Source organism: Ictidomys tridecemlineatus, chromosome 7 (assembly GCF_052094955.1).
Source record: "Ictidomys tridecemlineatus isolate mIctTri1 chromosome 7, mIctTri1.hap1, whole genome shotgun sequence".
Classification (NCBI taxonomy): Eukaryota; Metazoa; Chordata; class Mammalia; order Rodentia; family Sciuridae; genus Ictidomys; species Ictidomys tridecemlineatus.
The window spans coordinates 40,656,200-40,800,378 of record NC_135483.1 but is presented as its reverse complement, the minus strand read 5'-3'; the positions used below and the strand labels follow the sequence as shown (position 1 = coordinate 40,800,378).

Genomic DNA, 144,179 nt, shown 5'->3' with positions numbered 1-144,179 from the left:
TCCCTTCAATTGTCATGAGATCCCTGCCCCTCCATCTTTTTTTCCCTTTTTCCTCTTTAGCTTCCACATATGAGAGAAAACATACCACCATGGACTTTCTGAGTTTGACTTATTTCAACATAATGTCTCTAGTTCCATCAATATTCCTGAAAATAACATAATTTCATTCTTTATGGCTCAATAAAACTTAGTTGTGTATGCATATCACATTTTCTTTATCTATGCATCCATTGATGGACACCTAGGCTAGTTTCAAAGTTGGGCTATTGTGAATTGTGCTGCTATCACATGGATATGCATGTATCACTGTAGATAATATGACGACTTTAATTCTTCTGGATAAATACCACCAGACTTTCTTCCTAGTTCCATTTCTTCTGATGTTCCTTGGGTTGGTTCTCCTCTTCCAGCTCACTGACATGCTGGGTGGCACCAGTTTAAACCTCAGATTACTTATACCAGCAGGCCCCTTTGGCCTCTTGTCCAGTGTCCCTCAAATGTCACCTTCCCAATGAAGCTATACACTCTACCTATTGAAAAGGCCAACTCTGTTCCCACTACCAAAGGAAGGTAAGAGCAAATGAGAGTCAGCTGGGTTTCCCCTTCATAGTGGCTGCCTCCCCTACCTTGAAGGATCTGTAGTGATCCTCTTTGTTTCCAAGAATATTAAAAGGCCACCCACACCCTACATTATTAACATAAGCAGGTCTACAGCCTCCACTTCAAAACTCACTTAACAGGTTGTTAGGACTAAAGTCCACACATGCCCCATGCAGAGTGGTGTGTCTCTTCAGTAATTAAGCCTCTGAATTCCAGGAATTCTCAGTGCTACCAGCTGCATAGAATAAGTCCACAGTATCCACAGGAGAGTGGGTCCAGGACTCTCCATGGACACCAAAGTCTCGTATAGAAAATCTCATAGAGCTGTGTGTGATGCACATGCCTATAATCGCACTATTTGGGAGGCTGAGACAGAAGGATCACAAGTTTGAGGCCAAAGATATAGGGAAGATCAGTGGAGTAGGAGATCGAGAGTGAGGGAGGAGGAAGAACACGAAAGGAAGGAATTAGGGAATGAATTTAACAAAATCATATTATATGCATATATGAATATACCACAGAGGAATTTTACCTTTATGTATATGCAGAAAGTACCAATTAAAAATAAATAATAAAAGAGCACAAAGAAGATCAGTAGGATCAGTAGAGAAAGGAGAATGGGGGGATGGAAGAGGGGAGTGAAAGTGGGAGAAATAGGGATTGAAATCAGGGCTGGGTTTGTGGGTCAGTGGTAGAGCACTCACCTAGCATCTGTGAGGCACTGGGTTCGATGCTCAGCACCACATAAAAATAAACAAAGTCAACTAATAGAAATAGACAACTAAAGAAAATATTTTTAAAAAATAACTACAAAAAGAGAAAGAGCCAAGTGTGGTGGCACATGCCTATAATCCCAGCCACTTGGGAAGCTAAGGCAGGAGGATCGTGAGTTCAAAGCCAGCCTCAGCAACTTACTGAGACCCTGTCTCTTAACAAAAAATAAAAAGGGCTTAAGGATGTGGCTCAGAGTTCAAGCACCCCGGGTTCAATCTCTGGTACTACTACTACTAATAATAATAATAAAATAATAATAATGGAGAAAAAAGAAAAAGAATATAGTATCTGTATCAAACTTACATACTTCTGCACACATTTCCAGATTACTTATAATATGTAATATAAGGCAAATGTTATGTAAATACTTGTTATGCTGTATTGTTTAGGGAATAATGAGAAGGTAGAAGGTCTGCATGTGTTCAGTACAGACACAATATTGGTTTTAGAATATTTTCAATCCATTGTCAGTGATTCTGCAGTTGTTGAACTTGATTATACAAAGAGAGATTGTATTTGAATCATCTGGAGATATTTGAAAACTATGGATGCCTGGCAAAGGTCTGAGGTAGGGATAAGACTGGCCATTAGGATTTCCAAAATTCCCCAGGTGATCAAATGTGCAGCTGAGGTTCAGTATCAAAGACCGAGAGTGATTCAAATGTGCCAATGTGATTTTTGGTAGTTATTGATGCTCCTAATGTGTGCAGCCTGGGCTGAGAGAATCATTGCTTTGACAAGTGGTTCTCAAATTGAGTCCCTGAATTGCAGCCTCACCTGAGAGGCTCATGAGAAACGAACCTCATGAGAAATGAACATTTTCAGGCCCTGCTCTTGAGTCTAGCTTTGATCTGTGATGTCATAATGCAGGTTTAGCAGGAGGACCCACAAATAAATACATGTTTACAATTGCAATACTCTGGGATTTCCTATACATGGAAAAAAAATGGGATCCGATTTCTCGATTACTCCTTTATCCTTTTCAAGAGCAGAGCATGGTTTTTCATTTCCTAGTTTTGGAGAACTGTAGAAGTGCCACTGGGAAAGACAAGATTTGTCATTAGTGATAGCGAGAGGAATGTTTGGCAGATGCAGGTTTGTTGCCCACTGGTAGGCCGTTGACTTGGGGGAGATAAAATGTAGGCCGGGGGAGTGTAAACGCAGAGGTCTGTGGATTCTGAGTGGGTTTCATGCTTGTATCATTTTCCAACTCTGGGATGTTTCATCTGCCAGACCTGTTTAAACATTTGGAGTACATCTGGCATTTTTAAGTTTTTAGTGTCAAACTAACTTTCTTGGAGCCCAAGCCAGACTCTTTTGGTAACTAGGTAACCATTCCAAACCACTGGTAACAGGAGATCCAAGCCAATGTGTAAAATCCTGTTTTTAGTCACTCTTTTTGCATTATTACCTTATAAGACTTTATAGTAAGAGCTGGAGGAGGAACACAAAGGAAGGAAAAGATACAGAGGATGACTGTGGAAAAGTTCAGGTGAAGTCTGGAGGCCAAGGTGACCTGGAGCCCTGTCTAGGAGAGCTGCATCTGCAGGACAAGGCAAGAGGTGAGGAGCCTGCAGCTTTGCACACGGCCTCCCCTGCCTCTTCCCTCCCTTCTGTGATATATATTCTAAGAGGACAAGTCATAGGAGTGGCCCCTGGGATGTGACAGACTAAACTGTGTTAGGATGCATCCCAAATCTCATGTTTCCCCAAATTGCAATTACAACAACAACAAAAAAAATGGTGATGACATCTCTTTAGGGAGGCATACTTTTCCTAGAAGGACTGTTCAAAGATATTCTACAAAGCAAAGCTTCTTAAAACGGATTTTTGACAAGGAGCTTGTGTTTAGACAGGGAATGTGCCGGGAAAACAATTCTGGGGCCCCTTTGATGGCGGGGCTCTCCGCACATCAGTGAGGAGGCTGTGAAGAGGAGGGCAGGGAACAGAACTGAGACAGCTGAGCCCCCACATCTGCACAGGTCATGACTGGTGGGCTACAGAGATGCCTCTGCATCCCTGAATGGGGAGAAGCATGTTCCTCCTGAGGAAATTGTTAAAATGCTGGTTCAGATGCACCCACCTTATTGGTTCTGATTGAGTAGTTCTCAGGAATGATCTGAGCATCTGTAAAGAAATTTCCAGATAGTGCTGATTGTTTGAAGGCCTTTGAGAAGCACTGCTATGTGTGAATTCTGCAGAACTAGCCCCATGCCATGCCACCATGGTATAAAATGAGGCATCAAATGCATTTCCCTCTGTCTCAGGCCCTTTTCCCAATTTTCCCAAAGACCATGGAAGGATGCCCCCATCTACCTGAGATGTCTGCCACTTGAAGGATGCCCAGCTTACATTCAGCCCTGAGAGCCACCTGAAGACCATCACAATGTCAGGACACAGGCTACTGCCTGTCTCCCTGCTGATGCTGGTGACCCTTTGATGTTGGAGCATCAGGAAACTTTTGGTCTTCATCAGTGACCCTGCTATGCTCAGCAGATGCCTGGTGTTGGTTCTCAGGTGCATGGAGGTAACTCTGTAGCGGGCGGGGGAGGGGGGTTGGAAATATTGTCTATTTGATGATGCTGACCCACAGAAGGAGCATCTGGAGCCACCAACTGGAGCAGAGGCAGCAAGAGCTCCGGGGCCCTGTGTTCAAAGGAGCAAGGGCAGATCCATCCTAAGGAGGCTTTGCTTTGGCAAAGAGATTACATGAAGGTGAGGGTAGGTCTGGGCCTGAAAGGCTCCTGTTGCTGCAAAGAGGAATTAAGCTGTTCTGCTTTATTATGTAAATGGAGTGGAGGGGCATTGAGGCCAGCCAGCTCTATGCTGGACACTTCACCCCTGTTAATTTCATTTAATTCTCGAAACTTTGCTGACAGATGGTATTATTAGATGTTCTTGTTTTTGCCATTTGGTTGGGCAGAAGATGGAAGTTATATTTGGTATTTCTCTGATTGCTAGAGAGATGGAGCTCTTTTGGGAGGCTTTGTTTTGTTTTTTTGATATCTCCTCCTTCTCTGAAATGCTATCGTATTTCTATGGTTAGCCTATCCTGACTTTGCTGACCTCTGATTTAGTTTTCTTTGGGCCAGTGGAAGAAAAAAAGAAAAAGGCCAACAAGTGTTTCTAGAGTTCAGGAAAAGAGAAAATTGGGAAATGGGCTCTGTTCTAAAACAGGTCCAATGGTATGGTGATGGGCGAGGCTCCCTAGGTAGCTTCTGCTGGGAAACTGGTTCAGGTGGATTTGACCCAGGACTTTAGGCAGGGGAGGCCAATGCTCAGCTGTGTTCCTTGTCCAATGGGGTGATTCCATTCCCTCCAAATTCTTCAGCAATAAACCCTTTGTGCACACATGTTGGAATGAAGCTGGCATGGCGAGGTACTGAACTGGCCAGAGAAGGTGTGAACAAAAGCCAGAGCAAGATTTTGGGGGCTGGGGATATAGCTCAGTTGGTAGAGTGCTTGCCTTGCATGCATAAGGCCCTGGTTCAATCCCCAGCACCACAAAAAAAAAAAAAAAAAAGAGTCCCACCCAGATGTAGGAGCAGCATGCTTCTTGGATAGCCAGCACTTCAAGGATTCTACAGAATGTCCTGTTGTCGAGGTGCCATGATTGAGAGGTCTAGAGGTCAAAGACATGCACATTTACACCAGGAAAACATGGAGGTCAAATAAAAATTCCATTGTCCTCCCCATGACCTACTGGACCAAGTTGCCTGCCTTCCTCCTCCTTCCAGGCAGGACCTCAGTCCCTCAAGCAGGCCTGGACATGGCTGGGTTCCTGCAACAAACCAGCTGAGGCACAAGTGAGGATGCTCACTGTGTTTCATGTTGCTTTTACTATGTGTCCATTTAAAAAGCTGAAGCAGAGTTTACATGATATAAAATTAACCATGTTACAGCCTGTGATCCAGTAGCATTCCGTGCGTTCTTAACATGGCTGAAGTGCAGCCATCTCCACTGTCTTATTCTAAATTTTCCCCCTTTTAACCCATTAAATCTCAGGCTTTCAATTCTGCAAATAATTCACTGAAACTGACACAGGTGCATTAGATAGGTTGGAAATCATAATCCAGAACTTCTATATCCTTTACATAGGTTTTCATATATATGAAACATGCATATGTTTTCAAATGCTCTAATCATTTTTTCATTACTTTTCTCAAAAGAATAGAACTCTTAAAACATAACGTTTGTTTCAAAGTGACCGTAAGTATATTTATTGCTGGATTTAAGTTTCTCCTAGGTGTCCTATATATAGAACAAGAGGACATGATGGTATATTTGCTATAATCAGTAAACCTACTGTGGCATGTCATTACCAGAGTTCACAGTTTACATTAGGGTTCACATTCTATGGGTCTGAACCAATGTACAATGACATGGATCCACCTAATAGAATCATACAAAGCAGTTTCACTGTCCTATTTTTAAAATCCTCTGTGATTTGCCTATCCATCCCTCCTTACCCCAACTCCTGGCAACCACTGATCTTTTAACTCTCTGCATAATTTTGCCTTTTCCAGAATGTCATTTTGTTAGAATCATATAGCGCACAGCCTTTTCAGACTGGCTTCTTTCATTTAGTAATAGGCATTTAACTTCCCATGGCTTTTTAAATAGGCATTTAACTTTCCTCCATGTCTTTTCATGGCTTGCTAGCTCATTTCTTTTTAGCAATGAAAAATATTCCATTGTCTAATGTACCATAGTTTATTCATTGAAAAACTGAATATTCAAACCAATGGCCAGACAGTATATAAAAATAGAGCTTCAGCCCACGATCTGCAGCAATCTACTCTGGAAACAAAATCTTATCTATAGTAAATATCCCAGAAAGCCAGCTTAATATAGGTCAGAAAAGTAGATTACTATCTCTAGTGACTATCCAGGAAGCTAAATAATGACTTCTATAACCATCAGCCCAAAGTGGCCAGGACTTTATTAATAACTGACAGCTTTTCTAATTTTTGTTCCTGCTTCCAATTTGGTACCAATCAGAGAAAGCCCAAAATGTACCCCTAACCCATCATATAATAGGATGTCCCACTACAGCTTCCCTATAGCAATAGTCTCCAGTCAGGCCACAACTGAAATATTCCCTTTTGTCCATCAGAAAGGTTTCCCACTCATCTTTCTACCTTTCAGTGTCCAAAATGCAAGTGATAATGGCAACTTCTATGCTATAACTAGTTCAGAATAAAAAGCATATATATAAAAATATAAATAAGTAATATATACAATATACATACATCATACATACATATAATACATATACGTGTGTGTGTATACGTGTGTGTGTGTATAATTCTAGGTTTCCTTTTATTTCTATACCAGTCACCTACAGAAGGACATCTTAGTTGCTTCCAAGTTGGTAATTATGAATAAAGCTGCTATAAACATCTTGAGCAGATTTTCATCTGAACATAAAATATCAATTTATTGGGGTAAATACCAGTGAGAATAACTGCTAGACTGTATGATCATAGAGCATATTTGGTTTTGTAAAAAATTTCCATCTTCCAAAGTGGCTGTACCATTTTACATTCCCACCAGCAGTGAATGAGAGTTCCTATTCTCTGTATCTTTACCAGCATTTGGAGTTGTCAGTGTTTCAGATTTGGGGTATTCTGATAGGTTTATAGTGGTATCTCATTGTTGTTTTCATTTGTTTCCCTAATAACATACAATGTGGAGTATCATTTTCAGATGCTTATTTGCCATCTGTGTATCTTCTTTGCTGAAGGTTTTTTTCCCTTTTTTTTGATTTTTTTCATAATGTTGAGTTTATAAGATATGTCTTTTGCAAATATTTTCTCCCAGTCTGTGGCTTGTCTTCTTAGTCTTTTAGCAGTGTCTTTTGCAAAAAAATTAATTTTTATAACATCCAGCTTATCAATTATTTCTTTCATGTGTCCTCAACAAGAAACTGTCAAGAAATTGGAAGGATTTGAGGACCTGTGACAGGAACTGTGGACAAAATAACAATTATTCTACCATAGTTAGTAAAAATAAAATTATTCTTCATGACCTATTTGTTTCATTAAACTCAGTTGCAGAATCTGTAGCATTTCAGTTTATTAAGAAAGGGATTTTCCATTTTCTATCTATAATCAAAAGAATGGGATCCTAAATAGAATAAGTTATACTCTCTGTATGTATAATTTTCCAAAATAGATTCTACTGTCATGTATGACTAAGAAGAATAAATAAAAAATAAATAAATAAAAATGAGTAATACACTAAAAAAGAGTTCAATTTTTTATTTATACATAACAGCGGAATGCATTACAACTCTTATTACACATATAGAGCTTAATATTTCACATCTCTGGTTGTATACATAGTACACTCACCAATTCATGTCCTCATACATGTACTTTGGATAATAATGATTGTCACATTCTACCATCATTAATTACCCCATGCCCCCTCCCTTCCCCTCCCACCCCTCTGCCCTATCTAGAGTTCATCTGTTGCTCCCATACTCACTGTCCTTATCCCACTATGAATCAGCTTCCTTATATCAAAGAAAACAGTCAGCATTTGGTTTTTTGAGATTAGCTGACTTCACTTAGCATTATCTTCTCTAATTCTATCCATTTACCTGCAAATGCCATGATTTTATTCTCTTATTGCTGAGTAATATTCCATTGTGTATATATGCCACATTTTTTTTTATCCATTCATCTGTTGAAGGACATCTAGGTTGGTTCCACAGTTTGGCTATTGTGAATTGTGCTGCTATAAACATTGATGTGGCTGTGTCCCTGTGGTATGTTGTTTTGAAGTCCTTTGGGTATAGACTGAGGAGAGGGATTGCTGGGTTAAATGGTGGTTCCATTCCCAATTTTCTAAGAAATCTCCATACTGCTTTCCATTTTGGCTACACCAATTTGCAGTCCCACCAGCAGTGTATGAGTATGCCTTTTCCCCCACATCCTTGCCAATGCTTATTGTTGTTTGTCTTCATAATAGCTGCCATTCTGACTGGAGTGAGATGAAATCTCAGAGTGGTTTTGATTTGCATTTCTCTAATTGCTAGAGATGATGAACATTTTTCATGTGTTTGTTGATTGATTGTACATCATCTGTCTCTTCAGGTCCTTGACCCATTTATTGATTAGGTTATTTTTTTGGTGTCTAGTTTTTTTGAGTTGTTTATATACCCTAGTGATTAGTGCTCTATCTGATGTGTGAGGGGTAAAGATTTGCTCCCAAGATGTAGGGTCTCTATTCACCTCACAGATTGTTTCTTTTGCTGGGAAGAAACTTTTAAGTTTAAGTCCATCCCATTTACTGATTCTTGGTTTTAATTCTTGCACTATAGGAATCTTATTAAGGAAGTTGGGGCCTAATCTCACATGGTAGAGATTAAGGCCTACTTTTTTTTTTCTATTATACTCAGGGTCTCTGGTTGTATTCCTAAGTCCTTGATCCATTTTGAATTGAGTTTTGTGCATGGTGAGAGATAGGGGTTTAATTTCATTTTGTTGCATATGGATTTCCAGTTGAAGGGTTCAATTTTTGAAAAGTGGGAAACATTAATTGACAAATTTTCATAGAATGTGTTCCCCCAATTTTGAAGAACTTCTAAGGAAATTGGGGCATCCAACCCAAAATGTCAGAAAATATTCCCCACATTTTTCCTCAAAAAGATCTCAGGATAGTGCTGCACCTTGGAAAAATTTCTCAGTTGCACCATCTTCCCCAGAGCTAAAAACACTTGGCCCTGTGCAACTGCATCGGAGAACAGGAGCTATTTTGAAGTAAAAATTTCCACTTCTTATCCACGGGTTGTAAACAGTCCAACTATTGATTAAGATACTTAAAGCTTGAAAGGAAATTAATCAAGTTGACAACATCTACTGAAAGAAGAAATAGAAAAGTTTAAGTACAGAAGAAATAGTTGAATATAATGTCATCTCATATGTGAGGTGGCATTTACATTGTGGGGCCAGGGATGTTTTAGGGTGTTTTGTTGTAGAGCTGTGTTCTTCCGCACATACACACACACACAAAATTTTAAAATCTGGAATTCAGAAGGTTGTCAAACACTCTGAAATTTTCTGTACAATTCTCCTGGGTATCTGCAAATACATTTTTCTGAGAGGGAAAAAAAATCTATGTGAGGTCAGACACTCCAAGCAGAGCCTAAGTAAGGGATTTGGATGTCTGGGAGTCCTCTCAGGAAAAATTGGGATTAAAGAGGGCAGGAAAGAGCAGGAGAGTGAGCCAAGACAGGATGTGGTCTCAGAGGATTCCTTGGGACACTCTTGAGTGTGTTATTCTATATTGTTGGTGCCAGTGTGCACCCCCGTGTCAGTAAGAGTTGCTGAGGAAGTGGTTAACCACCCTCCTAGGTAAGAAAGTGCTCTGGAGGAGGAGGCATCTGGGAGCCATTAGCAGCAATACAGCAGCAGGGAGAGTGCATATTTCTGCCTGGTAAAGGGGACCTGAGCAGGGCATTAATAGCATCCATTGTACGGCATCACTTCTACAAGATTCTCAGAGTATCTGTGACTCTCACCCTCAAAAGATTTAGAAACTCTGATACACATTTTAAGATGCTATCTCTATAGGTAAGAAATGTGATGAATATGTTATTTATTATAGTACTCTTTGCCATAGAAGGGAATGGGAATAACCTAAATGTCCATCAATAGGGGATTTATGAAACAGATTGTGGTTTATGCATACGATAGGAAACCCTGAAATCATATAAGGAACGAGGACACACTTATATATTATTACAATGGTTGTTAAGATTAAATGAACTAACCATGCAGAACAATGCAGTTGGTATGCTGTTATTTGTATAAAAAGAAGGGAAAGATTTTTTGCTTTATAATATACAGAATGTATCTGAATACATTCATAAGAAATTCATAAAACTGCTTCTAGAGAGAGGAACTGGGTGACTGCAGGACAGGATTCCAGTGAAGGATAATGACACTCTCTTTTGCTGTCCTTTAGGATATCATTTCATTTTAGTGCTTCTCTCTGAGATTATAGAACAATGCTTTATTGCTACAGTCTCAGTAATGATATAAGCTTTGCTGAGTATAATGAAGACAAGTGTTCTGCTTATCTAAGAATGTGAACTGCTTTTCTCCTTCCATGAGTGTTTCCTTAGCACCAGGATCACAAAACAGCAACACCACATTCATAAACAACTCTGCTTGTTTTTGCAGAATTCTTTGTTTTTCTCTCAAGAGCTCCTCATTTAATTTCTTACCAACTTCTCGCTATTGATTAATTCATTCCCTAAGCCCCGGTGAAGTATTTGGTACTTAATTCTGACTTAATGTTTATTTTTCTTATTGTTCAGAGGCAGTGATGGGTGGGAGAGATTTGTCAGAGATTTTCTGTGATGTGCTCAGTATACTCAGTGCAGGGATGTATTCAAACAATGCAGAGGACCTGCATCAGAAATGCATTAGCAGTATATGGTCAAATGCAGACAATGTGCCTTAAACATTTTCCATGTTTAGTTTAATGTGCCTTAAACATTTTCCATGTTTAGTTTATCTAAAGATGGATCTTTTAACCCTCACAACTATTTTATGGGGAGGGTGGGCATGGGTATTATTATTTTGATCCAGAAATATGGAAACCAAAAAAGTTAATGAATACACCTGAGATTACATAGTTAGTGGGGGAGCTCAAGTTCAAACCTGCTCAGCCTAACCCCCAAACCTGAGCCCTTTACCATTCTGCTCTTTCTGGATAACTATAAGAAGCAGCCATTTTAAAAATTTGTTCTTTTTAGTTATGCATAACAGTAGAATGTATTTTGGACATAATATACATACACGGAGTACAACTTTGCATTCTTGTGGTTTTACGTGAAAAGGAGTTACACGAGTCGTGTATTCATATACGAACAGAGGAAAGTAATGTCCGATTCATTCCACTGTCTTTCCTGTTCCCACTCCACCTCCCTTAGAAGTAGCCATTTTTTTCCCCCATTCCCTTTTGGAGTTGGCTTCAGAGTCTTGTTCTAGGGTCACCTGCTGAGAAATCAGAGACTCAGTCACCACACATGAACTTAACCCCAGCGCTCACACTTGTCAACTGCCTCCTCCAGCTGTAGGAGATACTCAAGTGGTAACTCTTCTGCCTGGCGGCTCTTGATAGCACCGCAGTATCCATGAATGCATCCTGTCTACCCTGACAAGCCTGCTGAGGAGCTGCATATAGGAGTCTGGAAGTGGAAGTTGGAGTAAAGATAATGATAATGAGGCAACTTATTGCCTAGTTAGGATCCATTTCTCATTAGGAAGGGCAAAGATAAGTGACTCTATTTACCCAAAGTAGCCACATAAGTGTCCAGTTGGTTTTAGCCACCAGAGTCCCATTGCCTTCTCAGTTGCTGCAGGCTGTGCCCTTTCTCTGTGTGACTCTGACCTATAACTGGCAGGTGTCCTGCTGCTTCAAGGTAAGCAGAGCTTGGTCTCCTCAAGATCGTGGTCTCTTGGGCTAAAGTAATCATCTGCATTAACTTGATCATCCCAATTTAACCAGCCTACCCTACCAGCTGCATAGCTTTCATAGCCAAAGAAGCATCAGTGGCATGGTGAAAGGACAGGCAGGACATTCCAGGGGTGAAAAGAGCAAGGTGCATACCTATGCCCCTGCTGACTCCTGGGTTAGAGAAACAAGGGGAAGCAAAGCAAAAAAAAAAAAAAAAAAAACTCTTGGTGGAAACAGCAAGGAGCAGGGAGAATTGACACCCATTAGGAAGGGGTAAAGCAAAGGAGCTATCAGTTGTTGATTCCCTCCTTTATGCCAGACCCTTAGGTACCAGGAGCATCTAAATATGCAGCACAGAGGTCTCCATTTTTCTAATTCAAGAAAAAAAATAACCCAAGTGATAAATGGGCAAAGGAGCTGAACAAGGACTTCACCGAAGAAATACAAACAATTCACAAATATATGAAAAAATGTTTAACATCTTTTTTTATTCTTTGGATATTGATACATTTGAATTGATTTTATTTTTTTAAATACATGACAGTGGAATGCATTACAAATCTTATTACACATATAGAGCACAATTTTTCATATCTTTGTATATAAAGTATGTTCACGCCAATTCATGTCTTAATACATGTACTTTGTGTTTTTTTGCATTATAATTCTTATTAAACACATATACCACAATTTTTCATATCTCTGTTTGTATATAAAGTATGTTGACACCCAATTCATGTCTTCATATATGTACTTTGGATAATGATGTCCATCATATTCCACCATCATTGCTAACCCCCTGCCTCCTTCCTTTCCCTCCCACCTCTCTTCCCTGTCTAGAATTCATCTATTCCTCCCATGCTCCCTCTCCCTACCCCACTATGAGTCAGCCTTGTTATATCAGAGAAAACATTTAACATGTTTAGCCATTAAAGAAATGCAAATTAAAACTACACTGAGATTCCATCTCACTCCAGCTAGAATGGCAATTATCATGAATACAAGTAACAATAAATGTTGGCATGATTGTGGGGAAAAAGGATACACTCATACATTGCTGGTAGGACTGAAAATTGGTGCAACCAGTATGAAAAGCAGTACAGAGATTCCTCAGAAAAGTGGGAATGGAACCATCATTTGACCCAGTGATCCTACTCCTCGGCATATACCAAAAGGACTTAAAATCAGCATATTATAGTGACACGGCCACATGGATGCTTATAGCAAATCAATTAACAATAGCTAAGCTGTGGAACCAAACTAGGGTGCCCTTCAAAAGATGAATGGATAAAGAAAATGTGGTACATATATACAAAGGAATATTACTCAGCCGTAAAGAAAAATGAAATTATGGCATTTGCTGGTATATGGATGGAACTGAAGACTATCATGCTAAGTGAAATAAGCCAATCCCCAAAAACCCAAGGCCAAATGTTCTTTCTGATATGTGAATGCTAACACACAATAAGGGCAGGGAGAGGAAAAAATAGAAGTTCACTGGATTAGACAAAGGGGAATGAAGGGAAGGGAGTGGGATGAGAATAAGAAAGACAGTTGAACGAATTGGACAAAACTTTCCTACGTTCATATATGAATACATGACTAGAGTAATTCCACATCATGTACAACCTCAAGAATGGGAAGTTATACTTCATGTATGTATGTATAGTATGTCAAAATACAGTCTATAGTCATGTATATCTAAAAAGAACAAATAAAAAATATATAACCTTTAAAAAACAGATCAAACAGATGAATGTCTAACTTTTATATTTGTTGATGTGTTTGCCCAGATGTATATTATTACAAATTTGGTAATTTAGAAATATTTCTTCTTAACGTCCTCAATCTCACATTTCATGAAACAATCTTACACAAACTCTTCATGGTCCCCTTTCATATCATGGTCTTTGTCAGAACTAAAGTCACTTTGAGTCACTCAAAACAGGATCCCAAAGCACAGTGGTTTCTCTTTCAGCTGAGTTGCTTTCAGATACAGTCATACAATATGCTGATAATGAAAATTTTTCCTAAGCCCAAAACATCCATTTGCATAAGACTTAGCAGTGTTTTCAATTCATTCTCTAAATGTGTATTTGTGATATCTACAAATTAGCTCTATTACTATTGCTTTTTAAAGTGATGTTCAAAAATCCAATTTTCAATGACATCTAGTACTTGGTATTGTGAAGATATATCCTCAGAAATTGTGATGAAACAATTATTAAATTTTCTACCTTTAAAAATAATTTTCTAGCCAGGCATAGTGAGACAAATTCATAATCCCAGTGACTCAGGAGGCTGATGCAGGGGATTCCATATTTAAGACTCTGTCTAAAAATAAAAAAGATAAAAATGCCTGGGTTGTAGCTTAGTGGTAAAGTGCTACTGGGTTCAATCCCCATGCCACCCCACCCCCCAGAAAAAAAAAGAAATCCATCTCTAAGGTGACTTCTCTAACATCCCCCAAACTACACTGGCTGAACATGGCTTAAATTAAATTGTCTTCCTTAATTTAGCCAATAAAATAATGAAAAGAGTTTCCTGGTATCTCCATCTAGGCTGCAAAAGGTTGAACCTCAAACCGAAGCTTTTGATCAACCACTTTATCAGGAGGTACAATTCGAGGGTATGGGGGATGCAAGGGAAAAGGGAAGTGGAGCAGGAAAGGAGGGGAAGTCCCTAGGAGGATGCATGACGGAGCTGTCCACCTGCTGGTATCAGACGAGTTGAATTCTACTTCCCAAAATTCCTGTGTTGAAGTGCTAACCTGCGGTGCCTCAGAATGTGACAGTATTTGGAGATACTGTCTTTAAAGAGATAATTAAGTTAAACTAGGGTTGCTAGGAGGGGCCCTAATCCAATATGACTAGTGTTCTTATAAGAAGAGAAGAAGGTCACAGACCTGCACAGAGGAAAAACCAGGTGAAGACCCAGGAAGGAGAAGACAGTCATCTACAAGCTGAGAGAAGCCTCAGAAGAAACAACCTGCTGAACACCTTGATCTCTGGTTTCTGGCCTCCTTAACTGTAAGAGAGGTTTTTGTGTTTAAGCCACCCACCATGACACTTTTTTATAACAACAAACTAATATAGTATTAATGAGACCAGCATGCTTCCTCTTACTGGACCACCCACCCTTCAAGAGGCTTCCTAATTAATTACTTCTGGGGACAGGTGCAGGGAGGGGAAAGACTTTATCCATCTTCTCTAGTCTCCCAGAAGTCAATATTTCCCCCAAAGATGTTATGACCTCTCCGTTCTGGAATGCTCAGATGTGGGCACTGAGTGGGTCTCCAAGTATCTCATATCATAGCAACTATAGGGAGGTCCCACAGGAAAATCAGGAGGCCAGGAAAAGAGGAGGCCACTGTCAAGGTACACCATGGGAGCAAGAAGAAGGCAAAGGTGACCCCTGGGCTTTCTGCTCAGGTAACTGGGTAGTTGGCAGTGTTTTTGTTGTGATGGGGAATAAAGGAGAAGAAACTGGTTTTGAAATGAATTTTGTATATATGGTATTCTCTTTTTAACCTAAGTGAAGGGATCCTAAACTACTTTGAAAGGATATACTAATGTTGTGACTATTAAATGTCTCCCAATATCTAGTTTCCCTTTCCCATAATAATAGAACCTTTATTTTTTGGTAGGCTCATGGTTACTCAGCAGGTAGGGGACCTAAAAATCACATTTCCTTCCTTGAAGCTAGATGTGGCCACAGGACTAAGCTCCAGGCAAAGGTATAGAACTCTGTACGTTAGAAAGTAAAGTGGAACTTCTGAGTCTGTCCTGGTAGCTGGAATATGACCATGACACTGGAGAGTGTCTATAACACAGGTCACAAGTCACATATTGAGGATGGCAGAGCAAGGAGGTGGAAGGATCCTGGGCTCCTGACACCTTCACCAGGGAAAATTGCCCTTTCAGCTTAGAATTTAGCATAAAACAGAAATAAGCTTCTATATTGGTTGAGCCATTATTGAATTTGTGGTTTTTTTTAATATCTGTTCCACTCAATATGATCTTAGTAATAGAAGATCTAGCCCAAAAAAAATTGTGAAATTGACAAATTATGGGCTCTGTTCTCTTTCTCCCACCTTCTTTAGTATAATGTGTTCCTCAGGGATGTCCAGGATATTGTCCCCTAGATCCTCACTGGGGGATGTGTAAGGTGGGCCTAATATCAGCACCAACTTTTACAATAGTTATAAGAATAACAAACTAAAATACAGTTGGCCCTCCATATCCACACATCCCACATCTGTGGATTCAACTAAACAATGGATCAAAAACATGAAAAAAATTGTGTCTGTACCGAACATGTACAGACTCTTTTTTTGGGCATTATTTCTAGACAATATAGTCTATCAATTTTATAGTATGCCAGTATACTGGCATAGTATAGTATAGCCACATAGTGTTTACATTGCATTTGATGTTATAAGCAATCTAGGGATGGCTTAAAGTAAATAGGCAGGTATGGATATGTTATATGCAAACAGTACACCATTCTTCATAAGGAACTAATATAGTATTAATGAGACCAGCATGATACCACAGATTTGGGTATCCATGAGGGGTCCTGGAACCAATTGCCCACAGATGCCAAAGGTTGATAGCATAGTGTTTAGTAGAGCTTCCAGAAGAGCATTAGAGTCAAATTAATTGTGACGGTTCCTGATTTGTGTATTTTCATCCAGGTTCAAGCTGAGCAAGTAAGATGGTCATTGATTCTGCCTTTAAAGGTCCCTGGGGATAGGATTTCCACAACCTCCTTAGCATGCATACTTAATTGACCTTGCAGGTTGTCTGTGGAGTCCTCTCACTGCCCTTTAAGCCTAGTTTAACATCTGTGGAGGACACATGGTCAGCTTCCTCCTTGAGATTCTTTGGTCTCTTCTGCAGATTAGAAACTTTGAATTCCTAATTGTTACCTCATAAAAAAGCATTACCTGTTTCTGTGATAATTTAGCAATTTTGTCATCGTTTTGAGGATTTAAAGGCATTTTTTTGAGTCTTAAAGGCATTCAGTTAAGATCTCAGAAATAACCAATTTGTAAAAGAAATTAATAGATTACTTTATCATAGGTCAAGTCTGGAATCCTAGGCTGGTGTTGTTCAGGTGTGGTCCCTGGATAAGCAGCAACGGTGGGTGCTAGAGATGCCAATTCTTAGGTCCTACCCCTGACCTCCTGCACCCGACAATCTGTGAGGCCCAGTGGTCTGTGCTTTAATAAGCCCTTTTGGTGATTCTGATGCTCATTAAATTTAGAAAACTACTGCTCTGCACAAAATGACAGTTAAAAGGATTGGAACAAGTGGCTGAGGCCTGAGATATAAAGGAGCCCTTGTTGCTTCCTAAATCTAAGTCTAGAATTCAGACTTCAGTCACTCTCTAGTTGGCAGAAAACCATAGAAAGGAACTCACATGGTTCATACAGGAGGAAAGAGACAGACTCCTAGGTTCCCTCTGGAACCAGCCAAGATCAACTCCTTTGCCACTGAGAAGAGAAAGGAAGGTAGGTGGGTATCTTAATCTATTTCCAGTTGCTATAACTCAATACCACAGACTGGGTAATTTATAAAGAATATAGGTTTACCCAGCTTATGATTCTGGAGGCTGGGAGATCCAAGGTCAAGAAGTCACATCTGGTGAAAGCCTTCTTGCTGGTGGGGAATTTCTGCAAAGGTCAAGTGACATGGGAAATCACCTGGCAAAAGAATTGCAATAGAAGAGACAGAGCCAAACTGGCTTTTATAATAGACCCACTCTTAAAGTAGCCCATCGGGCCATTAATCTGTCAATCCATGAATGGATGAAAACCTGGAAACAGCCTCAAAACACCTCACAATGGGACTAAATTTCAAATTAAGTCTTGTGGGAATATTCATGCCACAGCAGCAGGTCTGTACTGCCTCAGTGACACGCACAAAAGAGGGCATGAATTCCAGTGCCATTGTCCCCTGGTGAATGTGATCCAAAGTCCATGTCCTAGTATCTGAGCAACCAGACCTGCAGCATGTAAGAAGTAAGGAAGGGAGGGAGTGAGAGGAAAGATTTCACTGACAGGAATGAGAGGAGTCCAGGCTTCTGTCCGGCCCCGAGAACCAAAGCTCTGCGGGTTTCTCTCCCTCTCAATTTACTGTGGGAAATAAACTTCCTTTGTTGTTTTTAATGAATTTATTTATTTTTGGTGGGGTGAACTAAAGTGCCCAGATTGTGGAGGTTTTATGATGTGTGGTGGGACTTATTAAGCAATAGACGCAAAATTTTCCCATATCAAAAGCTTAGGCATATTTCCAAGAACAGAACTTTCCATAGCAAAACATCATCTGATTTCAAATTACTCTAGAGGTCAAAGGCAATGAGAGTGTGGAAGATAGTTCCAATGCTCCAATTAGGAGCAGAACTCTCTCCCACGGTGTGAGGCTGGCCACTTCTAGGGCACCCCCACTTTTGCCAGGTGTGGAAGGCCAGTCCGGGACCGAGAACAGCCAGACAAGCCGATTAAAATAAAAGGTATTTGTAGGACATGGTATTTTGTTTTTTTTTTTTTGTCCTGGCTTTCACTGCCATATGAAGCTAGAAGTTTTACTTTTGTTCGACTCTCTGTTTTGTCACAATCAGTAGTATTCAAGAGTTTAAGATATTTAATCTAGAACAGTTGGGATCCTGTCTGTGTGCCCTGGATTTAAGCAAAGAAAAATTACATTATGTATTTGGGGAGAAAATCTTCATGAAAACGTTTATAAATTTTATTTTATTATTGTTCTGCCTTTTTTTTTTCTTTTTGCAAAATTATGCCTTTTCAAATTCAGTTCACATTAGTCACAGGTTATCTGAGGTAGGTCACTGGTTTGGTTTCCATAGTACTGTCGGCTGGGAAGCTAGCTGCACAGTAATTATTTATCCCATTTTGTCACAGGAAATGATCATTCCAACCCAACATGCTCTCAAACTCTGCAGCAGTCTCAGTGTTTCAAAATAGATTAATTACGAGAGACCTTGTGTAAATCGGCTCTCTTCTAAATGATGTCCTATCTTCCTGCCCAAATTTACATCTGCTCATTTGTGAAGACACTGTGAGACACAAAGGATGTACGCGGGTTTGAAACTAATATTCATTTCCTATTTTTGAATAAGATTTGAAGCACCAGACCCCAGACTGGCCTGCCATTCAAGTGAAGCAAGCCTATCACTTGCAACGAGTGGCCTTTAAGTTAGGTGGGCCCCAGGGCCAAGGCTAGAGCGCAGGAGCTTCTAGCTGATAGAGCCACCGGTATATGAGCCTTGTTCATGAAGCAGATATGTATGCGGAATGGCATATCTGGGCTGCAGGAAACACCTGCCATCCCTGCAATAGGGAACTTGAACTCGGTCTGCAAAATGAGATAAGCTTAAGCTCATGAAGCACCCAGAGACACCACAAAACAATGAGAGACTGTGCTCAGACATTCTGGGTATCCTCTCTACCACCATCAGGGACTCAGGCTGGGATGCTGCTGCCTACAACACACTGAGTGAAGAGACTCGATAAACAAGCCCAGAGAGGATGTTGATCTGGCCACAGATTCAGCCCAGTGTTGGCACCAAAGGATCTGTGTCATTCTCAACTTTGTCCCCTCTGAAGGAGATAATCACCCGACTGAAGCACATGGCCAGGGCAGGAGTGAAATTCTGAGCTTCTACTTTGTGGTTGCATGAGAATTCACACCTTTTTTCAGGCATTTCCTTGAGTACAGTTTAGGAACCCCCAACAAGTCAAGGGACATTCTAGAATCATTTTACAGAGTTTTGGGGGGGGGGAGAATGGCCCTTTAAATAACATGTCCATTCAGAGTCCTGGTGGCCAACCCACTCCTGGGGACACCAAGGTCAGGCAGATCCTGTCCTCAAGAGCTAAGAGTTTGATGTAGGAGGCAGGGAAGGAGATTAGGTGACAGCGCCTCTTTAGGAGGGAGCATGCACAGTGCTGAGGGAGCCGGAGGTGAGTGGGGAATCTTGCTTGTTCTCAGGTATTAGGTACCAGGGACTCAGGCAAGGGCCCTTAAAGAGGGCGTGAGCTATTCGTTAGAATCCAAGTAGGTGTTACACAGGTAAGAGCAGGAGTGATTGGGTGGAGAGGAAAGTCAACGGGTTGGAATTCAGGATAACTTCCAGGGCCATCGGAAGTTGGAAGATAGTTATAAACACAGTCTTGGATTGATCCAGATAGGAGCTCCCTCTTAATTCTGGTAAATAATATTCAGCCTACACACTTCTTTCTCTCTAAGGCCATCAGTCAAGGAAAGGCTAGAGGAACTCCTTAAGCCCAAACACCTGCAACCCTGTGTTTTGATCTCAGGGATGGTACTAGCAGGGGTGGTGCAAAATGGCAATCATATTGTAGGGAAGAACCCATTAGATGATATTGCTGATGAACAAACCACTTCAATTCTCTGGAAATTTTGTTTAAACTAAAATGTTAATTAGGAATTTTGGTCATTTGTATTAAAAAGTTAAGTGTGTGCGTGCGCGTTATCCCAATGTCACTCATCTTGCCAGCTTTTAAGATTAACAGCTCAGCCTTGGAATTTTATGCTCAATTCAGATAAAAATCACGAAGAAGCAAGCAAGCAGTACCGTTGAAGGAAGGCTTGACTGGGTCTTAACCTGGAGCATCAGGGAAATGGTGTAGGAGCAATAGACAAATGGAGCAGGGTCGCGCAAGCGCACAGCCAACTAGTGCACAGGATCCCAAAATTTCTGCAGTCCCGTCGGTTCTTTGCTCTTAGCAAAGATTTGCACTTGTCAGGGAGATGGGCTCACGCATGTTAGGTCTGTCTCCGCTTGCGGGTGAGGGATGGGGTGGGGCAAAAGATGAGATGGTACTCAATACCGCCACCCTTGGAAAGTCACGTGTTAATCAAATTCAGAGATGTTGTTCGTGCAGGGGAAAAGCTTGGGGGAGGAGTCAGCAGCTCCTGAACTTGGTCATCGGAAGAGCAATTTTTTGAAAGCAGTTGTGTTGGATGGAAAAGCTTTGCTCTTATGAATGACTAGCATTGGCATGGAAGATGTTGGGGCAGAATGTTATCAATAGTGGAATCTAGGCAGATGGTATATGAGAGTTCATTGTAACTTTTGACTTTTATGTGTATTTGAAAATTTCCATAATAAAACATTGGAAATAATAGGGAAGTGATGGGTCCTCTTATACATGACTTTTCAAATCTCATACTTCAATTTCATGTTTAATGAATTGCCAAAATAGAACCGTGGAGTGAAAAGGTGTAAACAACTATAAGGATCATAATATACATTCCCCAATTGCCCTATGAGAGATTTGCATCACCGTGTAAGAAAGTGTATTCCATTCAATCCATGCCATCATTGAATGATATTGGTTTGATTACCATGAGCCCGCCTTTCATTAAAGAAAGTGGTGTCATTCAGTTTCTTTGATGACTAATAAGTTTGAGCAGTGCTTTCTTACTTTCATTAGCCCTTTGTATTTCTTTCTTGAATTGTAACTTTGACCCACTTTTCCATTGAAATTTTAATATTTTCTCATATCTTTGAATGAACTTTTAAAATTTAATGTTTATTTTTTTTTCTTGGTAACACAAAGATTTGAATCTCATCCTTTCTCTTCTCCAGAGATGATTCCTTGAGAGAGCTGTTTCTTCTGGTGGTTTTCTCTAAGTAATGTATTTTTTTCCTCTCCCTTTTCAAATGTATTAAGATATCATTTACAAACAAGAAATTGAACATGTCTTAACTGTCCAGCTTGTTAATTTTTTAAATTGTGGTAAAAAATATAGAACATAAAACTTACCCTCAACTATTTTTAAGCATGTAGTTCAGTATTGTTCACATTATTGGGTAACAGATCTCTAGAACTTTTTCATTTTGCAAAACTTAAATACTATACCAACGAACAACTCTCCATATCTCTTTCCCCCAGTTCCTGGAAACCATAACTCTCCTTTATATTTCCACGAGTTTGGCCATTTTATATACTTCATATAGGGGGAATCATATAGTAGTTGTCTTTTTGTGACTGGCTTATTTTACTTACTATAATGTCTTAAATTTCATCTACATTTGTGGCATGTGACAGGGTTTGCATCTTTTTTTAAGGCTGCACAATATTCTTTTAGGTGTATAGATTAGATTTTCTTTGTCATACATTTGTTGATGGCCATTCCGGCTGATTTCACCTCTTGACTATTGTAGATTTGCTGCAGTGAACAAGAAATTGGAAATATGTCTTCAAGATCTCACTTCAATTCTTTAGGATAAACATGTAGAAGTGGGGTTACTGGATCATATGGTGATTCTATTTTTAATTTTTTGAGAAACTGTCATACTAAGCAATATGCTATTACAGATATTTCTTGATTTTTTCCAATTTTATTTTTTAGAAGATGATCTTCCCATACTCTGGAAGATAAAGATATTTATTATAGGTCTCTGCCATCTCAATTTCCTCATTCTACTGTCTTCCACGTTTATTTACATTCCAAGTTTTGGTTAAATTACTATTCTGTGTCTACATTTCTATGACTCTACAGGCGTTGTTATTAAATTTCCTTTCCTGTAGAGTGTTTTGTTTTTCCTAGAGTTGATTTTGTTTATTTTTGATGCCCTTACATTTTCAAAATGCATATATCATTTATTTGTAGCCAGATTTACTTATTTAAAAGTGTGATCAAGCATATCAGGTAGCCGATTAGTCACACATTTTCCCTGGAGACATCCTCTGCCCACTTGTACCATCTTCTCTGCTTTCTTTGTTGACCTACTACAGAGCTATTCTCATGGAACTTACTTTCCTCATCCTGCTTATTTTCATCATTTCTTTCCTGTGCTGGGTTTCCTATTTCCTGGATCCTATGTCTGAGCTTTCCTCCAGTCTGCTGACTATTGGCTGCTTATTTATCTTTAAGGGTCGAAGTTTTGTGCTTACAAGGAGGTTGCCAGTGAGAAGGCTGCTCTCCTATTATATCCCTAGGACAAGAGAATCTGAGGGCCTTGAAGAGAAGTAAAATTCAGAAGAAAACACATATGAACCACCACCACCACCCCTCTCCCCGCAAATCTAGAACAAAGACAGTGGTGGCACAGACAGGAAGAGTCAGCTGGTCCTTCTAGAATATGGTGATAGAGATAATGAGGATGGTAGCAATAACAGCAGCTAACATTTAGTCAGAGACTACTAGGTACAGGTACAGTCAACGCCCTATTTAAGACCAACATTTTCCTTTGGTTTTGAAATAATGGCCTTTCCTGAAATAACAGAATTTGATTGTGTTGGGAAGGGTGAGTCATAGATCAATAGTGCTAGAAGAATTGGCACAGGTTGACAAGTGGCATTTTGAACGTTTTTGTTTCTCCTTCAGTCACCATTCATCTTTTAAACTAAGACAAACTTTGTTAAAAATAATGCCCTTGTGAGGATGATCTGTATAATACATCAATTTTGGAAAATAAATGGGTACATAATGCATATTGTTTGCACAAAATCCATATTTGCAAACATTTTTCTACAAGGGGATGTACAAGCATGTATAAACTAGAATCGAGCTTTTTAATAAGTTTTCTAACCTTCTAATGAGTACGAACTTTAAACCATGTGTATGTATATTGCTTCTATAATTAAAAACTAATTTAAAATAAAGTAAAAATCTAACCATGTCAAAAATGTAATCCTACCTGGGTGTGGTGACACATCTCTATAATCCCAGGAATTCAAGAGACTAAGGCAGAAGGATCACAAGTTCAAAGCCAGCCTGGGCAATTTAGTGAGGCCCTAAGCAACTTAATGAGACCCTGTCTCAAAATTTAAAAAAGGGCTGGGGAATGTAGCTCAGTGGAAGTTCCCCAGTGTTAAATCCCCAATAACCTCCCCCCCACCTCTGCCAAAGTACATGTACCTAAATAAATATAAATATTAAAGGAATGATTATATTGGGAAACACTCCATCAACATAAATCTTCTTAGAGTCTTTTTTCAGGACTAAAAGTCTCAAGTCGTGGGTGCGTAGGTAAGCTTTTACGGAATGTCATCCAACTGGGAGGAGAGTGAGAGAGGAAGCAATGAGGAAATATTATAAGAGCAGATTTGAGGAGCATTTTGGAGTGTTCACCTGCCTGTCAGCTCTCTGCCCTCCACTCACTTCCAACCTGTAGATGGCGCTGTCCCCAGGCCAGCGCTAGTTGGGTCCTGTTTTGCTCATGGGTTTTGCTTCTCTCCTGCAGCAGACCAGAGCCAAAGGCTAGTGATTTCCAGTTTAGCTTTGGGACTGTAAACAGGGTCTGGGATTGAAGACAAGAAACAGACAGAAATAAATCAATCTGACAGCAAAACTGGTTGGTCAAGACCAAGAAGTCAGGAGTGATTAAAATAGAGATCTCAAGTACATCTGTTCTAGCAGAAATGCAAGGGTCAAAATGTTTTCCATAGTAATAGTAGCTGGCATTTATGGAGCCAGGTATCATTCTAGGTTTCATATGTGTTCATACACCTCACCCTGCCACCAACTCTAGGTTGACATTATTCTGATTCCTACATTATAGTTGCAAAAACTGAGGCTTAGATTAAGGTAGTGATTTACCTAAATCTGGTAGGTGTTGGTGATAGAATTAAAATCCTTGTAGTCTGGCTTTAGAGGAAGGATGGGGATGAAACACTCACTACATGAACTATTTCCTTACCTTTAATAAACGCATAATTGCAAATGAAGGTAAAAAGGCTAAATAGAAGAAAAACGCTTGTAGCTAAATGCTTAACCTATGCTGCAGGGTTAAGGTCAGACGTTCCTGATGGAAGGAAACTTAACAGAGACCCAGATTTGACTTTATTTAGATAAAAGGCTAGAGAGAGGAAGTCAGGGAAGCAAGAGAATTCTAGATAGCAGAGTTAACGTGCAAAGTTCCTGTGGCAGAAGAGAGAACATTGAATTTGAGGAAAGCCAACATAGCAAGCTGGGCTGCAGGACAGCATAAGCCAATGACAGAACCACTTGGAGGTCCATGGAGGTTGATCAGAGCTTGTTAATTGCCACTGCATCCAGGATTTAGGGCAGAGTAATGCTCTGACAGGAAGGACCTGGGCTTCAAACAGGGGATTTGATGTGATCGTGTGTATCTCTGTCTAGCACACTGTTTGCCCATGCACTGGTACATGTTCATTTTGTTCTTCCTCTTCCAGATCCTTATTCTTCACTTCTGCTATATCTCTGACTCTTTGGCACAGCCAGAAGTGAAAAACAATGCCCAGGTTGCACAGAGAACTGGGATGCAGCAACACCCCCCTCCCCCCCCCCCGCCTCGTTCATCTGCACTTTTCGTGACTGTTTTTTAATATTTTTTAATTGATGCGTTACAGCTATACACAATGGTGGGATTTGTTATTACATAGTCATACATGCACACAGTATAACAATATAATTTGGCCAATATCATTCCTTTGTATTTCCCCTTACCCTCCCTTCTCCCTCTGCATAGCCCCTCTCTGCTGATCTCCCCACTGCAGTCTTCATAAAGAGGCCTCTCTCCCTGCTCCCTCCGACCTGGACTAGAGTGACTCACCATAATGGAGAGGCAGACAGCTGAAGTGCATTTGGCCAAAGCCAGTAGCACATTGTGTTGCAGGGCTTGTCGGCTTTCCCTACCCTGGCCTCTCAAAAGCAATTCAAATAAGAGACGAACCAGGTGCCAGGCCCATTGATCTGTGTCTGTTAGAATTGAGGTGGATGTCAGCTGTGTCCCCATTTGGCACTACCCCTCTGCACTCTGCCAGAAAGGCCTTGGAGAATGCCTATTGCATGGGTGATGGAGAGCTGGCTGTCTGGCTTGCTCTCACTTTGTTTATCTGGGTCTCTGCACAGTGGCAAAGCCTCCACCCACCACAAAATGGCCAAGCTCAGTGTGTCCAACTTTGGGATTTTTCAGTTCTATGAGTATGAGATTATTTGTTTAATAATCAGAGGGCAATTGGTTATTCAAGAATGTCCTGTAAGCATTACAGGAATTTGTCCTTGACCCTCAGAAAGAAAGGCAACAGACACTCAGAATGATAAAAATCCAATTTAGGAACTATAGCAAAAAGGAGAAGGTTTTTAGTAGTGGTTTTGAACAGTGCTTCCAAAACTTCCTCTAAACTGGACTGACTTTGCAGAGCTGGACCTATATTGAATCTTAAACACTGAAAAGTATTCAACAATACTGAGTAATCCTCTCACATGGTCCAGCCCTGCTGCAGATCCTTGGATCCCAGAAGAGGAGAATACCATTATTATTCTGGAGCAGCTCACAATGGAATGGGGACATTGACTATCAATTACTTGGGGGTGGCGGGGGTGCCTCCAAAGAACCTAATGGAGGTTTGCACAAGGCCTGATGGGAACAGAGTAAAACCCAGTTATGTTTGGGGAGGTCAGAGAAAACCTCAGGAGGCCTTGCTAAAGTTCCTACTTGGAAGATAATTTGTTTTCAAAGCTTTATGGTTTAAGATCCCCTTTCTGTGCTTCTATAGCTTTCATCCTACTGTAGTCCCCTCTACCCTGATTGGGCTCCTGGCTTAGTAGTGATAGTTAACATTTGTGTTCTTACCAGGAGCTAGTCACTGCCCAGAGTGAGCCCATCTCACAGAATCTTAGAACAAGCTCACAAAGCAAACATTATTCATATTCCTACCCTACAAATAAGATATCTGAGACATGGAGGGATTAGTGGACTGACCAAAGTCCCACAGAGACAGAGCGAGAGTGGTCAAGCGCGCAGTCTGGTGGTAGAGACAAATCAGGGGTCAGCAAACTGTGGCCCACAGGTGAATCTAGCCTTGTTTTTGCAAATAAAGTTTTATTGGAATGTAGCTTTGTTCACTATGGTCTCTGGCTGCTCTCATGCAAAGGCAGAGTTACGTAGTGTGACAGTGACCATATGGCCCACAAAGCCATTTACTTATCTGACCCTCTTCAGAAGAAGTTTGCCAACCCCTGCTCCCAGTCACCACACAAAACAACTTCCTTTCTGATTAAATCAGAGGCTCCCTGAGGGCATGGATTGCCTCCTTCATCTCTGTCATCCAGCCTCTAACCTGGAAAGTTCCATTATTGGTGATTACACTTCAATAGACCTTAAAATGCTTATTCAATTTAATGAGTTTAATCTGTGTTTGAACAGTCCCAAAACTCCTTCTGAAAATGTAAAAATCATGTTTGCTGCAACCTTCATTAGTCCAAGCAAACCCAAGAGGTCAAGACTGATGGTTTTAACAGTGTAACAGGGACAAACTCTAAATTAAAGTGCATACTACATCTGCTTTTCTTTTTTCCTGAATCTCTGCAATAAGCTGCCTGGTGGAGGAGGGGACTCAATATATCTTTCAGCACTTTGGAAACTGGAAAGTACCCAGAAGCAGAACCTCAAGGAGATAAGAATAAACAGGAAAAGCTGACACTGAGTCCCCAGAGTCCTGAGCAGCCCTGAAAGGAAAAGCAAAGGGTAAGGGATGAAGCAGGTGTCCTTCTTCAGTAGTAGGGAGGGGGTAAGGGCTTTCAGACTAGGGAGAAGCTACCCATTTCATGGTGGTCCCTAGAGTAAGGTGAATCACAGGTGCACCCCATCACACACACTGGCTTTCCCCATGGAGCATGCCCCACTAGGGATCACAAGGGCTGCCTTGATGTGGGAGGAAAAACATGCACTGGAATAGGAGAGCTGGATCAGACCTGGCCCAGAGCCTGACACAGCACAGCAGTGAGTGAGTGCCCCAAGGACTGTGTGTTAACCATCATAAGTGGGCTCAAGTACTAGCTCCAGCAGCAGGACTAATCTCAGCATTGGCTGCACTAGCTCCAGTGCCTTGTGCAAGTAGTTTGTAAATTAGGTTAAAAATTCTTTGAAGTCAGGGACTGCATCTTCTCCATCTTTATATTTCTAGAACCTAGGAAACAAAAGGTGCTCAATATTGAATTAATGAATCTCTCTCAACCTTGGGCATTCCTGTGACTATTAAGTGAGAAAGTGAATGTCAGGCCCAAGCATTTAGTAAGTAGGACACAAGTGCCTGATAGAAATTAAGGATAGAATGAATACAAAAGCATTTTTTTTTCCTCTCACAGAAGCTTCTACCTATTTCCATGACAGCACTTGTTACATGCATCACAATTACCTGTTTCCAATTGCTCTACCTCCCAGCACGGGAGCTGGAAAATAGCAGGTGCTCAACAAATGTGTGCTAAGTTAACAGCCAATGTGATGCATAGCAGCATAATCAAGGAAAATGACAAATCAGCTTTTCATTTTGAATGTGGTAAACATTCTATAATGTTATAAAGAATCTTTAAGCAAAAAGCAAGTGGTTTTCAAATTGTGTATTTTATGCCAGTACATACATTTATTAACATTCCCCTGCCTTTGCCAATTTCTGGGGGTTTTCCCATCAACAGAGTCAGCATTTCAGATCAGTGTGCTTTCCAGAGTTTGGTTCACATCTTTTCTGAAGTGGAAAATAATTTTTGTTTTTTTGTCCAGGATTCTTACATCTTCGATGTCAGTGGAATCATTTCATCTGGGCCACTAAGTTTGCCAAACTTGCTTGATTTTATAAATTACACCGGGGTGCTGATTTTCCTAGTCTTCAATAAAGGTGTTTCCCTCATGGAAGTCTACAAAGCACCTGAAAGCAGGCAAGATATTTCCATGCACCCACTTTCTCTGACTTCCAATTTGTTTTCATGTCCTGTGTCATACTTTTAGCTGAACGAATATTATGAGCATACATCTTAAAAAATCTATGGAACTTAAGATGCATCTGATTGAATTATTACATTTGTAAATTTGGCTGAGCGGGTGGCTCCGTGAGAGTGCTTGTTTAGCATGCACGAGGTCCTGGGCTCCATCCCTAGCACTGTTAAAAAAAAAAAAAAAAAAAGTAAATTTTGCTAAAAACTAAATGATTAAGAGATTCTCAGCTATGGCATAATGTGGATGTTGTGAGGAATAAGATTCACGCAGTCTAGTAAAAAATGACAAACATGCACAGGCATTGATCAGCAGAGCCAGGGAGCACCAAAGCTATGCTTCTTTCCTCATTGTTGGTAGACATGGCAATCAATCACACCCGACTAAAGTTCTTAATCTTTGTTCTTTCCTCATGTGACATGAAACCAATAATTCCTATGCAGCAATGTGCAAGTCCTGGTACTGTCTCTGCAGCTCCATCTTTCTCAGCCACCCCTGAAAGTAATTCCCAATGTAAAGGAGTTACAAGAGCCACTGGACTGGGAGAACCTGGAGGCTACTTTGTTTTTAAGTCAGTCATTGGTCAAATTAGCATATAGTAGCAATAACCATTTTGCACTTGGTTGCCACAAAATAATGTTATAACTCTGTAAGAATCCTCAAGAAAAGTGTATCATAGATAGGCACTATTGTGGACTGAATATTTGTGTCCCCCAGAATTCATGTTGGAATCCTAACCTCCAGAGTATTGGTAATTAGGAGGTGGGGCCTTTTGGGAGATGATTGGGCTACGAGCAAGCGTGGAAAGGTCCTGCATGGGATTAAAAGAGGCCCCAGAGAGCCCTTCTTCCTCTTCCACCAAGTGACAGCACAGCAAGAAGCCACACCAAGAGCTCACACCAGACATAGAGTCTACTGGAACCTTGTCCTTGGACTTTCCAGTCTCCAGAACTGTGAGTAATGCATTTCTTTTGTTTATAAACTACCAGTGTACAGTATTTCGTTACAGCTGCCAGACTCAGACAGGCATGTGCGGTGCTTAGTCTGTGGCCAGTTCTATTTTACCTGGTGGGTGACTATTCATTTCTCCTAGTAAACGTGACAGTTTTCTCACGGAATGTAGTTTAAATGAATGGTTTTTAAGTAATCCATTTGCCTTGCATTCTGTTTTGCAATCCACCTCCCCAGTTGATTTTAGTTAGCACACTTTTAGTCGGGTTCTTGAGACCTTCAAAACGAATAAAATGGAGCCTCATATTTAACTTTCTGTATAACGTGACTTTGCAGGAAATAAAACATACTTCTAAAATCCAGCTCTTACTTTGTAATAGATCAGCCCAAAGTTTAGTAGATTCCAACAACAAAATGTCATTATTTCTCAAACATTTAGTGTGGATTGAGTGGTACTTCTGGGCTGGCTTAATGGGAGTTGTTGGCCTAAGCTTAACTACACTCAGGTGTTTTGGGATCTTGACTGGTAAAAGATTTCTTGGGCAGCTGGGACCTATCAAGGATAAACAAATCTAGACATTAAAAGCAACGAAAACAAAGCCAGGCATGGTGGCACCTGCCTGTAATCTCAGCTACTCAGGAGACTGAGGCAGGAGGAGCACATGTTTGAGGCCAGCCTGGGCAATTTAGTGAGACCCTCTTTCAAAATACAAAATAAAAAGGGCTGGAAGGGTGGGGATGTAGCTTTGTGGTAGAATGCCTCTAGATTCAATGCCCCCTATTGGGTGGGGGAGGGGGGCAGAATTTAAAAACAGAGATTATTCTATAAAAACAGCAGCCAGAAAGAGCTGAGCTCTATCCCAATTTGCAAAGCATAGACTGGGTCGTTTAAAGGGAGAATGATAGCTTTGCAGACACCCAGAGTCAGAGAAGTGAAGAATTACAAAAAGCCTGTGAGAATGCTGGCCAATGTTCATGCGATTAGGCCAAGGGTGTCTGCTAACTGGCCTTATCAGGTTTAGGCACCCATCTCCCCCAGAGACTGGGTGGCAAGATCCTGTCCTCCCTAAAGGTCACCTTTCAAAGGAATGGACTTCAGATTCTGCAAAAAGACACTCTTGGCTGCAGGAGACACATATACATCTCATAAAGACACAGGAAGGATTTATGATTGCAAGCAGTTTTTGTTTTGTTTTGACTAAATGCTTAAAGAAAGGTTAGGGCCCTGTCTGCAGGCATTATCTGGAATGCACTGTAAATTCTTTGGGCAGCCTTGAGTTTGTCCAGACAAAGTCGGTCGGACAAACAAAGTTGTTAGAAACCATGCTAGAGTTTGGTCAGATGTCTCCAAGCTCTGGTGATTTTGCAGTTCTCAGACCTCTGCACATGGAAGCTCATCTTCCAACAGGCTCATCACAAGTGACGGAGAAGGCAAGCCCCATATGTTGAAGTCTCTACTTGCTTCATGTGTAATAACATCTCAGTTGCCAAAGAAAGTCAGATGGTTAAGCCCAGATTCCAGGGAAGGAGAAACACACTCATCCACAGGAGGAGCAGAGCATCAAGTTCTATTGCTGCAGGCTGTGCACAGATAAGTAGGAGGAATCATTGCAGCCAGCTTTGCAAACAATTACCAAAAAAGTGTGGTATATCATCAATCAGAATTTTCTCCCACAATCCTATTCCCCAAGCAAGCAAAAAAAAAAAAAAAGTAAATTTTAATCACATGGTTCTCTCAGCTTAAAGTAGTATATTTGATCATTTAAATAGTCCACTTAGATAGAGGGAGTCTCTCTGAAATAAAATTGGCTTTAGTCCTAATTGGCTAAGATGGTGTCTGGGGGTAGGAATATGGTAGAGGAGAGTCTGGCCCAGTTTCTGTGTATGGTTGGTCCATTTGTGTCTTGAACTGGCCATGTTGTATTTGGAGTAGCGTTCGTTCTAGACCATGCCCTGTGTGCCATGTCATGATCCAACTGTAGCTGTATCAAATGAAGGGACATCTTTTTCCAACTGATCATCCCAGATGGGTACTGTTATAGTTCAGATATGAGGTATCCCCCTAAAGCTCACATATGAGACAATGCAAGAACATTCAGAAGTGAATGATTGGGTTTGGGTAGTCTTAACCTAATCAGTGCATTAATCCACTGATATATGGATTAACTGGGTGGTAACTGTAGATGGGTAGTGAGTGGCTGGAGGAGGCAGGTCACTGGGGGCATGCCTTTGGGGTTTATATTTTGTCTCCAGTGAGCAGGGCTCTGCTTCCTGTTGCCATGTCTTGAGCTGCTTTTCTCTCCCCTGATGTTCTGCTACACTTTGGGTCCAGAGCTATGGAGTTGGCCCTCAATGGACTGAGACCCATGAAACTGGGTCAAAATAAATGTTTCCTCCTCTAATTGTTCTTGTCAGGTCTTTGGGTCACAGCAACAAAAATGCTGACTAAAACAGGTACCCTTTTGCCTTATTCTAATGTACATAAAGACACTTTATATCTCTGGGCACAATGTTCCTCACCTCTAGTGCCCTGCAGGGTGTTCCTTAGTGATCTACTTCCTGCCTGCCTGGCCCTTGCAGTGGAAGCCTGGGTGGAGACTGACTAGTCTTGATTGGCCTCCCACAGCTTGCTAGGATCCAGTAGCACTTCCTGACTGGATCAGCCTCCCTCAGCTTTTTAAGATCTCTGAGATCTTAGATCTTTAGCTGTCTTCAGTCCCAGAGAGGGCCTTCCTGTGGGTTTGCTCAGTGGTATTCTCTCAAGAACTACTTGACTCTATCGTGTCCAGTATCTCCAGATAGGTCTAAATCCTATTTTTGCCACAACAGATATGTGTGCTACTAAGTTGATGTGGCTGCTTTCTAGAATGTTCAGGGAGGGTCCCAACAAGTGGGCTCTTTCCAGGATTCCACAGAAGCAGTATTCTCTGCCTTGGGATCTCCTTCAACTTCTCCATCCCCTCTACTTGGGATCTCCCTAGGCTGGAACTCAGGAGCACACAACTCTTTGTTTTCATTTTCCTACCAACATTGGGTCTGGAAATAGGCAAGCTTCCTTGTCCTAGTCTCCTCACTCTGATTCTATCTAAGTTTTTATAAAATATTATTTTAGTTGTAGGTGGACATAATACTTTCATTTTATTGTATGTGATGCTGAGAATCAAACCCAGGGCCTCACACATGCTAGGCAAGCACTCTACCGCTGAGCCACAACCCCAGCCCTCTATCTAAATTTTAGTAGTGGGAAGGACAGTTAGTTCCCTCTATTCTGTAGACAGTCCTATCTGCTAATTGCTTCAAGTTTGATTTTTTAATATGCTAAAAGGATAAATTTCCAGATATGGATAATTATTTCTCAAAACAATAGCCTAACTTGTAGGATTACTGTCATTGTGTAATTGTATTTTGCATCACATTGAAGAGTTGACCTTCTTTGTCTTCCTTTGGAATAAATGCTAATCTCTGCCACATTTCTCCAAGAGAGGAATGGGGAACAGGAGGAGGGCTCCCACCCCCCACATCTACTGAATCAGAGTCTTTGTGAGTGGGGCCCAGGATTCTGTTTTAACAGTTCCTCCAGGAGACTTTAGTGCCCAGTGAAGTTTGAGAACTGCTGGACTTTGGTGTGGGAATTGTGCTATATATGAAAATGCATCTCAAAGCATGATTTCCCATGGAACAGTCTGGATCACTTGAGATGAGGTTGCTACAATAGTTTGTAAATTGTCCACTTAATAAATGTACCATTACTCATTAATTGACCCCAAACAGCAAAAATAATAAACCAATCAAGTTCCTCTCACTTCTGTATAATGGTCTCCCATAGGACAAAAGCCAATACAGGAAAAGGAGGCCAGACATAATCCAGTGGATTTCTATTTTTCAGAGATTATCCCTCCATGATTTTTCAATTGATCCTACTCTTTTTTTCCCCTTTTTGAGATGAGTTCTTGCTATGTTGCCAAAGCTACTCGTTTATTTCATATATACAGAAGTAAACATTTTAAAAGGACTAGAGTTTGTGGGGTAATGAAGCCTTACCCAGGGCTTTGGGAGCACCTGTTCAGGAGGGCCCCAACCCTCATGGGAAGCTGTTGAGCCAGCATAGGGAATGTGGATCTTCTCTCAGACATTCAAAGGACATCCAGCCCTCTGGAGTTAATTCTGCATTCAGGTGCTGCAATGCAGTTTTGGGTGGCTAGGGGGCAGCAGCAGGTTGAGTGTCTATGTAGCCAACTAGAAGGAAGAGAAGGGGCCACCACTCCGGAGGATCTTGCAGCCAACAGTGACATGATAAGGTCAGGAAAGGTGGCACTGACGAAGACGAGCATGGCACAGTTGAAACACAAGAGTCAAGGACCATTGCTGAAATATCATTCAACTCGGGAGATGATAGAGTCGAAGCAAGAGCCCTTGAGCTGAGGATGGAGATTAGATATGTGGGGAGAAGATGCAACCCATCAGCCAGAGTGGCATCCAGGTCAGAGCTGGTGGTACCTCCTGTCCCTGCCTCTGATCTCAGGACATCTCAGGACAGTGGTCTCCCAGAGAGGTAGCTCCAAGAGCAAGCCCAGCCCTTCACATCACGTCATTCTAAGTTTATCCATTTGTCAGTTTTCTGGCAGTAGGCTCTGTGCCTACTGCTGACTCATCTATTTCAGGACAAGAAGTCTAAGGACTTGGGGATGAAAAGCTCTTTAGCTGATCTGAAATGGAGGCAGCACCAGCCAGAGGGTTGGACACCAACATAGATCAAGACCTTCTTGTCTTTGGGGTCAAAGTTAGGGGAAACTGGGGCTTTGCTGTTTCTTTCTAGAAATATGTAGACTTGAAAAACCAGGGAGTAAAAACCTCCTGCCCACCTGTGAGCAAATGGCAGGAGGAGCCCAGAGAGTACTTCCCTGAGTATTGCCACACGTTGGGGTGATGGGTTCTGCTGCTGTGTGCTACAGGGGGTGACCTGGGGTAGCACAGCCATTCTGAGTCTCGTTAAAGGGAAGATGGTCATCCTGCTGGCCTAAAGGTGCCACAGGATCTAGTAAATGCTTCCGTTTCCTCTCAATAGCTTCAGAATATTGTGACAATCAGAAGACCATTGCCTTCCACGTTAAAATACAGAAGGAAAAGGAAGAAGGGTACCCTGTAAATATTACTTCCGGGAGGTCTCCTTACAGATGATAAAAAAATCATTTCGATAGCAGGACAGTCTGTTCAAGGGGAAAATGCCATCATTGGAGGGCTATGTGCCCTCCACTCTGTCTAATGATGCCACATCGTGGATGGGCCAGTCAACAGGGCCAAGAAGGAGCGAAGCAGACAGTGCCAACTCCACGTCAGGTGTTTTTCTCATATTTTAATTTAGCTTTCCAGGGACATCTAAGCTTTATACACAGTGCTCAGAGCTGCTGACCAATTAGACTAATGCTGTGAGAAAAAAAGACATTAGTCTGAAGAAGGAAGGGAACCAAACCAACATTTTGATGTACCATTTTGATACCCTATTGAAAACATTTTAAAATTCTTCCAATCTGTTTGTGTCTGCTTTAGTATGGCATTCTCAGAACCTATGACACCTACCAAATTCACACTTATTGATATGAAAAAATGGCTGTTCCCATACAGTGAAATACTATTGTTGTAGAGACAAACGGGCAAGGCACCAAAGATAGCAGGAAATAGTTTTATTTGGCTGCAGCCAGGTTCAGAGGGCACAGCTTTTGCTGTAATCAATCCCCTGAACCTCTAGTTCAGGTAATTTCAGAGTTTTATACCCAGAATGTAAGGGGAGGGGCTCAGAAGTTCACAGTCTGAAGAAGTTCACATAAAAGCAGCTTTTTCTTTCATTGTTCTGGGCAAGTTAACCCTTCAAGGACAACATCTGAGGAGGGGAGAGCTTCTCCACTTTCTTACCTCCCCCTGCCAGTTGTTACCATGGAGCCCAGTTGGTAACTTATCTTAAAAATGTAGGCATCTCTGTGAAGCCCAGCTCAAGGCCAGAGGCCTTGTTTACACATTTCTACAAACTACTATACTAGATACATTTGTGAAAAACTAGTAAGGGGGTGTCCAGCACCTGGAGTGCTGGTATCTTCTCTGCCAGTGGCCAAGTAAAACAGGGCAACAAGAAAATAGGAAGTTTATCTACATTGAACTCTTTTGCAGAGACTGTTTTGCTGACAATCCTAAAATCAGCCATGGTGAAGATTTCTGGAGAAGCCCAGTTAAGACTTTTCTGTGAAGAAAGGGGGTGCCACTTTACTATGTTGTTATTTAGAGGGTCATGTATTTGTGGATGTGGGAAAGCCTTCACTTGAATATTAAAATAACATGCATTGTAAATATCCTTTTGGGGGAGAGACCCCAAAAATGTATGAATTAGTGTGTTAATTGTGTACGTGGAATTATGATTCTTACTTTCTTTTACTTAGGTATTTTTTTTGTCTAATTTTTATGAAATAAACCTATATCTTTTTACAAAGTTAAAGCATTTTTTTTAATAATGAGTGACAGCACCAGGGAAAGGGCCTCTGCAATAGAATTTTCTAGAGTTGTGACATAGTCCAGGGTTGCTTTACAAACCAAGTCTTAATAAGTAAGGGCATTTAGTCATGCAAAAATTACTTCTGGAATACAGCGGGAATACTTTTTGTAATTGGCTCCAGCACCTCTGAGAAGCATTTGAGAAAGAGAGCCTATGTTCTGAGATAAGTCAGATATGAAGTGTTGTTCACTCTGAGAAATGTCATCAAGATGGCACAGGAGGACGTTTAGCAGCCAGCAGCTAGATCTGTTTCTGTCCCTGTCTGGAGCCAACAGTCCCTGGACTCCAGGACTTGCCCTCAGAAAGTATATGTGTCTTTTTCGTCTGGTTCTGCTTTTCTGTGGCTGCTCCATCTCATTGTGTTTGAGTTTTCTACAAGCCCAGAGCAACAGATGTGGAGAGGGAAGTGCACCAGGACCAGGGAGCAGAAACCAAAGGGCATCGAGTGGCCTGAACACCCTGACTGCCCAGTCAGGCCTGCAGAGTGCCTCTCCTCACATATGTCACTGGGTTCATCCTCCTGTGATCCATGTTTTTTTTTGTTTTTTGTTTCTTTTTTGTTTTTGTTTCTCATTCTGTACTCAAATACCATAGAAATGCAAATTTTAAAAATTTTAATGTTAAAATTTTTAACATTAAAATGTTTCTCATTCTGTACTCAAATACCATAGAAATGCAAATTTTAAAAATTTTAATGTTAAAAAAAACTTGTGAACTGTTGATAGGAAATACCTAGTACTATCTTGGATGTGGTTTGAATATCTATTTTATACTGAAATTAGGATTAAATATTTTATATATTTAGCATAGTGCCTGGGTATGTCATAATAGACTCGAGCTAATAGTACTTTGTAACTATTTTTCCTACTTTTTAACGTAACTTGTCCATAATTCCAAATTTTGGCTATTTTGAATAAATAAGAAGTTTAGATTAATTCTTGTCTCATGGAGAGTCAAAGTTCTTAGTTGTGAAATAATGCTTAATTTGATTCCCAGGCTTAGATTCCTTACTGCTTTCACTCTGATTACCCTACTTGATCTCCTTCATGGTTTGGAAGTTTGGGTAGTCTTTGCAATGCTTCTTTGCTCTGCTGATCTTGAGATGGGTGTTTTGTGTTCTGGGACCCCCTGGAGGTTCAATCTCAGTATTTTTATCCACAGTGTCTTCACTCCTCTTGAGATCCAGTAGTTGCATCCAACTAGATTTTAGATAGTTAGCCCAGGAAGTTTGTGCCAGAAAAGGACTGTTGCTGCTGATCTGCTTTCTTCAGGCTGCCAAATGGTATAATAATGAAACTTCTAGAGATGACCAGGAGAAGCTATAAAAAAAAGAGATGAGCAATTGCCAGCTGTGGCAACCCACTCCAAATGACCCCTTAGGCAAGTGATGGATATGGGGGTTTTTTGTTTCTTGTTCTTTTGTCTCATGGGAGAAACATGCCTTTCCTTCTTCATCCTGTGGTTCAGTCTTCATGTGAACCGAGTGGTCCAGCAGGGTACATCACAACCACACATTGGACTTTCTCAGGAACTCTTAAGAACTCCTTTCTTCACTTTAAAATTAACTGTGAGGATTATATAAATCAAAAGCTGCTTGTAGTTATCTGCCTTTACAAGGAGTGGTGGGGAAAATATTCCTAAGAATGAAGTCAAAATGGAGCTAAGAGGTGGGGAAATGGTCACCTGAATACTCCTTATGAGCCCCACAGACCAGCCCTGCTAGCAGCCATCTGTGTCCTGCTCCACAGCTATGAGAGGGAGCCAATAAAAGTCTGATTGGGCACAGTGCCACATGCTTATAATCCCAACAACACAAGAGGCTGAGGCAGAAGGATTGCAATTTTGAGGCCAGGCTCAACAATTTAGCTAGAATCCGTCTCAAAATTTAAAAAATAAATAAATAAAAATGGTGGAGGATGTAGCTTCATGGCAAAGCATCCTGGATTCAATTCCTAGTATGTACGTACACACACACACACACACACACACACACACACACACACGTCTGGATTGGTGTCTCTCATTGACAATTGAAGATATTCCTATATTACAAAGCTCATTGAACAATATTTATTGACTTCCTCCTTTGTGACAGGCACAGAGCTATGATCTTTTCTTGATAGATTTTCATTCTACGTTGAGGCAAATGAAGCAGATCTTCAGAAGTAGTGATCATCTCCTCAGAGTCCATGGAACCCAGAAATCTTGTTTGACCTCATCCTTAGAAGGTCAACAGATCATGAAATAGCAACAGTTTTCTCCTCTTCGGCCCATCAGATTCAGTCTAACCAAAAAGGAATATCACGTCCCCAGCATTCCTCCAGCATTGCCGTCGCCACTGGGACATCCAGGTCCACGCACCACATGGTGCTTTTAAGAATTCTTAGCTGACCCTGTGCCATTTCTGGAGATGTTGGGTTCTCCATAAAACCATCTCTATTTTCTAGAATTTCTGTAGCATTATCATAAACCAGGTGACGTAAGATCTAGAAATTTAAAATCACAATTCTGGTCAAAATGGCAGCAGGGCTACTTTCTGAAGGCTCTAAGAATCCTTCCTTGCCTCTTCCTAGGCTCTAGCGGTTTCCAGGAAACCCTGCAGTTGTTGGCTTGTAGCTGTGCCAACCTCATCCCTGCCTCCATCCTCACATGCCTTCTAAATCCCCCTGTGACTCTGTCTTCACATGGCCTCCTGATCAGGACACCTGCCATTGGATGTCAGGCCCACCCTAATCTTATATGATGTCATCTTAACTTAGCTAATTACATCTGCAAAAGCTGTTTCCAAGTACAGAAGCCCAATTTATTTACAGAGGCTATGTTCTAAGACCCCCCAGTGGATGTTTGAAACCTCAGAGAGGCTTGAGCTTGGTCTTAAAGTCTCTTTGCCTGACATTTTTTTTTTTTTTTAAGTAAAGCCCAGCAGAGAGAAGAGTATAAGAACAAAGGAGATAAGGGAAAAGAGTGAAGGATCTAGTATGGGTAGAGGAGGGGCCTTCATTAGGGGGTTGACTCCATGATGATGTTCTCTTTGACCCCCAACTGATACATGAAGAATGTGTCTGTCATCTTAAGTGCAAGGCATTTGAGCCCATATGGTCTTGTTAAAATAAATAAATAAATAACACATTCTATACTTTGGAATGTTCTAATGTGGAAACCAATATCCAAGAATGGTCTATGAAAAAAACGGTATCTTTGCTATTTTTAGAAGCAACCACCCTCTTTCTCTGAGTAATAAGCCTAACACCCAGACTTATGATTCAAGGATTCAATGAAAACTGTATCAGATTAATTTTCTCACAATAGTATCCCTTTTGTACTCATAACGCTGCTAAAAATAACTCTGCCTACAAGGATACTGAGGCCCTTATGCACATGGTTTCACTTGCTGGAAAGAGCAAATGAAAAGCAGTGAGGCCTTGGGGGATGGGTATAAAGGGAGCCCTTGCAGGCGCCAGCTGTAGAACAACCTCTGAGAACATGTGCCACGACCTCTCCTTCCCTACAGTGGCAACCACAGTGAGGCCCCTGAGCTGCCCGGAGGACACGGGTGACCCATGCTGGGCCTCATGGAAGTGCTATATGGTTACTATTTGAAGGAGGTTTTTTGTTTCCCTTTGTTTAAAAGTCTTGTCCCAAGGTTCTTGATATTAGAAACTGCCACTTTTTTTTTTTTTTTTTGAAAGAGCCCCATGATCACACATCTGAGTCTTAAGGTAACTGGAGCCAGGACAGAGCTTGAGAAGAAGAAGAAGAAAAAAAAAAGTATTGATAAGTACCATTAACCATCACTCACATTTTTTGTTTTTTGGTACCAGGGATTGAACTCGGGGGCACTCAACCACTGAGCCACATGCCCAGCCCTATTTTGTATTTTATTTAGAGACGGGGTCTCACTGGGTTGCTTAGCGCCTGATGACTTTGAACTCGGGATCTTCCTGTCTCGGCCTCCTGAGCTGCTGGGATTACAGGTGTCACCACCATGCCCAACCTAACACTAATCTTATTTCCTTTATCCTTCACATCACCCTCATGGAGCATTGGCAAAGGAAACTGCTACCCAGCATCCATTTTGCTCATTCTGTTAAAAACTTTAGACCAATTAACTCCAACAGTTTATGTGAACAAAGAATGATTCAGCACTCTGAGCCAGAGGAGATTCGGAGAACCCTACCCCGCCCAGTGAGCAAGGAGCTTTTATAGTCTGGACACAGGAGCAAAGATTGGCCACAGCTAGGTGCTTGCCTTATTGGGGTACACTCTGATCAGTGGGCTGTTTGTGATTGCCTTAAACATTGTGGTTTGTTACAAAATACACTCTTAAATTAGGTTTTGGTTTGTTTCTGTACTAAGTTTGGTTGAGGTTCATTATGTTGGAACTCAGTATGGAGACAGCCTCACACTAATGGTCTCTGATTGTGGAATTTCACACTTCTAATTGAACCCCAGTTTCCTTCTTCCCCAATATAACCTTGACCAAAGGCATCCATGCTCCAGGGAGGGCTCAGTTCACCTGAAGGTAATCCTGTCTCCATCCCAGGGCCATTTGGGAATGCATATGTGCACCTCTTCTCTGGAAAGTGAGATTAGAGGAGGATGCTCCTGGGGAATATCAGAAAAATTTCCTTAATCTCTGACACCTGAATGGCGTAATCTCTGATGCCTGAGTGGTGGCAGCAGTCCAACTGACTATTTAGGCAGAGTTGGCACAAAGATGGCAGAGCTTCCTCAGTGGCACAGGTGAGCCATTGAGTTAAGAGTCTTCCAGATGTCCGAATGCCTAAGAGAAGCAATGCCCTTACTGCTTAATCTAATTTGAGTTGAATTATTGTGCTACTTGCAGCCAAAGGCATCCTAATTGACACTCTGCTATTATTTTCTTCACTTAGAAATCCAGAGTCAGTCAAGTGAGTAACTTGCTCAAAGCTTCCACCAAGTGAGTCAGAGTAGAGTTCAAGGTCATGTCTCTGACTAATGCCAAGCCCTAACCTGCTGATGAATGTAAGAATGGGCCAGCATCTAAGGGATAAAAACCATGGAACCACAGATTCAGATGTTCCTGGGGCTGGAATATGAGAAAGCACCCAAGCAGCCAGGGTGATGCAACATCCTGGCCTTTGGATGCCGGAGGGGTAGCATTTGGAAAGGACCCCATGGGTTTCTTTGGAAGAACTAAGGGGTCCTCGAGCTCTTTTATAGCATTAAAAGTAACAACACTTTCACAGAACTTTTCTGTGTACAAGGTGCTTTTTGATATGAGTTTAGTTCTGATTCTTTGAATAATTCTATTGAGATTATGAACTAGCCTCCACTTTACAGATGAGAAAACTGAGGCCCTGTGAAGTTATAGGGCTTGTCCCAAGTCTCTCAGCTAAGTGTCGGAGCTGGGACTTGGTTTGATGTCTGTCTGGTTCTAACTCCCCTGCTCTTCCCATGCCCCACTGTGTTGTCAATGTGATTCTTATTCCTGTGGGTGACAAGCTCAAGGACATAAACTTTAAAATTTTGAGCAACAACTTGGGCAATGGTGATTTGCATGGTTGATGCTATAACTCTAAGCAATTTAGAAGGTGGTTTAAAGTCTCACCCTTCTAGAAGGACCTAAGTGTATTTGGAGTTCTCAACCAGTGTGCAGCCCTGGAGCCAAGAATCCTGATGGTCTAGTAATAGGAGAGTCCCTTTAGCACAGGCTGGAAAGCCTTGGGCAGTGAGCCTTTTGGCCAAACCTCAGGTAGGATTGGAGAATTTTGCAGGACAGAGAACCTTTCATTGAAAAGCTCTTTGCTCTTGACTAGTTCACTAGACAGGAGAAGATGCTTTCCACTGTCACCTGGCAACGTATCCTTGCTGAGAAAACTTTTGTCATAAAATCATGGAGGAATTCAGTCTATTGGTTTCTTAAAGCTACTTGCTGAGGTTTCTTCTTGATTGTTTCCAAAGATTATAAACTCACTTGCCTCAAGCAAGCACACACTCATCCAGAACTACTCTGTCCATACCAAAGGTTGTATATATTGCCAAGAGACTGGAATTGGGCATGTAGCCCCTGGTGTTGCCTTGAGATGGTCTGGTTTTTAAGAACATTAATTCGAATGCTGAGTACAAAGTACTAAACAAACCTTTAATCCTCATAACCTATGGCAGCAGGTGTTATCATTCCTATGGGAGTTCCAGAGTTTTATGTCCCAGCTGACTTGGCAAAAGACCCACAATGAATAAGTAGTAGAGAAGACACTATTTTGTGAGGGTCAACTTCTGTTGGCAGGTGTTAGTGCTACCCACTGTGACCCACCCATTGTGACGGGGTGACAAGAGCAGGATGTCAAGGCACTACTGGTTTATGGACCACCAAACTATGCATGCATATGTTAATATATGGTAGAATCAGGTTGGCCAGAGGCTTGGTCCTCTATGAGCTTCCAGTCTAAAGGAGACAGATGGGGAAGAAACTTCCAGCTCAAAATGAACATTTCCCTGTCTTTGAAAGTGATGAGTGACAAGCTAACCCCCGAACTTCTCAGCATGCTTCATAGTTATAGTAAAGTTCTGGACAATGGGATATAAGAGAAAATGATCTGTGCAATTTATCAGTTGTGCCTTTAAAAATAAGCAATGTCCTCCACCCTTTCCCCTTTTCCTTTCTGTTGCTTCAGACTTGATGGCAGGAGCTAGAGGTATCATCTAGAACCATGAGTTAGAGGTCACGTATTGAGGACAGCAGGGCAGCAAGAATGAATGAACCTGGGCCCTGATGATTATGGAGCTGCCATAGCATTCGGCATTGTGTCCCTGAGAAAAAGTCAATTATTCATTTAAATCACTGTTACTTAGGCCTCTGTTGAAGTTAGCATTCCATTGGAAAAATGTGTAGGTACAAATACCTAGGAATTTATGCCTAGTGACTAGATAGGCCCATCTGTATAAAGGTGGGAAATAAGAAAAGTACCACTGATTTGCTCCTGGAAGCCTTGAAAGGTGCCTCAAGAGCACCTACTAGTCTGTTGTGGTGTGTATTTGTTCTCTTTTTCTGCTCCCTGTCACCCACACCGCTGTCAGTGTGGCCAGTCTTCCCACAGCCATAGCAGATCAGTCTTCTAGTCCAGTGGAGTAAGATGCCGTGAAAAACATGTCCACAAAGAAGCTATAATCTTCAAGGACAGGTTTGACAGACACAATTTTCGGGAGGAGGGAGCCACATCTTGCTGGAAGGAATCTGGATTGGCTGCCTAAAAGAAGCACCTTTTTTGTTTGTTTGTTTCTGCAGGAGAATTTCAGGAAGGGAGAGCAGGGTCAGTAGCACCAAATGCTGCTCAGATGGAGGAAAATCCAGGGGAAGCCTGTTGACTTTGGCAAATAGGAGATAACGGGTCATCAAGAAGTGGGCATTCTAGAGAACAGGACTGAGCAGTGGCAAAGCTACACAGACAAGCAATGCCCCTTATTGGAGAGGACCGATTGGCAGGAAGTAAAAGAGGAAGAAAACAGAGACCAGCAAGATAAGAAGAGATAATCTGAAATTGTAGGGAAAGGGGATGTAGGACAGGGAGAAATGGTTGATGCTGGAAAGGAACAGGAAGAGCAGACCTAAGAGGAAGGAGAGGAGGGTCCCGAGGGTTGGAACTTTGGCTGGAGCAGGGAAGCCTCCAAGAAAGGAAGGAAGCATCTCTCAGAAGACATCACAAATACCAAGACTGGCTTTAAATTCCCATTTCTTAAAAACACACACACACACACACACACACACACAAAACAAACAAACAAAAAACAATTTCGATGGAAGTTCATCTAAATCTTTTTGATTGCAGGAAACATCTTTTGAGAAAATGGGAACTTGGTGAAAAGTTTTAAAGGGGGTTGGAGGCCATGCAAGTAAAGATGCACAAAATTCAGTTTGGCCCACGAGGAAACTAAGGGTGGGCTTAGCATGAAGCATTTCTCTGGAGATGGAGAAAAATGTTCTAAAAGCCCATGTTAATAGAGTGGGTTTATCTGTCAGACAGAAAATAGCAATGACTCTCTTCATTATGAAACAGAAAAACAAAAGGATTAGACCACTGTAAATTATTTTAAGAAGGTTTGGGAAAGATCTGTTGTGGTTACCCCCTTCCCAGTGCATCCCAGCTCGCCCCCGTCAGGGAGAGAATTCGGCTTCTGCTCCTCTGCTGGACCTGACTTGAGTTCTCCACTAACACACTAACACAAGCTCCAGATCTGGCTAGCACCAGCTGGTTCTCCTCAGTGGGTTCTTAGGAAGCATCTATTTTCTTGTTACCCTAGTATTTATGACTCCACTAAATTTGTTCTCAATAGAATATTTAGTGACTTAATTTGTGACAATTTTACCACTCATGACCTCCAGGAGATTTCAGTAATTGTTTCTAAGGTGACATCAACTAGTGACAAGAAGCATGAATTGTGGCACATGCCTACTATGTGCTAGGCATGGCTCTAAATACACCATCTCATTCAATCCTGACAACAACCTCTGTCAAACTACTGCCACTCTCCGGCTGTAAAACCTTAGGACAGCTTCCTCCCTTTTCTTCAGTTGCTGCATTTTAAAATGGAATAATGATGATAATAATAATGAGTCTGTCATAGAGTTGTAAAGATTAAATGAGTTTAAGTCACTTTAAGTGCTTAAAAAAGTATTCAGTAAGCTCAATAAATGTTTATTATTTTGACATTAGGTAAGGGGCCATTATTATCTTTATTTTATATGTGGGGAAATTGCATGTTTAAATTACTTCCCTAATGTCGACATTGCCACCTAGAAAGTGGGTAGAGCCAGTGATGCCAGAGTCTTTTATTAAAAATAAAAAAATATATAAAATAACCAATTAGGATGATGAACTAACAGCTCCACACTTCAGGAAAGAAAAGTGAAGGCACCGTGGTGACATGGATTCCAGTCCCACCATCCTCTCTTTTTCAAGTGCAAGTGGTGATTGACAGCATCTTGCTCCATTTATTTATGTTCAGCTAGCTTGTGTGGTTTCTCCTGGGTGTTAGCTGTCCTGTGAAATTCTGTCAGCACCCATACTTTAAAACTGACTACAGCATAAGCCATTTATGGGCAAAAATCTTCTGTAAACCTTGACCACAAGTATTTGCTCAACAGGGAGTTGTGTTGTTTTTTTTTTTTTTTCTCAGAGCCCTGATGGTTTATCATGTGAAAAGAACATGGGTCATGGAATTTGCAAAATGAATCGGAGACAAAGATTCCTTCATATGAAATGTTGTTAGAGGTTTCTGTTGGAAAAACATTGAATGTGCCTCATTTATTTTTCCTGATCCTCTTAGGAGTTGGCTCTGTTTTGGTGTATGCACCGCTGAAATTTCAAGACTTTTCACATCTATGCTAAAACTGGAGCTCGGTGAAGCTCTGTTATGCCACATGGAAAATCCCAGCCTAGACTTGAACATTCTGATGGACACACATTCCCAGTATCAGCATGCTATCTTTGCAGTGGTCAAGAGATTCTGAAGCCTCTGCTTTGTTCCTTTCAGTCCTGTTTTCACCAGATAGTTGTTATCATTACCCTTTGATGTCAACACTCTGGTCATGATGATAAGGGGGAGTGCAAAGATTTTATAGCCAAAGAGGAGCTAAATTGATGCCCCCCACGCTTTTTTTGTTATGGGGCATATAAATGTGTCATATTCTTTCAAGATTATGGATGGCTGCAATTAAACAAAAACCCAACTTAATAAATGTTTAAAGACACACACACACACACACACATTATATATATATAAAATATATAATTTTTCACATAACCACAGAAAATCAAGAGGGGGATACTATTGATTCAGCAGCTCAATGTCAGGACCATGGTCTCATTTTCTCATTTGTAAATGACTGCTGAACATTTGAACACTTGTCCCCTTTTATCAAGGTATATCCCCCACCATTAACAGGCATGTGAGTACACTCATTTGCCAGAATGGCAGTATATGGCCACCCTTATCTGGCCACAAGAAAGATTCAGATAGAAAGCAAGGAAGAAAAAAATTGGAGGTGGGTGCTTAAGAAGTACCCACTTAATTTTTATTGGTGCATCATAATTGTGCCTAACATGGGATTTGTTATTCTGTATTTGCACACTATGACAATTTGCTCAATATCACTCCCAAGCACTTCCCCAATCTTTCCTTCCTTCCCACCCCTTGGTCTCTTTCCTCTAGGGATCTCCCTTTGATTTTCATGAGCTCCAGCCCCACCTTTCTTTTCCTTTCTCTTCTCTAGCGTCCACATATGAGAGAAAACATATGACCCCATGGATCTTCTGAGTTTTACTTATTTCACTTAACATTATGGTCTTTGGTTACATCCATTTTCCTACAAATGACATAATTTCATTTTTCTGTATGGATAAACAAAACTCCATTGTATATATAAACACATTTTCTTTATCCATTCATCTGTTGATGGATACCTGGGCTGGTTCCATAGTTTGGTTCCATAGTTTGGCTATTGTGAATTATGCTGCTATAAACATGGGTATGCATGTAACACTGTAGTATGGTGACTTATGGTGACTTTAATTCTTGAGGATAAATACCAAGGAGTGGTAGTCTTTTGAGGAATTGCTGTGCTGATTTCCATAGTGGTTATACTCATTTACAATCCCACAGTGTTAAATATTCCTTTTTTTTTTTTTTACATATTCTCCAGCATTTTATCATGTGTATTCTTAATGACTGCCATTCTGACTAGTGTGACATGAAACCTCAGTGGAGTTTTGATTTGCATTTCAAATTGCTGCTGCTGCTGAACACCTTTTCCTTCAGTGTTTGGCCATTTGCATTTCTTCTTTTGAGAAGTGTCTGTTTAATTCATTTGCCCATTTATTGAGTTGGATTTTGGTGTAAAGTTTGAATTTTTTAATATATTGTAGATATTAATCTTGTGTCAGAAGAGTTGCTAGCCAAGATTTTCTCCCATTCTATAGGTTCTCTTTTCACATTCCTAATTGTTTCCTTTGATGTACAGAAGCTTTTTAATTTTATGTCATCCAATTTATTAACTGTTATTATTTCCTAAGATTTAAGGATCCTACTGAGAAAGTCATTGCTTGTGCCCATTAGCTGGAGTGTTGACCTTATATTTCCTTCTAGGAATTGCATAGTTTATGGTCTAATTTCTAGGTCTGATCCATTTTGAGTTTTGTGTTTGAGAGATAAGGATCTAGTTTTATTCTTCTATGTATAGATAACCATTTTATTAAAAGGCTTTCTTTTCTCCAATGTATGTTTTTGACACTTTCATCAAGGATCAGATGATTATAGATGTGTTTGTCTGTGTCTTCTGTTCTGTACCATTGGTCTGTGTGTCTGTTTTTATGCCTGTACCATGCAGTTTTTGTTACTATAGCTCTGTAGTATAATTCAAAGTCAGGTATTGTGATGACTCCAGCATTGCTCTTTTTGGCTTAAAATTGCTTTGGGTATTCTGGGTCTTTTATTCCTCCAAATTAATTTTAGGACTGTTTTTTCTAGTTCTGTGAAGAATGTCATTGGTATTTTGATGGGGATTGCATTGAGTCTATATATTGCTTTTAGTAGTATAGCCATTTTAACAATATTAATTCTGCCTATTCTTGAAAAAATGGGAGGTTTATGTATCTTCTGAGGTCTTCTTTGAAAGAACGAACAAGGCTCGTCATCAGAGAAAATGCCCGTTTATTGAGGAGCAGCTCTGCATATTTATAGAGCCGGGGGTGGTTTGACAGTTATGACAGTTTAATGGTTGAACAGTTTGACAGTTGGCATGGGGTGCTTTCTGATTGGTGAGTAAGGATCATGTGAGTCAGCAGGGCTAGTCTGATTGGTGGTGGGTAAGGATCATGTGAGCCAGCAGGGCTAGTCTGATTGGTGGGTAAGGATCATGTGAGCCAGCAGGGCTCACCATTGGATGGCTCTTCTCGGGGGATGGGGAAGTTAGTCTTTGGAGCCAGGGTAACTCCCAACATTCTTCAATTTCTTTTTTCAGTGTTCTATGGTTTTCATAGTAGAGGTAGTTCACCTCCTTAGTTATACTTATTCCTAGTTTTTGTTTTTATGCCTTCACTTCTGATTCTTATTATATAATTCCCCCAAAACTAAAGTTTCTAAATCAAGATGGGGATTGCATTGAGTCTATATATTGCTTTTGGTAGTGAAAAAAAATATTTTGAGATTTCTTTGGTGATGTATTGATCAACTGTGATTGTATATTTTATTATTTAATGGGTTGTTTAGCTTTGTTGGATTTATTTGGACAGTCTAATTTTGATAAAATTTTATGATTTTGATTTACTGACATGATTAAAATCAGAACTAAGTCAATGGTGTTGTAGTCACATTCAATGGATCAGTGCTTTGTTGGCTGCATAAGAATCACCTACCTATTCCTAAGTCAATTTTGGGAATTTTTAGAATTTTTAAAGAATTTTTCTATTTCATCCAAGTTTACAAATTTATTGGCACAAAGTCCATAGTATTCCCTTGTTTTAAATGTTTGTCATATTGGTAGTGATGTCCCTTCTTTTGTTTCTGATACTGGCAATTTATATCTCCTCCCTTCTCTTCCCTTCTTTTTTTCTCTCCCCTCCTAATCTTTATATGTCAATTTTTTCTTCTTAGCATGCCTAGCACTTTGTGATTGAATGTTGGACACTGAGTTATCCTGTTGAGCATCTGTATTTTACTATAGTACTTTAAAGAATGTCAGTCTTTAGTTTGCAATCAGTTATGTGCTAATCTATTTTGTCCCTTTGACACCAGTTTTTAAGCTTTTCTATGAGGGGTCTAGAGTATTTTTCACTTCAAGCATGCATACAGCCCTATTAACATGATGTGATTCCTCTTCGTTCTTCACTGAATGATGTATAATCAAATAGAACTCATCAGTATGAGCTAGGCATAGTGGCACACACCTATAATCCTAGATACTCAGGGGCTTTAAGCAGGAGGATCACAAGTTCAAAGCCAGCCTGGGTGGTCTTAGCAAGCCCCTGTCCAAAATAGAAGTTTACAAAGGGCTGGGAATAGAGTTTCGTGGTAGAGCACTTGCCTAGCATGGGTGAGGCCCTGGGTTCAATTTCCAAGTACTTAAAAAATAAAAAAAAAGACAAATAAAACACCTTTCCTTGGTATGACTGGTCAGAGCCAAAACTTCTCCCCTCCCTATAGGAACTCTGGCAATTTTTCAGCGTGTAACCCTCTGATCATTCTAGGCCAGGACTGGTGGAAATCTACACTTTATGCACGTACAGCATAGTACTCAGCAATGACTTAGTTCTTTTTCTTAGATTATTCCCTTTTTCTTCCACTCTAACAATTTTGGCTATCTTGACCTCCCCAAACACTCTTCTCCAGCTTGCTAACTCGGTCTGCTTCCCTCTTTGGACTCCTTCTTTTTGTCTCAGTGGTCTGTGAATTGCCTTTGAGCAGTGAGCTGAGCGTTCACAAGGCATATTTTTGTCTGTTTCCTCTCAAGTATCAATCATGTGCTGCCTGTAGTGTCAAGTCTGAAAATGGTAGTTGCAAGTATTTTTGTCTAGTTTTCTAGTTTGTGTTTTTTGTTTTGTTTGGGTTTTGAGTCTTGTTTTTCTCTTGGTCGAAGGTTAAATCTAGACCCCTTTCCTCCATCATAGGAAGGTAAAGGTTTTTCATGTGAATTTTTTTTTATATGCAGTCATGTTTGGGAACCACTAATAACACTGGTACTCTTATTCAGATTTTATCAATGTTACAATATTATTAATGTAATCACCTTTCCAGGTCCAATTTAAATAAGCATTTCTGATATCAATATATAGCTTAGTATGCAGGCCATCTGCTAAGGGATTTGACATTTCATTTACTGTACACAAATACTATTGAGGTCCATCTCATAAAAGAAAAATGTGCAGTTCAGAGATGGCAATGTCATTGTTAGTAGTTGGCTTCTAACACAAGGTCCTGTGCTCTCAACCGTTCTATTGTGATGCATTCCAGCATGAATGGCACACAGATCACACATCTGCAGTTCATCTACCTTCAGAGCTGAAAACCACATTTGCATGGAGTTATATTAGTGCAGACTGCTGAGCATGAACAAAAGCAAAGAGATATTAGTAAAATTTGCATGCCTCCAATTCCTTGACATTTTGAAATGACTGTATTGATAATTAGATTATCTTACTGTGCCAAAAAAATTCATCCCACTAAAAAAATTTTACATTTTAAAAATAACTACAATAAATGTAATACTTCAAGGTTGGCATCTTTACCACATCCCTAAATTTTGTCACATGACAATTCCTACCTGGAATTTACACTCAGGATGGTCTAGGAGGCACAGAGGATCCAGGGATAAAGAGATTGAGAAATCTTTTGGATACCTCACTTGGTAATTTAAAAGAACTAACAGTAATTTTTTATTTTGAAAAATATCAAAACAATAGGATCAAAACAGGTGCATCAAAATAATCTCTAAATCAAAATAACCATATCCAAATGGCTTTATTAAATCTTGTTAAAATGTTTCTGTTCAGGTATGTCATTTTAAAACCACAAATTGAAATCAAACTCCATTTAAAAATATATATATATCAGTTTGAAGTATATTTGGTTTGGACCATTGGTCATCTATTTTGTCTCTTTAGACAACTCCAATCCAATTTTGACTAAACAGACCTTGAAGTATAGGCATGAATTAAGAGACCAAATAGTAAGCTGAGTTGAAGATATCCATGTTGGCCCAGTCCTTGAGGCAATGGCTCTTCCCCTCCTCAAGGCCACAGGACCAGCACTCATTGCTGTTAGGTTCAGCAGGAACATTACAATGTTGGAGATGCAGGAAAGGAATCCATGCCTGTGAACACATATTCCTAACATAGTAAATGACTGCAGGAATGTACTTGGATGCACATGGCTGTTGGCAGGCCCCAGGTTCTCGCTGACTCTTGACCAAGAACATCCGGTTTTTGTTTGGTTTGGTTTTTTGTCCATGTGAGCCTTTCCTTAGGGTAGCTCATAATATGGCAGCTGGCTTCCCCTAGAACAAGCAAGTGAGAGAGCAAGACAGGGAAGCCCCAAATGAAGGCTTATTGGTATCAGAAATGCTATCCCTTCTGCTAGACTTTCACTAGGATTACAACACTAAATCCAGCCCACACCCATGGCAGGAGATTACAGAAAGGCATAAATACCAAGTATTGGGGCAATCTTAGAGGCTGTCGATTGAATTAATCCTTCATTCAGACTGCCACTAGTGTCACCCTGATTACCATTCAGTTATTAAATTTCCTTGCCACCTATCAGTTCTGTTTTTCTACATTATACCTTGCCAATCACTTGTTCCTCCCCACCCCCCCCCCTAATTTTTGTCAACACTTCAGTCCACAGGTTTTGCGTTTTTTTTTTGGTTCAGTGATTCTATTCTTTGGCGTGGGCCATTTCACTCTGACAAACTCTGAGTTTTCAAAGTACTTTATTCTTATTTTCTTCATCAGATGCCATATATTCTTATATGAATCAAATGAGCATTTACTGAGCCTCTGTCATGGTTTAGAGGCCCTGATGTAAACCACTTTAACCATTCAAAAATTGCTTTTGAATCAGTGGTCCAAGGTTTCTTTATAGGCATCTTATTGGTTCCAAAGGCAGAAGTACTGGAGATGTCTTTTGACTCTGCTTATAGATGTGAGATCACCTGCATACACAGGTGGGGTAAGAACAGATCATTCAGTTTTATTGTTTTCCATTTTGCTTTTGGAACATATGATGTAGTTTTAAAAGCTGGTAATGTTTGTCCTGAATTTGTTCATCTGAAAGTGATTTAAGTTGAGTAATTTAATGATTGGAACATTTTGGAGCTTTTTTCCAAGGCACCAAAACTCTTAACATGGTTTATGAATTCTGCAGCACTGGACTGACTGTTCCCAGCTGCTGGGGAGCTTTTGCTGAGTCCTCTGGGTCTCCGCAGATCTGGCCTCTCACAGAGGTGGGTTTTCATGCTTTGCTTTTCCTTAAAATATTTTCCAGTTGATCTTAGGATCAGGTTCTGACTCTGGTAACATACCAGAGACAAGAATGGTCCAAGATGGGCAAACATTATAGTTAGCACTCTTCATGTGGTAGAAGAATCCTTGAACCTGAAGTCTGGGATCATCCAAAATTCCTTCTAAAGACCTGAGAGCTCAGTTGAGCTAGAGGATTCATGGAAAGGAAATTTCAAGAACAAAAGTTTGTGGTTGTTATTGATACTTTCTAACTATTTCTTAGGGATAGCAAAATCATGATTAGTATTTTGTGGGAAAAGTGATAATGTATGAATCTGAAGAAGGCGATTTGTAGTTAGTGCAGAGTACCCTAACTCGGGGAGCAAATATCATGCCATCCGTGGACATAACTTATCTGGAGGGCTCTCATGGACAGAGCAGGTATTTCCATACACCAGCCCTCAACACAGACTTTCTTTTCTCTCTCCTTTCCCTCACCCTGAGCATTTTACCATGCTTCTTTTATATTCTAAACATGATTTTTTTAAAAAAGGCTGAGTATTATTGATGTTAAGCTGTATTAAGGAGCTGGGCATATGTCAAAGAGAAAACCATTCGGGGCAGGGTTCCAGAAAACACATACCCAGATGACTTCATTCCTAGCTCCATCACATGATGCTGTCCTTGGCCAAAATGTGGTGATTAATATTCCCTTCAGACTCTAAAATAGATAGAAGCTTCTAAAAACTGTTGGGATTTGTCAGAGGGTTTTGTTTATATTTTAAAATTGTTCTATAGCACAAAGTTATTTTTAGTTCACTTTTTTTTTTATTCCTGTTCAATCATGTCTAGTTTGGCATAAGGAGAAGCTTTCCAAACTAAGACCCTGTTCAGTTAAGGCTAAAAAATCCGACAAGGAACACACATTTTGGTTTATGGGGTGTTTTTTTCAGATTTCCATTATTGTGACAAAATACCTGAGAAAATCAACTTTGGAAAGGGAAAGTTTTTTTCTGACTCATGGTTTCAGAACTTTAAGTCCCTGTAGCCAGGCAGCAAATCATGGCATAGAGTGTGTGGTGGGACGAAGCTACTCGCCACCTGGAGACCAAAAAGCAAGTGGAGGAAAGGTGCTATGTCCTCCCAGTGACCTAACTTCTTTCACTAGGCCTACCTTCTGAAAGTTCTACCACTACTTAACAGTGCCCAGGGCTGGGAAACAGGGCTTCAACACATGGGCCTTTGGGGGGCACTTCAGATCCAAACTATAACATAGAGTTAACAAGGATCAAGTGGACAGGGGCAATTTATATTGCCAAAAAGCGCAGAGAAATGAACTTCTGTAAGGTCTTGAAATTCCTCCATTTTCTTCAATATTTTCCAGCAGCTATCTTATTAAAGATCTTTCTGAAGATTCTGTTGGAGAGTAGCAATGATGATAAGGCATGATCCCCTGCCCTCAATGAGCCGAGTGTGTGCTCGAGGGAGGGCAGGTAGGCATGTGAACAAAGAACAAAGCAAAAGGCTTGTACTCAGTGATGAGGTTAAGATAAATAATTGCCTACTAAACATCACCAGGTCATGTATCAAATGGTAATGAGCCTTGACCTTTACTGACTACATGGTATAGACAATCCATGAAATTCAAATTGATAGTGTTTGATTCCCTCACTGAATTACGTATGTCTATCTCTGTGTGAAAAATATCAGAAAAGAAATAGCGGGGTCAGAACATACTGTAATGGGTGAGGTCTGTCTCCTATTTCTAAAATCCTTGAAGGAATTCCAAAATACATCCATGTAAGAGCCTTATTAGACCCTGGGAGTCACATTGTCCCTGATACAAAGTGAAAAAGGACAACACCCATAATTTTTCAAAACATCCTTACTATGAGGAGCCATATGTGAGTGCAGTATTAAGACTCCATTTGGTGCCCCAACAGAGCCCACAAGACAACTGGTCACTATTGTCTTCGTCCTGTATTTCTATAAGCAGCAGATGGGGCCCAGGAAGTCGGAGAAGCTAGTAGGATCCAGATACTAGAAATGAATGTGCTTTAATCCTACAGGGAAAATTCATCTTTGGTCCTCTCGTAGGCTGGTTTTCTTCCCTCGCCATCCCTAACTCTGAATCCTGCCCCCTCTGTTCAACTCTGACATCTCCTTGACAGTTTCAGCACACGTCAATCTCTCCAACTCTTCTAAGCAGTTCAGCACTTCATTATTTTCTATGTCAGATGTGCGCCTTGACTCTGTAATCAGATTCTAAACTAAGCTATTTGTTCATTCAAAATTGGAGCTTTTCCCATAGGACAGGCAAAAATGCTCACTGCTAGAGGCTACAGTCAGCCAGGCCTCTGCCCCCAAAGATGCAAACTAATAAAGGACCTAATCACACATTGTGAAAGGTCTTAGGAAGGAGATTAATAAGGTGCTGTGATGGAAAATAACAGGAAGAAGATCTCAGAGGAGGCGATCTTTACACTGAGCCCTAAAAACAAAAGAAAAGGCCAGTCATACAAAATGGACCGAGGGAAGGAATACAGCTAGGCAGAGGCATATTAAAAGAACAGCAATGGAAGGAGCTGGACCTCAAGGAAGTGGCAGATGGCCAGGGTGACTGAAGCATGGTGAGCAATGAGGAGGCAGGAGATGATCTGGGAAGGAGGAGCCAGATCTGGCCAACCTGGGAAGGGACCCTACAGATACTTCATTCACCATTTGGGGTTTAGCCTAGGACTTCAGTAGTCCTTCTGGTGCCTCCAAGACTTTAGCTCAAAGTGAAACTTCAGCAAATACTGGACAGTTGAAATGACTCAGAGGTCTCAGTCATGTGCCAATACTTCCAGAACCTCTCCCTGCCCATCAGTCATCCCAAGCCCGACTTCAGCCTAAGCTGAGGATCCTAAAATCTTCTCTCAGTGCTATGTTCCGCCATGTCCAGCTATCACTCAGTCTTCTCCTAAGGAATGGAGAGTTCCATGGAGAAGACTGATTTTGGTCACTAACCCACTTCCAAGAGGTGGGCCAGCAGCATGCCAGACATCTGAAACTTGAGAGCTGCTGGAGATCCTTATCCTCTGTTATCCATTCGCTATGTGCTGTGGGATAAATCGGTTAACCTCCTGAGCCTTGGGTTCCTCTCCTATAAAGTAGGACTAATAAGAGGGCTTTCTCGGAATTAGATGGGATGGTGCATAAAATGAGCTTATCACAGCAGTAAGTGCTCAACAAGTTATTGGCCATCATTAGCTACTATTTTTAGTGTCAGTGTTATCGACTGTGACCCCTAAACATACTCAAGATTTCCGAATTCCATTCTTCCCCTCTATTTGGAGACACCCTGGGGCTCCACTGGGTGCCACTTCCTCTGCAAAGGGTTCCCAGACGACCTCAGGCAGAAGTGATGGTTTCCAGGATCCTCTCTGCACACAGTGATTCATAAGCTTCTCTCGGTGGTACTTGGTACTTGGCAGTTATTTAGGCCTCTCTCCCATGCTCAGTTGTGCCCTGAGAACAGGCACAGCCCCTTTGTGTAATAACTATCAGTTCACACTTGTTCACATTTTAAACTCTCTGAAATTGAGAATGTATTTTAATGGCACATCAAAATTCATTGGCAATGTTCTTCATGTCACATCTTATAATTGTATCTTCAATTAGATGAAATATGGTAGCTTCAGGCATAGGCTTTAGACTAACACTGCTGGGATCACTTATTAAATATGTGACCTTGAGTAAGTGACATAGTTAACCTTCCTCCGTGGCAGTTTCTCATCTGAAAAATGGGCACACCAAGTATCTCTGCTCCGTACAGTTTTTGTGAGGATTCAGTGATTTCACGTATGGGGAAGCATTTACAACCGAGCCTGGCATGTTATAAATGCTGTATATTTATTAGTTGTTATGGTGTGTGATACTGATCTAGTACCTGGCCATAAAGGGGCTTAATAGATATCTGATGTATAAATTAAAAAGCACACTGTGTGTGACATTGATGGGAACACATGCTCAGCTCTTCCCTCAAGAGGACCCTGCTGGGGGAGTGGGCTGGCAGGTGGCCTCCAGCTACTATACCTTTAAGATCACAGGATCACACTCCCAGAAGCAAAGGATCATGGTGGGTCCTGGAGCCAGATGGTTTCTTCCCAAAAGAGGGTCCTCCAGCACAGTATCATTGCTGTGGGGCTCTACATCATTCCAGCTCAGACTTTCTCAGGGCTGTGTGATGGCCCAAGACAGCCTATCAAACCTTCTTCCTCCCCTCCCTTCTTTAAAAGCAAATTTTCTCCATGATCTGGAACTTTCCTCACCTCTTCTGTTCCCTTTGCTTAGTCTTTTGAGGCCTTCTCTCCCCACAATAAATCTCTTGCCTGTCTAATTATGTCATGGCCTTTGCTTCTTGGAAGTCAAAACTGACCTATTAGTCCCAGGAAACACACTTGGGCCTGTTTGGACCCAGGCAGCATTTTTCCAGTTTCTAGACTGATCCTACCAGAGAAGCTGACTGAGAAGATGGAGGAATAGCCAGAAAGAGCTTAAACCCTAGGGAGGCTTAACCCAAGTACAAATGTTCAACACGATCTGGGCCAGGGCTTCAGTGAGTGTCTACCAGGCCATATTTGTTTACATGGAAACCTCTGCCCTCTCCTCTCATGGGCTTCAAGAGGCTGCCTGAGATCCACTGCAAAAGGCAGAACTTCAGCCAGGGCCTCCCCATCCTGCCCTACAGCTGACCTGGTCACTTTGAGACCTTTTCCCTGGTCCGTTGCATCCCATGGATCAAGGCTATGGCTGACTTTCGTCATGCCTAAGCAAAGTCCCAGGAAATTCTGTCTTTGGAATCTGTTCTTGGCCAGTAGCCAAAGAGGCCTAGTTTTGTCATTTTCTACCAAAAATGTTTCCTCCCAGTCCTATGCTTAATTCAAGAGAGTAATGGGTAAACACATGGGCTATTTTTATTCCCACCTCCCATGCGCACATCCTCCTCCTTCCAAATGTAGCCTCCGGATTCTAGAGTCACACATCAGCTTGATGTTGCAATGGAAAAAATGAAAATGCTCTCCCTCAATCAGATGAACAATTGCTTCAGTAGCCGCCTCTTCCTTGACCTTCCTGCCTCACTGTCCTCTCAGACGGCTTGCCCAGGATGAGAAACACAGAGGGGGAAGGGAGCTTTGGTTTCTCTGCAAATAAACCAATGACGATTTGAAGACAAACAACAAATGGAGGTCTCAGTAAAACTTAGACTTTAGCCATCAACATTTACTACTCCTGGACTCCAGGCACCCCTCACCCTCCAGAATTGCCTACCACCCCAGGAGGACATCCTCATTCAGAGCCCAAATGTCTTACAAGTGACTTAGAACATAGAGCAGATACTCAGAAAATCACTTTGAAATATCGAATAAAACTTGGGCTAATGCTGGTCCGTAAACATAGGGATATGGAAAATCAATAAAACAGGAAGTCGTTGTTTTACAAAACTATTCTTTGTTCTTTACATTGCCAATGGTATGCATTTATATCACCATTTCTCTAAGCAAATGCACAAGAGGGTCACTTCTGAGAGCTGCATACGGTGGAGAGAGACTTTACTGCTCCCTGCTTGGCTCTGGCCTATAGAAGGGGCTGCCTCCTGCAGGCGAGAACCAGCTGTATCCTTCTTGGCTTGGGCAGGGGAGTTTGCAGAGTGACCCAGGCTGTTCTTAGTAGAGGGGTCTCTGTGGATCTTTGGATGGCTTTCCCGATAGTGGCACCTCCTGTCTTCCTTGAGTTCCAGGTAATCGTCTATGGACTTGTGGGGGAAGGTCTGTATGGACCTGGTTAGGGTTAAAGATGCCCAGGAAGTTGAGGGGATTGAGAAGGGAACTGGAGTGGGGGTGTTCTGAAGAAGGATCCTGACTCAGGTTTTGTATTCGTCTGCTCGGGCTGCCATAACCAACACCATCGACTGGAGGACTAAGAGAACACACAGTTTATCACAGTTCTAGAGGCTGGAAATCTCAGATCAAGGTCCAGAAGAGTTTGTTTTCAAAGTCGTTCTTTCCGATTTGGAGATGCTTCCTCTTTTTCTTCCTCACTGTATCCTCATGTGGCCTTCTTTGTGTGGGTATGTCTGTATATGAGGGGAGGGAGGAGAGGGGGGAAGGGGAAGAGAGGGAGAGACAGGCAGAGTCAGGCAAAGCTGACCACCTATGGCCAGGAAGCGAAAAAGAGGAAGAGATCAGGATCCCATAATACCAAAGCCTGGGGCAATAGAATGGGGGGTTGTTTAAAGGGTCCAGAGTTCCATTTGGGAGAGTGAAAAGGTTCTGGAGATGGCTGGTGGTGGTGGTGATGGTTGTATGACTATATTTAATGCTACAGAGCTGTACACTTGGTGAGGTTTAAGTGATATTGTAAGAAATACTCTTTCTGATCACTTGAGTTTCCAAGTTTGCCAAGTTACCATGATGAGTGTTGCATTGTACAGAATCTTGGAAGCAAATCATTTCCTTCCACTAGACACTGTACAGGTAATCTCCCTTTTTTGCTTGTGCCTTTTCTATATCAAAATACCTTGGTAGCCCTACTCTTCCTGCTCTGTAGAAGCCCCTGAGATAGGTTCTTTTGAGAGCTTATCTTCCCCAACCCACCCCTGAAATCCTCTTGATCTCACTGCTATTTCTTCAACATTCAGAAACTGAGGACCTTTGTAATTTATAGGTCTCGTTCAGCACTGTGACCTGCTCTGAGAATATTTGAATGGAGCATCAGGGTTTGTGTACAGACAAAAGGAGAGTGGAGTGGGAAAGAGTTTGAGGGGTCTTTGAGGATACTCTGAGCAAATAAATACAAAAGAAAAGTTATACCATTTCTTTAGTTCAGATTGTTGAACCAGTGCCATTTAAATGGACAAGATGAGTCAGCTATTTCATGTACCCTTTAATAAAGTATGAAGAAGCTACCATGAGCCAGCACTTCTGCTCACACAGTGGCACTGAGGTTTCTGAGAGGTCCCACACTAGTTGGGGAAATCAAATGGGCACTAATGGCAGAACAGGAGAAGGGCCATACACAAATATCTATTCTGTTGGTTGCAAGGGGTAGAAAATCAATTGTGCTTTAGAGTCAAAGGAAAAATATTGGCTCATAGGCTAGAAAAGCCAAGGGCAGGTGCTTTCAGACACAGTGGGATCCAGTTACTCAGCATCTTCAGAATTTTCCCCCTCATCCTTCTCTGCGATCCTCCTTCTAGGGGAAAGCCCACCTCTTATGGTAACTGGAATGTATTAAGCTTACTGTTTGCTTCTTACTATTTTAGTAAATTACACATGAACAGAGTCCTTTGACAATTTTGGTAGAAAATCTTGTCAAAGTAAATCTGAGATCAAGTACCCAACTCCAGATCTGGGGGTAAGCCAATCTAAGGATTAGCTCTACCTTACTATATAAACTGGGTGGTAACTGGAGGAGATGTTTCCCTTTGGGAAACCCAATGGCTCCTAAAAGAAGAGAGTAATGGGTCCTGGCTGGGGAGAGCATTTTTCTCACCACAGAGTGGCAGTTTAGATAAGGCAGTGGCCTGGTCTCCTGGAAGAAGGCAGAGATGGCTTCCCAGAGGGACCAGTGTTTACACTGGACCTTAAGATGGGGACAGTATGAAGGTTCAGAGAGGGAACCCACCCAAGAAAAGACACAAACATATTGAATAACCAATTATTTTAGATGAGAAAGTTCTGTGTGATCAGCCTGTTATCAGGAGATACCAATAATTCCTGGGAGGACCACACAGTGTTGAGGCAGGAGGGACTCAATCCACTCAACAGCCATACCTTGTTCTTCTAGTAATGCTAATAGAATTTCCTAAAATAAGAAAAGCAATACAATATTAAGTGACCTAAATGTCCCATTAGTTACTCCTTGGTTAAAGATAGGCAAACATTGGGCAGAGAGGTACATGCTTATAGTCCCAGATACTTGGTAGGCTGAGGCACTTGAGTCCAGAAGTTCTGGACCAGCCTGATACCCCATGCCTATTTTTTAAGAGCCTATAGAGCTGCTAAGAAAGTTGGATTGTTCAACTTGGGATACAATTCACAAAGATGATTTTCTTTTGATGTTCTTAGATTTTTGTTTTGCCTTTTACTGTGAAGTGGGCCAAGAGAGAACATTACCCATCATGAGAACTATCAATGATCCCCATGTGAAGACAGATAACTCATTTGAGAGGCACCATGTATCTTATATAAGAAAGATATATTTGGGACTGAGGTTTCAAAAACAGCTTAGGTATTTCATTTCACTTCTGTGCCTTTAAAAAACTAATAGATCACAAAGAAGATAATTTGTGACAAATTAGTCCTTGGTCTTCTTCCCCAACTGTCATAGGAGCACAGTTGAGTTCTTCTTGGATAACAATTCTCGGAGGTGGAACAATGTTGAATGCTCCCAGGGTTTACACCAAGAGCCACACAACTGCTCCAGACCTAGAAATGCTCAACAAAGTTCTCATTTAAAATTCTAAAGTTCTAGTGTACTTTCCAGGAACACCTCCACCCTGACCATATGAGCAGGAGGGACTCAGTTGCTTTTATTATCCCAAAGACACTTGCTCTTAGATTATTGAAATTGCCTCCTATGTAGAAGTAAACAGCTATTTGTTATCCAGGCTTCAACAAATAAAGAAATAAGCCAAGAGATTGGGAAAACAACCAGCCACACACCGTTTATTCTTGATTTGTCACCAGTTCCATGCTTTGGTATTTTCTCCACATATTAAATATATAATAACAAACTATTAATATACAAATAAAATGTGTGCAGTGCTGGCCACATGCCTATAATCCCAGTGGCTTGGGAGACTGAGATGGGAGGATTGCAAGTTCAAAGCCAGCCTCAGTAACAGCGAGGCGCTAAGCAACTCAGTGAGACCCTGTCTCAAAATACAAAAAATAGGACTGGGGATGTAGCTCAGTGGTTGAATGCCCTTAAGTTCAATCCCCAGTACCCCACTCCCCCCCCCCCAAAAAAAAAAAAAAACATGCGCAGCATGTTAGGAAATGAGTAAACCTGGGTAGTTGTGGTTCCTGTACCCAGGTTTATGAAATTGGCCCTTATAGAAACAGGGCAACTGTGTTGGGTACCTTCTGAGGTTCTATGCCATTCCTAAGCTGGAGGTTGTCCATCAAAGAGTAGAATCAGCCACAGTGGGTTCAAGGTGGTTAGTAACAGTTCATAACAAGAGCCAGGGATGCTCTTATTTTTTTTCTTGGGTCCTCTTTGTTCTTTTGTTTGACAAATGTTTTCAATTCAGTACTATACCCCAGGAGCTACGGACAAAGGGGGCACAAGATGGAATCAGAGAAAGCTTAAATGGAATCCAGAAAGTTCTGTGGAAGACAGCTGATAATCTCCTTAATGACGCAAAAATGTACAGAATATCTAATCATCTTTTCCTAAGGGGAAAACATTTTTGGTTTGGGTTAAGTAGATGTTTTTTGGAAGAGGGGAAAAAAATGTCATGGGAAATGGAAAAAATCTCTAAGGTCTATATAGCACATGAAATATCTAAGTAGTAAAATATTAAAGGGCAAGAGGGAATATCTGTAAAATATATATAGTGCACATGTGGATGAAAAGTAAGATTGAACAATAGTCATTGTAAGAGCACTTGGTATATAAACTCGAACATTCCTTTTCAAATTCAGCTTCTCAGAGGCTGGACTTCAGTTGTCTGAGCATTTTCAACATTATCTTTGCCTTTATCATTCTTCATGCGGATAAACACAACTGCTAAAATTATACCTAAAAGAGAAAACCCAGGGTCAAATAGATGGAATCTTCAGATGAAAAGTAGAATCTTCTTAGGAAAAAGTGACTCACACAGCTTCATTTGTTTGTAGTTCAACAATGTTTCGTTGTCCTAGTGAACAAGGGACTCTAGACATTGGCTTTCTTGGGTAAGGAATCACTTGATATTAGTGTTTATCAAGTTCCCAGTCATATCTAACCTGCTGGCCCACTACACTCCTGCGTGGATAAGCTTCTGACAGCATTCCTGAACTTTGTACATATTCAGATAGTCCTCCTCCCTTGGAGAACAGTCCCATCAGAACAACCAGAGAGCTGTTCTGAGCTACTCACCCACTTACAGCCTACTTTCATTGTCTACACAAAATATAAATTTTGACACCCTTCTTGTGGTTCCAGCCTAGGTTATTAAGGGACCTTAAGTAGACTGCCTAAGCTTCCTGGTTTCTCCCATCTCTGAACTCCTACAAAATTACATTGTACACCTTAGCACAAATGTTGCTACTATGAAAAGGGGATTTTTTTAAAAGAATACTTTAGGTGTAAATGGTCACAATCTTTATTTTTATGTGGTGCGTCAAACGTTTTAGGCGAGTGCTCTACCCCTGAGCCACAACCCTAGTCCCAAAAAAGGGACTTTAAAGGAAATTAATCTCAGTACATTTACAAGACAAATCATAGCAGAAAAGACTCGATGCTCAGAAGCCCATTAAGAATCTTGTAATAACCCCAACCTTCTTTCAAAAAGAATAACAGTATGAGGCAGGAAAGATGGTAGAATGAGACAGTCATCATTACCTTAGGTACATGTATGATTACATGAATGGTGTGACTATATTGTATATAACAATATAGAATTGAAAAATTGTGCTCCATTTATGTACACTGAATTGAAATGCATTCTGCTGTCATATATAACTAAGCAGAATAAAAGAAGTATGAAATTGTAAGATCCCATTAGTTCTACCCATATATATGTACCCCCAACTTCATCCGTTCATTAACTAGTTGTGGGATTACAGGATTAAATAAGTGTGTAAGAAAACTGCTATCTGGTATATAAACTAAAAAACCCTTTCAAGGTAAGTGGGCAAAATAATAGAGTTGGAAGGGAGCTTGGTAAGTGAATGGGGCCTACAAGAGCCAGTTTCATTAGCGTGAAAGGTGTGTGGCGGGCAGTGGTCCTCAGGGAAGCACAGTCACTGTGCATGTTAGGGTGGGCTGCAACCATGTCGTAAGGAGTTTGCACTGAAGGGTATAAAGAAATCCTTTTTAGGCCCATGAATCATAGTCTACCATGATCGTTTGGGTCAGGAGACAAAAAACAAGAGGTAAAGAACACTCAGAACAGCCAGGCATGGTGGCACACGCCTGTAATTCCAGCATTTCGGGAGGCTGAGGCAGGAGGATTGTGAGTTCAAAACCAGCCTCAGCAAATTTGAGATGCTAAATAACTCGGTGAGACCTGTCTCTAAGTAAAATACAAAAAAAGGGCTGGAGATGTGGCTCTGAGTTCAATGCCTGGTACCCCCCCCCAAAAAAAGTAAAAATACAATAATCCCCATTCCCCTCTTTATTAGGGAAAGTATGTGAAACTGTTACCCTCACCATACGTGCACGTGACTGAAGGGGTTAACAACTGAAAAGGGTAATTACAGTAGTAGGAGCTGAGTTGTTGGCAGAGTCAAGGCAATGATGCAGTGGAGCTATTTTGGGTCATAAAGAATCAGGGTCCAGTCGTGAAAATATACAGAGGGCAGTTCTGTCGCATTCCAGGCATGTCAGCACCTCCAGTGGAAAGCTAATGTCTACCTATTCCAGTAATGGCAGAGACTCTACCTCTGCGTCTCCCCAACCCTGGCCCAAGCATGCTGCGCCACCCATAGCTGGGCACTGCAATGACATTACTTTTTCTTTCATCCTGAAAGCTGGGTAACTAGCCTTAGAATATAATAATTTATGCTTTAAAGCTAGATAGGGTTTGGAGCTTTATGTCCCTCAGGGGTTCATGGTGCTATGAGATGGTGGTGAGATCTTTGAGTTGGGGTCTTGTGGAAGAAAGGTCTTCCAATTATTCAGGGAATGCCCTCAAAGAGGACCATGGAACCCCAGCCATTTCCTCCTCTCTCATTTGTCCCCTGCTATGAAGTGAACAGCTTGGCTCTGCCACACACTTCTGCCACCACATGTTCCCTCGCCATGGACTCAAAAGCAAGAGGTCAATCAATTATGGATTGGAACCTCTGAACCAAATAAATCTTAAGTTATCATCTCCAGGATTTGAGACAGTATTGTTAAGCTGACACAAAGCCTCTTATCATTGCCTTTTTGGTTTGGGAATATATGTATAGGGTTACTTAAAGCAATCTCTCCAAACCAATAAAGTTTGTGCCTGGCTTGCCATGTGAGCATCCACCCAAGCAATCCACCAAGGCAGTCACTGAGAAGAACTTGTGTTTCTGGAGCCTAGAGAAGCTGTACTCACCAATGACTAGAAGGGTTGTCAGGAGTATACCAACTGCCATAGCCACAGTGGGCCTCCCTTCCTGTGTATCTACTGGTCGGAAACAACTTCCTTCCACGCATGGGCAGAAAGTAACTGAAAAAACAGAACAGTATTTGGTAGGATTAAATTTCAAGTACATGGTGCAAAATTCTACAAAGTCAAAAATCCTAAGTTGCCTGCAGTAAAATACCCACCTGGTAAAAAGACAGTCCCTTCCAAAGGTGGCCGACCCCCGTCATTAATGCGGATGGCGATTTTATAAAGTCTTTCTTCAAAGTTTGTGTGCTTGGTGGAGAGTCTGGCATGAGTGCCTGTCAAAATAGGGGAAAAGCAAATGAATGACATGAAAACACAACTTCTAGAGCCCTGGCTCACCAGGAAGAGAACTCAGCTTTGTATTGTAGACAAAGTTGGGAAGTGGTTAGAGATAAGTTAAATTACCCAAAGCCATCACCTACATCCTTTGAGTGAGTTGTCTCATAATGCTGAATGGTTAAAGCATCCTTTAAGTTCTCAATTCATGATTTCTAGGTAGAAACAAATACGATTCTTTCCAGTAGTTGGCTCTATAAGTGTTGCCCTAAACACTCAAGTAGCAAATATTAAGTGACACACGGGGTTAGATTCCTGTGAGCTTTCAGTCACAGCATTTTAATCAAGTGATGAACATATTAGTGTGTTTCCTGCCTGTTTCTGGCTTATATCTTATTTAACATATTGTTGACTCATTGAGCTCACAGCCAGCAGTGTCACACCCCCCACCTGAAGGCAGCTTATCTATCATGTGTCCCTTCTCTCTAAGGTACATCACAGCCTTCTTTCACTTGGAACACTAGTTGGCACTTCACTCTGCTTTAGAGCCATTTTTAAATAACAAAACCCCCAAGGAAAAGCAGAAACATTCCCCAAACAAGGCTCTAAGTCGGTTGCTAAAGAACATTTGCCAAGAGCGTGAGCAAAATCCAGAGGCCAAGTATCACCTTGTTCATCCTCAGCTGGGAGCATGCATTGTACACTCTGCAGGGGTCCGTGAATGCAAAGCCTTTATTAAGTATTGGTTTTGGGGGTTATAAATCTTAGCTAGACAATGATTTGTAAATATATAACCTATAAGTAATGAGAATTGATGTCTACAGCATGGTGTGTAGGGAGTACATAGGAGAGAACATCTGTAGAACTGATCCCGAGTTTATAACCTGCTCCTCCTAAGCTCTGACACTGGTGAGTCACAACATCAGTAGCCCTGAGAATCTCTTCAAGTCCTGAAATAAGGGGATATTAGTCTGACGTTCAGAGTACTTCCCTTTCCCATTTTAGTTACTTTGCATTCTTAATTTTCTATAAAACTCACATTTCTAGAGACAGTTTTCATCTTGTTGCAACTCCCTATTCATATACATGCCTAGAAATTTTCCAGAGTTTGGTGAAAGATTTTTAGATTTCAAAATTATTTTGGCATACACTTTCATTTCTAGAAAAGATGGAATAACTGGGATCAGATTTAGCCATTTTTGGTAGATGGCAAAAGAACAAATTATGAAACCATAAAGACATTGGCTTTTAGACAACAAAGGACAACCATCCCTGAAAAATAGATGATGTAAGTCCTACCATTGCCTCTAACTTACTACTTTAAAATGTCCAGGCGTGACCCTGAATTGAGGCAATGGAGCTGAATAAGGAGATGGATATTAAGGCCACTGGAGTTCACAGAAGCAAGTACCTGGGAGACGGCACCTGTGTACGTACTAAAGTCCTTAACCAAGTATTGGTCAGAATATATATACATAAAGTAGCTCCATAAGACTGGGGAAAGAACCCCCAATAGAATAATTAGAACAATCTTTGTGAACTCCCAAGAACCAAAAACCTCATAATTCAAGGGGCATCAGGTAGAGTTCACAGAAGGGTTTTGCTTCAGACATTTGGAAAAATTAGCTCTAAAATAAAACATTGCCCTTGTCCTGCCTAACCAAACAAAATTGTTTAAAACTGATGCTTTCATGTTGTTTTAAAACACTTTCCAAGTAACTGAAGCTCAAGAATATTTATGGGAATATAAAAACATTCAGCATCCAAATAACTTAATAAAAAAATTGAGACATCCAAGAACAGAAAAATGAGAAAGCAAGATGTCAAAACCGACCCAGAAATGACACATCATGAGAACGGTGAGCAAGGACAAGTTACTGTGGTCATATTCTGTTTAGGAAGCTAGAAGAAAGGTTGAGAATGTTATATATAGATATGAAGACCCAAATTAGAGATTAAAAACTAAACAGTTTGAGATTTTCTGAAAAAAGATGAGATTAACATCAAATTGGGGGGAAAAAAAAATCAATGAATTTAAAGTTGCATAAGCTATTAACAATGGAGACAAACCAAAAACTTAACAGGGTATCAGTGAGCAATGATGGACTTCAAGTGGCTTAAATACATGTATTGACTGCATTTCTGAAGAGGAAGAAAGCAAAAAATAAATAATGAGTAATATTTTTCCAATTCTAATGAAAACTCTAAGCCCTTCTTCCAGAAAATCAGTAAACCTCAGGAACAAGAAAAATAAAAAAAATTACACCATTGCGGGTAATCAAGTTGCTTTAAAGGAAAACGGTCTCAAAAATTTTTAAAGTAGCTCAACCATATGTTCTCCAGTCATGATAGAATTAGATGAGAACCAGAAAGATGTATAAAATATTCTCTAAATATTTGGAAACTAAACACAGGTCACAGAAGAAGTCTAAAGAAAAACTCTTTTGAACTAATGAAAATGAATACAGAGTATATAAAACTTTGCAGAATGCAGCTAAAATAAATTTATAGCAGATAAATTTATAGCACAAAATGTCTGAAAAAAATTTTCTAATTGTTGCAGCTTCTACATTAATACAATAAGAACAAAATTAAGCACAATATAAGAAGAAATAAGACCTAAACAATCAAATATAAAACTGATGAAATCAAAAGCTGGTTCTTTGAAAATGCCAATAAAATTAAATTTCTAACTAGATTTATCAGGAAAAAAATTTCTAATGTCAGAATGAATGACATCACTACATATCTGCAGATACTAAGATAATAAAATATGAATAACTGTATACCAACCCATTAGACAAATCAAACAAAATACATTATTTGAAAGATGTAAAAAAGCTCATCCAAAAAAATTGAATTTGTCATTAAAATTTCATACACACAAACCCAGTTCCAATGTCTTCTTCACTAGTTAAGTCCTCTCAAGTTTTAAGGAAAAACTAATACCAATATGAATCAGTGGTTAAGAACCCCTGGGTTTAATCCCAGTTTAAAAAAAAAATGTGGACAGGAAGAAAAAGTGTTGGTTCCAGACAACAAAACTTTCTAGGTAGAAAGATCTATAACTTTGCTGATTTATTTTTCAGGATCCATAGGATATAAAATCAAAATCCAAAAATCAATTTTATTCCTATATTTTAGAAATATGAATATTAAAATACCACTTAAAAGAGCATCAAAAATATGAAATAGGGGAAATTTTTCAAGAACTATACACTGAAATCTAAAACTTGCTAAGAGAAATTAATGGAGAACTAAATAACATGGCAACATATGCCTTGTCCCAAACTAGAAGACTGGCCCAAGTCCCATAGATTCAGTACAGTCCAATCACAATCTCTGCAGGCTTCTCTCAGTAGAAATAGACACACTACATCCTGACGTCTACATAGAAATGCAAACCAGCTAGACGAGATTACACAATTTTGAAAAAGGATAATGGCAAAATTCTACCTAATCTCAAGTCTTATAGAGCCATGGTAATCAAGATAGACACAGATCAATGAAATAAAGGAAAGTTCTGAAACAGATCCATGTATATACGCCCACTCAATTTTTGCCAAAGTTGCCAACATAGTCCAGTGTGGGAAAAGTACAGTTTTTAAATGGTGTTAGCTCTAATAAAAATATGCCTTGATCTTTACCACATATCCTATATAAAAACAGATGAATTATAGAGATGCATGAAAGCTAAAACTATAAAATTCAAGGGAAGACAGTGAAAAATTTTAGTGACCTTGGAATTGGCAAAATTTAACTTTAGAAAAATTATACCAACTAAATTAATAAATCATTTAAAAAGCTTTAAAATCTTAAAACACTGCTGTAAGAAGAAAATGCCATTTCCTGGGAGAAAATATTTATAAAAGATCTGTGCTGGAAAATGAAATTATATTAATTACATTATACTGTATGCATGTATGAATATATAACAATGAATCCCACTACTGTGTATAATTATAAGGCACCAATAAGTTTTATATATAAATTTTTTTTCAAATAGTAACTTCTGGAAGTGGAGAGCGACTCACAATTTTAAATATCTGACAAAGCACATGCATCTACTACATGTATTTTTAAATGCCTACAATTCAAAAATGGAAGCAATATCTGACCATAAACTTCACCACCACAGTTAAATCAGCTCACAAAAAGATGCTTTACTCATTAGTCATAAGGGAAATATAAATTAAAATCTTTTAAGATGCTACTCTACACTCATTAGAATGGCTAAAATTAAACTGAGCATAGCAAGTGTTAGGGAGAACTCTGGATCACGCCCATACATCAATGGGAATAAAAAATGTTAATTTGGGACACAGTTTGACAATTTCTCAACTGACTTAGCCATTCCATTCCTTGCTATTTAACCAAGAAAAAAAAATGAAAGGACATATCCCTAATAAAATACTTGTGCATAAATGTTTCTTTCTAGAACATGGAAGCAGATCTGTGTTGAGGCAAATAAAACTTCATTTCATCATCTATCAGTGTTTTCCTCAATAGAGTTTTGACAACTCACCGTTGATTTTGGAAACTTCCCAGTCATTTTTTAAGTTTTCACTGCCAAGGGCAAATGTAAACTGGGGACCCCGAAATGACTGCTGGTCATCATCAGTGGCCTCAAAAATGACACTTCCAGGTGCAGTGAGAGGATGGCAGATAAACAGGCCCGTGTAGTCCTTGGCGAGCCGTGGGGGGTTGTCATTCACGTCCATGAGAGTCAGGTGGAAATTCGATGTGGACTTCAAAGATGACCCGCCTGAGAAATTGAATGAGTGGAATATGGTATCAGCGTGCTCATTTTCTTCTCAGTAACAAAGAATATTTTTTAAAGGCATTTTTTAATGTCTAATGAGGTGTAGAAAGAAACTTTAAGTAGTAATAAAACCAAGCTTTTGATTCTAAAAGTTCTGTGCTGAATGTCACATTTCAAAATATATTTAAAAAAAAAACTGTACATTTACAGGTGAGAAGACTGAGGCTCAGAAGTTGTGTGGCTTACCCACAGCTCATGAGTGGTAGAAAGGCTTCCGATCCAGGAGTCTAATGCCCACAGCCTTTGACTCCTTAGCACTACTTTAGGCATAAAAGTCCAGTTTTCTAAGCCTCAATTCTTCCACTGAGAACCATGTAGCTTTGTGAGAATCTCACGTGTGCGTGAATGTTCTAGAACATAGTAAAGTCTACACAAATATTTATCATGCTATAGAGATGAAAAACATGTCCTCTGCTGCAGGGCCAGTGGGTAGCTGTGTGATCTTGGTTAAGCTTTTTGATTTCTCAGTGCATTGGTCTCCTTGGCCATGAAACGTGGTCCCCTGTAGAACCTTCCAATGTGTCACATGAGGAGTAAGTTGTTATGCTAAGTGCGTGGAAAGGGACAATGGGTGCAATGTAAACATCGACCATCTTTTCCCTGCCATCAAACAAGATTCCACAGTTTCCCTCTGCTTCAGTTCCAGTAAGCCCTGTTTTCTTGCCCCTTCTCCGATTCCAGGAAAGCCTGTTTTCTAGCTTCTCGACTGTCTTCTACACCCTGGCTGCTCTGCACCAGAGAAAAATCCCCTGGTGTTCTTGAAGTCATTTTGTCTGTTTACTTTGTTTCAGTGCCAACAACTGAAAATGGAACGGGGTTTTGGACTGTGGTCTTGAATCCTGAGACTTATAAAATGTGAGAAGCCCTTCGGACACATAGAAGTGAAGTGTTGATCCCCAGGGCATGACGTAGGGGAGCATGAGGCAGAGGAGCTCCGCCAGAAACTTCCTGCTGATTAACGGGGAGCTTTTAAATCAAGAGTTAAATGTATACAATGTGATAGTGGAATGCGCTCAACCCGAGGCGACCGACAGGGCCCGTCCACTCGCACGTTGGTTCCAAAGTTGGCCCTCAGTTCTGCATCTCTGCCTGCTTCAGTTTAACTTGATTGCTGTGATTTTTTTCTTAATCTTTTCACCTATGTGGTCCATTTCTATGATTCCCTTCTCTGTTCCCCATTCCAGCCTCCAAACTCAAGCTTCACATTTTTTAAAATGTATTTACGGTCTAAAGCTATATTTAGTAGTAATTTGTTCAATTCTTTTTTTGGGAAGCCACATTGATATCTCTACTAGTTAATTACAGCATCTGATCTGCATAATTCCTACTGTACATTGGAAAAATTCATTTAAATGCACAGAAACTCCAATTTTAGTCACAAGTATACTATTTCTGTTTACTTTCATCTTACTCTTGAAAAATCCCCTAGAATTCAACATTCAGAACCAGTGGGTGACACCTATCAACCACAACTGAATTAAATGGATGCAAAGATCATGTAGAGATGGCTCAAGCATCCTGAGCATATCTGTGCAAAGTCTTCTCTCAAAAGTTCACCCTGTTTCATCACAACAGATACCCTGGCCTCCCCCAACCTACTGAAGCAGAATCTCCAAAGGTGGACTCCTGGCTCTCCATTGCCAAGCTTGCCTGGTAATTCTGATGCATACCAAAGCAGAAAGAATTCCAGAAAACATTAGAAGCAGAATTTCACAAAGGGTAAAACCTGAGGAGCTACAGTGTGAGCCTCAAGGACAAGTCAGAGGACTACTGGTCTGACTTGGCTCCCAGGAGACATCTACAACTACTTCTTTGGAGGAGGCAGCCAGGAGCCCCCAAAGAGAAAGCAACATCCCTGAAGCCCGGCCAGCTGTCAGGGACACAGCTTGTTTCTGCCTTTAACAAAACCAAACAAGGGGGAGTGCTCCTACGCTTTGTCCCCTTCTAGTTGTTCCAGTATGGTGGTTTGACCTTGAGTTTTTCACTCTCTTCAGTTTTATTACTTATTTCTATTGATGCATCCCATCCCCCCCCCCACCTGATTTATTTTGCTTACCTACTTCAGTGGCCACGACTTGTACCTGATACACACTTTCTGCTTCCCTGTCCAGCGGAGCCACACTAAAGATCTCACCAGTGACGGGGTCAATTTTAAGCCAACCTCTTGTGTCGCCGCTCAGTGAATATCTTCATAAAATGAACAGAGCAGAAAGCCGCATGACTATGCGTGAAAAGAAAGTTTGCACACTGCCACACTATGTCTACATTATCACTAGTATATTTACACCATTAAAAGACTCGTTATCTTTTCAATTGCAATATCACATCTTTCAAAGGATTTGCTCATCCTTGCAAAGTGGCGTTTGCTTTTTAGGAAAGGTCTAGTTGCAAGTGTGATAAAAACATTTTATACATTCCTGGTAATCAAAGAACACAAATTAAAGCAATCTAGAAGCATATTTTAAAATCTCTCAGCAAATTGCCCCCTCTAAGGAAACCCGAGCACCCAGTGATGGAGACATTGGGTAAGATGGGTAGATAATCATAGACTGCTGTTGACACCATGAATCCCTCATTCAAGAATCATCAGTTGAGAGCTTACCATCAGGCAGCACACCAATAGAGGGTTTATGCCAGTGGAGGAGGCTGACACAGAAACAGATAATTACCAAAAAGTGTGGTAAATACAATAGAAGGGGTCCACTGGCATCTCAGGAAAATTTATGGCAATCTGAGAAGTCTTCTCTGAAGGTGATATTAAGACGGGCAAGAAGGGTGCTTCAAGCAGGACAGGTTGCACAAGCTAGAGCAGAGAGGCCAAGGATAGCTTGCTGTGAGAGACACAACAGCAGTGCTGGAATACACACTGAAGCAGGGGATGGAAAGAGATGAGGTCACAGATTTGAAGGTTGTCCCAGAGGGAGGGGAGGGCGACCATCCTATGGTGGTAAGTGGAAATGGAACCCATTGGGAGAGGTATGAAAGACGAATTTGCGAGACAAGCCCCGAATCACAGGAAGACCAATGAGTACAACACATCAAATCCATAGAGATGTGCATATATTTAGACCAAATACTCTCTCTCTCCTGGAACATTTACCTAAACATATGATAGAAGTTAAAAAATTAAATGCTCACATATATTCAAGATATTTTCTATGATGAAAAATGCAGAAAACGGCCAACTTGTCCAGGAATTAAATAATGATCAAAATTCTGCTTAAATTTTTCCCTTTTAAGTATACTGTATAGGCCAACCACAGTTACATGGGTGCTGAACAAGAAATCCTCTGTATTTGGATTTCACTGTGAAAGAAGTGAGAACTTTTCTGAGGGCTTGGAAAGAGGAGTTGGGTGATTTGGCTTGCTTTTTAAAACATATTAGTTATGCATGATATTATATATATAAAATGTCAAAACTTATTCTGCTGGTAGAACTGAAAATTGGTACAACCACTATGGAAATCAGTATAGAGACTCTCCAGAAAACTTGGAATGGCTTGCTTTCTTTAAAAGCTCACTGTGACTACAGAATAGTTAATTGCCTCAGTACAGTACAGAGCAGTATGGTAGGAGCAAGGGTGGCTTCAGAGCTGAGAGGTAAGTGGCTTGGTACATGTCAGAGGGAGTGAGAATCATTAGGATTCTGGGTATATTTCAACAAAAGAATCTATTACATTTGCTGATGGATTCTAAAATGTATGGAGCTGGAGAATTAAATTATCCAAGCAAAAACTTGAGGCATCCCTCATTCTCTACTAACTTATTACTTGCATCTGAACTGACTGATCATTCCTAAGATACTCTTTTCATTTGTCCTTCAGGACCATGTCTTGCCCCGTTTCCCTCACTGACCTCAACTACAACTTCCTGGTATGTAGATGCTTTCCCTGATCCATCAAAGAAATGTTCTTAGTTGTTTTCATTTTTCCCCCCTTAAAAACTAAAATTTTTGTTCACTCGTTTTGGACCAACGATTTTTATAGCATTTTCAGGAAGGAGGTAGAAGCATTTGTTAGACAATACATGGCTGTATAATTTATAAATTTTTCTCCCCAGCATAATCTGTGACTGATATAAAGCACAGTATCTAGTAGAACCTGTTTCTTTTTCCCTTTACAAAACTGGAGAAGTAGAGAGTAAAACGGCAGATGCTAACTTTTCTCCTAGCTTTGGTTTGAGTTTGTCCCCCAAGGGTTCATGTATTGGGAGGTAGGGACTTTGGTAAGTGGGGCAGAGTGAGAGATCCTGGGGTCAACTGGCGAGTGCCCTCAGAAGGGATTGTGGAACCCCATCTATCCAGCTTCCTACCAGGCAATATGATGTCTTCCCCTCGCACAGGCTCCTGTGATGTGATATCATCCATGAAGTTAGCCTGCCTCAGGTATTTGGTTCTGGTAATAAAAAATGAACTAATATATGCCATGACTGATAATCCAAAAAGATATCAAAATTCATTCTAAATACCTAAAGGACAACTCAGTGGAATGAATGATTACCCTCAGAAGTTTAGAGAAACATGGGAAATTGTCATTTTATAACCACATGCATATTAAGTCACACTAGTGGCAAAACAAACACTTATTATGCCCTAGATACAGAAAATGTCATACAATAGAAGCAGAAGATCCAAGTTCAAGACCTATCCATAAGCTTAACTGTACGATATTAAAGACTGTACCATTTAGTTATGGATATACGTACATATCTTGAGCAAATGATCATTGCACATTTTTAAGACAAATCCATACAAGTCCTATTCCACTTTAAAAAAATGACTGAGCATTACTAAGATGGAAATTGTAATACATTTTGTTTAGCCACCTCACCTTGAGCATTGGCTCCTCCATGGGTAGGGTGTGGAATGAGTCTTGCTGCCTAGACAAGGTCTCTGGAAAGTCTAAGAATGTAACCATCCTACAACCAGAAGATTCTCTTAACTACTTACAGTGGCGCTTCCTATTTGGCGCTGGAACCTCTTCCCAGCCTCTATGACTGGCTTAGACACAGGGCCTGGCTCTGGCTCACCCAGTGTGTAGGAGGTGAAGTCCACGCCTTCCACTCACCAGCCCTTGGCTGGAGCCAGACCTGTTGTTGCCTAGTCAAGGCCACAGACCTGCCTCTGGCTGCTGGGTCAGGAGACAGCCCTGGAGCCAGTGCACCTTCCCCTCCCTCCCTCATCCCCTTTGGCTGTGGTTGCCCCAGGCCATAAGGACACCCAGCCCTAGTTTGTACCTGATGTGCAGACCCTCAGGATCCCTGGCAGTCACGTTGCCCACTTTAGTGTTAATGGCAACATCCTCTCTGACTTTTGCTTGGAATACATCCTGGGAAAATACGGGTGCTTCATTCACATCTGTTAAAATAAGCTTCAACGAGGCAAAAGAGCTTGCGTTGTACGTCACACCAGATACAAGAGGCTCAGGGTTTTCTGCTTTGAACACAATGTTGGAGAAGGCTGCCGTTTCAAAATCAAGAGGCTGTAGAGAGAGAAAAAAGAGGGGTTATATTCCATACCTTAAAAGGATCATTCCCTCTAAACCTTTAAAAAATCTCATACAGAGTGGTAGTTCTTTAATCCAGCATCAGTTGTTCTGCCTCTCAGAATAGCAGAACCATGAAAAAGTCTTACCTGCAGAGTTTCCAATATGCTAATGTGCATTGTGACTTTCCTCAAATGCACTTGGCCCTGGGGGACTTCATTCATTCACCAGAAACTTATTGATTTTTCTCAAAGACAGTTCTCAGAGGATGGTTTGTAAAATGCTACAGAGATTCCTGCTTTGTATGGAGAAATCTTTCCAGGTGACCTCAGGCCCCAAGTTCCCAAATAAAAGACTTTAAACTCAGGGAGGATGGGAAAAGAGAGCAGATAAAATTGATAGATGATTTGCTGTCTTTCCAGGCCATACCGGATGCGACCAGGAACGGAAATCAAGAAACCAGTTTCAGTTTAGGAGGAAGAAGAATTTAGCAGGTAGGATTACCAACAGTAAAAAGAGCTGCAAATGGTAAGTTCCCTGCTCTGGAAGTTTCCAGGCACAGGCTTAACAACATGTGCCAGTTAGCACAGAAGAGAATAAAGAAAGTTATCATATAAGCAGATAGTTCTATGGGACCTGTATGGTCTCTCTCAAAGCAGGATCTCCAAGAACCTATAGGGGAATTCTCCTGCCAAGAATAGACAACTCCAGCTGAGGTTGTTGAACCCCCTTGGAACTAAAATCTAAATATTTTTCTGTAATGTATATGTGTCTTTTGGGGGGAGGAGGAACTTTATCAGATTCTCAAAGGGACCCCAAAGTATGAAGGAACCAATGTCCAACAGATCCATCTTGGGTAATGGAAACTGCACTACACTATTCACTTTTCCAAGATTTCTTGGTGAACTGACCCTTAAACCTTAATTTTTAACTTTTAGTTTTTAACACGTGCAATATCTTTTCATGAAGAGAAAAACTGAAGTGGGATGGCATTGGCCAGCTGCCCTTCCAAACAGCTGAAGCTATTCTTCCCCTCCACCAGGGTTTGGCTCAATGGTGTCCTCTTCATGTCTTCCCCGATTCCTACCCTTTAACTGTACCTAAACCAGGACTCAAATGGTTAGTGAGGATCCAGAAACACTAAGCAGTTCCCTAAGAGGAAGAATTATGTTCCTTCTCACTTCCCACCTCGTCCCTGACTTGCAGTAGCCTTAGTATGTCGGTCAGGAGATGCAGTGAGAAGAAAGGTTTGGGCCTTGAGGGCTCCAATGGAGAGGAGACTCTGGAGGCCATTCCCACCTTCTAGAAACCCTTCTCCCCATGCACAACTATGCCTTAGTTTAGAGCAATGAGAAGACTGTCTTGTGAAAGAGGAAGAATTATATAACTCATAGTCATTTGAGATAGAAAAAGCACTGGCATTTTTTAAATGATATAAAATTCTATAAGCCATCCAGAGTGTGAAAGGGGTTGTTCCTAGAAATAAGCACCTACTATCTGCAAAGAATGGCCCCTTGGTGACCTCTGGATCACTGCACGTATCCGGTGGAGCCCTCACTTAGAGGCCCATGATCTCCCCATCTCAGGGAATGATGCTAATGGTATCCAACTGAAATATAGCCCTGGTAGACCCAGAAGGAAGGTCCCAAAGTCAAGACTAAAGGACAAAAATAGATGGGACTTGAAATTCATCAACCACTACCATGTGGGCTAAGGACACTCTTTGTTCCTTAGGGGTACAGTCAAGCCCAGTCTCAGGCAGGTGGCAGAGGAGGCCTGTCCATCCTCACCACCCAAGGGATCTTGAATCTCCTGACTGGCTTTTCCATACCATCTCTATAGTCCAAGAAGCAAAGGGATAAAGAAATGAGGAAAGTATTTCTGCAAGTGGGAAGCAGCCAGTTACCAGAATAGAATGTGTGAGACTGAGAGGAGACAGAGATGGCTGTGTACATCAAGGCAAAGAGCTGGGCCTTTGATTGTCAAGGTCAGATTCCTGTCTTAGAAAGATGGCTCCAGGAACAATGCATGAGGGCTGGGTTCAAACCAGGGAATGGAGAAGAGTCAGGAGACAATATCAGTGCCCCTTACACATTTAAGGAATGGGAGGAACTAATGACAAAGGAGCAGCCTGACACTGGGTATTCCATCTGCTTTACTTCCACACTTGAATAACACCCAACCAAATCTGCCAGGGAAAGAATTAGAAACGAAAGGTACTAAATTAGCAAATGATAATTCAGCAAAGCGAAATCAAGGCCCAGTCTCATCAAGCCACACTATGGCCTTTGATGACAGGGGCAAAGTCACAATAAGAGACCATCACAGCCTCTTGGGATGCACCCATCGGGTAAACTACTAAAACACCTGCTCCTGTCACAATGTGCCTGAGGGGTCAAGCCAGTGATTTAGATGCAACATGGAAAGAAAGGGCTGAGGAAGAAGAGCCAAGATGGGAGATATTTAACATTTTCACCCAAGGAGGGAGATGAGAAAGCGGGCACATGAGGTGACACTGGAACTGGTTAAAAAAATAGTCATGAATCAAGAATTCAAAAGTACCAGCCACAATGGAGCAGGAACAAAATTTGCATTTTAAAAATTCAAAGCAAAACCCTGAGTTTCAAGGAAGGGGATCCCAGAAGAGGTATGATGACCCAGGCAGGGCTCAAAGAAATGTCCTTCCTGATCAACGCCTGCTTAGCCCCAGAGCCATGAATTTCTGCAACTTGCTTAATCTGAAGAATCGCATTGTCAATACTCTTGGTTTCCAGGCTTTTCCCTGGAGAGGCTGAAGCAGCAGTCCCTGGCATGCCCTTCAACTCTTAAATCAGGCAACTTTGGTCCCCTTAGGCAAGAGGGAAAGCACACCTGTCAACAGATTCCCAGCTCTATTCAATCAGAATTAAGGTAGTGCCAGACATTTATACAGTTGGCTACATGCAGGATGCTGTGTGAAAAGCTCTCTATGTATTTTCACACTTCATTCTACAATATCCTTATGAGGATGGTGCTACCATTTTACTAGAATGGAAAACTAGAGGCCTTCAAGGTCAGAGCTAGTAAACGGCAATGCCAGGCCTTGCAGAATGGTTTCCTGAGAGGACTCAGAAGCCCAAGGTCAAATTCCCAGCTCTGCCATTATGGGAAATCCTGACATCATATTACCGTGAACTTGTCTATACAACAGGGCTTACTCCTGCCTCCCTCCATAAGGGGCAGTGTGAGAAGTACAGGGGACAGGATCCTTCATGAAGGAAAATGATGGAAGTTGTCAGGCATGAATTCCTCAGTGAAATTTCCTTGTAATTCAGAGAAGAAAAATCTCCCCCAGGATAGAGTTCTCTAGGGATTAAGGGAAGATAGTGAGCTGCCCATCTGTAATTCAGATAATAGAATTCTGCCTTGATAGGTTTCTTAATCACAATTCTGAGAACATCTCAGTGACACAATGTTTGTCTAGCATGTGTGTTCGTAGTGCCTTGATGGCTTCATAGGGACACAGAAATAAGACTTAAGGCCTCCTTAAGAAACCACATTATGGAGTCTTTAATTTAAAATACTTTGGCAAAAACAGTAGGAACACCCGTATTAGTCATTTTTTTCTGCATTCTGTGGGCTGACATGTGGTATCTCCCGATCTAGAATCCACACCTGAGGATTAGTTTTTACTCAGCATTGGAAACATCTTAATTTGAGGTCCATACCCCAGAGATAGCTACTACAGTCCTCTAGCTAGCACCACCTCAATCAGCACTGGAAGTCTTGTTAATTTGCAAAGTGATCTTACAAGAGATTTTCTTAGTGATACTTTTGCTATTAAAGATCCTTAGTCTGGCTGAGCATGGTAGCATATGCCTGTAATCCTAGCAACTCATGAGGCTGAGGCAGGAGGATCACAAGTTCAAGGCCAGCCTCAGCAACTCAGTGAAGTCCTAAGCAACGTAGTAAGGCCCTATGTTTAAAAAAAAAAAAAAAAAAAAAGGACTGAGGATGTAATCACCCATAGGTTCAATCCCTAGTACAAGAATAAAAATAATCCAAAATAAATTCTGAGTTTGGTTACAGAGACAGTCTCTCTTGGGACTGGGGCTGTAGCCCAATGGTAGAGCAAGTGCTTAACATATGAGGTCCTGGGTTCGATCACTGGCACTGCTAAAAACAGCAACAAAAAACTTTCAAAGACTGCCTCTCTCTGATCTTTGCCAACAAGTGCATACATCTTTGGCTGGCCCAGCAGCTTGTGCTGAACAGAGTTCCAGGGCTCTACTTGTGTTCAAGATCATCATCTTTGCATGGTCAGACAACTCCTACTGCCTGAGTACTTTTATCACAGTGTCCAAAGGACAGAAAGCCTGGACTTCTGAAGCCCAAACCACAGGTTTTGTGATGTGACTGTTAATTATATACAGGAAAGATTTCAATTGCTCCTTCAGTTAAGCAAAATTTATTGAACTGCACTATATGCCAGGCAATATTCTAAACATTTGAAATACAACCACATATAGAATAAGGATGTTTGGTCAGAGGCCTGCTCTACTATAATAAACCAGCTCATGTCAAGGCTGCATGGGAGGCTACCAAAGCTCTCACCTACCACAAATAATTGAGGTTATCAACTTCTCCCTAGAAGTTGCCCATTCACCAAAAGTAGCCAGATTAGCTTAGGTTGGTTCACAATAAGGCACCCTAAAAAATGCTGATAATGTGGGAATCATTCTTGTTGAGATGGGTAGGTCTCTATCTTTCCTTAGATCACTAGAGAGCACTGGTCCTGGGGCAGAAAAGTTGCCCTTGTCCTGTATAAAAGAGGCACACCAACATGCTGCCTAGCCACCCACTCAGACACAGCCTTCTGCTTTCCTTCTGAGATTCTTTGTCTCCAAACAGACAACCATGAATAGAAGAAGAGAACGTAATGGCGTCTTTTTCAATGTCGGCCTTTCACAGAATGCTTGACTTCCACTAATCCAAACACAGACCTCTCCGCTGAAACCCAGTGCAGCCTTTGTCAGAAGAGAGACATATGACAACAATGTCATCTGCATTCTGAGATGCAGTCCCAGGCTCGATTCAGCACTAGCACTTTTCCCCCTTTGCTTCAGTTCATTTTCTGTGAAATTATTTCATTTAGTCTTTATTATTAGCCTCAACTTGCAGTTTTCCTTTATTCTGGCTCAAAACTGTCCTCTAGAACCTTCCTTTACAGCCTCCAGCCAGCCACTCTTGCACATTCTCTATTGCTCTACCTCTGGGCCTTTTTAATTATAAGTATTCTCTGTCTCCCCAAGGAAGGCCTTAAATATACTGGATGACAGAGTGCTACTGACAAATGAGTCATCTCGTGAACCCGTCACGTAGACTAAGGAGGAGAGGAATGACTCTGCCAAGAGTCCACCACCATGCCTGAGAGGTCACTGCAAATGTGTCCCCTTTGCTGATGTCTTCACACAATCATAAGTAAATTAACACCAAAAAGACAAATGCATTAAATGGCCATTTACCTTTTTGATTGTGACATATCCTCTATTGGTTTGGGGGTCTGTGTCAACCCCCAGTCTTCCTTCACTGTCTCCTTGTATAATCCGATACAGGATTTTAGAACTTCCAGTAAAGGGCTCATCAGCATCAGTGGCTTGAATGATTAAAATGATGGTCCCAACCGCTGTGTCTTCAGGGAGAGTCAGATTTCCATACTGTAGAAGAAACAAATAATGAGAATGTCCTTGGCCATCAAGCATAGTTGCCCAAGGGCAAACTTGTCCCTGATTTCAGAATGGACACAAGTCATAGTTTGTACTGACATTTACCAACCATGCTTTTCCTATTGATGAATATGTTGTGGTTGATTTTAACAGTCATATTCATGAACCAATAACCATGGTACAGAGTACATTTCAGAGACCCACTGGCAGGATTCCCAGACAGAATCTCACTCTGATACCCAATATGTTGAATAACTGTCATGATATTTTAATAGCAATAATAAATGGCTACAATATCGAGTACCTACAATGTGACAGGCACTCTGCATCTATTAATTTTGTTCATTAATTTATTTTAATGTATTTCATACATTGTTTGTTCTTAATCAAGGAGTAGAGCTTAAGAGCTTGAACATAGGAGTCGACATTGGGTAAACTTGCCATTTGTTAACTGAATGACCTGAAGCAAGTTACCTCCCTTGAGTGTCAATTTGATCATAAGTTTCATGGGGACAGTAATAGAATCTGCCATGCTTGCTGTAGGGATTAAGAAAGATAATAATGCATCTAAAGCCACTGAATATCTGGTACATAAGTAGGGCCTGATAAATGTAAGAAAGGTAGCTACGTTATCTCCCTTTGACAGAGGAGCAAAGGATTGGACAGGTTAAACCCACCCAAGATCACACAGCTAGCGAGTCCCAGAATCAGGATTCAAACCCATGTGCCTCCAACTCCAAAGACGATGCTGTTAGTCACTGGTGTGAACCATTTCCTAAGTCCCCTGAAACTTCCCCAGATCATCTCTCCTGATCTTAAAGACGTAACTGGGAGGACCACCACAATGAAGGAAGCATATTCTCTCCCCATAGCCAGATCTGCATTTCTAAGCTTCTGAGACATCCAGAGCAGAATTTTTACCTTCAATCTAAATAATATTGTCTACATGAAATGCAGAAAAATCACAATATTGGGAAAGGAAAAATTGCTCAAAAAATGGAGCCTGAGAAAAAAACCCGTTCTTTATTTTATACTTGCTTAACCTTGCCTCTTAGACGAGTTCAGTCACATCTCTTACCATTCCAACCCCCCATCACACATCAGTCCCCTTCTTTGCCACAGCCTTGTCCCCATTTTGATTTATGAACATCATGAGAAGGCTCTGGGCCACCTCATAACTGTCTTCAAACATGACATAACAATCTAGCCAAATGGGCATCTCTATCCTTCAAAATAAACAGACATTCCTTTGAAGGGAAGCAGTGGGAAAATCAAAAGCAAGTCTCATGCCTGTATTAATGACAAGAAACAGTGATTTGCATTTTTCTTGATGTCTATATTGAGCTTTTCTTCTTTATGCCCAATTCTCCTAACTCTTGCAAATATCGAGCACATCTTTTTCTTCCATTTAATCCAGAGATTCAATTCTTCTTTTCTCTTACCCAAATATTGCAAAGTGAGTTAAGTCAATAGTATTCCAAAAATTAAATTTTTTGACTCAAAAATCAAAAATTTTGGCTTGGTTGAGAACTTCCAATAATCTACTAATTGTCCAGTGCGCGCACACACAAAATCTACAACAATAAACGGCAAACAACCACTCAATTCCTATCAGTTTGACAAAGATTGTGGTTGTAGTTTTTAAGCAACAATGAATCAATGAACTGTTGGCTGGAGTTTATAAACATTCGTTCCCAGATCCTGTAGCAATGAATGTTATTGTTCCCTGAAGATTTCCACTAAAGATGGTGCCTGTGTTTATTACTGGTTCATTGACCAAGGCTACCTGTCAGGTCTGATATGTTCCTTAACTAGTATCTGTGCTTCTATCCCAGTAGTCAGGATTTAGTAACATGAACAAAGCAAAGAAAAAACAAATGGTCTCAACTACTCACATCTGACTTTTCAAAGATGGGAATCTGATCATTGATATCAATGACATGGATTTGCACAAAACAGGAGGTCTTGAAATCTGAAAAACAGTCGTATCACAGAAATTTTCATTGCAAATCATGCATTAAAATCAGAAACCTATAAGGAAAAATTGGCAAGAGACGTGACAACCGTAGCCAAAATTTCACAACTGACATGCAATTTGTGTGGAAAGAGGATGCTCTCTCTGTTCCCCACCTGCACCCGCAGGCATGGGAGGTGTGCGCTGAAGAAAGACCAAACAGAAGTTCTCCATCGCCTTCCACCTGCTCTCACCCTAGGGAGGGCTTGTCCCTGAGGAGGATGGTTCTTTCTGGGAAGAGCAGCTTCCCTTTTCTGACTAGTGAAATACAAGCCGTCTTCAGTGTCCTGTGTAAAACTCTCGTTCCAGAAAGCCTTCTTGAAGCAGTTCTGAGCTACGTCAGCTCTGTCCCCTGGGATGGGAGATTCAAGGGCACCAACTCCCTCCCCTCCAAGTCAGGGAGAAAGTGGTACAATTATCCAAAGGAAGCTATGAGATAACTTGTGGCACAGGCTTTGAGGGGTGGAGCTGACAAGCCAAAGACCCAGTCAGACAGCAGGTTGATCCTAGATCCAAAATCATCATGCAGTGAAGGTAGGGATGGGATACCCAAGGAGGGAGCCAGAAGGAGAAGCAAAATGACAAGTTCTTCCTAGGGGCTGCAATCCCAGCATACCATATTGGATAATGGTTAAGCCTCTGGTTCTGTGATCCCACTTATCAGAGGTTTGAATGTGGGTGTGTCTCTGTGCCTCAGCTTATCTACCCAAGGTGGATAAGCACAGAATGGAGGTTCTCGTCACAATACAAATTGTTAGTGACATCCCTGTACCAGGCACCATGTTAAGTGTCTGCTTTACCCATTTCATCTTTACAATAACTTCATGATGGAGTTGCTGTGATCATTCTCATTTAAAAATGGAGGAAGCCAAGGGATATAGAAATGAGGAAACCCTCCAAAGGCCACACAACTAACTAGTGGTGGGGCCAGGATTCAAATCCACATGCTGCTTTTGTCCTCCCCATGCACTGCCTGCTCTGAGCCCCCAGGGCTGACTTATCAACCATCAGTGGATGTCACTGCCCTACGGGTAACAGTTGGGTTCTGCCAATGGGAGCCCCCAAAGGACTGGGGGGAGGGGGCAGGAGGAAAGTGACTGAGGTGTCCCTCTTTCCTGGCTACCAACTAAGGTCTTGCGCTCCTAGGGAAAGCTTCCTCCCTTCACCCCTAACGCTTCAAATCAGTCAAAGCCTCCTTCCCACCTCCTATTGGTTTCCCTTAGCCCTGTCCATGACCTTTATAAATAATCCTTGTTTAAAATGTTTGGTTACTCCTTTTGAAAAGGCCATCCATTTTCTGCTCAGATCTTGACTAAACTACACAGGTGGTCTAACTCTAGAGTTTGCACTCCATGCACTGGAACAGGATGCCAGGAGTACTTTAATAATAATCATAAGACGACCAATATCAATTAAAGTTGGGGCCAGTTCCCCAACATTGGCCCCTCCAAGGCCCTGAACTTGCTGGCCCACTGACTTTGCAAAACCTTTCTTTGGGCCAGCAGTGGGTCTTCCACTTAATGGCCCTGCTGGATCAATGTAAAACTATGTTAATTATAGCCTCAGATAATTATCTATAGTACACAATTGAGCATTAATTCCATCAATACACATACTTACATATAAATATATTATAATCTGGTCCATGTTTTCTCTAGATGTACTCATGCACACAAATAAATTTATAACTTGATTTCTACTTTATACTCCAATAATCTCAAACTACCTGATGTCTTTGCATGTGGAATCCCCACTCCTCGGTAAGTCTTACACATCTTTATAACTTGTCATATCCTTCAAAACTTAGCTCAATAATACTCTTGCAGAAAAGTTCTGCTCTCTCCCTCCACTTAGTCACTCCTCTGTGAGCTGCCTTATATATTCCTTATGATTGATTGATTCATATATCCATCTTCTCTCCCAGAATGAGCCCTCCTTGAGGACACTGGATCTACTTTAGCTGTGTCTCTCAATACCTTGACCAATACCTCAAATAAGGTAAATGATAACTGCTGAAAGAATGAATAATAGTGTAAAATTGTCACTTCTTCATTGAGACGGATGGTTTACTATACTGATTTCTGTTGTACTTCTTAACATAGTGCTAAACAAATATTTGACCTTCAGTACTTGCCAATTTACTGGGTTTCAAACATTCTGCACTGGGAACCTACACATCTCTTCCAGTACATCAACTTCCATGGAAAGGAGAGAGATGTGAAGTGCAGAGTGGAACAATGCTCTTTTTTTTCCCTCCTTATTTATATAACCAGTGCTGCCTAGCAGCATAATAATTACTAAATTCCTTGGCAATCTAAAATTCAGTGCTAATTAACTCAAAGAAGGATTTTTAACCTCCTAGAAGTCTGAGTATCCCAGAAATGAGTCTCTGAATAAGTATTTCTGCATTTGCACACAATTGTTTGAGAATGCAGTTTTCATCAGATCCTCAGAAGGCCTTGTGACCCAGGTATTAAGAACCACTTGTTTTGAAAGTATACAAAGAGCAGGGAAGAAAGTCTCCTGACACTGTCAAATGACCAACTAGAAGCTAGCAGGAGAAGATAGTACCTCTCACTTTTATCCCAGAGCCCATGGAGTCTGAAGGCAAGAACTAGAAAATACAATTAATTTCCTGTTATCATGGTGGCTGTAAAAATGTACCTGACAGAACTTCCAATGACTAGGATATTGATTGACGATTACCCCGCTGGTAGGCTACAAAATCCAACACTATATTTGTAACAAGGCCTCATTACCTACAGGCTGCCCCACCAGTTATTAAGCAAGGCAGTGATATGAGGATGGGCTCATTTTTAGAGATAATGTACTTTGGAATCCCAGGGTGTTCCCAGTCTTCCTCCCCTGTCTCCTTCATTCAGAGTCAGGTTTATATTGCAATCTGCTGGCTTTCCCAGATTTCTGAGTCTCCCTTTCTATTTCTTCTCAAAGGCATCCCCTTCAGGATGTACATTTAGCCCCATCTTGGTGTCTGCTTCTTGGAGGATGCAGAACAACACAACAATGTTGCCTGAGCTAGAGCTCTGGCCTTTATGAAAACACCCGCCTCTGTGTTGCACGATTTCACAAAGGAAGCAAAGAATTCTTAAATGGCATCCTTCTGTAACATACCCAGGCACTGGAGCCACCCAACAAATCAGAACTGGAAAGAAGGCAGGTATTTGTACACATGACAGCAGATGGATACTCACCTGGGTCGGACACCTCCACTGTTAGGTTGTACTGAGGAGTATCTTGCTTCTTCAAAGCCTGTCTAGCTAACTGGAGCTTTCCTGTATATTCCTCAACCAAGAAGAGTCCATCTGTGGGAATTTGTGGGGTTTGTGCCACAATTTTATACTTTAAAATACTATTGATAGTGTTCTTTTCATCCATGTCATTGGCAGTAAAGGTCCCAATGCTGCTTCCTATGGAGAAGAGAAGGAAGAAATCCATTCACACTGACTCCATGGATTCTACTTAAAAATGGTTTCGCAGGATAAGCAGGTTCCTAGAAAACACTGTAAATGATTTTTGGTATAAAGACAAGGATTTTAGGTTTATTTTGGTTCCTTAACCCTTCCCATAGTATAGTGTGTTGAACACTTTAATTATCAGTTAGCCAGGGCTGCCATTAACTGCCATGGGCTAGATGTCTTAAAAGAAATTTATTTTCTCTCACTCCTGGAAGTTTGAGTTCAGGGATTTGACAAGATTGCTTTCTTCTGAGCCTCCTCTCTCCTTGACTTGTAAATGGCTTTTTTCTCTTCCCCCATGCATTCATATCATCTTCCCTCTGAACATCTCTGTCCTAATTTCTTACTATAACAACACCAGTCTTAGTGGATTAGGGCCCACCATAGGGACCTCCTTTTACCTTAATTCTCTTTAAATATTCTATCTCCAAGATTGAATGTGGTGGCACAAGCCTATAATCCTAGTGCCTGGGGAGTCTGAGATAGGAGGATCACAAGTTCAAGCCCGGCCTCAGCAACTTAGCAAGACCCTCAGGAACTTAAGGAGCCTGTCTCAAAATAAAAAAGGCTGTAGCTCAGTGGTAAAGTACCTTTGGGTCCATTCCCTAATCCCCCTCAAATAATAATTTTTAAAAAAAGAACCTATCTTCAAATATAACCCCATTCTGAAGCACTGGGCTTAGAACTTTACCATATGAATTTGGGGAGACAACTGCTGGCTCTCCCAGACTTCTGAGTCTCCCTCACCATTTCTTCAAGACATCCCCTTCAGGATGTACAGAAAGATAGCAGTAATCGTGTTCCACCCTCAAAATTAATGTCCTCCCCAAACCTCAGTACGGGACCTTATTTAGAAATAGGGTCATTGCTGATGTAACTAGTTAAGGATATCGAGATGAAATCATCCTGGATTCAGGGTAACTCATAGGCTGAAATCTTTCATTGCTGTTTAAGAAATTAAATTTTCTTCTTCTGTAATTAAACAAAAATGAGTGCTGAGGGAGAAGCCAGCAAGTCACCAGGAAAGCAGCCTCTGGGGCAATGGTGTGTGGTGACAGGAGTGGAGAGACCAAAAGGAAATGGTGAGAATGTCCGCAGGCACATGAGCCTCTGCCCACAGAGCAGCAGAGCCCCAGAAATGAGTCACAAGAGGCCACAGGGCTTTTAAGCCTCTGAAGCTTCCATGGCACAACAGGTCAGAACATTCAAGACACATCTGCCTACTCAATGGGATCAACACTAACGGCAGGAATGAACAAGGTATGTCCCAGGACTCCCAGAAATCCTAACAGTCCCTCTGCCAGCCTCCCAAATTATCAGCTGCCTAGAGAAGGAGGCTCAAGAGTCAAATCCGATTCCCATTGATATTATTTACATTTATCTCAGGATACCTGACTTTGAGTGTAAGTATTTAAGTTTTTAGCAGACTTGATGAGATTTGGTCCTTTAAATTAATTGATTAGAGGTCAAATAAGATAATTTGTAGAAGAATCTTGCAAATGACACATCCTATGGATGTACACAGGACACTGGTAAGGTGGTAATGGCGACAGGGAGGCAGCAGTAATAGTAGATGGTAGTAATCATTAGTGGGGATGGTAGTCATAAAAGCTTCAACTTAAGAATACTCTCCGAACAATGCTTGATCTAAACTATTATGCCCATGTGACTCTCACAGTGCATTCAGCCTCTGTGCTGTGCCACAGCTGACCGCCAAATAAGTCTCCCCACCCACCATTTACCAGACAGAGGAGAAAGACGGCAGAGTTAACACAGGGCGGGCAGCTCTTACCCAGTCCTTCATTCTCCTGGATCTCAAATACAGTCACCGGAAATGGACATGTTGGTGGATTGTCATTAATATCTCTAACTTTCACATGAATTTCCAGTGGGAATGCAAGTGGTTTTCCGTTCTCATCCTTTGCAATGGCGTAAAAAGTATACTACAATAGGAAGGTCAGAATTATGACAAGACTCCCTCACTGTCCCCTCTAAGAAGAGAGAAAATAGCTGTTTCATTTCTATTTCATTGACCATCCCGCCCCACCCCCACTTATTTTCAATTTATTTAGAAATGAAGAGGAGGAAAAAAAATGGGTCAGATGTGCAGGGAATTTGTCAAGTTATTATGTCTTGAGAGCCAATAGTATGTCCAGGACACAGATTATTTTTTTTTTTTTTTAAGAAAAATGGATCTTGCTCCCAAGGGTAAGTGGACGCTGGACTCTGTCTTATCTGTGAAACTCTTCCCATTTTACTCACTGAATCCTTTTTTTCTCTGTCCAAGGGTTGAGTCACATAAATGTCTCCTTCTTGGTCAATTGAGAATGGGAATACTGGCAGCTTGTCTCTGTCAGATAAGGAATAGTGTGCACCTGGCTCATTCCACCGCACCTACAGGGCCCAAAGAGAATCGTGAGGAAGGACACACTGGACCCAAGGGAACTTGAAAGGATATAAACAAATTTCTGGTTCTCAATTTCTGACAACTTTGTATATCAGTAGTTTCCTGTAGTAACCAATACCCATCTTTTCATTTTCAACCTAAAATAGGATAAAAAAAAAAAAAGCAATCCCGAGAATTTTTCTTCTCTAAAGCAATTCGTTATAAATCCCCAAAGAGTTTGTGGGTGGTTCCTTTTAGAAGTTAGACTATGGAGGTTTCACCTTCATGAAACATCAGTTTAAGAAACAGAAATGAACTTTGTAGTAGTTATCTGAGAATCACACCATGACCCATGATGAGCCTCTAAAACTCACCAAGGAAGATAAGTAATAGGAGACACTTTGAAATTAGTTAAGACAAATGATATGTAAAGGCACACTCCTCCCCTGACTATTTAGTCTTCAGGATTAGAGTGAACTGCCCACTGTAATTGTAATTAAAAATAAGTGGGGATGGGGCAGTTGTTCTGCAAACAACCTAACAAAAAATAAACAGACCAGTCTACTTGCTTATAGAAGAGCCTCACTTCAGATATTCTGCCGCTACTACTAATAATTATCAAGGCTTTACCACATAGCATGCACAATTCTAAATACTTTTATGTATATCTCATTTAATCTTCAAACATTCCTATGAAACAGGGGCCACTGATACACCTCATTTATAGATGAGGAAATTAGTGTGCAAAAAAATTAAGATTGTTCCCTTCCCCCCCACCCAGGGTCTTAGAGTCAGTTCAAATTTCGACATGAAACTCTTCTCTCAGACCAGCTTGGAAAACCATCAAGGAGACAAATTGATCTCTTGTTAGTTACTTAAGCCCCACCCAAGGTCTGTGCCAAAGACTATATTCCTAGCTCTAAAGGGAGTTCCTTTTATATCCTAAAAGTTCTTCCTATACTTTTTTCCTTGAGCTGTGCCTCTCTACTCTTCTTCATGGGGTTCAGAACACTCAAAGCACTTCTTCTGGGCCTGGAAACAGAGTGTGGCCCTCCAGAATTTCTTTTCTTTGGAAGCCCCAAGAGCAACTAAGTACATGAGTTCTTTTTAGCATTTATGAATCCTCATGGGAATAACTTAAATAATAAACAGACTTTAGGCCCCGAATCTGAAATCCTCTTGGTAATAAGTTCTGGCAAGCTTTTTAAGTTGGCAAAGTAGAATCCCTTTTGTTTTTTGCCCTCTGAGGTTAACAACAGTTAATTCAACATTCAATAAATAAAGTCCCTTTTAGGGAAGATAATAGAAATGATGAGATGGGCTATCCTATTTCAACCCCCTTAACAATAGTCTCATTTTTAAAAAAATCTTCAGGGAAGTACAGATGAGCACTTCTTCATAACATTGACATCTTTCATTTACTTTTATAAATACTACCTCAATGAATCTTTACAATATCCCCAAGAGGTGTTATTACCCCCATTTTATTGATGAGAAGTTGGGGGTTGGAAGAGCCCGACTTGTTCATGATTAGTCACTAAGGGAACAAGAACTTGGTTTCAGTCACCTGCTTCCAACTCCAGGGCTCTCCCAGGGCTCTCATGCCATGAACCTCCTGGGCTTCCAGAAAAGATCAGACATTGGTGGGATCCAGACTGGATTTCCAGGAACTGAGATAGGAGGGTCCCAGGGTAAGCACCCCTCCGTGGAGGTGGGAAGGAGGACCATGGAGCATTTGAATAGAAAGAAGCAGCAACAGGAGACAGAACAGGGAGTCTCCTAGGAGAAAGACTGCCTGCTATGACTCTGACCCTTGGCCAGTCCCGTCTCTGCCCCTCATCCTCTGATGAGGCTATTGGGTAAAGAATTTCCCATAAGATTCAACACCAGCTGTCTAAAAATATTTGCAATCCCAAATTCAAACCCTCTGCATGTGCATGATGTGTGTACCACATGGGACCTGCTCTAAGGCAGCCCCCATATTCTGTACTAATGACAGGGAAGAATAAATAGCCCCAGTGTATTTTTTTTTTAAGTGAGGGGGAATGAAGTTCTCTCTGAAAGTCCAAATTTGTATTTGAATCCAAGTTTTCTACCCATGATGATAAACTCCAGAGGCCTGGGACCAGAAACTATGTGCTTTATGTGTTGTAAAAACATCTCTAAGAAGTGTATCCGTGAAGACCGTGGGGGTACGTAGGTTTCTACAAAGCAAGGATATTTATGTAGGAGGCGCTGGGTGTCCCTGGGCTCTACCTGAGTGATTTTGAGGGGATGAGGAGCAGTCGAGTTTTCTTCAACCTCCACGGGTTCTGGTGCTTTCCAAATATTCTCCTTCACCTTAATGTCCACAGAGGCAGTATCACTGAAGGAATTCTCAGTCTGGCCTCCCATGTCCTGTACGGAGACCACCAGATTGTAGGAAGGATTCTTAACAGGATCCAGTTGCTGAGACCCTACAGGGGAGAAGAGTAGGGGAGAGAAGGAAATCTCTCTGAAGGTGACAGCCCCTTTCTCCGACTCAGGTCTGGTGAGAGCATCCCTTGACTTACCTTGTGGGGTAAGTGAGATTGCTCCCGTTTTGTTGTCGATCTGAAAGTACATGACATTGTTGACATTGGGAAGCTGAATGACAATTTGATAAAAAAGCTGGCCATTGGGAGTGGCTGGGTCATCCAAGTCTGTAGCATTGACAGACATGAAGGGTTTTCCTGTTGAACAAAACACACCCCGAAAAGATAAGTGAAACCCAAACCCATCGTAGCCATTTTTTTCCCCCTAAGAAGCAGAGACATGGGGAAAGGGGGCCATGATGCATATCCGTGGGGAAATGAATTTTTATTCTGCTCCCTTCCCCTAAGAGGGGTTTCTCAAAGTGTAGGTCAGGGAATTCTGGGAATCCAAGTCTATTTCAAGGATTCTGTGGCATTGAAACTCCTGCCTGTGTAAAAATCCATTCAAAGCACAAGATCAGTTGACGGATTTTAATGTAAAGGAGTACAGAGTACAAAAGAGTTTACTGATGTAGTTTCAGATCCTTCTTTGCAACTAATTTCTTTTCATAGCAGGTATTAAACCCAGAGGTACTTTACCACTGAGCTATCTCCCCAGCCCTTTTTAAAAATTTTAGGACAGGGTCTCCCTAAGTTGTTTAGGGCCTTGGTAAATTGCTGAGGCTGGCCTCAAACTTGTGATCCTCCTGCCTCAGCCTCCTGAGTCACTGGGATGACAGGCATGTGCCACTATGCCCAGCCACAACTAATCTTTAGGAAACCATCACTTCAAGTTTTGATACTTTACCAAAGAAGATCCACAGTTATCTGAAAATACTATTATAATATGCATCTCTTTCCCTACTACATATCTGTGCAAGACTAATTTTTTTTCATGTACTACTTCAACCAAAATAGCAGGTAGCAACAGAATGAATGTTGAAACAGCTATGATAACCCAATTGTTTTTGTTATTAATTCAACCATCAAAGAAATCTGCAAAGATCAAAACAATACCACTCCTCTTACTAAATTATTTTTGTCTTGAAAACATAGTTTTCATTAAAATGTTCCTTAATATTCCTTTAAATTATTTAGTAATTTTTTAAAAATCTAATACAGTAAATATTGATAGATGTAACCAGTGAAATTACTGGAATCACCTTGCAAGAACCAGTTTTGAACTTTCAAAAATTTTGTGAGTCAAAAAACTTCACTACACACACAAAAAAAAAGCCCAAGGAAATGAACAGACATTTCACAGAAAAAAACACAATCAACAAACATGAAAAATGATAGTCATCTCTAGCAACTAGAGAAATGCAAATCAGAACTACTCTAAGATTTCATCTCACTCCAGTTAGAAGGGCAATTACCAAGAATACAATAAGTGTTGGCGAGGATGTGGGGAAAAGATACACTTATCCATTGCTGATGGGACTACAAATTGGTGCAACCACTCTGGAAAGCAGTGTGGAGACTCATCAGAAAATTTGGAAGGGAACCACCATTTGACCCAGCTATCCTATTCCTCAGTTTATACCCAAAGGACTTGAAATTGGCATTTACAGTTACAAAGCCACATCCATATTTATAGCAATTCAATTCACAATAGCTAAACTATGAAACCAACCTAGATGCCTATCAACAGATGAATGGATAAAGAAACTGTGGTACATATATGCAATGGAATATTACTCAGCCTTAAAAAAGAATGAAATTATTTCATTTGTAGGTAAATGGATGGACCTAGAGAAATCATACTAAATGAAATAAGCCACTCCCAAAAACCCAAAGGCCAGTTGCTTTCTCTGATAAGCAGATGCTGATCCATAGTGGGGGTAAGGGGGAGTAGGGAAGAATAAACTTTGTGCAGAGTGGAGTGAGGAGAGGGATAGGGCTATTGGGATAGGACGGACAGTAGAATGCAACAGACATTATTACCCTATATACCCTACCCCTGTGACTCTGTACCATGTACAGTCAGAGGAATGAGAAGTTATGCTCCATTTGTGTACAATGTGTCAAAATGCATTCTGCTGTCATATATAATTAGAACAAATTTTAAAATAAATAAAAAATTTTGTGAGTCAATTAGTAGCATCATTGGTAGATTGAGAGTTTTTATATCCTGGATATTGGCAAATGCCGCAAATCAGGGCTTTGTCCCCCAGAGAAACAGCTGTTAAATTCTGACCAAAACATTGGATTTAACCCACATGTCTAAATATTCATTGAAGACTTCAGAAAAATTCAAGAGAATATAGGAGTCCCAGGAACAAAAAATTTTGAGAACCACTTCTCTAGAAGATTTTATTATTAAAGAAAAAAAAATTAAGGTATGGAGAATTCTGAATGGCAGTCTATGGTATGCAAACTCAGAGATGCGGGACAGGGACTGTGAACTGCTCTATGTAAAAAAGTGGAAGGAACTTTGCTTCCCAAGTTATTAGTCGTAGGCACTGAAGACTGAGAAAAGGAAAAGATTAACATGAAGGTGGAATTGATGTGAGTCACAGCCAAGAGTCTGAGAACTTGGAAGTTCATCTTTGTTTTGTGCCCCGTTTTTGATGGATGTTACTTCACTGGTGCCTGCTGTATGCACTGATGCCTCTAGGGAGGGCTTCTGTGGAAATGAAGGGTAGAAGGTCAATGGAGCACAGAGGAAAAAATGAACCATCACTGGGACCCCACAGTGACTGTGATCATGGAGGTTCTTGGAGAATGGGTTCACTTCTCCAGATTGTTCTAGGGTGTTCTAGAACTCTAAAGTGTCTTCAAGTTCACCATAAAGCAGTGGTTCTACTCCCCTCCCCCAGGACATTTGGCACTGTCTAGAGACATTTTTATTGTCACAGCTTAGGGTGAAGGAGTGTTACTGGAATGTAGGGGGTAGATGTCACAGAGGCTACTAATCATCCTATGATGCACAGGATAGCCCCTGACCAAGAAAAAAAATACTTATCCAGTCCCAAAAGTCAGTAGTGCCAAGGACAGACGAGAAACCCTAGGATAATAAAACAACTCCTAAAAGATGACGTGAAATTTAAATAAGTCAGTAAGTGCTTAATGAATGTCGGCTGCAACTATTAGCTGCCTCCTCTACCTGACCCCTTATGTCTTTCCACAAACATCTCCGGGCTCCTGCCTGTTACCTGGGCGAGAGTTCTGCCTTACTGAGCCTTCATACTTTGACTGGAGAAACATGGGTCGGTTGTCGTTGATGTCCTTCACTTCTATGGTGATGGGGACTGGGCCCTCCACTGTAGCTCCTTGGGCATCCAGGGCTGAAATCTGATTTTGAGGAAAAGAAAGTCACCTTCATGAGACATCACATTACCTGTCCAAAAATCATTTGAAGGAAATTACAGTGGCCTGGTGAAAATAGGAAAGGAAGGACCCACAAAAACCCAAATTGATAGCTGCTAAAAGAGAGGTCCAGTTGGTTAAGCCTGGCTAATCTCAGAAGCCTTCTAGCAGTGGGGTGTGCTGGGCACTGACATACTCTGTTCTAAATGACTCCAAGTGGTGAAAGGAGAACCCTTTGAGCCTCTGAAGTGCACGTCTTCTTACAGAGCTGTTATGGTGGCCTCCAAAGCACAGCCATTTTAGAAGGTGCCCAGAGGAGGCTATGGGCTTGCTCTTTTTCCAGTTAACTTGCTGTCCTAGGTATTCAGATACCAACCATGAAAAATATGGTGGAAAAAGAAAGATCAGGGTCTTTGGAGACCCCGAGTTCCTTCTGCTTTCTCCAAGGCCAAAGGAGCTCCATCCCAGCATGGAGGCCGACTAAGCTGTGAGTCTAGGGCCCACCCAATAGCTGCAGGTAGACATCAGTGCAACACTGGCTTGGTTTGGGCCCCGGTGCCCGAACAGGGCCTTCATGAGGAGGTCATTTGAGGGTCTTAGCTACATAAATTGAGTTACTTTGGTCAACAAACTACTTCCGGTATAGTTGGTTAAAAAAAAAAAATGGTGATATGAGGTTCACAAAGTATGCTACTATCGTCAGAAGAGTTGTCACGGATGCAGGGATGAGGTACCAGTGAGATTCCCAGGATGAAGGGTGCTGCAGAGGTTAGAGTTAGAGCCCTTCATCTGGTCTCAGTTTACCTGGAGGTGGTGAGTAGCTCTCGTTTCCCTGTCCAGTGCTCTAACATAATACAGAAGTCCATCTGATTGTATCATAAATATGTTGTCCGTTTCCCCAGTTAGTTCAAAACTCACTGCAGGAGGATTGGCCTTAAACTGGAAGAAAGCAAAAACAGATTAGGTTGCAAGAAAAAATGATGTTGTGGAATTTCCAGAAATTCACCACTTTCAAGCAGACTTTTCATTCATGTAATCACTAAGAAATCCTTAATAGTTATCAGTCTAAGATTGTGCTTATGCATTAATTATGTAACGATTCAAAATATGTTTTCCTCAGAAAACAATATATAACTCAATACATTGACAAAAGTCATTAATACTTTAAAGCAGAATTAATTGATAATTATTTGAATGATTGATATTTGTTAAAATACTTGATTTATTAACAATTAATTTATTAATTAATATAATAATTATTGGATTATTAAAGCATTAATGAGGTTAAAGGATATTTTTCATGGAATATCTGAAAGCTATAATATTACATCAGAAACATTTTCAAAGGTAGCATTAGAGTAAAAATGTCATTTAGTACTTCTTAAACTTGTGACAAAATTAAGAAACATGTTAATATTCAGGGAGGAATTCATAAGTGGCTTCAACTTAATACTATGCTACATGGCCTCTTTTCTTTTTCAGAAATTAAAAAAAACAGCCACTATTCATGTGATAGCTATATAACCTTTAAAGACTACAAAAATAGAAACTTTACATAAAATTTTAAAAACATTTTTTATCCTCCTTAATAATTCCAAATATATTATATATTAATAAATTTTATAATCATGCCAGTGTTAATAAGGCTATAAATAAAACACATTGATGGAAATATAATTCACATAATGCTCTTAGAAATAACTTGAAGCATAAAATATTTGTAGCCTTTGATAGTAAACTTTACTGTTTTCAAATATTCCTTAAGATAAATTCTATATACTTGTCGTATAAGTATATAGAATACTATTACTAATAATAATAATATCATTATTTCTGATACTGGGTAAGGTTGAAAACTTTAAAGGGTAAAAAAAGAGAATGAAATTATTATTATAACAAACTTGATAGAATATTAATCATTAAGAGGTTCGTTATGAAGACAAATAAGAAACAATGACATGATGCAAAGTATCAGAAGACATAAGGGTAAAACATAAGGGCTGTAACAGTACCAAAAATATTCATGTCAGTGGGCAAAAAATGGAAGTTTTAAAAAATACAATACTCGGTGTGTTTGTGAGTAATATTATGGGTAAAGAGATTTTTGTGCATATCTTCTTATTGGTATTATATTTAGTTAATAGACAAAAGTGTTAATTTGTGTTTAAAGATGCAGACATCAGTGGAAGAGATGGCACCAAGGCTGGCACAAAACCACTCCTCCATAAAAGCAGTGGGCACACTGACAAATACTATAAATATCAACTTTCTCAGAACCACAGGAATTAACCAATGCTTGTGAAATCCAAGGCATGTTTATAAGAAAAAAAAACTCTTGAATATCAATAAGGCAAGGCAAACTACCACGAAACTTGATTCTAATCCCTTTGTGCTTTCCTAAAACCTGAAGTGCCCTTGAAAATCAGCAACTTTATAACTACAGTACCATAGAGCAGGCAGAAGGGGCGTGGAGCTTCCCAAAACCCAACAGAGAACTTCATCATCTCACCTGTCAGGCAGCTCCCGGAAGCACTTACAAGGCCTGTCTTTATTGGACTTGACTCAGAGCTTTCCGACTGTGATTTTTTTTTCCCCAGGGGCATTTGGTGAAAAGAATCATCAGCTATTGTTTAACATTGTAGCTGCCTGATTCTGTGATAACAACTGAAGCAAGTAAGAAATCAACTAAAAATTTCAAAGGAAAAGCTGAGAGGAAAGCTATCCATAGAAAATTGAAAATCTCTGATTTGTTCCTAGGAATCTAGAAGGTCACATTCATGAGCAGGGCTGTGAACATGTCCAGGAAGGTCCCGAGAAGGCCCTCTCCCTCATCTTTGGCTGACTTTGAGGCTCTACGTGAGAAGGATGTGAAGGGTAAGGCAGAGTTATAAACTGATGACAAACTGTGCCCAACATGGACCAGTGGCCCTTGGTAAGGATTAGAGATGTATTGGTGCAAAGCACCTAAGGTAATCTGTATCTGGACATTAACTGGATGCTATGCTAACTGAGCAGAGACTTCAGTGGCCACCCATCACAGAATTTGTTTATGAAAGTCACTAAACAAGCAATAACAATTCTTAAAAGGAAGAGAGATGATTTCTAGAGTTGCTAAATTATACTATTTAAAATGCCAAATTTTCAGCAAGTTATAAGTAAACGTCCATATATTAAAGATAAATTATATAAATAATCCCTAAGAAAACTCAGATGTTGGATTTATTAAATAAACACTTCAAATCATTTATTTTAAATAAGTTCAAAACTTAAAAAAAAAAAAAAACTCTTTAAAGAGCCAAAATAGAAAGCATGAGAACTACAGATCAATATCCCTGATGCACATCAATTCTAATAAAATATTCACAAACCAGATTCAAAAACACATCAAGAAGATAGGATACCATGATCAAATGGATTTCATCCCAGGGATGCAGTCTTGGTTCAACATCTGCCAATCAATAAATGTAATTCACCAAAAAAGTGGAATTAAGGACAAGAAGCATGTGATCAAATTTCAATTGATGCAGAAAAAGCCTTTGATAAAATCCAGCACCCATTTATGCTAGAATGCTGGAGAAATTAGGGCATTCACCTAGAAATTATAAAGAGACCAATCCAAAGCCATACTGAACCTAAAAATTATGAAAGCATTTCCTCTAAAATCTGGAACAACAAAAGGATGTCCACTCTCACCATTCATACTCAATATAGTTCTTGAAACTCTAGCCAGAGCAATTAGAGAAAAAAACAAAGAGATGAAGTCAAATTATCTGCTGATGACATGATCCTATATGTAGAAGACCCCCCAAAAAATCCACTTCTAGAGCTAATAAATTCAGCAAAGTAGTAGGACATAATGTCAACATTCATAAATTAGTAATTTTCCTATACTCAAATAGTGATTCTGCTAAGAAAGAAATCAGGAAAACTACTGCATTCACATTAATTTTAAAAATACTTGAGAATTAATCTGAAAACTACTGCATTCACATTAATTTTAAAAATACTTGAGAATTAATCTAACTAAGGAGGTGAAAGACCTCTACAATTAAAACTATAGAATGCTGAAGAAAGAAATTGAAGACCATCTTAGAAAATTTGGAAAGACCTTCCATGTTCCTGAATATGCAGAATTAATTACCATACTGCCAAAAGCATTATATATATCCAATGCAATCCCCATCAAAATACCAATAACATTCTTCGCAGAACTATGGGGAAAAGTCCCTAAAATTTGGAAAAACAAAGTTCCCAGAATACCCAAAGAAATCCTAAGAAGAGTGATATTGGAGGTATCACAATATCTGATCTCAGTAATAACACAGAGCTATAACAAAAATAGTATGGCATTGGCATCAAAATAGACATGAAGACCAACAGAATAGAAGACACACAGGCAGACTCCGTGGTTACAGGTATCTGACACTTGCCAAAAATATATGCTGAAGAAAAGACAGCCTTTTAAATAAATGGTGCTGGAAAAAACAAATATTTACATGTAGAAGAATGAAACTAGACCTATCTGCATAAAAGTCAAGTCAAAGTTGATCAAAGACTTCAGAATTAGACCAGAAACCTTGAACTGCTAGAAGAAAACAGAGGGTCAACACTCCAACATATTGCCATAGGTAGTGACTTCCTTAACAAGACCCCTAATACTCAAAATAAATAAATAAATAAATAAAACCAAGAACCAATAAGTGGCATAGCTTCAAACTTACAAACTTCTGCACAGCAAAAGAAATTAAGAATGTGAAGAGAGAAAATGTACCAGCTACTCCTCTCACAGGAGATTAATGTCTAGAATATATGAAGAACTCAAAAAGCTTAACATTGAAGAACAAATAACCCAATCAATATGAGCAAAATAACTGCACACACTTCTCAAAAAAAGAAATACAAATGATCAAACATATGAAAAAAATGTTCAACCTTCCTGCAATCAGGAAAATGTACATCAAAACTACATTGAGATTTCATCTCACTCCAATTAGAACAGCAATCATCAAAAATATAAATCATAAATGGGCAAGGATGTGGGATAAAAGGTATGCTCATACATTGTTAGTGGGATTGCAAATTAGTACAACCACTCTGGAAAGCAGTGTGGAGATTCCTAAAAAAAAAAAAAAAAAAAAACCAAAAAAACGAGAAATGAAAGCACCAGATGACCCAGCCATCCTATTCCTTGGTATTTCCCCAAAAGAACCAAAATAGCATACAATAGCAGCACAGCCACATTTCTGTTTACAGCAGTGCAATTCACAATAGTCAAGTTATGGAACCAGCTCAGGTGCCCTTCAATAGATGGATTTAGAAAATGTGTCATATACACACACACACAATGGATTTTTACTCAGCCATGAATAAGAATGAAATTAGGGCAGTTGCTAGTGAATGGATGGAAACAGAGAATGATGCCAACTGAAGTGAGACTCAGAAAATCAGGTGTTGAATGTTTTCTCTCATTTGTAGAAGACAGAGTAAAATAAGAGGGAAAAGCAGTGTGGGGGATGGATGAGGATAGAATACCCTATGGAGAGAGGGAAGACCATGGAGGAGGAGGAGGAAATGGAAGGGGAAGGAAGGAGGATGAGAAAGGGAAAGAAATGTGGAATGCATTTGACAAAATTATGCTATGTGCATGTATAAATATACCACAGTGAACTCCTGTCCTGTGCATATCTATAAAGCAGAAATTAAAAATAAGTAGATAAATAGAAGGAAGACCAACTGAGTAAAGGAAAGTGAATAAAGTAAAGGGGAGGGGAGAGGGGATGGAAAGAAGAGGACGTGGGACCTGAAAGGGAGCAAATTAAATTTTATACATGTGTGACTATGTCAAAGTAAACCCAGCTATTAATACATAACTATATTGTACTAATAAAAGCATTAAAAAGAATGTAAGCAATGTCTCACCAAATAGAGAATGTCAATAAAGATATAGAAATTCTTTTTTTAAAAAAAATATTTTTTGGAGATGATAAGTACATTCACTGAAATGAAAATTCTCTTTGAGGGGGCTTGAAAGCAGCTTTGAGCTAACAGAAGAATCTGTCAACTTAAGTAGATTATCTACCCTGAAGCACAGAAAGACAAAAGAATAAAATTAATAGAGCCCCAGAGACCAGTAGAACACCATCAAGCAAACACACATGCTTAATAAGAGTCCTACGAGGAAAGGAAACATAAAAGGGGAAGAAAGATCATTTGAAGATGAAATGATGGAAAACGTTCCATATTTGAAGAAAACACTAATCTACATGCCCAAGAAGATCAATAAACTTCAAGTAAGATAAACTGAAAGGGTCCCAATTCTAGACACATCCTAATCAAACATTTGAAAGAAAATCTTGAAAGCAGCAGGAAAAAATCTCAAATGTGCATAGACTCATCACAGGGGTTCCTCAATAAAATTAAGAGTTTCTCATTAAGGCAAGAAGGCAGTGCACTGACATAGTCTAAGTGCTTCAAGAGGAAGACTGCCAAGTAACGTTTATAAATCCAACAAAACTATTGTTCAAAGTAAGGATAAAATCAAGCTCTACTACTTACTATCAGACAAAATAGATTTTAAAAATGATATTCAAGGGGGAACTGCTGGGAGCGATATGGGTCAAATTATATTGTTATAGTGTGTACATGTACTAATATGTAACAAATCCTATCATTATGTACAACTAGAATGCCCCAATAAAAATATGTGGAAGGAAAAAAATGACATTTACTAATGACACAGGGTCAATATATCAGAAAAAAATCAATGATTATGAACATATGTGCCTACACACACACACCCCCAAAAACAAGACAGACCGTTGATTCAAGAGTAATCATTGAGGATTTCAAATTTTCATTTGTAATAAGGTATACAATTTAAAAAATAGAAGATTTGAACTCTAAGCCAGTTGGAAGCTAAAAGATACCTATAGAATATTTCTTCCACTAAAGGCTGATTATATTGAATATTCTCCAGAGTAGATCTTATGTTAGACCACAGACAAGTCTCAAGTTTAAAAGAATTGAAGTTATACAAAGTAGGGTCTCTTACACAATGCAATGAAATCAGAAATCAATAATAGAATGAAATTTGAGGAATTCACACATCTGTGGAAATAGTATGTTCTAATAATCAATGAAGAAATCTTGTTCTTTTTAATGAACAGAACAAGAGGATGAATTAGTAATCAAAAAATTTCACAAAAAAAAGACTACATCAGAAGCTTTCACTGGTGAATCATACCTAACAAGTAAAAAGTAACACTAAACCTTCACAAATTCTTCCAAAAACCAGAAAAGAAATATTTCCTACCGCAGTCCAGTATTATCCTAATACCCAAACTGGAAAAAGGCAACTCAAGAAAACTTCAGTATTCTTATGAATATAAACACTGAATTTTTAAAATTTATTTGTTCCTTTTAGTTATACATGACAATAGAATGTATTTTGACATATTATGTATGCTTAGAGTAACTTCCCATTTTTGTGGTTGTACATAATGTAGAGTTACACTGGTCATGAAAATAATATGTTCTAATAATCAACAGGTCTAAGAAGAAATCCAAAGAAAACACTTTGAGATAAATGAAAACAATAAGAACCAGTGTACCAAACCTTCATATATGAACATAGGAATGTTATGTCCAATCATTCTATTGTCTTTCCAATTCCCAACCTCCTCCATCCCTCCCTCCACCCTCCACTATCCCTTTCGAATCTGGTAAACCTCCACTCCTTCCGTCCCAGCCTATTGTGAGTCAGCATCCCACCTATCAGAAGACATTCAGCCTTTGGATTTGGGGAGATTGGCTTATTTCATTTGGCATGATAGTCTCCTGTTCCATCCATTTACTGGAAAATGCCATAATTTCATTCTTCTAAGCTGAGTAATATTCCATTGTGTACATGAACCACGTTTTCTTTATCCATTCATCTGTTGAAGGGCATATAAGTTGGTTTTATAGTTTAGCTATTGTGAATTAAACTGCTACATAAATATTGACCACATCATTGTAGTATGCCGATTTTAAGTCCTTTGGTAATATGCTGAGGAATAGGATAACTGAGTCAAATGATGGTTCCATTCCCAATTTTCTGAGGAATCTCCATACTGCATTCCAGAGTGGTTGTACCAATTTGCAGTCCCACCAGCAATGTATGAGTGTATCCTTTTCCCCATATCCTCGCCAACATTTATTGTTACTTGGACTCATAATTGCCATTCTGACTGGAGATGGAATCTCACTGTAGATTTAATTTGCATTTCTTTAATTGCTAAAGATGTTAAACATTTTTAATATATTAACTGATCATATTTTTCTATGAAGTGTCTATTCCTTAGTCCATTTATTGATTGGGTTATTTGTATTTTGGTGTTAAATTTTAGTTCTTTATATATCCTTGAGATTAATGCTCTAAGGTGCAGGTGGCAAAGATTTTCTCCCATTCTGTAGGCTCTCTCTTCACATTCTTGATTGTTTCTTTTGCTGTGAAGAAGCCTTTTAGTTTGCTTTTATCCCATTTATTAATTCTTGATTTTACTTCTTGCACTTTGGGAGTTTTCTTGAGGAATTTGGTTCCTAAGGGTCTCTAATGCATAGGTCCTTGATCTACTTTAAGTTTTACGCAAGGTGAAAGATAGGGGTCCGATTTCACGTTACATATGAATTTTCAGATTTATTAGCACCATTTGTTCTCCAATGTATGTTTATGGAACTTTTGCCTAGTATAGGATAACTGTTTTTATGCAGGGTTTTCCCTATGTCTTCTATACCATTGGTCTTTGTTTTGGTGCCAATACTATGCCATTTTGTTACTATATTTCTGTAGTATAATTTAAGGTCTGGTATTGTGATGCCTCCCGTTTCAACTTTTCTCAAGGATTGCTTTGGCTATTCTGGGCCTCTTATTTTTCCAAATAAGTTTCATGACTGCTTTTTCTATTTCTATGAAGACCATCATCAGAACCTTAATAGGAATTGCATTAAATCTGTACAGCACTTTTTGGTAGTATGGCTATTTTAACAATATTAATTCTGTCTATCTAAGAACACAGGAGATCTTTCCACATTCTAAGGTCTTCTTCAATTTCTTTCTTTAGAGTTCTGTAGTTTTCATTGTAGATGTCTTTCACCTCTTTTGTTAGATTGATTCCCAAATATTTTTTCCAGGCTATTGTGAGTGGGATAGTTTTCCTAATTTCTCTTTCATTTGATTCATTTAATGTATAGGAATGCAATTGATTTATGTGTGTTAATTTTATATCCTGCTAATTTGCTAAATTCATTTGTGAACTCTGGAAGTTTTCTGGTGGAGTTTGAGTCTTCTAAATATAGAATCATGTTGTCAGCAAATAGAGATAGTTTGAGTTTGAGTTCGTTTCCTATTCATAATCCCTTTAATTTCTTTCTTCTAATTGCTCTGGCTAGAGTTTCCAGGACTATGTCGAAGAGAAGTGATAAGAGAAGGCATCCATGTCTGAGTTCTTATAGGGAATGCTTTCACTTTTTTCTCCATTTAGAAAGATGTTAACGTTAGGTTTAGTATTTACAGCTTTTACAATGTTCGGTATATACCTTCTATCCCTAGTTTTTCCTGGTGTTTTGAACATGAATGGATGATGAATTTTGCCAAATGCTTTTTCTGAATCTATTTCGGAAACCATCTGATTCTTGTCTTTAAGTCTATTGATGGGATTATTACATTCATTGATTTTCATATGTTGAACCAAACTTGTATCCCTGGAGATGAACTCCACTTGATCATGGGACACTCTTTTTTAATGTGTTTTTGTATGCAATTTATCAGTATTTTATTAAGAATTTTTGCATCTATGTTCATCAGGGATATTGGTCTGAAATTTTCTTTCCTCGATGTAGACACCAAATTTTTTAATAAAATTCTAGCAAACTGAATTCAGCAGTTTGAAAAAGGATTATATATAATAACCAGGTGGATGGCTGGCTCCGTATATGAAAATCAACCAATATAATTCTTTGTATTAATAGACTAAAAGACAAAACCCAGACAAATATCTCCAAAGAGGCAGAAAATCATTTGATAAAATCCAACATCCTTTCATTAAAAATATATTCAATACACAATATACTAGGAATAGAAGATAGAGGTCATTTAAAAAAAAAAACTCCTGGCTAACATCCTACTTAATGGTGAAATACTAAAAGCCTTACCCATAATATTAAGAACTAGCAAGAAAGTTCAATCTTTCCATGTCAATTTAACATTGTGCTGGAGGTACCAGCAAGGGAAATTAGCAAGAAAGAGACAGAAAATGCATCTAGATTAGACAGAAAAAAATAAGATTGTCTTCTGTGAACAGCAAGTTTTATCTATGGAAAATCCTAACTGCTTGGGTGGGGGACTCTTATAGGTAATAGCTAAAACAAATTCTGTAAATCCTGTAATGGTATAAGTTAAAGGATCTATATATAAAAGTCAATTATCTCTTTAACACACCAGTAAAGAGCAACCTGACAATACTTCTTAAATGCCATTTAAAATAGGATAAAAAAGAGCGACATCAGAATCAATGTAATGAAAGACAAATTGTAATTTGCTTGTAAAATGAAAACAAGAAAATATTGTTGAAAATTAAAAGATCTAAGCAAATAGAATACATCCCATGTTGACAGATTGGAAGTTTTAATGTGAAGATGGCAATACTGCCCAAGTTGACCTGGGGATTCAGCACAATTCCTATCAAAATTATAGCTGCTTTGTTTGTAGAATTGACAAACTGATCCTAACATTCATATACAAATGCAAGGGACCCAGAATAGACCAAACAATCCTGAAGATTAAAAAAAAAAAGTTGTAGAACTTAACACTACCTGATTTCCAAATGTAATATAAAGCTACCGTATAAGATACTGTGGTATTTAAGGCAGACAAAAAGATCAATGCAATAAATGGGAGTCCAGAAACAAAACTTTACAACTGTGGTCATCCAATTTCATTATCAGCCGAGGGGGGTGAGATTAGGGAAAAAAATCTTATTTTCTTTTTTCAATTTTAATTTGTTATATATAACAATATAATGCATTACAATTCATGAGAATCGTATTTTCAACCAATGGTACTGAAACAATTGGATATCCTCATGCAGAAGAATGAAACTGTATCCCTATCCCATAACATACACAAAAACTTAATCGAAATGCTTCAAAGACCCTAAATATAAAACTATAAAACATAAGAAGAATATATAAAATTTCATGGCCGTGAATGAGGCAAAGTTTTCTAAGATCTGATCTCAAAAACACAAACAACGAAAATTAAAAAAATAAATGAGACTTCATCAAAATTAAATGCATTTTGTGTTTCAAAGGACACTATCAATAAAGTAAAAAAATAGGGTTAGGGGCATGGCTTAGAAGTAGAGGACTTGCCTGGCATATTCAAGAACCCGAGTTTGATCCCCAGAATTGCACAAAAGGAGAAAGAGTAGGAGGTTTAAAACAAAAAACTACAGAATATGAGAAAATATTTGCAAAACATATCTGAGAGGGGAAGACTTGTATACAGATTCTCAGAATATACAAAGAACTCCTACAACAACAACAAAGACAAAATGATACAACTAAGTAGGCAAATGATTCAAATAGACATTTCACTAAAGAAGACAGAGAACCAATAAACTTATGAAAAGACACTCAACACCATTAGTCATTCGGGAAATACAATCCAAATCTACAAAGCAATATCACTTCAAACATTTGGATAGCTATAATTAAAAAAGACAGATAAAGCTAGTGTTGAGAACGTGTAGAAATTGGAACTTTCATACAATGCTGGTAGAAATATAAACGTTTCTTAAGAACAATTTGGTACTTCCTCAAAAAGTTAAACATAGAGTTAATTATGTCCCAATCATTTCACTACTGTGTGTGAGTGACCAAGAGTAGAAAACATTGTTCTCTCAGAAAGTTGTACATGAATGTTCATAGCAACATTCTTCATTATAGCCCTAAGTGAAAACAGCCCAAATGTCCATTATTTAATACATAAATACACAAAATACAGTACATCCATGCAATCGAATATTATTCACTCATTCAAATAAAGTTCTGATATAGGATACAACTTGTATAAACATTGAAAGTGATACAACTCGAATTAACATCAAAAACATGGCTAATAGAAAAAGAACCAAACAAATGAAGCTTAAGGAATGATGTTCACTGGCTGGCAGTATGCTAGTATTTCTAAGCCAGAGAATTTTACATAAATAGAAAAACTTCTGAATTTTGTAGAAAAATTGATAAATCTGGCATGTCAGTACCTGAATTCTGACTTGTGAAAATTGTCTGGAGCTGAATTGAGCCTGTCCCCTTTCCGTGCGCTCCCAGATGACTTTAGTTCCCACTGTTCCTTATTGTCTCATATACCGAGCACAAGTATCAGAAACCAATTTCCCATGTACAGTTGGGACTTTTTCCTCACATTTTTGTTATCCTTGTTGGTTTGTTTGCTCTTGTTTTTCACATCTCCAAATAGCTTTGTTTAGCATCTCGTTGACCCCAACAAGCAACTGAGATAACTCACAAAGGATGGGCTTTCGAGTCACATACAAGCACTTGATCAGGATGCTCCAATCTACCTGTCCAGACCACCTGGCTTCCTTTTCCATAAACCTATTGCTCTTCTCCATTTCCTTCCTCCCTTTTTTGCACACACAACATAAGCCAATAACTACCCAAGTCAGAGACCTAAGGGTTATCCTAAGCAGCCCACCCCTTCACCTCCTGCACCCATTCAGTGACAGATTCTAGTATATATGACTTCCTTCACACAGCTCCCGTCTTCCTGCCTTCCAGTCTCCCTATCGTACTCCATTAAAGCTGCTACAACATATCTTAGAATGGGTAACTTAAACACAACAAATTTATTGCCCATAGTTCTGGGGGCTGGGAATTCCAAGGTCAAGTCACCAGCAGGTTTGTGCCAATGGGCCTGCTCCTCATAGATAACACCTTCTATGAATCCTCCCATAGCAGAGGGGACAAACAGGTTCCCTCAAGCCTTTTTTAATAAAGGGCACTGATCATATTCCTGATGGTTCTGCACTCATGACCTAATTACCTCCTTAGGTCCCAAGTCTTAATACTACTGCCAGGGTGGTTAGGTTTCAACATACGAATTTGAGGGGACAGACATTCAGACCACAGTACCCCTTTGCCCTTCATTAAACAAGGCCCTCTCACTCCTCACTGCACTATTGCAAATAGTCCCCTAAGACCCTCCATCCCTCTAGGCTCACCCCCTTCAACTATGTTCCCTGTGGCCCCAGATTAGCTTGCACAAGCACAAATCTATTTAGAGCACTCAGCATTGAAACGTTTCGGTGGCACACAGCACCTACACAGGGCAGAGGTCGGTCCAGCCCATGCAGACCTCAGCAGGTGTGCCAACCCGACACACCCGCCTCCTACCCTCAACCCTGCACCACCTGTCATTTTCTTGCTAAATGCATACCCCTGTGCTTTTCCCTGCTGCACTCAGTGCCTGCCTCCTGTTCATGAACACCTGCTCATCCTTCAGTACTCAGTCCAGGGCTTGAGAAAACCATGTCCATTTACCCCACCACCATCCTCAGTTAAAACTGGTTACTCTTACCTTTTGAGTGTTTTTAATCACACACAAAGAATGATATATGTTAATTAGCTCATTTAGCTATTCCACAGTGCATATGTATTTCAAAAACCATGTTGTATATGGTAAGTATGTACAACTGTCAGTTTAAAAATAAAAATCAGTCTTTCTTCACCAGCCCTTTGGCCACCCGCTAGACTCCACGGGAATCTTTGATGCATGCACTGATCTACTTGTCAGTTTTTACCTTCTAACTGGTGAGCTCACTGAGCCTGGGGTAGTGGTGGTATCCCCAGCACCTGGCATAGTGCCTGGTACACCGTAGGCACTCCATTCGTGGGTAATCAAAGAAAGTGAATGTTTGCCTAGCACACAAAATTCTTATTGGCCTATGAAACATGAGTTACAAATGAATAAAAAATGTCATAGAACAGATGACCAAGTGTTCCCTGGCAGGGCAGAGAAAGCGAGAAAATGAAGAATTCAACTCTTGTGAGAGACCCTGCAGGAGACTCCTAACTAGTTCCCCATGCCCCGTTTGCAGCCAGAGGGGTCTTTTCTGAATACAACCTGGATTCAAACACTTTCCTTTTGGGGGACTCCCTCCGCACCTCCGGAGGCAGGGCTTTCCTGTCTCTGAAGCCCCAGCCCCACCTTCTCCTGGTTCTCTCCTCCCCAGTCATGTGGCCTTCGGCCAGCCCTTGCTTGCTGCTGCTCTGCCTCTCCCATGGCAAGTTCAGCTGTCCCTGCTGTGTCTCTGCTGAACACCGTCCCTCCCTGCCGCTTCAAGTTGATTCCTGCCAGCCTCCTGCCCTCAAGGCATTCTCACTTGCTCAGTGCCAGGCTTCCCTGTCCTGAGAGGTCAGGAAAACCCTGCTCAGCTCAGTTCCCAGTTCAAGTGCATCCCTGCCAGGGGATGCAGACCCGGGGGCCCCTGTGTACTAATCTGGCTCCAAATGAGAGAAAGGGAAATGAAACAGCTTTGAGCCTTCCCTCTGGACAGGAACCGTCCAACAATGTTCAGTAGTTAATGGAAGGCATGTAGTTCAGAAGTCATTCAGTAACCTTGGTTTGCTTCTCTGATGCATGGGTGGGGAGGGGGCAAGAGCCCTGCCCCGCCCACCCCCAGGGACTCATTAAAGCACCTCCAACGGAGCAGCTTCCAAGGGAATGTCCTGGCAAAACAGTAGTGTGAGTTTCTCCTTCTCCGTTATATTCCCAGGACTATTTCAGTGCCCTTAATAGCTAAAGTCTCCACTCCTCCTTCAGGGCACCCCTTAGTCTGATGCCATTTCACAGTTACCTAACCAAATGACAGAACCACCTCCCAATCCATATCCAAATGCCCAGTCCTGAGCTCAGAGAAGGCAGGAAAGAAAAAGTAGGCCTTGGCCACACAGAGCCCCACCTTCCAACACTTCAACCAGGGAGCTTTCTGGGCAGACAATGCCTTTTCCAGAGGCTGATGCCACTCCCACTCCAGGGGAGGGGAGGAGCCTACAGATACCAAGCTCTCTGCAAGAGGGACAGAGCACTGACCCCAGAGATTGAGGAAGTCGCTAGGACTCATACATACTGCAGCCACTCATCTGTTTAATTAGGCTTCTGAAATCATTCCTGATGAGATTTGCCAGCCTCTATTTTATTTCCTGCTGTACAGTAGAGAAGGGAGCAAAAAAGAAAAAAGAAATTCCACTGAGAGAACATGAGAAAACAAAACGACCGTGGTCTAGGGAAGACCTTACCTGGAATATGACTTGACTCGGCTCTTGACCTTCAAAAATAGAAAACGTCATAGGCTTCAGGGGTCCACTAAACTTCCCCTCCTGGCCATATCCAATTGTCTGTTACCAAAGAAAGAGAAAATCAGTGAATATGATGAAAGCATGAGCGTGTGTCCCTGGCTGCCTTTATTAGGGATTTCAGAAGCAGTAATATGAAACACGGGATTCAAAAACAATGTGAAATCTGGCCAAAACAGGCAGAAAACAATCTAATATTGGCAAAGGGACCACCCTGTCAAAGCAGTTTGCTGTGGGCTTGGCATTGCTCTTGCTGTTTAACCATCTCTGCAGTTGCTCAAGGCGAGAATATTAACATCCCCTGTTACCGATGAGGCTGAGAGAAGTTGAACCCAGAGTGACACAGATAAGTGACACAGATATGCCCGAGCCAAAGCTCAAGTTCTCTCACAATACTGCTCAGCCTTCTAAATTCCATAGGGTTTTACACAGGCTTCCTAAAAACACTTCCCTCCACTCCTATTTTATGAGGCCATCCATGGCAGATTCCCAGCATTCTAGAGTTTATAGTCACCTTAAGGCCAACTGATTCTATAAGGAAAGAAAATATGTGGATGTGTGAAGCACAGGCTTACTTGGCATATGTAGTTAATTTTAGTCCAATTTGAATCTCAAGTTGTACTGAAACTTTTAAAAAGCTTACTACTTTAACATTGGGTTGTACCTTATATTCATTTAGAAACATAAAATCACAAAATATTTACTGTAAGCAGTGACCTCACAATGATTCTAAAATCTAAAGACCTTAAACAAACCCAGACCAGTTGTGACAGTAAGAGTTCATATTTGCTAAGTTAGTACATGTGGGGCTCTGTCATGGGTATGTTTAATCCTGGTGGCAGGATTTACTCTACCAGAGTAAACTCTACCATTATCTGTTTTTACAGAAGATCAACTCAAGAGGAAGAGAAGCAATATTGCCCAATTCATGGCTAGAAGCAGAATTTAAATCTTTAATTCTGGGACAGGCTCTCTTAGCTACTATGTGCCACTGCCCACCAGAGGACACAAAAGCAGCCTGAATGGAAAGCCAGCTGCAATGGTAATGTGCCAGAAGTTGTGACTTCCATCCTGGAGAATGGGGAGCCTTCAGGGGCAGCCCTCCCAGCACGGTATTCCTCACCATGACAGCTTACCGAAGGGAGAAGCCAGGCAGAGTGGAGCAGGGGTATAGAGGAAGGGATAGCCAGCCAGCCACCCAGGCGGTGGGGACACCCTCTAGGACCAAGGACTTGGTGTCCCATATGGGATGCTGACCTCCCCTCCTTCCCGGGTGGCTCTTTGTGTCTCCCATTTTTGGTGGAAATAGGACATAGGTTAAGTTAGAATCAGAAGCATGAATGACAAGCCAATTTTTGAAACTAGACAAGTAAGAAAATCAAAAAAGGGAGAACTGGGTAGGGTGAAGAGAATGTGTTTTCTACTTTAGGGAGAGCAAGCACACTCTTGTCATGGAAACTGCTGCCCACCGAGGATCACCTAAAATAATCAGAATATGAGTAAAGTCCTATATATAATCCCTCAGTTTGTTGAATCATAACTAGTTGATATTAGTAGTCTGATTTTAAAAAAAAATAGTAACACACAAAAACAGAAGGCTGTTAAACTTGCTCTTCTGAGTTGTGGCAGATCTTTGTGTTTGCTATCCTTGGTCATTACCAACCCCTCTCTTTTGCTGTATTCCACCAACTGGAAGTCAAGTTGCATCTCTTCCAGATTCTGTTGCAGCCAGAATGGTGGCCAAGTCAACCACTTCTGGTTTGTGAAATAAGAGGGAATTCTGCATTTTATACTCCTGACGGAGGAGGAAAGATGTGGGTGTCACCGCCCTTCCCTGTGGCTCCTGCTGATTTAGTGGACCTCATGTCTGCAGCAAGGACAGCCACCAGGATCCACAAGGGCACAAACCAGATCAAAAGATACTGGAGCAAAGAGAAATAAGCCGGAGTCACTGATAACTTCACGGAACTGCTGCACCTACCACCCGCCCTGGATTAACCACTTCGGGTTTCTTATTATCTGAGGAAAACAAACCCCTCTTTATTCAAGAAGTTCTAGAGTCAAATTTCCTGTTACTTGCAGCTAAAAGCACACTTACTCAGTAACTTTACAGACTTCTAGCCATCTAGTTCTTACTAAGTTTTCTTCCTTTGAGGGCTCAGCCTTCTTTCCACTTCTTCTCCTGCTTGGGGGGTGGGGACACAAGAGCTGGTACTGATGTCCAGGTGCCACCCTGGTGGCTCCAGGATGCAGGCAGTGCTTTCGGTGGAGCTACTGCTTAACAGCAACCCACCACCATCAGCTCTGTGCTCACTCCAGCCAGCAGACAGCCTTTGAGATGCTCACACCAGTGAAACTACCTTAGCTAGCAAACCTCACTAACAAGGCTCCATATCCCTATGGGGACGAGCTGTCCCACCCACCGGAAAGGAGGGCTGGGTCATAGTTCCAGGGTTCAAAGTTGCATCCTTGTATCGGGGCAACAAATCTTTCTTCCTGCCCATTAATATGACTATTGGGGCTATAAAGATTTCAAAATACATGTGCATGCTATGAGTCATCAGGCCACACCAGAAGAACTGGGAAGGATGGTGTGGTAGAAAGTGGTGAAAGGACACCTTCATCCAGCAAGAAAAATGCATGTCCCCTTCTCAGACAAGAAGTAAATGAGCTCACTTATAGCCAAGAACTGTGTTAGAATCTTCTCTCTTGAATCTCACTCTTGCTTCTTGATGCAAGTCCATAATCATGTATTTCTTCTGCTTCTGATACTGTGCTAGGTGCCGAGTTTGTTGCAAAGATCACTATACAGTCCTCTCATGGAGGTCAGAGTCCATATGGCTGTAGACACTGAACATTTGAAATGCTATAGCGACACTAACAGCTAATATTTATTGAGCTCTAAGATTGTGAGTCACTGACCCAAGAGCTTTATAAGTGCATTTTATTTAACTGCAACAATATCCCACAAGGCAAGTACTGTCATTCAAGCCATTTCAAAGGGCAGAAAACTGAGGTCCAAATCCAACATAATTCATTCAAGTTCCCACCAGCGATAAGTGGTAGCAACAAGTTTGAACCAGGTCTGACTTTACCGCCACCATAAAGTCATGTAGATAGAAAGTCAAATGAGAGAGTAGGAAGGATAGTGAAGTCCAATGGGGACATTCGTCCCAGCCCTTATACAATCCTGGGACAAGCCGTGAGCAATCAGACTGTGAGGACGCACATGGCTCCAAGTTTGAGCTGTGTTTTCTTCCCCTGGAGGAAGTTCAGATGGTTTGGCAAGTTGGACTATTTCACTCCATGAAGATGTTGAGCTGTGTGAGCTTTAAGGGACTTTCTGGGACTTCAAATTTGGTGTATTATTTTGGAATCCCAGAAGAAAGGAAGCAAGATTTGAGGTGTGTGGATCTAAAGTTTCTTTCTAAGGGGAAAAAAAAAAAACAGATGTGCCCCTATAACCTTGCTTCATAATACAACGAACTTTTGGGCAAACTTTGTGAACCTCAGGAGCCTCATGGGTAAAATAAGAATGGCTCCCACTCTCTCCCCAAGGTCCAGGGAGAGACTCTAACCCCCCTTGGTTCCAAACTCTAGAAACCAATCAGTCCATGGATTAGCTCAACAAATGGCTAACAACAACTGAACCAGAGAACTCCAGAACTTCTATTACAAGAAAAAAGAAACAGAGCAAAGAAGAGTTGAAAATAGAGGGAATGATTTTCTTGGTACATTTCAGTGATGGTCATTCATGATCAAAGTGAAAAAAAAAAGTCAGGATTAAGGAATACAGATTCAGACATGTGTCACTATAATTTCTTTCCTTCCCTAAACTGTATGTCTTCACACAAAGGATAGATTGGTTTTAGACTTTGTACTGGTATTGGGTTTTAAACGCTGAGGAGAAAGCGCCTCCTCCAGATACAGGACAGACATGATGGTACCCACTTCATTGGAATTGTCACATCCGAACACTGTGCCCATTCTATAGCAAGGTGATTTTGATAGGACGCCTCTTGAAATGATAATAACCATTCTTTCTCTAGTATGGGGTAGAAGGATGACAGAAAATATTCCAGTAAACAAGCAGAGGAGAACACCCTCTTCTCTTACCAAATAAAGTGTAAGAAGACACAGCGAGCGAAGGAGCGCCGGAGACATCTTGCTGTTCGACACACTCCTGTGAATAAACCGCAGATAAACGTGATTAGTCGTCAGTCTTAAAACCATCTCTTTCCAAACCAGTAAGAATCACTGGATGATATCCAGTTGCAAACCTAGTAAAACGGGATTCCTTCAGGCCAGTTCCCCTCTGTGGAACAGCCCGGTCTTCCAGAAGCTTCATGGTTCCCCTATTCATAGCAACTTGTCAGCTGACATCTCCAAGGAGCCCTCTGCAATTTCATTTAACTGCTTTCCTCTATTATAACTTTCTTCAGAGTCTTAAAAGATAGTCAAGGAGTCTTTTTCAACTTTGGGGATTATTTTGTTTGGGTTTGGTTTTCAAAATAGTTTTCACTCTTATTATATGGGTGTGGAAGATACATTTTCACAAATGCCAGGATAACTAGGTTAAAAAAATTAATTGTTCTCATTCAAATCTGCAAATACAGCCAGCCGGGTGGTTGGACTCGGCTGTAATACTAGCGGCTCAGGAGGCTGAGGCAGGAGGATCGTGAGTTCAAAGCCAGCCTCAGCAAAAGGGAGGTGCTAAGCAATTCACCGAGACCCTGTCTCTAAATAAAATTCAAAACAGGACTGGGGATGTGGCTCAGTGGTTGAGTGCCCCCAAGTTCAGTCCCTAGTATGTGCGCGTATACACACATACACACACATACACACACCAAAAAAAGAAAAAAAGTTGCAAATACATAAGATTCCTCAAGTAGAAAAAGCTCAAGAATGTTTATGATCCTTCATTCAAAGGCCTCACCCTGCTGCCTCTTTGGTGTTCTAAGTTTTATTGTGACCTGGTGCAATACACCTGAAGAAAATAATATATTACTTATTTCTCCAAAAGAGACCAAATAAAATTCCAAACTCTGTTCACATTGTCTTCTGTTCAGAATAATTTTTCGTTTTCTCCTTGAGGTTTTATATTTGAGAAATTATAACTTTCAGCCAGAGACATGTCATGATTAAACAACTTTAAGATGTGACATAAATTTTCCAAATGGCCTATAAAGCAGCACTGCTGCCTGTTATAACACTGGACTGCCAAAAATTTAAATTAAATTTAAAAACTAGGAAATAAAAAATGTATTCATTTCACTACAATCTAATAATTCTATTATCTTTAGGGATTATGGATGATCCTGATTTACTTCATCTTTTTCTTTATTTTTAAAGTTTTTCTATGTTGAACATAAATATCACTAATAATCAGGGGAAAAATGGTTATTAAAAATTTAACTACCCTGAAAATGTAGACCCTAAAAGTAGTAAACGCTTTTACATTTCTGTAGCTGGTATTTTAACTTTAAAAAGGTGATAGTGCTATCCCAATTTAGTCTCACAAATGCCCTGGAAGATTAAAAAAAAATGAGCATTTTTATTATGATTACCTATGAGGTAAATTTGTGGAGAGAACTTTAAAAATGGTCTAACAGGCCTTGTGTGGTGGCACACACCTGTAATCCCAATGGCTCTGGAGGCTGAGGCAGGAAGATAGCGAGTTCAAAGCCAGCCTCAGCAAAAAGCAAGGCACTAAGCAACTCTGAGACCCTGTCTCTAAACAAAATACAAAATAGGGCTGGAGATATGGCTCAGTGGTAAAGTTCCCTCGAGTTCAATCCCCATACCCCCTCCCCCGAAAAAAAAAAAAAAAAAAAAGATCTGAGTGGTACAGAAGGGAGGCTCAGAGCCAGATAGTCTAGGCTACAACCCAGCTCTGCTTTGGCCATGAGTGTACAACTTCATTGACCAGCGACTCAGTTTCCTGAAAACACCTAGCAATTGCTTAACAAATATGTGTTCTTACGATTTTCTCACAGACATGAGTTAGGAACTGTTATTCTCATTTTGAGGAAATTGAGATTCAAAGTTAAACCTTTTGCCTAAAGACATATAGCTAATAAGTAACATTATTGGGATTCACCAGTTCTCTTGATAGCAAAGTTCAAAACTTCTTTCAACTCTATCTGCTATAACCTATTATAGTGTGATAGTTACATGTATACAGATGTAGACAGAGATGTAAATATATAAACAGATAAAAATAGCTATATAGACATCTATATCTACGTAGATCTATATACATACATACATATATACATATATACATATATAGTTATATTTACATAGATCTTATGCCAAGGTTCCACAGCAATTTTAAGGAAAAGCTAGGATTAAAATCTTTCTAGATTCTTAGATTCATGAATTCCTTGAATGTTTAAAAATTAGTTTGGGGGGCTGGGGATGCGGCTCAAGCGGTAGCGCGCTCGCCTGGCATGCGTGGGGCGCCGGGTTCGATCCTCAGCACCACATAAAAATAAAGATGTTGTCTCCACCGAAAACTAAAAAATATTAAAAAATTAGTTTTTGCAAAAGAATTTGGTTGACATGTGCAAACATCATTTTAGACTAACTTGTTAAACACAAGAGGTTTTTTTTTTTTAATTGTTACAGACTTCTAATTAAGATGACAGGTATGGAGACACATGGAAACAAGTTACAAGTAATCCCAGAACCTAGAATATTACAAGATGAAATACTTCCATATCCATAAATTCCACATCCACAGGTTCAATCAAACACAGATTAAAAATATTCATAGAAAAATGCATCTGTACCAAACATGCACATTTTTTTGTCATCATTCTCTAAAAAATACAGTATAATTATTATTTACATAGTATTTACATTATATTAGGTATTTAAGTAACCTAGAGATAATTTCAAGTATTGGAGAAAATGAGCAGGTTATATGCAAGTACCATTTTATACAGGGGATTTAAGCACACTTGGATTTTGGTATCCAGAGGGATTATGGAACTAATCCTTATGGAAACTTTAGGATGACTATATGTATAAGTGAATACATTTCTCTTAACTAGTTTTTTTTTTAATATTAGCATACTGAACCATAATGCACATGATCAGCTATCAACCAAGATTTGCTTAGTAGAAGTAAAAAGGGAGCTGGGCACGGTGGTACAGGCCTGTAATCCCAGCATCTTGGGAGGCCGAGACAGGAAGATTGTGTGTTCAAAGCCAGCCTCAGCAACAGCAAGGTGCTAAGCAACTCTGAGACCCCATCTCTAAATAAAATACTAAATAGAGCTGGGGATGTGGTTCAGTAGTTAGATACCCCTGGGTTCAATCCCTGATACAAAGAAAAGAGTTTTAAGAAGACAGTAAGAGAGTTTTAAGAGACACATCCGGGGGATCTTTCTCCTCAAACTGCTCAGCATTCATGATCTCACAGGCTGCTCCCAACTCTCCCAGCCTTATCTGCCACTCCCTCCCACACCCAGCCATGCTATACACCCCATGCACTTTGCCCCAAAGCTCCACTGGATCCATGCTCCAGCCCTTGCCGCTTTCCCCAACCTAGCACAGGCCTGGCACAGAGAAGACGGACAATGGATACTTGCTCAGTGAACTTGGATTGAGATTATCCTTTCTTATCTCTGCTTTTAGTCTTCATACCTTATCATCTAGGTCCAACTTATTCGTTTATTCAAACAACATTGAACCAAGCTTCCTGTATGTGCCAGATCTTGTGTTAAGAATTGGGACACCAAAATAAAGAGTTTGGGGTCTGCCGTCATAGAGCTATGACTCAAATCCTTTGAAATTTGCCCTGATTTCCAGTCAAAAGCCTCTTCTTCCCAAAGCCCTTCTCCACCCACATTTTCCATCATTTATTTAGATGTTGGAATTACTGTCTCTAATAGAAAATAAAATCCTACAGGCTAGAGGCCTTATTTTTTTTTTTAACCTCTTAGAGCTCTTTATACTATATCTTGAATATATTAAGCCCTCAACAAATGTTTGCTAAAATCTAAAATACTTGTCATTGTCTAAGATGGATGTCCTATTAATTTGTTCTCATCTATAAGAGCTTTCAGAATAATAGGCTGGGGATACAGTTCAGTTGGTAGAGTGCTTGCCTCACATGCACAAGGCCCTGGGTTCAATCCCCAGCAACACACACACACACACGCACACGCACACACACACACACACACACACACACACCTCAAAAAACATAATAACATGTTAAAGGAAACTAGTTTCAGATTTAAAGCATTATTGGACATAAAATACAATCATACATTTTTACTATCAATAAGAAAGCTGGTTTCTCTTTTAAATACACTAATATTTTTGCTGGGTAATGGTTGAAATATATCATCTATCCTTAAACCAATTGTTTTTTAGCACTTTTAACTTTTCAAAGAAATACAGGTTGAATGATAGAAAATCAAATAAAATGAATGCCTTACTTTAGTCTGATGCTCCACAGGCCACTAATGTTTTAATGGAAATGTGTTCATCTTTTGTCATTCACATTTAGTCTCGCCCATTACAGGAGGATTTCCAGTGGGAAACAGAATCGCTTTCCACTCCCATGCATGGGGTGCCATGAACTTGAGGACAAATCTACCACACCATGCAGTTGGTGGGAATGTGAACTCGGAGTTAGACCGATTCATTTGGGCCCTGGCTCCTCCACTGCCTCATGGCCCCATTTACTCCTCTAACTCAGGAATAATAACAGCATCTATCTTTGAGAGTGATGGCATTCAATGGGTTAATATTTGGAACAGTGTCAAACAGAAAGTCACCCTGCAACCAAGTTTGCTTGGTGGAGATTTAGGTTGCCCTACAGGACCCCTCCCCTCCCCTCCCAATGATGAACTTCTGGCAGCCCACCATTGAGAATACTCGAGAACCAGCCTCCACAGCACATCATCACAGCCAAATCAAGTGGTGAGGCACAGACTTTACCCAAATGATTCAGAGCAAATTACACTAATGCTAGGATTATGTCTGAGGAGGACTTTGTTCTCTCAAAGAAGTCTTGCTTTTACTTCCTCTTTGCAAGGACACCATACACCAATACTATACCTGGGGTCATGATGAGGCTGATGGGAAACCATCGTTTGAAACTGAAGCTGTCTAAAACCACCAAGCATCCATATACAATAGGTCCACTCAGTCGATTGTCAGAGAGTTCAGCAACATTTCATCTAAACTATTGAAACAGTTGACCCAACCATCTGCTTGGAATTTCTGCTATTTATCAGTGTCTCCCTCAGGTGCAAGGACTAACTTCAGACAGTTCCTATGGCAACTATCAGACAGGGCAAGCATATCCTTAGCAGGCTCTTTTCAAAAGGAATTTTGAAAAGAAAAAACTCAGTCCCCAAAATGTGGACACACCTCACCTACCAGACATCACCACCATGGCTTGCTTTAACCACAGATCAGGGCCTTAACTTAAAATGTGGAATCAGGGCTGCTGGCCGTGATCTCCAGGGAGGTACCTTCACCGAATTCACTGCAGCCCAGAAAACATGGAAATCCCTGCACAGCGAAACCGAGTCCACCGGGATCACAACACAAAGGCATCTCACATTTATCAGAAACCATTTGCCACAGTTTTGAGTCTTTTTTTTTTTTTAAAGTGCTATACTAGGAATTGAGCCCAGGGGTATCCTACCACTGAGCTACATCCTCAGCCTTTTTTAAATTTTTTATTTTTAAGACAGGGTCTTGCTAAGTTACTGAGGCTGGCCTCAACTTGTGATCCTCTTGCCTCAGCCTCCTGAGCTACTAGGATTATAGGTATGTGTTATCGCATCCAGCATGCTGGGACTTTTGTGTGAATTATCTTACCAATTTCTCAGAAGAACCCTAGGAAGCAGATACTGTCATAATCTGCCTCTTAAATGAAATCAAAAGATAAAGGTCAAGGAAGTTAATAGACTTGCCCAAAGTTACATTGCCAGGTTCATTCCCATGCCTGTGCTCTTAACTACATAATCTTCAACCTCTGAGAAGTATGAACGTCCTGATAAGATACCAAGTATCACCTCACCTGACACATCTGTCCAAAGACACAAAAAATAAACTTCTTTACTTCATGGCTGTTTCTCTTCTTCATATGCTGACACGGCTCCCCCTGCCCCATACACACATCACCTCCATCCAAAGACAGAGACTGCATCAGCCTGGGATTCTTGCCCTTATGCTGAATATACTTCTGTGTCAAGTTCTCTCCTCATTTCCCTTCATGCATCTCCAATGTTTTTAATTAATCCAAATGTCAGCACGGACCACCCCCCTCTCCAATTCATATGCTGGAGTCCAAACTCCCAAGTACCTCACAATGTGACCTTAGGGTCTTTACAAACAAGTTAAAATGAGGCCATTAGGACGGGCCCTAATCCAGTATGACTAGTGACCTTATAAAAAGGGACAACTCAGAGACAGACTCATATATACAGGAAGAAGAGAGGCAAATATGTAGATAATATTTATAAGCCAAGAAGACAGATCTGGAAGAGATCTTTCCTGCAGCCCTCAAAGGATGCAACCCTGCAAACACATTGATCTTGGACTTATAGCTCCAGATCTGAGACAGCAAATTTTTGTCATTTAAGCCATTCATGCTCTGGTATTTTGTTATGGCAACCCTAGCAAACCAATAGACCAAACTACTCTTGGTTTTCACTGAGTAAGGTGCTACTATCTCAGGACAGGAATGGCCTCAAAGCAGGGGGTTTACTCTGCTATTATACATGCAGTGCTCCTGGCATCCCTGGGGAACTTGAAAGCTTGATTTATTCTCCAACTGGGCTCCAATTCTTCCAAGAGACATTAAGACATTTTTAGATACTTTTGTAATTTCCCTATTTATCTGAGTAAGGACAGGGAATTTCCGGTCCCAGTTTTCCAAACCTACAAGTAACTTCAATATGCAAACATTGATTCCACACCCCCATCCCTTGCAAAAACAAAAGTGCTAGGTAAATTTTAAGTAGAGCCAGACTCAGTAAGATAATTCATATAAAAGACTTTGAATTAAAGTAATTCATCTAAGGCTGAGGTTGAGCCAGGCAGCTCCAAAGAACAAAGAAGGGACAGGAGGAGAGGATTGCAAATTTTGTTTTCAAATATTATAGGGTGATGTGGGCAGGAAAGGATGTGACTAGAATTTATAACAGCACCCGGACTGAATAGCACCAAATATCCTGTGTGCCATTTATTTTACATCTGCATTGTGTATTGCTAAGAGCAGCATAAATTATAAGGCAAGGCCAGAGATGAATAAAAATCAGATTAAAAGCTGGCTCACACTATTGTTCATCAAGCAGTGTTCAGATCAATCATGCCCATCTTTTGGTCTGACTCACAAATCACAGGCACCAATTACATCACTTAAGGTTTAGAAAACCACAGGAGGAGCAGACCAATTTGCACTTTGACAAATTAGGGACCCAATTAAAGTGGCTCTTAATAAGCTAGGAGCAAGCAGGCAGGCATAAAATCTGGGCTGCTGCTGCCTCACACTTCAGACTGATTATTCCACCTGAGGAGGGAGTGGGCCGCTGGATGGCGTGTTTTTAGCATCGAGAGAGGAAAGGAGGGAGAGACATCCCTACCCCTGCCTCACACGCACACGCACACACACACACACACACACACACACACACACACACACACGGGCACTTTTTTTTCACTAAACTTTACAATATAGATATGTAAGTCTTTCAGAATGTGAAATTTTTACACATATGTAAAACTGGGGTGATTATTAATATGTTCATGACTAGGGCCCATGACCTCATGGGAGGATAGATGGCTTCCCTGGAAAACTTAACATGGTTCAGATTTATATGATCAATTGCCATATAAATTGCTAGAATAATTATTCTTATTAAAGAATAAGGAGGAGCTGGGGTTGGGGCTCAATGGCACATGAGGCACTAGGTTCGATCCTCAGCACCACATAAAAATAAATAAATAAAATAAAGGTATTGTGTCCAACTACAACTAAAAACTATGTTTTAAGAAAAGAATAAGGAGTTCTAAGGAATATTTTGATAAATGTGGTCTTGTTATCCCTGGTTAGCTTTCTTTCTCCCAGCACACCCCCAAACTGAGCAAGGGATGGTCAACTGGGAAGAAGGGGTCTCTCTGCAGAGTCTCTCAGAGTGTGCCAGCCCTGAACTCGTCAGCAGAGGGAAGGCAGGCTCTTACATGGGGCAACAGAGGGCCACTTTGCCCGGGTGCCCCTCTGACCCATCTTAAGCCTGTAGACAGCACTGGATTCCCTGAGGGAGACAGGTTCACACCTCAGAAACCCTAGGTGGGAGACAGGGAAAGGATTATTCTTTCCTCCATATCTAGCAGATCATCATCCCAAAGTGACTCCCATCCTCCTCTTTACACCAGGGGAGACCTATTTCTTATAAAAGGCAACTTAATTATTTTTGACAGAGTGTTTCTTCATGTATTAAACCACGCTTCTTCATGTATTATAAAGTGCACAGATGAGCACTTTGTCAAGATAATAAGATCACACTCCCTGGCCTTAGCAATTCAGTAGGAGGTAAGTCTAAATTAGATTCCATCCCATAGGGTTTAGACATTGAAGGATTTTTTAAAAAAAAAATCATCAAAAACCACTTGCTGTAATACTAGTTCCTTTATAAGGTGACCCCAAGGCAAGAATTATAATGGCAAAAAAGTGTACAGTCATGCCCAGGTACAACAGGTTAATGCTGTGATTCTATAATTAAATCATAACTGATGATGGATGAGTAGGAGGACAAGGAAAAGTGAATTTAATTCTACCTAATAAAAGGTGCCATGCCACTGTGAAATCTTATCATGAATTAGTTTTTTTTTAATTAAAATCCTCAAAAAAACCTTCATATTCATTGAAAATTTGCTAAGTTAAGTACTCTGAACAACATGAATCCTGTTATCCTTTGGGGTAGGAAAATAGTTTACAGAGGATGTCAATCTCAGCACTGAGACCAAGCTCGGAACCACAGGACTTGGTGAGGGGAGGAGGTGCCCATCTTTATTTTAAGTATTCTTCAAGAGCAAAAATCTATCATTTTGATTCTCTTTGACCCTTACACAACAACGATAAATGCTGATGTTTTAAAGTAATTAAAATATGGTAAGAAATAATTGACTAGACTGCCAAGGATGAAAGACTTCAAAATGTCAGCATTACAAAATATTTTAATTTTCTTGCACTGTCTACATATAATCATCAAGTATAGCTTAGTCTGTTACAAATTTCTTAAGTGGAAAAAGAAAATCAGCTCTAGTATAATTAATACCTTAGCCACTGAGTGAACATCTGCTTTTATTAAGTTAATATTTCTTATACTTAGGGGAATATCCATCTACCCATTTGTGAATTGTGAGAACAAACAGAAATGTTTACCTAACAAAATTCAGAATAGCTTCTTATTCAGTCAGCAAGCAGGCTGACTAAATAAGAGCAACTAACTCCATTCTAAATCAACACCAGGGATTTCTGAATGGATGAAATTTTAATGGCAGCAAATAAATATATATTCTAGCCATGTAAATTAGCACCTATACCATTCATTTATGAACCTTCAGAGAAAGGAAGGTGACAAAACTCAGCTTTCCTTCTCAGTCACCTCTCTGGACATGGAGAAAATGAGGACATGCTCTCCCTTCCAGAAATTTCCTTCAACAATGGAATGAAAGTTTAAGTTCCCACCAGGATTTTTTTTCCCTTTTATAAGAGAAGGAAGAAGGTGCTGTAGATGTGACTTTCATCTTAAACAACAGACTTTTTTCGGGGCTCATCTTGGTAAGTTTCAAAGGATGCCACACCCACATTGCACCTGAAGATTTAAATGGGAACCATTAGAAGGGCATTTATCTGTTGGGTTTTAACTAAATATCTATCAGAACCCAACAGTATATCATTCTCTTCCTATATTGTTGGATCCCACCTCCTTAACATAACATTAGTGGCTTTCTTGAAAAATGGAAGATATGTGTTTGTGGTAATAGTGATTTTTTTTTTCCTCCTACAGAACAAACAGTAGTTTCTCAGTTAAACCTGAGTCATGACCTGAACTTGCTCATGAAAAAGGGAGCCAGCACTCATTGAACTTCCACCATGGCCAATAAATGTGGTAATTCTTTACCTTCTAACCTAATTTACTTTACTTCTCAAAATTACCTAGTTAGGCAGGTTATCTGGTTTTACAGATGAAAAAATTAAGAGTCAGAGAGATGGAGCCTTCTGCTCTGGGCTTGACACTTTGGACATGATGAAACTGGCCTGACTCATCTGACCAACCCTGAAGACTCATAAACCACATGCCCCATTATCGACTGTAAAGTCTTACTCAGGAAACGACTCATCTTGCTTCCTGGTGAGAGCTGAATGTCATCCATTTTCCTGATCATTTAAACATGTACTTCTTTCAAACACTGCCTCACTTACTAGTGAAGCTTTTAAAAATAATAATAATAAAGTCAAGAAAATCTCAGGAAATGCATTCATTGCCTTTTCAATCCCCCATTTGGCATCGTCCAACCCCACCCCACATAGGGTCTTTCTCCCTAGAAAGTTGTCCAGCCAAGACTGGAACTTTGAAGCGATCAATAAGCGGGACCATGATTTAACATCTCAAGATAATACCGATCCACCAACACAGCAGACGCAGCACCTGAAGCTGACTGGCACCATGAGCCTTCCTTTCGAAGTAAAGGCAGGTCTGCCTTGATGTCTTTAATTCTTACTCCAGTACTTTCTTTAAAAGTCTTCTTTTCTCCTTTCTACCTCCTCCTTCCATGCTGCATCCCAAACAGTCCTACAAATTCCAAATCAAATCTTGTTCTGAGAAGTAGATGGAATGGTCAATCTTTAAAGACCACATCTGAGAGATGCCGCACTTTTTGAAAATAAGACTCTAACCTCCTTTTTCTAGAATATAAGGGCTTCAGAACATTGTAAGTCCAGGCATTTATATGTAAATCACAAAGAGTAAATATATGTTTAACCCAAGAACCCCATTTTCCCTTTAATTCCACTACTAAGCTTGGTCTAACTAAGTCAAATGAATTTCTAAAACATAGACCCACAAAAAGGAACAAACTGCAAAAGAAAGCAACTGTGCTCCACTTGTCACACGGGGAGTGTCTTCCTAGAAATGTCACATAGATCACCTCAAGAAATATATTTGCCTGACAATCCCCCTGCCAATCTAATTTGTCCTTCTTGAAGAAATACGTTATTGACATAATTAAGACGTATCAAGACTCACCGTTCTGTAAATAAGAAAATGGTGGCTAAAAGTTCTTTTCTTCCATTCGGTTGTGGAGACGCTTGCTGAGTCTGAAGGCTCTCCGGAGAATACTGCCTCTGCCCTGCTCTACCTCCCCAGCCTCTCCCTCACCTTCAGTCAAACATTAACCAGTAACATTTTTTATTGATCTTTGGGAACCAGTGGGTATCATAAAAGTTATCATTGCATTCATTCCAGGAAAGAAATGAGTGTGTGCTGAAAGAAGTTCCATTCCACCCTAATACATCTCAAAACAGGTTGCTGAATTTTTATTTTTCATTTTTTTTAAATGTAGATGAGCAAATTAGAGGACCAGGAGAAGCTAGGATAGAAAAGTTCTGTGTATTTTCAACCATCTCCAGACTGAGCTCTATGACATCAAAGACAGCATTTTGTTAATATTTACATCCCCAACACTTAGCATCGGTCTACAGAGGAGACTCCATCAAATGTAGATTCCATGTTAAACACAAAAGACAGAGCACAGGGCACTAAGTCTGAGCAGCAGTGGTGTTTATGGATGACCAGCCACAAGAGACATTATAACAGGTTCAGAAGGCGCGATTAAAGCCACAAGCTGGCTGTCCCTGTGTCTGAAATTAAGGGTCCCCTGCAAATTCATCAAGTCTGCATGAAACAACCTATAACAAACTTTCCCTTTATTAAGAAAAAAAAAATAGTCCTTTTCCCCCCCTAACTCACAACTCAGGGAATGGACTTTTAAAAAGCAAGTTATTTTTTCCCCTCAAAATGAAGTTTCCAACTAGCCAATGAGAGCCAAGACCCCCAGACTTCTGGAAGTCAAGACCTCTTGAAGACCAATTCCCGATTCCCTCATTTTGGTCGCTCTGGGAGCCCATGCTGAAGAAGAAGAATCAAGGCCATCTTGGGATCAAAGGAGTCACACTTTGCCCCGATTTCCCAGGCCCCTCCTGAGCAGAGGTGGAGCTACCCTGGGTGGGCATCTGTGCAGTGAAAGTCCCGGGGGCCCAGTGCTCTCTAGGTGGGCACCCTCCTTCCTGGATCCTGGGAGAAGCTCTTCTTAGGTGCCCTCAGTCATGTTGGGAGGGGACCACACTCATCTTGGGGACCCTAAAAGTGAAACCACTTTGCTGCCTGCCCATGGTCAGCATCCTCATTGGATGAGCCCTGGAAGGGTCCCTCCTTTGTTTCACAGCCAACATCACAATGTGAGGGACATGGGAGCAGTGAGGCTAAGCCCTTCAAGTTCAGACCACTTCTGCTCACCCCGTAGCTGAATCCAATGAACTTCTACAAAGTCAAGTAGCTTCCCCCTGCCCGAGTTTCACTTCCTAGAACCAGTGTGGTCTCCCCTCACGGCATTGCTCTGAAAGGAGATGGTTTCTTCTCCACACACTTTTTAATTACATACTTAAAAAGCAATTTTAAACCTATCAGGTTTTTTAAAAAGTACATCTATGTGTCATTTTTAGATAATTTTTTTTTAGAAACATTATAATACTATGTTCATGGCATATTAGTGTATCAGTTAAAAGTAGGTTTTTCTCAGTTACTCTTTTATAACATCAGTGAAACAGAAAACAATCAGAGAGGTTTTCCCTTTTTGCTCAAGTCGTACAGCCTGTACAACAAAATTGGGACTCCCTTCTGGTCCGATTCAAAGCCCAGCCAATTCACCACAACTATAAATCTGCTGGATTCTTTTCCTCCAGTTCCATGAAAATAATGAAAATTCCCCAGGGAAGAAATCCCCCTGTGGGAGCCCATTGTTGTTGGAAGATGGCCAAGACTCTACCTGTGCTTTCCTGAACATCTCACGCCACTTCATGCCTTAGCTTCCAACTCCATGAGACGGCCAAACCAGCCATCAAAGAAAGTGTCATGTAACTGCACTTCTGAATGACAGTGTCTGTTCCTGTACTCTGTGGCACAAAAGGTCCACATGGTTCTGAGTGCTATTGATGATATTCATCACATGTATGATACATTCTTCTAGGTTAAATTCAAAGATAAAGAGCATGCACGTTTCAAAGGGAGCACCACTGCATTTTAGGAATCTGTTTTGCGTGCAAGAGTGAGACATTGCTAGTTCAAGAACTTAGCACTAATATAGAAATATTAGAAATAAAGAAAATATAGTTCATAGATACTAATTATTTCCTTTCTCAGAGCAAAGGAGATGCGATTTTCATGATGGAAACAAGTAACCAGTTAAAGGGATTTGGGCAGATGCTTTTAGTTAACAGTTTCATGAGCGTAAAAATATTTCAGCACTTCATCCTTTTGAACTATTCCTCCAACACTGGCCCAAGTAATACACAATGTTTAATTTATGGTTAATTAGCAAGAATAAAGTCTGGATGGCCTCCCAGACAAAAATTTTTATGAAATTTTGGAATTATTCTTAAAATTCAAAGTATGTTACATTTCTATTATTTTTAATCCTTTAAAACTCTAAATAAATGGAATCTGAGTTTCATTGCTAATGTTTTCCATTCTTTGTGCACTTATATTTTAATATGATCCTTAATTACATGTTACATATCATGTATTTTAACATTTTTGTCATGAGTCTATCAGTATAAAGCTTCAAACAAAAGTATAATATTTTAATTATCTAATATGTCCTCCGTTAGTTCTTAGAAAATATTTCTTAAAAGAAAAGCTGGGGTGGGGGGGTGTCTATCAAAATAGTAGATAGATCAGTGGAGTAGAAGGGCGTGGAGGGGGAGGGAAGAGGGATGAGATGGGGAAAGACAGTGGAATGAATCTGGCCTGATCTTCCTGTGTACATACCTGAATATACCACAGTGAATCTCACCATCGTGTATGTCCACAAAAATACTAAAAAACACTGAGTAAATAGCAAAAAGATCAGGAGAGTAGAGGAAAGGTAACCAGGGAGAGATGAAGAAGGGAAAGGAGAAGTATTGGGGACTGAATTAGAGCATATTATGTTCCATGCTTTTAAAATTATGCTAAAATGAATCCTAATGCTATGTATAATTAAGAAGAACCAATTTAAAAAGTTCTATTTCTTAGAACTGAACTCCTGTTATTTAATTCAACAGTTCTAAATGGCCAGGATTACCTACAACCAAACCTAGTGGGAGTCTAGACAGTGAATGATTTTATAGCCTTTAGCCAATATTTCACATTTTTTTGGTTTACACTTAGTGGAATGGATGAAAACTTTCTGCTAGCCTGTGCTTTAGGTTGAAACACAATCCTCCCTAATTACTCTAATCAGCCAGAAGAGATTGCTTTCTGATAAATGCAAGTAAAGCAACCCCCACTTGCGTATAGCTGTTAAACCTATTTCTGGGTTGGTTTGTTTGGACTGGGGTTTTTGGTTGTTATGGTTTTTGTTCTAAGCCATTTTCCAAACCAGATCACTTTAAAGAATCATGAAAGGGTTTAAAACTTAGATAACAAAATGAATCACTGGGTTCAAGTAGAAACATGGAACCATAAACCATGCTGTTGCAAGATCTTAGCCGACAGCCACCTTGTGTGCCTCCTAAAAAGACTCAACAAAGATGGTTTGAAGCTAATAAAGTACCTCCACCCCATCTCCTCCTCTGAAAGAAGTGGATCCAGTATGCAACTGTTTATTCCAGAAATATTTCAACTCCTTCACCTATAGTTGTAGCTTCAAGCAACTATCCAGTAGGTAAGGCCCTTTATCTGGCTTCTGATCCCCAGGCCAGGAAACTGGTGGAGAATCCATGAATGGAACAGGTAGTAGAAGTATTCACATCACATCTTTATATTAAACAAAAGCCTTCTTGTCTTGCCAAACCTAAAGAGTTTATTTAAAAACTAGGCCTTACACCATGAGATCCTGGGTCAGTAAGTCTGGGATCTTACACAATCGACAATTTAAAACACTCTACATTTCTGCTGCAGAAAAACACAGACCCTTTCATGAGAACCAACCCAGCTTAGGAATTTTGTGCTTTATCTGCCAGAAAATATTCTTTAGCAAAGTTTGTGTCTGAGACTAATTTTGTCCCCACTGTGTAGGATCCATTTCTGCAGGAATGTCTCAGACCATGGAAAGAAGGTTTGGTGGTGAACGTGGCAGGCCGCGTCTGGCAGACACAGACATGCTCGTCTTCCCTCACCTCCCTCAGACATTTTTTCCCTCATAGTCAGCTTAACTTCTTCATTTGACCTCGGGTATTCTTTCAATTCCACAGAATGATAACAATGTCGACGGTTTTCTGAGACCTCTCTCTCTCACGCACCAGGTTTCAACCAACAAGACTCTGTTCACACCAAGTTCACAGCTCATCACTGCATCCGGCTTCTACCTCCATGCTTGCAAAGGTGACCAACCACCTCATAATGATCAAGGGACACTTCCCAGTCTGCACCTTACCAACCTCTGACACTGTTGGTCGCCATCAATAGCTGTCCCTTCATCCCTGGCTTCCTCACCAATACTGTTCTGGTTCTTCTTCTACCTCTCAAGCCAGTCCCCTTGTGGGCTTCTCAGATTGTCAGGTCTAATTCCAGGTTATCTTACCTTGTCACTTACTCTGGGAGATCAGATCTGATCTTAATTTCATGCCTTAGCCTCAAGGGTCTCTCTCCAGCCCAGGGTTCTAGTCTTCTGTGTCCAGCCTCCTATTACACAACTCCATTCCCATGTTCCATACACACGACAAACTCCACATATCCAATATTAACTTTACTGTTTTCATTTCTCCAAATCATGCTCCTCCTGGGATAACACCTCCTCCTGTCACCTCTGAAATTGTCACAGCTTAGCCAGATGGTGTGCTGTGATTGATTAGAAACTCCTGTCACATATACAAACAGACTGGCTTGCAGATGTCCGAGTTTCACCCCCTTGCCTGGAAGGACTCTGATGGTAGATACCTGTTCCCCTTCTCTGCCTATGAGTCTCCCACTAGACACTAAAACCTTAGGATTGCTTCTAGAAATTTTGCCCTTAAGAAGGGTTTCCTGGGAAAGAACAAATGGTAAGGAGGACATCCCCATGCAAATGGATGAAATTGGATCCCTACCTCACAACCATTCAGAAAAATTAAACTGGATCGAAGATACAAATGTAGGAGCTAAAACTATAAAACTCTTAGAAGAAAACAGGGGTAAATCTTCCCGATATTGGATTTGGAAATGGTTTGTTAGATATAAATACCAAAAGCACAAACAATAGTGGGGGGAAAGCAGATTAACTGGACTTCATCAAAATTAATAACTTTCATGCTTCAAAGAACATTATTAAAAAACTGGGGCAGGGTACTATCGGAGAAACTTGGTAAATTCCAACCCTAACCAGTTCTCTTGGGCTTGTGAGATGAGGAGGAGGCAAAGATGTCAGAGAAGTTTTAAACAAATACTATCTACCAGACTTTGCCTGGTTGAAGACTCCTAAACTGAAGCTTCTCAGTGACTGGCAGGAAGTGCAATCAAGATGGATTATAAGAAGTCTATAGAGTAAATCAAGGGGAAGAAGTTTAATGTTGGCAAAGAGGTGGTGCAGAATGATCTGGGCCTGCCCATCTTCCAGGTGTACCTTTAGTACACCTACTGCCTGGCAGAAGTCACTTTCAAGACAGACTCTGAAAACACAGACAGTACCATAGAGCATGAAACCATAAATAATTTCCAGACTACGAACCTCCAAGGGTACAGAAGAAAAGGAAGGAAGAGGAGCTGAACAACCCTATGAAGGTGTTGGAGAACAGGAGAAACTAAAGAAACTGAGGTTCAAGGACTTGAGCCAGTGGCAGGTCCACACGGACTCCAAACTCATGCTGCAGCAATACCTTCTGTCTGTGGAAGAGCAGCAGGAACAGGCAGAAGAGGAGGAGGAGATAATGGTTAGCATTATGAAGCAGCTAGAAATGAAGACTTCTGGAGACTCCAACCCAAAGGATGATATTGCTCCTGCCCTGGCTAATCCTTTTGCCCAACCCCACTGCCATCTTGGAGAAGATGCTGGGTGGCATGCCTTGACAGCAGGTGCCAGCTATCATGGTAAAGAGGACAAACTTGGATTGCAGCACCATCAAAGCCAGCTGGCACCTAAACTCAGGTACCCCAGAAAGCAGGGAGACATTAACCCTGCACCTTAGATACCCGATACCTCACCCTAAAACAGCTTGGTGCACATTCAGTGAAAGCAGCAGCAGGATCTAATCCCCCATTCAAGATCTCCCCCAGGTCAAAGGTTCAGATCCAGCTATATCAACTACATCAAAGACTGGAGGGCCTAGTGGTCAGGGCAGGGGTGTCTTAGCCTCTGATCCAAACCATGGCTGAATAAAGTGCCAGCATCCTCCAATGACTATGGTGCTGGTAGGGGCTTCATCCCAGGGAGTTCACTTTCTCCTGTCCCCCAACCATCCCTACAGCACCTCAGAGACCCCAGCTCCTCCTGCCCCCACCGAGCACTATGTTGAGAGCTGTGACATCCTTGGAGCATCTCTAAGCGGAGACATGCATAGAGTATGCAAAGGCCTCTCCTAGACCATCTTTTAGGTCCTGGGGCATTGTATTAGGAATGTAGGGACCCACTCCAGAGCCAGAACCTAGAAGTGGAGAGTGTTACCCCAAAGCTGCCCATTCTGGTCCAACTCCACACCAAAGAGGGGGCTCCATGTCTCAGGAGCCTTGGAAAACTGAGCAGCTCATTATTGACCACAGCATTTCCAGTGGGTACAAGGGGGATATTTCCCCCCTGAACGCACACTTCTGGAAGAGGTCATCCTACAACTCAGGTTGTATAATCAGACGACATTGGATTATTATACCACCACCCAAATGTGATAAATATGCTCACCAAGGAGAAGATTTTATAAAACAAGTGGAAAAATATAGAGCACCGATTATATATTTGCTCCATAATTACTACATAAAAACAATGTGCATTTGAACAGAAGAACCCAAAGACATAAAAATAATTACCACTTAAGAGTATACCATTGGGGCTGGGGATGTGGCTCAAGCGGTAGCGCGCTCGCCTGGCATGCGTGCGGCCCGGGTTCGATCCTCAGCACCACATACCAACAAAGATGTTGTGTCTGCCGAGAACTAAAAATAAATATTAAAAAAAAATTCCCCCTCTCTCTCTCCTCTCTCACTCTCTCTTTAAAAAAAAAGAAAAAAAAGAGTATACCATTGTATTATGAATGAGTCCTAAATTTCTCACAATCTTACAAAGTTGATACAGTAATGAATCAAAAATAAAGAGCCATATTAGACTGGACTCAGAGAACTTGGACTCTGGTGCCAGATCAACCAAGAATTAGCTATGAGACTTCAGAAGTCATTTAACTCCTCTAGACCTTCCTATAAAGTCAAACAAAAGGGTTCAAAATAGACTTCTGACACTCTGTGGGCTTTCTCCAGTGGAATGTGTTTTATTTTCTACAATGTAGCATATGATTATAAAGTACTATGAATTAATTTTTAACCAGTACATGAGAACTTCTTCAGAGTAATTCTTAGAGTTCATTCCCAGAAAGAGCGACCTCTTCTGTTCCTCCATAGCTCACTTTACATGTTTTTGTCAATCTGCTTTAGGATAATTTTTCCTCCTTTAAGGCAGAATATAACTTCTGGAAACATCTGAAAGGGACTTTTGGCAGAGTCTGGTAAAAAGGGATGTCCAAACTGTACACTAACATTAGGTCATAAAGGGAGAAAAACAAATAAGATTTCCCTCTGTACTTCACAGCCATTCAAAAGTATTTTGAAGAATGGCAAAGACATTCCTATGGTGGCAACTCAGAATGCCAAATTCACTCAGAGGTACAGTAAGTTCTGTGGCTCATCAAAGCCAATGTCATATTTTAGGGATGGCTCTTGGAGTTCTTCTCTCAGGTGTGGCAATCATAAAGATATGTAAAGGAAAAAAAATTTACTCTGCCCACAAGTCTTAGCTCTGCCAAAATAGATTTCTAAAGTTGAAATTCAAAAAGAAAATGAAGAATACAACTCATAGAAAAAAATATTTGTAAAACATCTGAGAAAGGAATTGAATATATAAACAACTTTTTTTTTCCTTTTGCAGTACTGGGGATGAACTCAGGGCATCATGCATACTAGGCAAACAGCAACTGAGCTACTCTTCAGCCCTATACACAGCTCTTACAACTCAAAGAACCTATCAGAAAATGGGCAAAGATTGGAATATCCATATTTTAATAAAAAGACAAGACATGGATGGCCAACAAGCACAAAAAAGATGTTCAACATAAAGAAGCATATGCAAAATACAAATAAAAATAATTGATGTCACTTCATATCCTCCAGAATAGTTATAATTTTAAAAAAAAAAAGATACTATTGTTGGGGACAATATGGAGAAATTAGAATTCTCAGATTCTTCTAATGGAAATGTACAATGATGCTACCACTTGGGAAAATTGGGAATTTCCTCAAGAACTTAAACTCAGAATTTCCATATGACCCAGCAATTTCACTCCCTGGTATATATCCAAGAGAAAAGGAAATATATGTTCCACTAAAACATAGAAACGTGTTCACCACAACTAAGTACAAAAACCCCAAGTGTCCATTAACTGAAAAATGGATCAAGAAAATATGGTATATCCACAGATTATTCAGCCATAAAAATGAATGGAGTACTTACATAGATGAACCATGAAACCATTATGCTAAGAAGCCATACCAAAAGAAAAGACCCCAAACTGTAAGCTTCCACTCATGAAATATCCAGAATAAGCAAGTTCTTGGAGACAGAAAACAGATTGAGTGATTGTCCAGGGTTCAAGGATGATGGGGTGTTTAGAACTGAGCTAAGGCACATGGAGTTTTCTTTGAGGGTGATAAAAATTTTCTAAGTTTATTAAAGTGGTGGTTGCACAACTCTGAGAATATATTAAAAACTATGGTGGTTGAACTGTATGGTATGTGAATTGTATCCCAATAAAGCCGATAGAAAAAAAGTAGTATTCTGGCTAACAATCCACCCTGACAAATACATAAGTTCCAGGCTAAACCAGGCTTGGTGGACCACACCTGTAATCCCTCAGGAGGCTGAGGCAAGAGAATTGCAGGTTCAAAGCCAGCTTCAGCAACTTAGCAAGGCTGTAAGTAACCTAGTGAGACTGTCTCAGAATAAAACAGCTGGGGATATGACCCAATGGTACTGGGTTCAATCCCCAGTACCAAAAAAAAAAAATACAGGCAAAAACTTTCAATCACTTCAGTCTAATCACATCAGAACACTTGTGTTCCATTATCATAGATGTTTGGAGTTTTGTCATTTATTTTCCTTTAAAAATATTAGTTTTTACTAGTTTTACCATGATCTATGTTCTACTTTGTAAAATGTGAATAAGAACATTTCAGTACATGGAAGTTATCTTTGTTCTAAGCAATAAAATAAGGAGAAAACAAATGACCACAGTGGCCCTCTTGTCTCTTCCCTAGACTTTCAGCTCAGGCAGTTCAACCTCTTGACCTTGCTGCCTGTACAAGAGAGGGACGACTTTCTTTCTAAGTGACTAAACCTAGTAACTCAGGAGACAAAAGAGGCCAAGTTACTCTCCCTTTGGTCTTCCCACTCAGGATAACATGAAGCCTAGTCCTAGGAATGACGCAGGAAATTTTCTGGAGAAGCCAAGTTATCTCAACACTGGAATTTTCCAGTTGCTATATGAGGAAACACAGGAACTGAAATCTCATGATTTTCATCCACTTAATTCCCCTGCCAAAGGAAGTCCCTACCCAGCCCACCAGGCAGCATGGGGGCTGCCCAGTGGGAGATCCCTAATTATGTGGCTGGAGCACAAATTAGCCCCCTTCTCCTGGTTTAAGCCTGATTAGATTGACCTGCTTCTCTAAAAGGCTAAGCTTCAGAGGGAGGTTTTTGTCCCGCCCCCCCCCTCGATTTATTTTTTAATTGGTGCATTAGAGCTGTACATAAAGGTGGCATTTATTACATATTCATACATGCACATGAATTTGACCAGTATCATTCCCCAGTATTTCCCCTTTCCTTCCCTCCTCCCTCCCTGGTCCTTCCTCTGTCCTACTGATGGAGGTAGGTTTGTTCACTCCCAGATCTTCCAAGCTCTGTGTAGCCATAAGAGATGAAGGCAATTCCATAGAATCAGGCTTATATCCAACCAGATTTACGACTGAGGTGCCAAGTCATCATGTTATAAAAAGATATCAAGGGTATCAAAAAAACAAAGGCCAAATATTCTTTCTGATAGGTGGATGGCGTGGGGGATAGAATTTCACTGGATTAGACAAATGGGAAGGAAGGGAAGGGAGGAGGATAGGAATAGGAAAGACTGTAGAATGATTTGGACCTAACATTCCTACACGACCAGTGAAACTCCACATCCTGTTCAACCATAAAAATGGAAGTTAAACTCCATGCATATATGCCAAAATACATTGTACTGTCATGTATTACTAAAATACAAAATTTGTTATTTAAAAAAAATAAAATTATCAAGGATAGCTAACCATGCATACATGTCCAAAAGTTAAACTTCACTAATCATTCCTGGAAAGTTTTTCTGAGCTTCTGAGTACAAATACAAGAATTTCCTTGCTTTAAACCCTCTTATTTACTTAATCACATAGACTCTCTTATCCAGAAACACATTTTCCTTCTATTAAATCCATACTTAGAACCTTCCAATTTCTCTTTCCCATCTGTTAACTCCTTTATTCACACTTTGAAACAGTTCTTGTAAATTTCTGAATTTAGACAAATTATTCCATTTTAATAAGATATTTTGTTATTTGTACTACACAATTAATCACATCTGTTTACCATTTCATGAAAACAAACAATGCTTAAGTATATAGAATTATACTGTTGTAGGGACAGACAAGGCAAGGCACCTCAGATAGCACTGGAGATAGGGAAACAGCTTTATTTGGTTGCAGCCAGATTCAGAGGGCACTGCTTCTACTGTAATCAATCCCCTGAACCCCAAGTTTAGGTAGTTTCAAAATTTTGCATCCAGCATGTAAGGGGAGGGGCTCAGAAGTTCACAGTCTGAAGAAGTTCACATAAAAGCAGCTTTTTCTTTCACGGGTTTGGGCAAGTTAATCCTTCAAGGACAACACCTGAGGAGGGGAGAGATTCTTCTCCCCCATCTTTCCTCCCCTTGCCAACTGTTACCATGGAGCCCAGTTGGTAACTTCTCTTAAAAATGTAGACATCTCTGTGAAGCCCAGCTCAGGCCAGAGGCCTCATTTTCATATTTTTGTGAAAAACTAGTAAGGGGTGTCCAGCACCTGGAGTGCCGATTTTTCCCAGCCAGTGACCAAGTAAGACAGGGCAACACGAAAAGAGGAAGTTTATCTACACTGAACTCTTTTATAGAGACTCTTTTCTGACAGTCCTAAAATCAGCCATGGTGAAGATTTCTGGAGAAGCCCAGTTAAGACTTTTCTGTGGGCCTGGATAGGGAGGGGGAAGACGGGAAGGCGGGGCTGAGAGCAGCTCAGGTGGATCTGAGAATGAGGAAGGAGATGTACAAGAATAATGGGAAAGGGGTTTGGGGTTTCCCCTAGCAAGGAAAACTTGAGCAGTAGAGCAGAAGGGAGGACAGGAGCAAATATCCCCAAAAGCCTGTAAGGGACAATTCTTAGTAACCTGTTTTCAGTGATGACAAAGCAACTTTAAAGGCCATTTTCACCAGATCTCGGATCGGGGTCTGAGGGCCCTCTTCAGCTGGTTTGAGCTTTGGGTTAGCTTGTCAGAGGGCCTGGTGGGACCTGGTGTGGACACTGACAGGAGAAGAGAGGAGCGAGTGGGTGGAGGGATAATTTGAGAAAGCGCAGTGGTGTGGGTTTTTGATCTAGTAATTGGAGGAGAGAAAGCAGGTTGTGGAGGTGGGGGTGACGGTGGGGGGCTCTGGTAGAAGGTTGAGAGTGAGGACCTATTTAAGCCGGGCCATAGGGTGGAAATTCATCAGCAGGGTCAAAGTAGTGGATGAGTCCAGAGGAGGAGAAGATTGGGGATCAGTGGTTAGGGGGGTTGGTTTGCAAGCTAGAAGAATTTGAAGAGGTTTGCAAGAGGTGCAGAGTGCAAGATTGGAATGGAGCAAGAAGAAAGCTCGGACACAGAGGATATTTACCCATTTTTTCCAATGCTCACAGTAGTTGTAGAGATCCGTTAGAGTAGAAGGATTCAGAGATCCAAAAGGGGGCCATTCGCTTTGGTTGTCTAGGGGATAAGAGGGCCAATCCTGGGTGCTATATTTGATCAATTTTTTGGGTTTGATGTCTGGTGTCAAGGAGGGGATTTGAGGTTATCCAAAAGGCATTGCAGGGGAGTCGGCCGGCAGAGAGGATGCATTACCCATGTCGCAAACTTAGTATGAGAGGGAAGGGGACGAAAATATAGTATAAGGGAGGGGGAGGAAACTGATCTATGGCAAAAGGGGCGTCCCCGCTAGAGGCAAAAATCAGGAGTACCTAGTGACACTGCAGTGAGCTGCAGAGATTGGTCGTCACCGAATTCTGACAGTCGAGGCTCTCGTCCCGGACAGGGCAGGAGCCATGGGAGACCTTGGTCAAGGCTTTTCGGGACCCCTCCTGGAGAGGCCCCCGGAAAGAGGGGAAAAAGAGACAGGGGAAGAGAGAGGAAGGGGAGGGTAAGCATCTCTCTAGCAGCCAAGTCTTAAAGTGCAAGGACTTCATGAGAGCCACCGAAACCGTGAAGGTCTGGGTGGGGTGTGATGTTTAGTTCTCTGTTATGTGTCCCTGGAAGTTACACAGTCCTTTGAGGGTGACCTACAAAGCCTATGCTGGTAAATCAGCAGCCAGGAAGGGAAATAATTTTGAACCCAAGAGTCGAATCTGCCCGAGGAAGGAGTCCCCGAGGGCCACCGTGGCCTTGAAGGCTGTAGTGGGGTGCTTTCCTCCCCGCAGGTGGGCAAAGAGGTTTGCCAGACGATCAACGGTCAAATCCTCCAGACACCACCATTGGGTTTAGGACTCCAGGGAGGGGAACTCACCAATCGAAGGCCGGTGGTGGATGTAGTTCTGGTGGTCGAGAAAATGGGTGCAGGCCATCTGGTGAGTGGCACTTCCAAAGGAAGAGGGACCCAAAAGTGGGTTTTAACCCTCTTCCCGGGTTTCTGCCCAATGAAAGGAAAGTGACCACAACACTCGGAGTGACCAAGAGATCTTTATTGCAGCAGTGCAAAAGAGAAGAGAGAGAGAGAAGAAAGAGCAAGAGAGGGAGACAGAGCAAGAGAGAGGGGCCCAGCAGGAGAGAATTTTTATAGCCCAAATCTAATGGGGTCTCTGGGTCTGCAAACTGCCTTGTTGGCATATCGTGATTGAATCATACAATAGTGTCATCTTCTGCCTTCAGACATACGGGGCTGGGGCTAGATGTGGGTTTCCATTGCACCAGATGGGCGAGGGTCGAGTATTCAGCCTTGAGTGGGGTCGAGTGTTCACAATTGAGGCAGATGATAAAGACCAAACAGAGAGGGGTTTGAGTGCACGGGTTATCCTGCAGCTAACATTCGTTCAGCCTGTCCTGCACCTAACACACATAACAAATTTTTAGCCCAAGAGGTTTCAACCATGGTTGCACAGAATCATAGGGATTCTGACTTTAGGGGGGTTCGGTGAACCTGATGGAAGTGCGTTTGTTTGTTTTTAAATTCCCTTGGTTCCAACCATCAGTTGAGGTTGAGAACTACCAGTTTGAATGTCTCCTCTCTACCAGGTATTTTTAAAATAATTCTCTAGATATATTATCTTATTTAATCTTTTCAGCAAAACTGAGAGGTAGTTCTTACTACTTTACAAATGAAGAAACGGAAGAACGAAGAAAGTAAAAAGATTCTCTAAGATTTGATTCCAGTTCTGATTAAAAAAACATACTAAAAGCACTTAACTGCTACCCTCCAACAAGCCCACTGACAGGGGAGGAACATTCTCTGGCATCACTCTTCTTACCTAGGAGGAGCAGCAATCCAATGTCAATGACCCAAGTCTACATCGCAGTCAATCAACTCACAGATCCGTAGCCAAAATATAAACGCTCCTACCCCACGAGCATTCTCGCCTGCCGTCCTGCCCCCTCGCTCTTTTCTGAGTATTGCATCCATCACCAGCAACACGCCTCAGCTGAGAAAGCTACTCAGGTGGCACTTGCACCAGCCCAAGGCACGCACCACGTTTTCCTCCCCAGCTGCTAGCCCTATCTTCCTCCTGACCTCCCGGGCATGGAGCAAGAGCACAGACTTCGTCTAGCCACTCACTTTCAGCTAATCTGGGGGAATGCTGTTCTCCCTCACAGCTAATAAGGAATGATTAGCTGAGCCCCAGCTCAGCTCAGCTCTGACTCCCCAGGCCTAGCCAACCCACATTACTCAAAGAACACCAGGAGCACCTCAGTTCCAGCAATAATTGAATGAGCTCCACTCAGTGGAGTTCCTAAACGGCATCCTCCCTCAATGTGGACAAGCCTTTCCAGATCAGGGGTAGCATGTGGCTCCCAATACCACGATTGACTTGCTGCCCTTCATTCTGAAATTTATCATTGATCTGCAAGGACCTTAAACTTTGGCAAACTAATTTTCCAATATCATTGGAATATGGGGTGCTTTGCTTTGGGGTCATGAAGCAAAGGTATGTAGGGAGAATGACCAGGAACCTAGTTGCTTGGGACTCAGTGTAGCACATTTCCCGAGCCTGACATAGGCAACCAGAACCTCCCCATATCTCCATGCAGCTTTCTAATTAGTTAGTCTCGTATTCTCTAAGGCATAGTGTTTAAGACCACAGACTTTGGAGACTGGCAAATTGGGATCTGAATCCCAATTCCAGTGCTATTCTTTGGGCTCTGTATTTAGCACCAACATGGATTTGGAATTCTTCCTCTAGATAACCTTGTTCTATTGATATTGCAGCCCTCCTCTGAACTCACAACTACAATGACCCAATGGGACAGGGATATGGGGGCTTAAGAGGTCTAGGTGAGGGAATCTTATTTATCTCAAAATGATACTAAGTTCTTTGAGTATATATTGAAGATGGAAAGAGAAGATTCCAACATTTTCCAAAATTAAGAGACTTTCAGCTTTACTTCCCCCACCTTATTTTCCCATTTGTCTCCCAACCACTCTCAGTCCAGAAACTGATAGCAATTAGCCTAAGCAATCAGGAGGTTGATTACTCATCCTGTCGTATCACAAAGGCTGTTGGAAAACTAAAAGCAAAACCTAGAGTCATTAACATCAATGGTCTCCCCATCAGAAGCTGCCCAGAGTATCCAAGTTTCTCCTGAGGTTGAGGAAAGCAACAGGTGATACCCTTCCTTAGCATTTTCCAGCCTTAAGCCCTGTCTACCATGCTTTATGGAGAGAACTTTAGCGTCTCAAAGAACAGTGTCTCTTATTAAAGTCTTTCTGCTAATAAATGAGAGGATGATGGAGTTAGAATATGACAACGGTGTAAACTAATACAGAAATAAGTCTAGGCAAGGATCATCAACGGCTACTACATCACAAAGAAAGACAGCTGATTGCCATGTCCCTCCTGATATAAGTTTGCAATACTACTTATGAGTCCTATTAAAAGAACAATATGGCTAAATCAGATAAAACCAATTCTACAGATCAAACAATGTACAGGGAAATCTCTTTGTGTTGATTATACAGATGATGCAGAGACATTCTCTGTATGGGCAAGTTTTAGATCCACCCTTGATAAGAACTAAGGAAGAAACTTCAAAGGGTAACTCAGTGAAGACTTTTCTTGCAAGGGTTAAGTTAATGGGGTCCATCTTCTGGTGATTAATTTGATTCAAGGATAGTGTAGAAAGCCCAGAAGAGTGCAGGTAATCAGATACAAATGTGTCCAGTAGGCTGTGTGTGTGTGTGTGTGTGTGTGTGTGAGAGAGAGAGAGAGAGAGAGAGAGAGAGAGAGAGAGAGAGAGATGATTGGGATTTTCTGATTTTAGTAGTTTGTAATAGAAATTTTCAAACAGAAGCAAAAATAATGAGAATAATGTTATTAACCTCCGTGTACAATCACCCAGCTTCAGCAATGATCAGCTCGTGCCAAATCTTGTTTCCTTGAATCATAAGACCCATCCCCAAAGCATCCAAATTGGCTTCTTAAAAGAAAACAAAGTCAACAACCATGGTGAGCAAGTCTGGAAGCAGCCCTCAGAAAGATGCTGGACAGGATGGAATGGCCTTCTGTGTACCTGGAATCTAGGCCAGGTTTGCGGATTCATGAAATCTTGCATTACCTTTGTTCTACACCTGACTGATATGCAAAATATAGAAGGTCTACTTACAAACAGGGTGGGCTCTGGAAGGCCTTTTTTCAAGTCCCCTTGTGCTCCAATCTGATGTGGTACCATCCAAGTTCCTTCTTACACCACAGTTTATGGTCTACAATTTTGAGGAACTTTTGCTCTGACCCCTCACCACACAAGTTCCTTACTTAGCTTGTGTTCATGGCTGCTCAGAGTAATGAATAGAATAGCCTTGAAGATCCTTGCCTAGACCTATTTCTGCAAGAGTTTACACAATGGTCATATTCTAATTCCCCAGTTCCAACCAAACTGCTAAGTCTTTGCCTAACTACTGCCACCTAAATCTAGTAAAACCTCTGAAGGAATATGGGGAAAGAGCCATTCCTCACACCAAGATATATTTCAAATACACCAGAAATTGAAGTGTTAAAAAATACAAGTACTAGAAGAAAATATGGGTGAATTTCTTTATAACCAGGGAATTTTAAGTTTCCTAACTATAATTCAAAATCCAGAATCGACAATGAAAAGATTGAAACATTTAATAATATTAACATTTAAATTTTTTCACATGGAAATGAACACCAAGAGCAAAGTGAAAAGAAATGATAGTTTTCCAAAAAATGCAACATATAACAGGGAAAGGGTTAATGGACTTGATACATAAGAGCTTCTAAGGCCAGGGATGTGGCTTATGGGAGAGCACTTACCTACCATGTGCAAGGTCCTGGATTCCATCCCCAGCACCAGAAAAAGCAATGATAATAATTTTTTTCGATAAATAATGAATAAAAAGACCAAAAAGATAGCAGACAAATGGGCAAGTGATATGAACAATATTTCATAGAAAAGAAATGCAATGCCTCTTAAATACATGCCAAAAAAACAGTGTATCTCACTAAAAATAAGAAAGGTGTATATTAAAAACCTCACCTATTAGGGCTGGGGTTATAGCTCAGTGGTAGAGTGCTTGCCCAGCATGTATGAGGCACTGGATTCAATTCTCAGCACCACATATAAATAAATAAAATAAAGGAACCGTGTTCATCTATAACTAAAAATATTTTTTAAAAAAACTACATCTATCAGATTAACAAAACCCAAATTACCTGGCCTGTGGGAGATGTGGGGAAAGAGTTACCCTCAGACATTTCTAGTGAGAAAGCCAAATGATACAACCCCAGGGATGGAAATATGGCAATATCAGCAAAATCACACTTAACTTTTGTCCTGGAAATCTCACTTGTAGGAATATATCCAAGATACGCTGGACACACTGTCCAAAGATGCATGTGAAAACTTATTCGTTGCAGCACTAGTTATTGCCAGAAAAATCTGGAAACAACCAAAATGTCCATCAATAGGGTTCTAGTTGAGCAAAATACAGCACATTACTCAATGAATAGTTTGCAGCTTTTAAGAATAAGAAAACAACTCAACAGAAAAACAAATACAATTTTAAAAAAAAGGAAAAATGACCTGTAATCCCAGTGGCTTGGGAGACTGAGGCAGGAGGATTGTAAGTTCAAAGCCAGCCTTAAGCAGCTTAGTGAGGCCCTAAGCAACTCAGTGAAATCTGTCTCTAAATAAAATACAAAAAAATGGATAAGGATGTGGTTCAGTGGTTTAATGCCCCTGAGTTCAACTCCAGTGCAAAAAAAAAAAAAAAAAAAAAAAAGCAAATGATCTGAACAGACATTTCTCAAAAGAAGACATACAAAGGGCCAAATATATTTTTAAAAATGTCCAATTTTCATAAACCATTATGGAAATGCAAATCAAAATCACATCTATCTCACCCCTGTTAGAGTGACTACTATCAAAAACACAAAAAATAACAAATGCTGGTGAGGCTGCAGAGAAAGGGGAACTCTCACACACTGTGATGGGATTGTAAATTGGTTCCGCCATTATTGAAAACAGTGGAGGTTCCTCAAAAATTAGAAATAGAACTACCATGTGATTCAGCAAGTTCACTATCAGGTATAGAGCCAAAGAAAAGCAAATTAGTATATTGAAGATTCACCTGCACTTCCGTGTTTATTGCAGCACTAGTCACAAGAGCCAAGATATGGAATCAACGTAGGTGTCCATTGATGGATAAAGAAAATGTGGTACATGTGCATACACAGAGAGAGAAGGGGGGTGGATATTCAGCCATGAAAAATCAAGTCTTGTCATCTGCAGCAACCTAGATGGATCTGAAGGACATTATATTAAGTAAAATAAGCCAAGCACAGAAAAACAAACACTGCATATTCTCATTTATATTTGGAAGCTAAAAATGTTGATCTTATAGAAGTAATGAATATAATAGTGATTGCTACTAGAGCCTCGGAAGGGTTAGGGAATAACTGTTGGAGAGGCAATGGTGCTTAGTGCAGTTGAATAGAAGGAATATCTCCTAATGTTCTACAGTACAGTGAGATTACTATGATGGACAACATTTAATTGTATATTTCAAATAGCAGTGGAGGATGATGAAATCCCCCAGCACAAAGAAATGGTAAATGTTCGGGTGATGGTTATGCCAATTACGGTGATCTGATGATAACATATTGTATCTATGTATTAAAATATCACACTGTACCCCACAAATGTGAACAACTACTATGTGTCAACCACACATTTTTTAATATTTTTAATTCACAATATAAGTGAAGACACTTTATATATCTCATTCTAGAGCAATCTCTAGGATATACTGTTAAGGTGAAAAATTATGGAAGGAAAGATCATGAGCTAGGGCTGTAGCTCAGTAGAAAAGCGTGTGCTGAATATGTGCAAAACCCTGAGTTTAATCTCCAACACCAAAAAAAGAGTATATATAGCATACTTTTTACATATTCATATATACTGTTTATGAT

General features: G+C 40.5%; 1 protein-coding gene and 1 long non-coding RNA gene across 3 annotated transcripts; one reads left to right on the top strand and one right to left on the bottom strand.

The window, feature by feature from the left end:
• Positions 1-60,731: 60,731 nt before the first annotated feature.
• Positions 60,732-125,154, bottom strand: Cdh17 (cadherin 17). 2 transcript variants are annotated; one of them, XM_040293857.2, is made up of 18 exons: positions 125,049-125,154; positions 113,878-113,944; positions 109,705-109,803; positions 95,152-95,286; positions 94,194-94,332; positions 91,099-91,257; positions 90,803-91,002; positions 88,423-88,554; positions 87,953-88,103; positions 85,897-86,112; positions 82,566-82,642; positions 80,470-80,661; positions 74,718-74,962; positions 71,539-71,669; positions 69,186-69,425; positions 64,543-64,659; positions 64,328-64,441; positions 60,732-61,836 (listed from the first exon to the last, which is right to left on the bottom strand). In XM_040293857.2, the coding sequence occupies exons 2-18, from the start codon at positions 113,923-113,925 to the stop codon at positions 61,736-61,738; spliced, it is 2,496 nt and encodes an 831-aa protein (XP_040149791.2). In that variant the 5' UTR covers positions 113,926-113,944; positions 125,049-125,154; the 3' UTR covers positions 60,732-61,735. The 2 variants fall into 2 exon arrangements, with proteins under 2 accessions (XP_040149791.2, XP_077873040.1); XM_078016914.1 differs by lacking the exons at positions 90,803-91,002; positions 94,194-94,332; positions 95,152-95,286; ... (1 more) ...; positions 113,878-113,944; positions 125,049-125,154 and having other exon boundaries at positions 91,099-91,155.
• On the top strand, positions 73,305-127,391 carry LOC144365453 (uncharacterized). The gene is made up of 3 exons (XR_013423908.1): positions 73,305-73,355; positions 75,388-75,459; positions 123,810-127,391. It is a non-coding gene; the product is annotated as an uncharacterized LOC144365453 (long non-coding RNA).
• Positions 127,392-144,179: the final 16,788 nt, after the last annotated feature.

Coding starts and splice junctions, on each gene's coding strand:
- Cdh17 (XM_040293857.2), bottom strand. CDS start 113,925: ATGTCTCCGGCGCTCCTTCGCTCGCTGTGTCTTCTTACACTTTATTTG. Junction 109,804..113,877: donor GTCTTCTTACACTTTATTTG/GTAAGAGAAGAG, acceptor CTTTGGTAACAG/ACAATTGGATATGGCCAGGA. Junction 88,555..90,802: donor ATCCCCTCAAAATCACTCAG/GTAGAGCCCAGG, acceptor TGGGCCCTGTAG/GTGCGGTGGAATGAGCCAGG.